General features: G+C 39.8%; 4 protein-coding genes, 1 long non-coding RNA gene and 1 pseudogene across 6 annotated transcripts in view; 4 read left to right on the top strand and 2 right to left on the bottom strand.

The window, feature by feature from the left end:
• Window positions 1–6304, top strand: part of TM4SF1 (transmembrane 4 L six family member 1) — a 9354-nt gene extending 3050 nt beyond the window's left edge. Inside the window, exons 2-5 of the mRNA XM_072792317.1 lie at window positions 398–487; window positions 578–723; window positions 3391–3571; window positions 5444–6304. Of these exons, the coding sequence (XP_072648418.1) occupies window positions 398–487; window positions 578–723; window positions 3391–3571; window positions 5444–5458 (432 nt within the window). The 3' untranslated portion in view covers window positions 5459–6304. The remainder of the gene's footprint in view (window positions 1–397; window positions 488–577; window positions 724–3390; window positions 3572–5443) is intronic.
• A 2586-nt stretch (window positions 6305–8890) lies between these two features.
• Window positions 8891–9366, top strand: LOC140614420 (peptidyl-prolyl cis-trans isomerase A pseudogene; annotated as a pseudogene).
• Window positions 9367–16068: 6702 nt separating this feature from the next.
• On the bottom strand, window positions 16069–23836 carry LOC140613859 (uncharacterized). Its single transcript, XR_012014745.1, has 4 exons — window positions 23036–23836; window positions 21997–22171; window positions 17546–17714; window positions 16069–17419 (listed from the first exon to the last, which is right to left on the bottom strand). It is a non-coding gene; the product is annotated as an uncharacterized lncRNA (long non-coding RNA).
• An 18454-nt stretch (window positions 23837–42290) lies between these two features.
• LOC140613745 (SREBP regulating gene protein-like) lies at window positions 42291–42725 on the bottom strand. Its single transcript, XM_072792098.1, has one exon. It carries the CDS (start codon window positions 42723–42725, stop codon window positions 42291–42293), a length of 435 nt encoding a protein of 144 aa, XP_072648199.1.
• Window positions 42726–53021: 10296 nt separating this feature from the next.
• TM4SF18 (transmembrane 4 L six family member 18) lies at window positions 53022–73476 on the top strand. Of its 2 annotated transcripts, XM_072792318.1 has the most exons (6): window positions 53022–53343; window positions 53431–53624; window positions 56436–56525; window positions 65701–65843; window positions 70062–70242; window positions 71067–73476. In XM_072792318.1, exons 2-6 carry the CDS (start codon window positions 53448–53450, stop codon window positions 71079–71081), a joined length of 606 nt encoding a protein of 201 aa, XP_072648419.1. In that variant the 5' UTR covers window positions 53022–53343; window positions 53431–53447; the 3' UTR covers window positions 71082–73476. The 2 variants fall into 2 exon arrangements, with proteins under 2 accessions (XP_072648419.1, XP_072648420.1); XM_072792319.1 differs by lacking the exon at window positions 56436–56525 and having other exon boundaries at window positions 53128–53343.
• Window positions 73477–90046: 16570 nt separating this feature from the next.
• Window positions 90047–119628, top strand: LOC140613861 (ceruloplasmin-like). Its single transcript, XM_072792320.1, has 19 exons — window positions 90047–90245; window positions 91080–91330; window positions 92645–92857; window positions 93341–93511; window positions 94318–94560; window positions 96952–97117; window positions 98740–98870; window positions 99232–99372; window positions 99648–99859; window positions 101838–101988; window positions 102611–102823; window positions 105249–105456; window positions 106258–106397; window positions 108278–108406; window positions 110284–110390; window positions 111323–111524; window positions 113813–113952; window positions 118323–118485; window positions 119454–119628. Exons 1-18 carry the CDS (start codon window positions 90091–90093, stop codon window positions 118479–118481), a joined length of 3132 nt encoding a protein of 1043 aa, XP_072648421.1. The 5' UTR covers window positions 90047–90090; the 3' UTR covers window positions 118482–118485; window positions 119454–119628.
• The last annotated feature ends 2147 nt before the right edge of the window (window positions 119629–121775 follow it).

Here is a 121775-nt window from a genome sequence, read left to right on the forward strand (position 1 = left end):
CAAAAAAGTTTCGGTTATTCTATCAGACTGTTAGTATCATCAAGGTTTTACAAGGGGGAAAAAAAGTCAGATTTAAAGACAGTTTAAGAGTTTCAAAGCAGAGTTCCCTCTGGGATTGTGCTATCAACTTTCATGGAAGAAACACATTTATAGGTTACTGTTTGAATCCTCACCCTAAAGACTGCTCTGACACATTACATGCAAACAAGCAGGTACTCCACTTAGAGGGGTTTTGTTCTCATAATTTAACATTCTTTCTGATATGTGGTGAAACTAACCCAAAGCTATTCATCACTGTCAGAAAGAAATCTGTTCTACCAAAAAATGCTAGCCTGATCCTCAACACAGGCTTTGATCTAGGAAAAGGCAGTGACTTTAATGCCTCTTTTCAAACCAGATGTTCCTGCCAGCATTTGTGTTCATCGGCCTGGAAGAGGACGACTGCTGTGGCTGCTGTGGCCATGAAAACTGTGGCAAGAGATGTGCGGTAGGTCCTCCAGCCCCGGTAGTGGAAATGGTCCCTGGGAGGTGCCCAGGGCCACTCTGGCCTCACTTCCACTCTTTCTCCTCTCCCCAGATGCTTTCTTCTGTACTGGCTGCTCTGATTGGAATCGCAGGATCTGGCTACTGTGTCATCGTGGCAGCCCTGGGCTTGGCGGAAGGACCACTATGTCTTAATTCTCTTGGCCAGTGGAACTACACCTTTGCCAACACTGATGGACAGTAAGTTCCCTATTGGCCACACGTTCTCATCTACCATATGGTATAGTGGCAAACCCATCAAGGTGGAAAGGCACAGTCATCCGTGCATCCATCCACTCAACCAGGTGTCTTTGCACTGACTCAGGACCAGGCGGTGGTGTCAGAGCATGGATCCCTGACCTGGAGAAGCTCTAAGTGCTTTTTAATGGATTCCCTGAGTCAGCCCTCATGATACCCTGTGAGGTGACTTCCACTATTACTCCCATTTTACAGATGAGGAAAAGGAGGCACAAGAGTTGGAAGGAACTTATTCAAAATCACATTGCTAAGAAGGACTATCCATGTGAACCCAGGCAAGATATGAACCCAGGCAGCCTGGCTGTATAGTTTGTGCTCATACAGTGTGTCCACTATACCAGAACAATTAGCTGATTTTACTATTTTGTAAGAAAATATTATGAAATCCCTACATAATATGGATGGAAAGCATATGATTTTAACCAAAGCCCATGGTAGATCATATTAATCCCATACACACACTCACATATAATAAGCATATACAACAAACACTTTATTTAAAGTGATCAGACTCTATAAGACAGGTCTTTTTTTTTTTAAGATTTTATTTATTCATGAGAGACAGAGAGAGAGAGAGGCAGAGGGAGAAGCAGGCTCCATGCATGGAGCCCGATGCAGGACTCAATCCCAGGACTCAGGATCATGCCCTGGGCTGAAGGCAGGTGCTAAACTGCTGAGCCACCCAGGGATCCCTGTAAGACAGGTCTTATCCAGAACTTTAAAATCAGGATAATTTAAGCTCTGTTATTTTATGTTGATGCTTCTTATCCATTATTGAGAAAAAACAAAGAGCTGATAGAAACTGATACATGTGAAGACAAATGAATGACATCTTTCTCTGAATTTTGAAAAGTTTAGTTATGAGGTTCATGAGTGAAAATACTATGAATAGTGAGTTTCGATTGCCTTTATGTTAATACTGTCTCCCATGAGTTGTATAGCATATAGTGAGTTCATAAATCATGAACATGAAATTACATGGACCTGGATTCCATCCCAGCTCTGCATTTCTCCCTCAGCAACCAGGAAAAAGTGGACTGAGCTCTGTGCTTCTTAGTTACTTCATCTGTAAAATAAAACCAGGGGCAGTTGTCAGGAGGATTAATGAGTCAAAAAAATGGATTTGTCACAGAAGCTGACACGCTCTGAGCATGGCCTCTGTTAGCTGTTAATATTATTTCCTGACTTACAACCAATACAGCTCTAGGTAGCCTCTAAAGGAGGAAGGAAAGGAAAATGAGCACTTGGAGGGGTTTGAAATTTCAATGGTCAAAATTGTTAGTGATCTTGATTCAACTTGGTTCAGAACACACTGAATGTACTAGTAGAGATTGGTTATTCACGTATGCACAAACATACGAACTACTGCACAAGCCCATCTCTAAGAGATCCTGATGAGTGCAACTGGAAAGGAAGGAGAAGCGAGAGTATTTCTAAACATGTTTACAGCTGTTTGAGTATACGCCCCTTCCATGACCCACCCCAGCTTCTGTAAGAAACCTTCCGCTTCCATCTCATTCGTCACTTCAACCTGTCCAAGGATTTCAGTATGGGAAATAACTAATGGTCACAAGCCAGTGATTAATTGCTCAATAGGCAAGTGAGGCCAAAGAGTTTTTTTACATTGTGTCCTACAATTACAATTTTTTCCCCCACTGATATGCAGAGAGACAGGGTCATAAGGACAGAGTTCTTTTTTTTTTTTTTAATCAACAAATTGAGTTTCTGATCGGCTCAATGAACCATTCAAAGTTAGGTCTCTAATTCCAAGCCCTTTTGTTCTGCTGCTTGGGGAAAAACTGATAAGAGTTATACCAGACCTCTTTGTGGAATTAAGTCTATTGTAGATTTTCCCACATGATTGAATCGTATTTCATTAAGAATCCAAATGCTTTATGATGTCGCAAAGGCTGAGATTCTAAGAAAATAATCAGAGAGAGAATTTATCAGACTATAAGAATATTCAGGTACTCAGAAAATCTCCTAAGTCACATATAATGTATATGACTTGTATGTATGTGTGTATACATGTGTGTGTGTAGTCATATGTGACTTCAGCATGGTTTGCTAACATTTCACAAAGTGACTTCAGATTATTTATCATTCAATTACTTTTAAAAGTGTTGAGTCCCTACTATGTGCCAGATACTGGTCTAGGGTTTATACCATACAATGATGACAGGTCTGGTTCCTAGCTTTATGGAGCTCAGACTTGTGGAATAGTTACACAAGCAGGTATCTTCCTGGCCGAGGTTAGGTGCCCTTCCTCACACCTGGTGTATTGCGATTGCGTATTATCTCCTCCCTTAGACGCTCTGCTCTTCCAAGGCAAAGCCCATGCCATGTTCACCATTATATTCCCAGCCCTGGCTTGATGTCTGACTCACACTGCATGCTCAGCAATCTTTGTTGAATATTATGTTTGTCATTGCAATAAGATCTGGGCTAAATTTCTAACTTTGTGAAATGACTCGGACTAGAAAAAAGTTGATATGAGTCAATGAATGAATTCATTTCTTTTTTTCTGAACAAAAAAGTACCACACAGAAAGTAACTTATACAACCCATTAGGTGTGGTCATGTGTTAGAAGTTTCTTTTTTTATCCACAGGTACCTTCTGGATACCTCCACATGGTCCCAGTGCGTTGAACCCAAACATGTTGTAGAATGGAATGTCTCTCTGTTTTCTATCCTCTTGGCCCTCGGTGGAATTGAATTCATCTTGTGTCTCATTCAAATAATAAATGGAATGATAGGAGGAATATGTGGCTATTGCTGTTCTCGCCGACAGGTAAGAACCTGTGTGAAAATGTCATAGCCTGGCCCTGGGGTCTTCAATTACTATAATACACCATTGTTTTCATCATAAAGAAAAAAAAAAGGCAAAAAACATTTCTTCCTACATCATCTTTGTGGCAAAGCATTTACAGCATTCAATTTTGCTGTCAGTAATATGCTTCCTTGAGTGTCATAGTCACTGGGTACCTTTCTGTTTTTTTTGTAGTTGGCTCTGTGTGTGGGGGAAAATGCTGCCCATAGACAAAGTGTCCCCTCATGAGCAAAGTCATGGCCTCTTTCACTACCCCTGCTCTGGCCAAAGAGATACAACTTTGCTTGCTCTCATGTTCCCAACTAGTATTACACAAATAGTAGTCAACATTCATTGCACTGGGGCACTGAGCTAAACTCCCCTTTCAGATGAGACCATGGGTCAGAGATTAAGCATATGTTTAAGATCATCTAGTCTGGAAGAAGCAGGCTTCAAACTCTGAGTCATTTTATGCCAGAGCTCCTGCTCTTAATCTGTATGCAGTACTTGCTGTTCTGTTGGATTTTTTTTTTTTTTTTTTTTTTTTTTACTATTCTTTCTCAACAGAGAATCACAAAAATGCCCAAAGAGCTAAAGACAGAGAATCACTAGTAACCTTTGAATAGCAGCTTGTGAAAAGCCTTTCAAGGTGGAAGAAAACCAGGAAACACTTGTTTCCTGGGGATAAGAATTCAGAAAGAAGTATGCATTTGTTAGTAGCAGGGAAAGTTCTTGTTTCTATATCCTCCTTAAAAAAACCCCCGTGTATTAATGAATTGATGGAAGTTCAGCTTTGGTTGAATTTCAGAGGGTTTGCTTTATGCATTATTCTGTAAAACAGGATTAGGTAAACAGAAACCTAATTTATATTTGCCTAGTCATTTACCCCCTTGGTTTGAGGTCTCTTAACTTTCTTTTAAAATAAGACAAAACCTAATGAAAACTGAAAGCCCATTCCTACCATGAAAAGCCTTGCTGTAAATAAATGGAAACTTTCTAAAATTTTTGAGGAAGGGTTAAAATAAAAATCTGGTTTTCCTTATCAGGCAAGTACAGCAAGATTAATAATTTCCTTTGGGAGCCTGCCAAATTTCCATGAAAACAGCACAGTGGGAACCCTTCAGTATGAAGTTGTTTCCAGGCAATATGGTGGGGAGAGGCAGAGAAGAATCTCAGAATTCTCCTACTGTAATTTATCTTTAGCCTTGAATTCCTTACAAGGCAGAGATTAAATTAGGGGAGGCCCCGCTGGTCATCAGCAGTTGTGCATCTTGGGAACAAGCGTAATATGTCAATGACCACAGTTGCTGTAGTAGTTTGGCAGAGTGACCCTCCTCTCTGAGGGGGAAGGGGAGCAAATAGTCCCCCTGGGCTTCCCATCTGAGTCACAGTAGGCATGTCTGCTTCTCAGACATGCGATGCAGATCTGCTACCTTTATTTTTAAGACAAAAGACACTTTCAGAGGGCAGGGTTTTTAGTGTAGATGAGTCAAGTCTGTAACTTGGTAGCATTGAATTGGGAAGGTAACCCACATCCCGCCCACTCCTGGGTGAAACTCCCATGGCATTATCTCTTAAATCCTTGAGATTAAAAACCTACCCCAAACACATTCAGAGCCAACCAACCACCACCAGTAAGCTGCCTTTTCCATGGCCCTTTCCTGCAGCTTCTCAGAGAGGACAATGGAGTGTGGTTTGTTTAGGCAACATCTCATGGGCATTGTCTAAGCTCCCAGGTGAAGTTGACATCAGCCCGCTTTATGTTTGCTTCAAACAGGAATTTTTAGGACTAAAATGGCATTGTTGTCTGTTTAGCCTGATGGTAACCTAATGCTTATCTCATTTTCTTTACAGCGATATGACTGCTAAAAGAACCACCCCAAGACAGCACCGCAACCTTCCTCTATTTCATTTTTAATTTATATATTTGACTTGTATTAATTTGTAAAACTTTGTACCAGTGTATCATACTCCACATAGTCTACTTTTATAAATGTGTATAAAGACTGGCATCTTCATGTGATGTCAGTGTTTGAGCGTAGCAAACAGACCTTTTTCTTAGGATAGAGAAAATAAATTAAGCAAATTAATAGACTGAATGACGGTCGGTCCTCAGGGTAGCTGAGGTAAATGCTGGCCTGAGTAATGTTTTTGAGAAGCGTTGTAGGGATAAATATCGCGTTCCTGATTACTACTATATGTGCAAGGGTTTATTAAATGAAAGATTTCTAAGTGGCCTTTTTTAAAACCATGAAGGAGAAAATCCAACAACTTGAAAAGATGTGTTCTTTTCACTGTTTATATGGTATTTCCCACTCATGTGCCTGCAAATCTCTAACAAGAGGCCTTTTTGAACTGTTCCGTGTTTTGTGAGAGAGACACTTGCCCAGAGCTGGAGGGCCGGTTGAGAGTGCCCTGAGCTAAATGAAGGAGTCAACACAAGCAAGGTTGCCAAGAGTATTGCCAGATCCTAACTCTCTCTGACAGGTGGAAAACTTTTTGTCCTTTGAAGATAAGCACTAAGGATCACGTAGTTAAAAAGAAGAAGGCCTGGATGATTGGAGAAAAAAAAAAAAGATGGGAAATGGAATAAAGCAGTTTTATCAACATTATGTGAAAATGGGGGAGGGGGAGGGAGGGCAGGAGGACCATGAGGAAATAGCCCCAAAACTTGATGGTTGAAATACAACAAAATAAATATCCACTGCTACGTTTTCCCCTGTTTCATTGTCCTTTATTTATTTATTTATTTATTTATTTATTTATTTATTTTTTCTTTTTCATTGTCCTTTATTTAAAGCTCCTCCACTTGGGGAACCTGGGTAGCTCAGTGGTTGAGCATCTGCCTTCAGCTCAGGGCGTGATCCCGGGGTCCTGGGATCGAGTCCCACATGGGGCTCCCCGCGGGGAGCCTACTTCTCCCTCTGCTTGTGTCTCTGCCTCTCTCTGTGTGTCTCTCATGAATAAATAAAGAAAAATCTTTAAAAAATAAAAACAAAGTTCCTCCTCTTTCTCCCAGCCTGCAGGTTGTGTAGCCCCTATTTGTTGGGGCTTTGTGTCTTCTGGGTCTGGGTTTTTACTCTATTTTGTCTCCCTGGTCCCCTTTCTCTGCTTTCCCTGCATTGTTGTTGCTCTGCTTTCCCTTGGGGTCATCATACCACTTTGGCAAAGTTCCTTTCTACTGGCTGCTCCAAGCATCAGGCTCCTGGGGAGGGCAACAGATATTTCCTCCCTTGATATTTTCTATCTATTGTACAGAGTTAGGCTCTTTTAAGAGACAGGATCCCTTGATCTACTGAGACTCGTCTTCAGAAGTTTTCTGCTTTGGGTGTTTATGGGGCTAGGCAATAGACAAATTAATAAAGAAGCTGCTCGGGCTGTTGGATAGCAGAGCTTCTCCTGTGTGCAAGGTGCCCTGTAGTGTCCTCCAGACCAAAGGATTCTCATCTGTTTTGTGCCTCTGTCTCCCCCTGGCAGTCCAATGAAGACTGTTGACTCCTTTGAAGAATACTGTTTACAAGTGCATAAAATAGAGGTGCCTGTTTGGCTCAGTCGGTAGAGCGTGTGACTCTCAATCTCAGGGTGTGAGTTTAAGCCCCATGTTGGGTATGGAGCCTACATTTTATTTTTTTTATTTTTTAAGATTTTATTTATTTGTTCATGAAAGACACATACACACAGAGAGAGAGAGAGAGGCAGAGACACAGGCAGAGGGAGAAGCAGGCTCCATGCAGGGAGCCTGATGTGGGACTCGATCCCAGGGCTCCAGGATCACGCCCTGGGCTGAAGGCAGGCACTCAACCGCTGAGCCACCTAGGCATCCCTGGAGCCTACATTTTAAAAGAAGGGCATAAAATAAGGTGTGATATTTATCAAATTGTGATATTTTATCAAAATATGTTTGAAAATTATGATACAGTTAACTTGATAGCCCGCTCCATCACACCAACATCTGTAGAAAGGAAGACAGAGATCACATGTGCTCTAGCAGTGGCCTGATGAGTGGGTCTAAGAACAACTGTACTTTTGAAATATGAATCCAATTGAAATGATATTTTGAGAGACCTGCAACAATTTTAAAGTGATATAAAAATAATATGTAATTTTGGTATTGTTAATCAAGGCATGATCACTATTGTGAGTTGTTGCCTGTGGTCATAACAGGGGAAATAGTAAGTTTTCATTACAGGTTAGTAAAGACATTCACATTTTTTTTCTCATCAGTTTAACATCCTCTTTCCCAGATATCTGTCCATGGGCCTCTGTGGAATTCTTGAGAACCAGATTAAGAACCCCTGAAATCAAGAAAATCCAAAGAAGAGGTACAATGATCAGTAATAACCACTCCCCCCCCAATCTATCCTCAAAGGCAACAGCAATAATAATGATTAATCATGATAGTAGTAATAGCAACCATTTGTTGGGTTCCTTCGAGGTGTCAGTTACTGTACTTGGCTTCTATACATTTATTTGACTGAAATGTCTCAGCAACCCTAGGAAATGGTGCTTGTCTCCATTGTATAGAGTTAAAGCTCAGAGAGGTTGAATAATATGCTCCAGGCCCTGTCTTTGACAAGTGGAAAAGCTATGATATGAATCCTGGTCAGTGCAATGTGAAAATTCACCCTTGTTTGGCTCCTCTCCTTGGCCCCCCTACTTCCTCTGCTACCCCTGCTCAGGGGCTAGAGTCCTGTCTCCTCCAACACTGACTCAGCCTCCCCCCCCCACCACCAGAGGGGGCCTTTGACAGGGCCCTGGGACCTTCCGTCATCCCCTCCCAGAGCTGAAATTTGAGTGACTCAAAGTTTCCCCCAATTTGTAAATTCTTTAATAGTAGACATTGCCATTGCCCAGAGGAAGTAGCTGAAACAAATTACCTTCTAACATAGTTTACTTATATTTATAGCCTACATTCTAGGTCTTTAATATTCTAAACTCTTCAGGTTGACTGGAAATTCCCTCAGAGATTCTACTGAAACAGCTTATTATCACCTGGCAACATAAAAACAATAAGATTACTGTAGAATTTGAGTCACCTGAAGAACACAAATGGCCTGAAGGTTAGCTAGTTCCCTCTGAATATCCATTTACCAGAGTTACCAAATTTACAAATAACTGGCTAAATACAGGGAATCTCTCGAATTAAAATCTCAGGAAATTGATGGAGTGTTGCCTTTACTTCAATTTATTTCTTGTATGTGCGTGAGGTTTTTTTTTTGACTATGTTCCCTCTGATGTTCACTCATGGTGGGAACAGGTATGGGATTTGGTCCAACTTTTCAGAACTATCTATAAGGTCTGTATATCCTTTTTAGCCTAGTGTGTGCGTGCATGCAAGTGTGTGTGTGTATAAAACTTTGCAGACAAAGTTCCAAAGATAGCAGAGAACTTTCATGCTCTGAGCACTAGGGAGGAAGATTTGGTTATAAAGGTTCCTGCTTTCATAGGATTATTCCAGGATTTATGTGCCCTGGTAGAGACTTCACACACCATGATGGCACTGGCAGCAAATCCATCTACAGGGACAAATTTAAAGATGAGAGTTTCATCCTGAAGCACACAGGTCCTGGCATCTTGCCCATGGCAAATGCTGGACCCAACACTAACAGTTCCCAGTTTTTCATCTGGGCTGCCAACACTGAGTGGTTGGATGGTTGGCATGTGGTCTTTGACAAAGTGAGAGAGGGCACGAATATTGTGGAAGCATGGATTCATTTGGGTCCAGGAATGGCGAGACCAGCAAGAAGATCACCATTCCTGATTGTGGACGAATCTAATAAATTTGATGTGTGTTTTGTCTTAACTACCAGACCATTCCTTCTGTAGCTCCGGAGGGCACCCCTTCACCCCATCTGCTGGAAGTATCCTTTAATCTTTGTGCTCTCACTGCAGTTCTATGGGTCCCCTATTTTCCTTACTCCTTTTCAAGTCTAGCTAGATTGCAGAGTTAACGTTTATGATTATGAAAGAAAAACTAAACAAACAAACAAAAAGATGTTCAGTCTCCAGGAATAATTTTGGGAGTAGTGTTTATACCAAGAAAAATAACAAGATCCTAAGTGTCCAACAAGGAACTGATTTGATAACATGTCAGCAAAATAAAATGTTATTCATAATACATACACACTGAAAAATGATATTGGTCAGATTCTGGGTGATTTTTGTCTGGATTCACTTTGCCTATCTATAATTACTAAAGTTCTATAGTAAACACGTATTACTTTTGGGAAAAGAAAGCTTCGTTCCTAAAACCATTCAGGGAATGATTCACAGTCTTTGAAGGAAAATCCCCAAGCATAAGAGAAAACCATTGTTCCTGTGGGTGGACAGAGGAGTCATTCTGCAGTGAACACTGGAGAATAATTGTGCAGGCAATTAGCTGAAGGGATGGGCCAGGTGAGGCAGGCAGGAACCACAGGCTTAAAATATGATGAGGAGCCTGTAATTCCCACTCTGTGTTTGGGAAATGTAAGTAAATGGTGCCTACTTGGTCTAGCCACCAAATAAGATTTTTATAAATATCAACAAAGTTACATATCTGTTTTTCCATTCTTAAAAATGAAAACAACGAAATGCTTTTACTTTGAGCATTGGCCTTTTGTCAGGGTTCTTTGTAGCACAGCTTGAATTTTCCTCATTTTACTTTTCTGAGATAAGAGGGAGGATCAACAAAAGTCATGGTCTGGCCTGGTTCGTGGAAGTGATTCAACGCATCTTACGTAGAGAAATTGTCACCCACCTCAGGCTAGTACAAATGGTTCTTCCTCTTATTTTAACACAAAGTAATTTTTGTTTTTGTTCATCTTTGTCTATGCAGATACTTTTTAAGATTATTGCAGCTAAAGAAGGCTGTTAGGCATTTCTGAAGGTAAATTTTTTGTTAGTTCAAACAACTTAACTAACGATCAATCCTTTTCCTTTCATGTGTGCCCGCGCACGTGCACACACACACACACACACACACACACACACACACAAACCAGGTATATACATATCTTCCTACTCTACAGCAATTAAAAAGAAAAAATTACTGCTACATGAGACAACACGGGTGAATCCTACAAATAATGATAATGAAAGCCACCTACACTGTCCCCTCCCCCAATTTTGATGACACAATTTTGTATGTACTCTCAACTAATGGAGCTCGGTCCTTAAAGACAGAAGGCTGGTGAGTTCCCTTAGCAACATTTCATCACTAATATAAACTTTTTCATATTTTTATGAAATATGAAAAAAGCACAGCTTCTTATAGGAGCAACACTATAGTCCCCCAAAGGGACTATTTCAAGATGTCTACAATCACAAGTTGAATCCTGCAAGTAAGTGGAAGACTGTGTCAAACATTTCACTTGCTAATTCTCACCATACCCATTTCTGTTACATGTGTATAAATATTAATTTATGTGCAGGGCTCAGTGCCAATTGCAGTGACTGCTGGCATCTCAGGTGTAAAAGGTACCTACAGGGTTTGAAAGCAAGGTAGCCAGGTTGGGATCTCACGGAATACCTAACTCCATATTGTTGAAGGCAATCCAACCCCTTCGCTAAAGGAGAGGTTCTAAAACTACACTCAGTTCTTTGGCAACCTCTGATGCCTAGGTTAAATTTTTAATCTTTTTAAGCCCTTATTTAAATTGCTTTTTTACATGTAGTAAAATGCACATAAAAATGTATAGCTCAATGAATTTTTACTTATGTTTATTCACATATAACCACCACCTAGGACAAGATATAGGACTTCCAGCACTCAAACAACTCTCTCATATCCTCTCCCAGGAAGTACATACCCAACCACCACTACACACCCAGGGTAACTACAGTTCTGATTTCCATCACCACAGATTAGTTTTGTCTGTTCTTGAACTTTATATGATTGATTAATAAAGCATGATCTCTTCGTGTCTGGTTTTTCTCACTAAACATTATGTCATTGAATGCTGACTCCTGAAATATCACCAGAACAATCTGTTCATGAGACAAAGCTGAATGTATTGCTTCCTGCCATCAGGGAGAGTACCACCTGAGGGAACTTACATTGGAAAGAGGAAGAAAAAGTTGAATTTGAGACTTTGATTCTGGTTTAGATGAGTCTTTCAATGTGAAACTTGAATAGGGTTTGTAGGAATTATATCGTTGAGGACCGTGGGAAAAGCAAGGCAAGGATTCTGAGGTGAAGGTTTCAAAGACTCTTGGGATGAAGGCTGTTGATGTTTTCTATTGAAGAGATGATGGGTCTTTCTGGAAGTTCCATAATGAACAACAAAGTGATTTACCTGGGCAAGAGCATCCTGGAATAGTAAACTGTGCTAAGGAAGACTATGAAATAATAAAGTCATGGTAATGTAGACAGTAAGCTGTGGAGCAGTTTACAGGTTTAGTCCTCAGTGTCCACGTGGGGCTTGGAAGTTAGATGGTTTCAATTCACAGTAATTTTGATATTCATCTGTGTTGCCTTGTATGCAGTAGTTTGTTCTTGGCCTTTGTTGTGTAATGTTCCATTATTTGAAAATAATATCATTTATTTACCCATTGACTCTATTAATGGATATTTGGGTTGTTTCCAATTTTTGTGTCTTTGGAAATAAGTTGCTATGATCATCTTGAATGTACATATTATTTGGTGCATATAAGAACACAGTGGGGTGGCTCAGTTGATTAAGTGTCTGATTTCAGTTCAGATCATGATTTTAGGATCCTGGAATCGAGCCCTGCATTGGGCTTTCTTCTCAGGGAGTCTGCTTGTCCTTCTACCTCTGCCCCTCTCCCATCTCATGCTCTGTCTTTCTCTTTCCCAAATAAATAAATAAGATCTTTAAAAAAAAAAAAAAAGAAAAGAAAAAAGGAAAGAACACACTGGGGGGACCTGACTAGTTCAGTAGGTAGAACATGAGAACTTGACTTGGGGGTTGTGAGTTCAAGCCCTATCCTGGGCCTGGAGCCTACTTGAAAAAAAAAAAAAAAGAAGAACCCACTGGTGTTGGTTTGCTTTTACCTTGTTAAAGAATCAAACTGCCACTGGAGAATCTTTTGTTGGACGTTAGTTAGCATCCCAAGAAAGCCCAGGGTTTCCCCCTGGCCTATCACTCCCAAGGTTTGGCTCATCTCTTTTTACCCAAGGTACTGTTAATCACTCATTAGTTCAGTATTTCTGGACAGATCACTACATGCCCTGCCCTGCTCAAGGTACTGAGGATGCAGCTGTAAACAAGATTTTACAAGTTCCACAAGGCAGAGTCCTTGACTATGTTGCTCACCCTGGTATTCCCAGCTCTGAGAATACTGCCCAGCAGACAGCAGGTACTCAATGACTGACAGCGAATCTGGTCTGCTGTTTGGTTTTGTAAATAAAGTTTTATGGAAACACACCCATGCTCATTTGTTGACATATTGTCAATGGTTTCCTTCCTGCTACAATGGCAGAATGGTAGTTGTGAAAGTGAACATCTGTTCCATAAGACCTAAAATATTTACTATCTAGACCTTTATTAAAAGAGTGCTGACCTCTTGTCTAGCTGGTTATTTGCCTAGCTAAAAATTGATGCTTCCATTATAATAGAAGAGGAGAAGAATGGGTATTTTTGTTATTTTTAAGCTTATTATAGAAATTTTTTTAAATGTCTTTAATAAGTGAGAGAGAGAGAGAGAGAGAGAGAGAGAAAACGAACCTAATGTACCTACCACCCAGCTAGAAGAATGAATACTAGAGAATACATTAGTTTCCTGGGGCTGCTGTAACAAAGTACCACAAACTAGATAGTTCAGAGCAACACAGATTTATTGTCTCACAGTTCTAGAGGCCAGAAGTCCAACACTGGGGTGTCAGCAGGACCACACTCCCACTGAAGATGCTAGGGAAGGATCTGTTTCAGGCCTCTCTCCTAGCTTCTGGAAGTCTCAGGCATTCCTCAGCTTGTAAAAGGTCATCCTCTCCCTGTGTCTGTTCACATAGCCTTCTTTTTCTCTGTGCATATCCATCTCTGTGTCCAAATTTCCCATTTTTAGGAGGACACTAGTTGAATTGCATTAGGGTCCACCCTAATAATCTCATTTTAACCTCATTACCTCCATAAAAACCATAATTCCAAATAAGGTCACATTCTGAGGTACCAGATAGTAGGACTTCAATATATCTTTTTTTGAGGGGACACAATTCAACCCATAACAGAGGAAGAGATAGCAGTCTCTGTCTGGGACTTCATCAACATCTTCTAAGCTAAATAGGTGCCCCGTGAGACCTCTTCAAAAATGTCTGGGCAATAGTACACACAAGACAAATCTTCCTGAAGATTTGCCACACCCTTTAACACTCCATAAGCTCTGAGAAGTCTTGTTAAACCTGTTTAACTCAAAACTTCCCAAATTATTTAACTCTCAGCGCCTGGGGCTGCAGCTTTGGGAAGAAAGTAAATAGCAGATAAGAAGATAAGCACAGATATGGAAACATGATAAACTTGTGAAGCTACAATAGAGGACAGAGGTCAGAGGAGATTTTCAGTGATGACCAGGAATTTAGGATGAAAGAAAACATTTCTCAGTGTAATTAGCTGCTGTCTGTTCAATGGACAGAAAATGATGTGCTTTTCTGCTATTCTTGAATAAGGTATAGGGTTACCACCCTTCTGGATCTTGCTCTAGTTCTCTAGGAGAACACTATATATTCAAGGGCCTCAGCTCCCTAGGTTTTATGGGGAGTCCTAATTTCCAATGTTGTAATTTTGGAGAAGAAGGTTTCTACTGTTGCTGTCTCATTCTCCAACTGGGAGACCTCTCTGACTGGGAGAGACAGTAGAATTTCAGAGATATAAATAACTTAATTGTAAGACATCTCATCCCCTCTGTAATTTAGGGTCAAGCCAAATCTCCCACCACTCCATTTCTGAGTCCCAATGTGTTTATCATGGTGTGTGCTTGTATGTGAGTGCGGACACTGGTGTGTGTATAAAGGTTGAGAAGCAACTTCCCTCTGCGTTTGTGCATGCATCCTCTTGTGCATGGGTGTAGAGGTATGAGGAGCAAGGACATGCCATTGATGTGAGGCAGGCGAAACTTAAGGTTGGAAAGAGACAGAAATGAAATGACATATTAGTAACCAGTTTCTACAAAGGCAAGTTGGGCGATTCAGTCTTAGCACGCTTGGCTAGAGGGTCAGGGTTGCCTGTGAGTCAGGTAACCTGTGAGCAATTAGGCATTTCTTTGGCCCAGGGAAGTATCACACTAGAGGCAATGGTGAGTCTCATCTTGTATAATGAGAGAAGTATTCATGTTTACATCTTCAGGGCTCCCTACGCAGATGAGAACATGAGAGTTTGAGAGTTTGTAGATGTGCAGGTGGGAGAACAGTGCCCAGGTAGAGAAAGTATGAGCAGGGCTGCAGAAGCTCCTTTGACCTTCCCTGAGCACCACACTTTTTTTGGCTCCACACCTCATCCTCTCCCATCACCTCTGCTTCTGAGAGTAAAGCAAACAACTAAATGATTTCCATAGACCAGAAGTAGATGTTTCTATTTGCCTTTTTGAAGATTCCTTCCTTTTGCATTGGAATTCATTCCCACTTTAATGCCACAGGGAATTAAATGACAACTGGATTCTTATTTGGACTTTATCAAATAATAAGCATATTTGAGTAACTAAAGATCCACAGAAATTTGAATAACTCAAGAACCATATGAAAAGGGTGCTGGATTTCACTCAGGAACCCTGCATTTTGGGTTATGCCTATTGATCCTGGACAAATCAGTTTTTTTCTCTGAGCCTCAATTTCCTAATTTGTAAAATGGAGATACTAATGTCATCTCTAACTGCCTATCAGGATTAGGATGGTCAAATTAAAGCCTATATGAAATTGTTATAAGCTGTAAATTTTTGCATCAGATGACTATTATTTTGTCCATGAATAAAAAGATGAGAATAGTAGTTCCATTCTATTATCACTCTCATTAATTCTGGCCCCATTGTTCTCCTCCTCACCCAAGTCCTGAGCTCTGGGATTCAATAGCCACCCAACATGTGAAGGACTTTGCATATAATTTCTACTTTCAACCCTTAGAACAGGACCTCAACTCTGGCTGCATGCTAAAATCACTTGGTAACTATACCCCAATATGTCTCATGAATATAAATGTAAGCTTTCTCAACAATATATAATTGCAAATCAAATCCAACAATGTATGAAAAGAATTATATATCACAGCTAAGTGGGATTTATCTCATGAATGCAAGGCTGGTTCAACATTTAAAAATCAATTAATGTAATCTACCACATACAGACTAAAAAAGAAAAAAAATTACATACTCATATCAATAGATGGACAAAATCCAACACATATTCATGATTTTTTTTTAAAAAACTTCTTATCAAAATAAGAATAAAGGGGATATCCTCAACTTGATCAAGAATATCTACAAAAATCTATAGCTAACATCTTCCTTAAGTGAATAACTAGAGTCTTTCCTGTGAAAATCAGGAACAAAGCAAGAATGTCCCCTGTCACCACTTCTTTTCAACATCATGCTGGAAGTCTTAGCTAATGTAATAAAACAAGAAAATGATATAAAAGGTATAAAAATCGGGAAAGAAAAAAATAAGCTGTTTCTATTCACAGATGACATGATTGTCTCTGCAGGAAACCCAAAAGAATCATCATCATCCACAACAACAACAAATGCCTCCTAGAACTAAAAGATGGTTATAGTAAAGTTACTGATCTATGGCAAGAAGGGCAAATTTCTGGAACATACGCTCCAAAATCACTAGTCCTGTATTCATGACAGACATCACTAACCATTCCTGAACTCTTTCCCAATGAACCCAGGCATAGCCTCAGGATCCTTCTCAGCCCATCAGAAGGGCATTACTAGTTGATCAGAGTTGCCAGTGGAATCCCTTTAGGCATCTCTGCTTTATAGATTTATTCCATTTCCAAACCAGGATCAGCCACGTTGAATCTGCCTCCTCTATTCCTGCCTCCGTCTCCATGACATGAAAAGCCTGACATGTTCATAGGAGAGTTCTCTGACAGACTCTGAACAGATTCTGTGGCAGCTGTTCAGGTGGTAGGACAATGCCGTACCCTCATATTGCACTTGTAGTGTTTAGGTCTCAAGGACTTTCTGCAAACATTAAGTCATTTATTTGAAAAGTCTGGGGCAATGAGGAGTAATGAGATAATGTTGATGAAACACTCAGTATTCCCAAGATGAAAGACTGCAGGTGACTCAGGGAAAAGGCATTTTTAGAGGCCACTGAAAACTCTCACAGGTGTTGGTTGGCTGCCTTTTTCGCTTTGCTGTGACTATCATTTAAGGCCAGGAGACAAGGCCATGATGCCATTCTTTAGAGAAGGCTTGCTGATGTGGGAGGGGTGGCGGTGAGGATGGCTTGGTAGGACTCTGTCCAGCATTTGTCACTTTCTAGTTTTGTTATCAGAAGCAAGTCTTTTAATGTCTCCCAGCTTCTCTCCCCTCCTATGTCCGGGGGGAACGATAATGTCTGGCTCAGATAATGTGTGTGAGAACAGACACTTGATGGCAGCTGTTCTGAGGTGCTGGGACCAGCTTGGGCGGATTGTAGAGGGCCACATATGCAGTATACCTGCACTTTAGTAAGAGGAAACGAAGAAGATAGAGCTGATTAAGAATCTAGAGAGGAGCCTTCCTTTGGTTCACATGAGAATTAGGACTTACATCTTTTAAAAATTCCCCTTGTTGATCTATACTGAAAAACATAGACCCACACTGAGTCCAGTCTGGTCCTAGAAGTCAGGTTATGTCCATTCAGACTGTTGATCTCTCTGTGCAAAACATACTGAGTGGTTACTTCACACCGAGCTGAATAATGGGGATGAAAAAGAAAGCTTAAATTTCCTCTAGGTGAGAGAGGAATTCCTTGCTACAAAATACAGGTAACATATTCACCGATTCTAAGGTGCACACTTTTGTCACACTGTAACATACCTGAGATTGGAGCACATCATACAACTGAACACATATCACGGTTTTTATGATAGCATTTCTTTCCTTTCTTCACAGAATAAATGGAACACCTTGTAGCTGATGACATCTTAGATCAGTGACATACAGCAATAATTGTCTCTCGGGCCGTGTGAGGGTTCAAGGGAGTAACCTGGGGGAAAGGCACCCGTATTTTTTATTTACCACTACATAACAGATTACTCTAAAACTTAGCAGCTTAAAGCAATAGACTTTTTTTTTTCTTTTTTCCCCTCCTCATAGTTTCTGCAGCCAAGAATCCAGTAACAGTTTAACTCAGGTTCTAGATCAGGGTTGCTCATGAGGCTGCAGGGCGAACTGGGTCCACCACCGTTTGAGGCCTGATTGGGTAGAGAGGATCCACTTCCAAGATCACTCATGGGGCTCATGAGGCTGTTGGCTGGAGCCAACCATGTAACCCTCTCTATTGAGCTGCTTATGACAAGGTATCGGGCTGATCCTAGAGTTGGTGATGTGTGTGTGTGTGCGCATGTGCACGTGTGCATGCATGTGTGAGGGTACATGTGTAAGATAGAAAGAGGAATGGCCCAAGCTGGAAAGATGGAAGCTGCCAACGTTTATACCTAATCTTGGAAGTTACATACTGCCTCATCTGCCGTATTTTATTGGTCACACAGACCAACACTGGTACAAGCTAGGAGGGCAAGGACCAACGGGTGCCATCTTGGAAATGGACTACCATAGCACCCAACGCATTGAGTGATGAAAAGAAATTCAGAAATAAGTGTTAGTTTTTCTCCCAGGGTAGCACTTTTCTTTTTGCTGCATATAAATTCTGTTGGAAGAGATTGAGTCTTCTTTTAGGTTTATATCACCACCAAACTCTTATTTTCAGTTTGTACAGCAGTCTAGCTGGAGCAGGAAATGGCAATGAGTGTGAAAGGATGCTGAAGAGAAGATTCTGTGTTTGACTACTTGGTATGGCTGGGGATGGAGAGCTTTCCTTCTGGCTTCTGTGCAAAATGGAGAATCTTAGGATTTTACTAATCTCTCTTTTGAAAGAAGTGCATCTAAACTCTAGAGACCAGTTACCCAAGAGAACCCAGCCACCTTTAGGCCTTCTGACCTTTATAGAGCAGAGTGGTTTGGCATCAGATGATGGTCTAAATACAAGAGTTCACAGGATTTTAGACGTAGGCTCTTTTTGGGGGGCACAAAGAAACTGGCTAAGCAAATCATCATCCACCAGCATAGTAAAAAGAACAAACAGATGATTGTAAAATTCTGGGGCCATCAAATCCTGATTTCAAAAGTATTATGGGAAATAAGAAGCTTGGTTACTCAAAGCTGAATTTAGAGCAGCCTTGTAGTTTTTAGGGTATAGATCCTTTACCTCTTTGGTCAGGTTTTTTCTAGGTATCTTATGCTTTTGGGTGCAATTGTAAATGGGATTGACTTAATTTCTCTTTCTTCAGTCTCTTGTTAGTGTAGGAAATGCCACTGATTTCTGGGCATTGATTTTTATCCTGCCACACTGCCGAATTGCTGTATGAGTTCTAGCAATCTTGGGGTGGAGTCTTTTGGGTTTTCTATGTACAGTATCATGTCATCTGCAAAGAGGGAGAGTTTGACTTCTTCTTTGACAATTTGAATGCCTTTTATTTCTTTTTGTTGCCTGATTGCTGAGGCTAGGACTTCTAGTACTATGTTGAATAGTAGTGGTGAATACTTGTGAAAGAAATTGAGGAAGACAAAACGAGATGGAAAAATATTCCATGCTCATGGAATGGAAGAATTAATATTGTGAAAATGTCAATGCTACCCAGGGCAATTTAAACATTTAATGCAATCCCTATCAAAATACCATGGGCTTTCTTCAGAGAGTTAGAACAAATCATCTTAAGATTTGTGTGGAATCAGAAAAGACCCCGAATAGCCAGGGGAATGTTGAAAAAGAAAACCAGAGCCAGGGGCATCACAATGACAGATTTCAGGTTGTACTACAAAGCTGTGATCATCAATACAGTGTGGTACTGGCACAAAAACAGACACATAGATCAATGGGACAGAGTAGAGAACCCAGAAATGGGACCCCAACCATATGGTCAACTAATATTCAACAAAGCAGGAAAGACTATCCACTGGTAAAAGGACAGTCTCTTCAATAAATGGTGCTGGGAAAATTGGACAGCCACATGCAGAAGAATGAAATCAGACCATTCTCTTACACCAGACACAAAGATAAACTCAAAATGGATGAAAGATCTAAATGTGAGACAAGAATCCATCAAAATCCTAGAGGAGAACCAGGCAACACCTTTTTTGAACTTGGTCACAGGAACTTCTTGCAAGATACATCTATGAAGGCAAGAGAAACAAAAGCAAAAATGAATTACTAGGACTTAAGATAAAAAGCTTCTGCACAGCAAAAGAAACATTCAACAAAACTAAAAGACAACCTACAAAATGGGTGAAGATATTTCCAAATAAGATATCAGATAAAGGGCTAGTATCCAAGATCTATAAAGAAGTTATTAAACTCAACAGCAAAGAAACAAACAATCCAATCATGAAATGGGCAAAAAACTTGAACAGAAATTTTACCAAAGTAGACATAGACATGGCCAACAAGCACATGGGAAGATGCTCCACATTACTGGCCTTCAGGGAAATCAAAATCAAAACCACAATGAGATACCACCTCACACCAGTGAGAATGGTGAAAATTAACAAGATGGGAAACAACAAATGTTGGAGAGGATGTGGAGAAAGGGGAACCCTCTTGCATTGTTGGTGGGAATGTGAACTGGTGCCGCCACTCTGGAAAACTGTGTGGAGGTTCCTCAAAGATTTAAAAATAGAGCTACCCTACGGCCCAGCAATTGCACTTCTGGGGATTTACCCCAAAGATACAGATGCAGTGAAATGATGGGACACCTGCACCCCAGTGTTTATAGCAGCAATATCCACAATAGCCAAACTGTGGAAGGAGCCTCGATGTCCATCGACAGATGAATGGATAAAGAAGATGTGGTCTATGGAATATTCCTCAGCCATTAGAAACGACAAATACCCACCATTTGCTTCGACGTGGATGGAACTGGAGGGTATTATGCTAAGTGAAGTAAGTCAATCAGAGAAGGACAAACATTATATGGTCTCATTCATTTGGGAACTATAAAAAATAGTGAAAGGGAATAAAGGGGAAAAGAGAGAAAATGAGTGGGAAATATCAGAGAGGGAGACAGAACATGAGAGACTCCTAACACTGGGAAGCAAACAAGGGGTAGTGGAGGGGGAGGTAGGCAGGGGGATGGGATGACTGGGTGATGGGCACTGAGGGGGACACTTGATGGGATGAGCACTGGGTGATATGCTATATGTTGGCAAATTGAACTCCAATGAGAAAATAAATTTTAAAAAAAATAGAGCAGCCCTGAATATAGCCCCACGTACTCTAAGCCTAGTTCGGAAAGGCTGATGTGGACCTGGTCCAGCATCATTAACATCACTTGGGAACTGATTTGAAATGCAAATTCTCAGCCCTCATTTCGGATCCACTGAATCAGCTCACATGGGAGTGGAGCCCAGTGAACCATCTGTGTTTTAATAAACCCTCCGGGGGATTCTGATGCTTACTCAAGCTTGAGAACCACTGCCCTGAAAAGTTTGAGAACCACTGCTCATTGTAAAATCCTTTCCTTTGATATACGACTTATCCCAATAGTCACAGCAACATCCCTTCCCCGCCCCGTGTCTTCCAACACCAGCAAGCAATTTTCCAATACTCTTGGTATCCAACAATTCAATTTAATTCTGATACTAATTACTTGGAGTTAGTGTCAGATTCCACATATTTAAGAGTTCAGTTTCATAAATTTGTCCCCATTTCAGACACTAGTCTCATGTCTGGGGCCACCCATACTTCAGGAGCTCTCATAACACCCCCTTTTTAGGCTCAATAATTTGTTAGAATGGCTCATAAGACTCAGGGAAACACTCAGGTCTGCCAGTTTATTATCCGGATATAACTCAGGAAAGCTAGCTGGGAGGAATACCCAGGGCAGAGAATAGAGAGTGGACATAAAACTTGCATGCCCTCTCTGGGTACACATAGCCCTCCCAGTACCTTGATGTTCACCAACCTGGAGACTCATCAAGTTCTGTTGTTCAAGAGTTTTTATAAAGTTTAATCTCCAGCCCCCCTTCTACTTCTTGAAGGTTAGTGAGTGGAGCCAATCTTCTGATCACTTGGTCTTTTTGGTGACCAGCCCCATCCTGCTGCTACATAGAGGCCTCATCCTAAGTCACTTCATTCCCATGAACTCAGGTGTGGTGGAAAGAGGCTCATTAGAAATAACAAAAGACACTCCTATCACTCAGGAAATTTCAAGGGTTTTAGGATCCCTGTGCCTGGAATTAGGGATAAAGACCAAATATGTTTCTTATCATACCACACAGAAAAAAAAAAGAGATCCGGGATCCCTGAGTGGCACAGCGGTTTGGCGCCTGCCTTTGGCCCAGGGCACGATCCTGGAGACCCGGGATCGAATCCCACGTCGGGCTCCCGGTGCATGGAGCCTGCTTCTCCCTCTGCCTGTGTCTCTGCCTCTCTCTCTCACTGTGTGCCTATCATAAATAAATAAAAATAAATAAATAAAGAGATCCAAGAGGGTCAATATGTCAGAAAGAACTTTTTCAGTTAGATGTGACAAAATGCCAATGTGACTCTGATGCCAAGGAGTTCAAGAGACTCCAGGCCTCAAACAGTGTTGTCTACGTACTTTGTTCTTTCACTCTCCCTCTCTCTCCCATTCCTCTACATCCCTAGCTTGTTAGTCTCATTTCTCTTATTGCAGATGAGCTTCCTCCATATGGCAGTGTGTGAGCAGAATACGTTGGGTGAAATAATTCCTTACTTAAATGATTTAGCATCTTAGATTAGTGAACCTAGAGGAATGAGAGCCTGTCTATCCCAATGTCCATAAATAAAATTCCAGGGATGGGCCCTGACTGTCTCGTTTAGGTTACAAGACTAATGTGCTGTGACCCTCAGGTTGGGGTATTTTGACTGTCTGGGAATAGCCCATTTGTTTATACCAGTGGCTAGTTAGGGATGGCCAGGATGGGCTAAACAAACCAAGGCCACATGAAATGCCGGAGGATGGTTCCCCCAGGAAAGAAAAAAGGGATTACCAGTGGCTATGGTTGCTATTATAACCAAACCAAATGAAAGTCTGTCCACCTCCTCTGCAGCAAGCCAATAAGAACTGACACTGAGCTTTTGTATTGAAAAAGGATAGGCTATTTATTAGTGTGGTACCACCCAGAAGAATGAGGAATTAATGCTCAAAAGTCCTGAAATCCCCCATAACTTGCAAGTGAGGGTTTTTAAGGGCAAAATTTGGAGGAGGGGTCCCCTGAGAAAGTGGTTGCTGTTAACCAGAGACCCCGGAGGTCATACTACCAGGGGTATCCTGACAAAGTAGATACCATTGATTAGAGGCTCATGAGGTCCTGCCAGCAGATGTTACTTAATAACTTCTGAAGCTACTTGTCTGGTCCCCTGGAGGTGTATTCCATGAGAAGAGACTTGGAATCTGAAAAGTATCTTTATTCTTTATGTTAGAAATGTCATTAGGTATATCTCGTGATTATATCTTTAGGGTAGTGCTGATTAACTACTTGTAAGCTAGTGGGGTTGCATTCCTATATATTCCTTTGGATGATAAGCAAGCATTTCTATCTCTTGAGCCTAGAAATATGTGTTTCCTGGCTGGTCCAGCCATGCCTGGGGATGATATGACCTGATAAGATGGATGCTGGCTTCACTGTAAGTAGATTTGATGAGAACCCCACATTGGGGTACTTTACACCCAACATGGAGAGAGGGACAGGGGAGGGGCCGAGGGAGAGGGAGAGAATCTCAAGCTGACTTCGGGCTGAGTGCAGAGCCCCATGGGGGCAGGACGATCCCATCACCCTAAGATCATGACCTGAGGTAAGAGTCAGCAGCTTAACAGACTGAGCCACCCAGGCATCCTCTCTTCACTTCTTTAGTGAGGTAAGTGCTAATTATTTTTCCTTATAGGCCAGGATAGAAAATAGCTTTGTAGACTCCTGAGTGCACTTTTCTCTGAAGAAGATACACAGCAATTTAAACCATAGAAGACAAGTAAGAAAAAGATGAGTAGCCTAGATCATCCAGGGAAAGATGATATAGGGAGGCCCTTTATGTTTGGAGGGTTAAGGGGGATGAGGGATGGGTAGTGGAAATAATGCTGCCACCCTACCTCTTGGGGCTCACTGGAGAGAAAGGATGGAGAGAATTCTATAAACAAAGGAACCCATTCTGACTCAGAGCTTCAGAGGCCACAGTTCTGAGAGGCTAAAAGACCTAGGTTGAAAGAGAAGCCACATGGGGCCATTGATAGAGCCAGTTCCTGGTGGGCGACACTGCCCCTGAAGAGCCCTTATGGCCCCTTCAGACCTGGTCATGCTGAGGCCTCCTCACAGCAGAGGCAGCATTTTAAGGTGAACCAACTGGTCTTCAACAGTGACACCATGTGGCTGTGGAAAGTAAAGACAGCACAGGGATAGAAGGATCCAGGGCCAGCCTATGCCCTACAGAACAATGTTCAGAGGGTGCAGGTCAAGAGGAAGACTGATCTTACTATTACTAGGCTGGGTCGGGGCTACAGCGATTTTGTTGAGTACTGGTACTTTTGAGTTTGGGGAGCAGTTCATACTAGTTAAATACATTCTGAAATGATGTATAGACTTTACAGTTCTGAAGATCTAGGACTACGTTTCGCCTTTTGCAGGTTTTGCGGGAACCCTTGAGCATCCCACCCCAGACCACTGAACACAAGCATTGTTTTGTTTCCTCTTTCACTGCATGGTGTGCCAACCTGTGTGGGTTTTTGTTTGTTTGTATTTGTAAAGAAGGAAGAGGGAAGAATGAAAGGACCCAATTTTTGAATTTCAAATGAGTTTACACCGAGGTCATTACATTTTTCTCCAAGATAACTTACAGCTCAAATGTCTACAGTTTTATACGGAACTGTTTTAAGTTTTAAGAATTTACTGGAAAACTTATTATCTACTCGCTATGGACTTCTAGTTGATTAAATGCTCCCTTTTATTTCCAGCTGAATACCATCATATTGGTTTCTCAAAGCATTTATTTAGAAGTGTATTAGGAATAAGAGTGTGTAAAGTAGTCAGATGGATATAATCCACGTGGCTTAGAGTGTCATTCATCCAAACAATAGGTGGTATGTGAGCCTCACTATGCCAGGCATCATTCTGGTCATGGAAGATAGAATGATATAGAACAAAATGTGGCATCTTCCTCAAGAAGGCTCCCTGGCTGCAGAGAATCACACAAGATGCTATGAGAGCAGAGAGGAGGAAGATCTGAGCCAGTCTCATTGGCCAGCACTGATTTTGAGGGGCATAAGGCACAGACAAGTGCCAACAACTAAGTGCAGAACCAGTCCACAAAATTGATAACTTATATGTAGCCAGGGCTGCTCAGAAGTTGTGTGCTGAGTGTTGGAGTCAAGACTACTTGGGTTTGAGTCACAATTCCACCTCTTAGCAGCTGTGTAATATTGGGTATGTCACTAAGCCCCAAGTGCCCCAGCTTCGTTGCCTGTGAAGTGGAGAGAATATCTACCTCAGGAGAGGTTTAAATTAGATAACATTTGCAAAGTGTATTGTTGAGCAGGATTGCTCTATAAGTTGAGATTTATTTTAATAATGATAATAAATAAAAAATCTGTAGACCAATCAGATCATCAGTACATTTTTGTTATGCTCAAATCAAGAATTGACTCTTTTAATAAAGAGTTGATGGTTTAAAAAAAAAAAAAAGAGTTGATGGTTTAGACCAGGTAAGTTTTACCGTATTTCTCTAATTCTCAATCTTGACCTTTGCTGTAGATCAGAATCACCTGGGGAGTTCAGAAAGCTGATGCCCAGACTTCAACCCCAAATTCTGATGCAATTGGTCTGGGGTATGCTTTGGGCTTTAGGATTTTTAATCATGAAATAATGTGCAGCTGAGATTGAAACCCATTGGTCTAACTGAATATGGAGAGTGAGCAGATATGTCCTTGGGTCACAGGCCACCAAGGCCGTTACTGATGACTTTCCCGTTATGTACCTGCATTCTGAGCTAGAAGTTGTTCTGGAAACAACCAGTGGGAGAGAGAAGCATCTCCAGCAAAAGGTGCTAAAAACTGATAGAGGCACCTGTACTTCTAATCCCATGAGACATTTGTTAGTCTTTACAGTACCAGGATGTGTTCCTCAGCCAGCAGCCCTGGGAGGCCCAAAACAGCTGGAGTTAGAAAGACATATTATTCTAGAGACAGCTCCACCAGAGCCCAGCCAAGAAACTATTGGCAGGTCATTCTGTCTGCCCCATCTTGGTTTTGTTATCTGTGTGTGTTCAGAAATATGACAATGTTCTTCCTGTGTGACCCACAGACCTCTTCTTGGCTCAATGCATTATGTGGGCAAAGCACTCTGTAAACCATAAAATACTACATGAATGAAATAAAATACTGCTGTTATTTTGCATAGTTTCTGCTGTCCGGAGCTAAATTTTCAAACAAGTTGTACAAAGTTTTGATGATTGAGACCATTTTCTGTAGCAATTCTGTGTACTGGGTTTCATGAAAGCAATACAGAAATGAACTCTATTTTTTTATCCTATTTAATAATTTATGATAATAAACCTTTTTGAAAAATACCATCTAGGGTGTGGGCCTACAGGGTAAAATGATTTCTTTTTTTGTGGATAAACGATTACTGTAATGAGTTTTTGTTACATGTGGAACCGAATAAAGGAAGCCTAAATCAAAATGGAGTCAAGAAGCCAGAAGATGGAGTTCTCACATCAAGCCATTGGCTGCAGCCCTTGCATTCCCAATAGGACGAAGCTTAGACTTTACAACCCCAGTAGGAAGAAAGGTTTTCTCCTTACCCAGCAACAACCAGGCCAATGGGAGACTGTCACAACTCAGCCAATGAGAAGCCACTATACTTGGAACTCTCAATTTACTCCAATGGACTTTTTATTCGTAATTGCCTCTCCCAACTCCCCTCACTTTCCCCTATAAAAGAGCATTCCTCTCCTTTGTTCTCTGAACTTGCCTCTGGTTTTACCATAGCTTGCTTTTCCTGAAATTCTCTGCTATTCCCATCTCTGCTGGTAAAATAGCTGACAGTTTCATTTTTAAAGTTAACATATGTAAATATAAAGAACCTGGGTTCATGCAAATTTATTGAGGTCCATGCAAAATGCCATCTGATATTTTATTGAACTACCAGAATTCAAATTAAGGGTTCTAATTAATAATGTAAATTAGCAATATAAATTATGAGTTTTCTTGTTTTGATTGGTTTTTGGTTTTTGGTTTTGTTTTTATTTTTAGCAGAATTATTTCCTTTCAGGTTATGGAGAGTTTAGAGAACATTTATGTTTGTTAAAAAACCAAAATTCAACCGCGTACATTTTAAAGATCTTACTAACTTTATTTAGAGATTCATGAATCTGGCAGCATTCAAGCTAGCAAATAAAAAGGAGCCCCAAATAGTTGTAAACTTGAGAGGGTTTAAAGGCCAAAATGAGCAGGAACAAGACAGTATACTGGGCAAAAGTGGGTTGGTTAAAAAAAAAAAAAAAGTGGGTTGGTTATTGCAAGGTTACCTTCCTTATGGCAAGAAGTCTTGGAGCTGGGTCAGGTAACGTGCTGCACAGGCAAGCACTGTTCGGTTGGCCTGGGCTTTCCTTTCCTGGGAGAGCTGAGCATAGAAACTTAATTGAAAGAATTGGTTTGCTGACAAGAGGCTTAGCATGAGTGACTCCAACTGGGGCCCGGTCTGGTTGCATTAACACCTTCCTAAATCTGACTTGGACTGCCTAGCAAGTGTACACTCTTGTGTGTCCTTACAGAGCTGTGTGTGCTTTGTTGTGGGCACCTGGATGCAGATGTGGACCTGGTATGTAGGGACCACTGGAGAAATCTGCAGACTTATCTCTTCATCTCATGCTGCAGAAAAAGGTTATATGAACAAGGCAACTACCCAGGTAAGGAAAGGTTAAACATATGTCAAAAGACAACCTACAGCACACATTCCATCTAGGGTCACATGGCCCACTTTGAATCCCAGCTTCAATTTTTACCAGCTATGTGACTTCAGGCAAGTAATTTAACCTCTCTGTGCCTCGGTTTCCTCTTCCACTAGATGGAGGTCATAGTAGTAACTAAGTCAATAGGTTATCATGAGCATTAAATGAATTAATATTGGTAAAGTGCTAAAACAGTATCTAGAACATAGTAAACACCATATTAAGTGTGAAATAGGGTATACTTTTTAACCCAGTGTGTAGCATCTAATTTGCTCTAAGATACGCTGGTATAGACAAACTATAGGAGTGTAAATTAACTTTAATCCACATCTTAGTGATGAGAAATTAACAATGAAATGCCCAATTAAATAGTGAATTTTTTTTAAAAAAGACTTTATTTATTCATGAGAGAGAGAGAGAGGCAGAGACACAGGCAGAGGGAGAAGCAGGCTCCATGCAGGGAGCCCAATGTAGGACTCGATCCCAGGACTCTGGGATCACGCCCTGAGCCAAAGACACATGCTCAACTGCTGAGCCACCCAGGCATACCAAATAGTGAATATTTGAATAGTATTTCCCAAACTCATATGTATTCAGAGCCTCGGAATATGACCCTCTTTGGAAATGGGGTCTTTGCTGATGTAATAAGTCAAATAATTAGGTAGGTGGATTAGAGTAGGCCCTAAATCCAAGGGTGGGTGATCTTATAAGAAGCCCATGTGAAGATACAAAGAGAGGTTAAGGCCATGGTAAGACAGAGCTGAGACTGGAGTGATGCAGCACAAGCCAAGAAATGCCAAGGATTACCACACCCACCAAAGCTGGGATATAGGCATGAAACAGGGTCTCCCTTAGAATCTCCAAGGAACCAAACTTGCTGGCACCTTGAATTCAGACCTCTAATTTCCCAATCTGTGAAACATTATATTTCTGTTGTTTTAAGCCACCCAGTTTGTGGTAATTAGTTATGGCAGACTTAGGAAATTAATATACATCTCTTCAACTCTCAATCATCTTTCCGGCTTCCTCTTCTCATGTATACTGTTGGTGTGATCCAAGGCTTCCATCTTTGTGATACTCTCTCCTTAAATCCTCTCCCTGGCACTTATTGGCAAACAACCTTACTTTCTACCCTAGGCAAACAGGAAAGAAGTTTGGGAGTTAGCCAGGGCGCTTTCCTCTATTTCAACTTTCACATTCAGTTGGTGACCAAGTCCCATGACACTGCACCCTTTTTAAAAACTATTTTTCAAGAAGAATAAAGGGGGAATACTTGCCTATTATTTTAAAAGATATAGCATGAACAGATAAATACTCAGAACAATGGAACAGACTAGACATTCCAAAATAGACCCAAGTATATATGGAGATTTAGTAAATAATAAAGATGCTCACTAGGAAAAATATTAACTCAAAAAAATGGTGCAGGGACAACTGATAGCCATTTCTAAAAAAGATGAATTAGATCTTTCTCCCGTATCATACATCAGAATAAATTTCAAATGGAGGCGTAATCTAAATGCAAAAAAATGCATAAAATGCTAAGAAAACATAAATGGGTTTGGAAAGAACTTCTTAAAGCTATAAAATGAGACCCCAAAGCAACAATAGAAAATCTTGATAAATTTGACTACATAAAAGTAAATTTTTTGGCAAGGTATAAGATATCACAAGCAAAGTCAAAAGGCAAATGACAAATTGGTGGAAATTTTTTGCAACTTATATTGAGACAAATCTCTTTAATATATAAAGAGTACCTCAAAATAAAAAAGAATAAAATTCAAGACCTGAGAGAAAGATGTGCAAAATCATAAACAGACAACTTGAGAAAGAGATACACAGGTGACTTTTTAATAAGAAAAATTTATTTAAATTTAATTTAGTTAACATATACTGTATTATTAGTTTCATGGGTAGAATTTAGTGATTTATCAGTTGCATATAACACTCAGTGCTCATTACACCAAGTGCCCTCCTTAATGCCCATCACCCAGTTACCCCATCCCCAAACCCACCTGCCTTCCAGGAACTCTTAGTTTGTTTCCTATAGTTAAGAGTTTCTGGGATCCCTGGGTGGCGCAGCGGTTTGGCGCCTGCCTTTGGCCCAGGGCACGATCCTGGAGACTCGGGATCGAATCCCACGTCGGGCACCCGGTGCATGGAGCCTGCTTCTCCCTCTGCCTGTGTCTCTGCCTCTCTCTCTCTTTCTGTGTGACTATCATAAATAAATAAAAATTTTTTAAAAAAAGAGTTTCTTATGGTTTGTCTCCCTTTCTGTTTTCCTCTTATTTTATTTTTCCTTCCCTTCCCCTGTGTCCATCTGTTTTGTTTCTTAAATTCCACGTATGAGTGAAATCATAATAATGGCCTTTCTCTGATTGACTTATTTGGCTTAGCATAATACCCCCCAGTTCTATCCATGTCATTGCAAATGGCAAGATTTCATTCTTTCTGATGGCTGAGTAATATTCCATTTTGTGTGTGTGTGTGTGTGTATGTGTGTATATATATATATATATCTTCTTTATCTATTCATGTGTCGATGAACATCTGGGCTCTTTCCTCAGTTTGGCTATTGTGGACATTGCTGCTGTAAACATTGGGGTGCAGGTGCCACTTTTAATAACTATGTTTGTATCCTTTGGATAAATACATAGTAGTGCAATTGCTGGGTCATAGGGTAGCTGTATTTTCAACTTTTTGAGGAACCTACATACTGTTTTCCAGAGTGGCTGCACCAGTTTGCATTCCCAGCAACAGGAACAAGAGAGTTCCCTTTTCTCCGCCTCCTTGCCAATGTCTGTTTCCTGAGTTGTTAATTTTAAGCATTCTCACTAGTGTGAGGTGGTATCTTATTGTGATTTTGATTTGTATTTCCCTGATGCTGAATGATGTTGAGCATTTTTTCATGTGACTGTTGGCAATTTGTATGTATTCTTTGGAGAAATGTCTGTGTCTTCTGCCCCTTTAATGACTAGATTTTGGGGGGGTTTTAGGTGTTGGGTTTGATAAATTCTTTACAGGTTTTGGATAGTAGCCCTTTATCTGATAGGTCATTTGCAAATATCTTCTCCCATTCTGTAGGTTGCCTTTTAGTTTTGTTGACTGTTTCCTTTGCTGTGCAGAAGCTTTTTATCCTGATGAAATCCCAATAGTTCATTTTTACTTTTGTTTCCCTCGCCTCCAGAGACGAGGAGACAGAGACATTTCTGGCAGAAATGTCTGCAGAAGTTGCTGCAGCCAAAGTCACGGAGTTGCTGCTTGTGTATCTCCTCTAGGATTTTGGTGAATTCCTGTTTCACATTTAGGTCTTTCATCCATTTTGAGTTTATTTTTGTGTGTGGTGTAAGAAAGTGGTCCACTTTCATTCTTCTGCACGTGGTTGTCCAATTTTCCCAGCACCATTTGTTAAAGAGACTGTCCTTTTTCCATTGGATATTCTTTCCTGCTTTGTTGAAGATTAGTTGGCCATAGAGTTGAGGGTCCATTTCTGGATTCTCTATTCTGTTCCATTGATTTATGTGTCTGTTTTTCTGTCAGTACCATACTGTCTTGATAATCACAGCTTTGAATTGAGCTTGAAGTCTAGAACTGTGATGCCTCCAGATTTTCTTTTCTTTTCCAGAATTGTTTGGCTATTTGGGGTCTTTTCTGGTTTCCATACAAATTTTAGAATTGTCAGGGCACCTGGGTGGCTCAGCAGTTGAGCATCTGCTTTTGGCTCAGGTCATGATCCTGGGGTCCTGGTATCAAGCCCTACTCCCCCCCCCCCCCCCCAACCTGTGTCTCTGCCTCTCTCTCTGTGTCTCTCATGAATAAATAAATAAAATCTTTTTTTTTTTTAATGTAGGAATGTTTGTTCCAGCTCTGTGAAAAATGCTAATGGTATTTTGATACGGATTGCATTGAATATATAGATTGCTTTGGGTAGCATAGACATTGAAACAATATTTGTTCTGCAATTCCATGAACATGGAATGTTTTTCAATTTCATTGTGTCTTCCTCAATCTCTTTAGTTATCTTGGTGAGAATATTTGCACTCATGTTCATCAGGGATATTGGTCTGAAATTCTCCCTGGGGTCTTTATCTGGTTTGGGCTTCAAGGGAATGCTGGCCTCATAGAGTGAGTTTGGAAGTTTTCCTTCCATTTCTATTTTTAGGGAATAGTTTCAGAAGAATAGATATTAATTCTTCTTTAAATATTTGGTAGAATTCCTTTGGGAAGCCATTGGGCCCTGGACTCTTGTTTGTTGGGAGATTTTTGATAACTGATTCAATTTCTTTGCTGGTTTTGGGTCTATTCAGGTTTTAAAATTTCTTCTTATTGCAGTAGTTTTTGTAGTTTATATGTTTCTAGGAATTTTTCAATTTCTTTCAGACTGCCCAGTTTGTTGGCATATAATTTCTCATATATCTTTGTATATGTTTGTATATCTTTGGTGTTGGTTGTGATCTCTCCTGTTTCCTTCATGATTTTATTTATTTGGGTCCTTTTTATTTTCTTTATGATAAGTCTGGCTATGGGTTTATCTATCTTATTAATTCATCAAAGAGCCAGTTCCTAGTTTCATTGATTTGTTCCACCTTTTAAAAAAAATCTATATCATTGATTTCTGCTCTAATCTTTATTATTTATCTTTTCCTGGTGTATTTAGGCTTTATTTGCTGTTCTTTTCCCACATCCTTTAGGTGTAAGGTTAAACTGTGTATTTGAGACCTCTCATTTCTTGAGAAAGGCTTGCATTGCTATATACTTCTCTCTTAGGACTGCCTTTGCTGCGTTCCAAAGGTTTTGAGTTATTGTGTTTTCATTTTCTTTTGTTTCCATGAGTTTTTTAAATTCTTCTTTAATTTCCTGGTTGAGCCATTCATTCTTTAGTAGGATGCTCTTTAATCTCCAGGAATTTGTGGTCCTTCCAATTTTTTTTTTGTTATTGACTTTAAGTTTCATAGCATTGTGATCTGAAAATATGCATGGTATGAACTCAATCTTTTTGTACCAGCTAAGACCTAATTTATAACTCAATATATGATTTATTCTGGAGGCTGTTCCATGTGCACCCTAAGAAGAATGTATATTCTGCTGCTTTAGGGTGAAATGCTCTGAATTATGTTAAGTCCATCTGGTTCAGTGTGTCATTCAAGCCCTTGTTCCTTTATTGATTTTATGATTAACAAGTGCTGTAAGTGGGGTGGTAAAGACCCCTACTATTATTGTATTATTATTAATGAGTCTCTTTAATTTTGTTATTAATTGGTTTATATGTTTAGCTGCTCCCAAGTTAGAAGCATAAATATTTACAATTATTAGATCTTGTTGGATAAACTCCTTTATTATGATATAATGTCCTTCATCTCTTATTGCAGTCTTTGGTTTAAAATCTAGTTTTTATTTTCTTTCTTTTTTTTTCTTTTTTTATTCATGATAGACAGAGAGAGAGAGAGGGAGAGAGAGAGGAAGAGGCACAGGCAGAGGGAGAAGCAGGCTCCATGCTGGGAGCCCGACATGGGACTCGATCCCGGGACTCCAGGATCGCACCCTGGGCCAAAGGCAGGTGCCAAACCTCTGAGCCACCCAGGGATCCCCTAAAATCTAGTTTTTCTGATATAAGGATAGCTATTCCAACTTTCTTTTGATGTCCATTAGCATGATAAATGGTTCTCCACCCCCTTACTTTCAATCTGGAGGTGACTTTGAGTCTAAAATGAGTCTCTTGTAAGCAGCATATCGACAGGTCTTTTTTTTTTTTAATCTATTCTGATACCCTCTGTCTTTTGATTGGAGCATTTAGTCCATATACATTCAGAGTAATTATTGAAACATATGAATTTAGTGCCATTGTATTACCTGTAAAGTTGCTGTTCCTATAGATTGTCTGTTCCTTTCAGGTCTTTGTGACTTCTGGGCTTTCTCTGCACTCAAAAGATCCCCTTTAATATTTCTTGCAGAGCTAGTTTAGTGTTTACATATTCCTTTAGTTTTTGTTTGTCCTGGAAACTCTTATCTCTCCTTCTATATTGAATGACAGCCTTGCTGGATAAAGTTTCCTTGGCTGCATATGTTTCCTATTCAACATCTTAGATATATCATGCCAGTCTTTTCTGTCCTGCCAGGTCTCTGTTGACAGGTCTGCTGTCATCCTTACGTGTCTACCCTTGTAGGTTGAGAACCTCTTGTCCCGAGCTGCTTTCAGGATTTCCTCTTTATCTTTGAAATTTGCAAGCTTCACTATAATATGTTAGGGTGTTGACTTATTTCTGTTAATTTTGAGGGGAGGTGTCTCTGTGCCTCTTGAGCTTTAATGCCTATTTCCTTTCCCTTCTCAGCTATATTTTGTTCAAATAAACCTTCTGCCCCTTTCTCCTGCTCCTCATCTTCTGGGATTCCTATAATATGGATATTATTTCCCCTTAAGGAATCACTGAGTTCTCTAAATCTCCCTTCATGATCTAATAGTTTTCTTTCTCTCTCCTTTTCAGCTTCCTTATTTTCCATCATTTTATCTTCTATATCACTGATTCGCTCTTCTGTTTTGTTCATCCTTATTTTTCTGGCTTCCACTTGGGACTGCTATTGGGAATTCCACTTAGAAATGCTATTACATCTCAGTAATGTATTTTAATGCATTTTAAATTTCAGCCTGACTAGATTTAAGTTATTTTATCTCTACAGTAAGGGACTCTTTATTATTGTCTATGCTTTTTTTTTCAAGCCCAACTAGTATATTTATAATTGTTTTAAGTTCTAGTTTGGACATCTTACTTATATCCATATTGATTGCATCCCTAACAGTGAGTACTACCTCCTATTCTTTTTTTGGGGGGGCAGGGGGGTGAATTTCTCTGTCTCATCATTTTGTCCAGGAAAGAGAAAAAACAACAATGACAACAGAAAAAAAACAAAACAAAAAACTACATTCTGGATGCATTTTGGTCTGCTTGTTAAAAGAAACTAGATCCCAAAATAAGAAAGAAAAAAAGCAGGAGACCTGGGTGGCTCAGTGGTTGAGCAACTGCCTTTAGTTCAGGTCATGATCCTGGGGTCCTGGGATTGAGTCCCACATCAGGTTTCCCACAGGGAGCCTGTTTCTCCCTTTGCCTATGTCTCTGCCTCTCTCTGCATGTCCCTCATGAATAAATAAATAAAATATTTTTTAAAAAGCTATATACATATATATATGGAAAGGAAACAACATAAAATATAGTGTATATGTAAAAAATAAAAATTAAAAGAGAATTGAAAAAAAAATTAGAAAGGAATTGAAAAAATAATACCAAAAGACTAAAGAATAAAAATACAAAGAATGCTATATACTATTTTCCCCAAGTGTTGAAGTTTTGCAGCCTTCTATGATCAGTAAACTTGGTGTGGGTGAGTTGTTCACACTGGTCCTCTAGGGGCGGGGCCTGTTGGGCTAATTCTCAGGTGGATTTGCTCTAATGCAGATGTGCCCCCTGAGTGCAGAAGCAGGGCTCAGTGCAAGCAGTTTGAGAGTCCACTAGGTGGCGATGTTTTGCTCCCTAAAGGCTTTTAGCATGGATGGGTGGGATGGATATGGTGGTGCCCTGGCTCTCTAGCCCCAGAGCTGAAAATTCACACAGAAAAGCAGTCAATCATACTTGTCTCCCTGGTTACTGTTAGAACTCTGTGCTCACCCGGCCTGTGACCAGGCATTTTTCTCTCAGGCTAGCTTGGAACCTTGCTGTGCCTCCCAGGAGGGGGGTGGGTCCTGTCATGCTTTTGTCCTTTGCTGGACCCTTCCCAAGAAAGAGGTTGCCCAACCATGTAGCCATTCACAGTTTACGGCAACATCGAGCAGAGAGCCAGCACCTAGACTTGCTGTCTTCAGCCAGCTTCTTCACTCCCATGCCTGGGAACCCTGTCCCACTCGGGCACCACCCATTCTTCCTGTGATCCCTGGGATCCTGAGACCACACTGTCCCACTTGTGATTTTGTCCCACTTCACCACCTGAACACCTTTACACCAGGGACATCCCCCACTGTAGCAGACTTCTGAAAGTTCTGATTTTGCACTCATTTGCTTATAATACTTGGCAGTAGCCTCCTTAAGCTGGCTTCCTCCCCCTCTGCTGTATCATCAGCTATATCACACTAGATTCAGGTCTCTGTACCTCCTACCTTCCAAATGGTGGTCACTTTTCTACTTGTAGACTTACAGCATTTCTTTTCTTAGGTCTCCAATTAATCTCTCAGGTGTTCAGAATGATCTGATAACTATTTAGTTGTACTGGAGGGATGAGACAAATGTAGAGTCCCCCTACTCCTGCCATCTTGATTCATCCTCTTCTTTTTCTAAAAAAAGATTTATTTATTTATTTGGGAGACAGAGTGAGAGAGCACCAGTGTTGAAGGAAGGAGCAGAGGGAGGAGAGAGAAATTCAAGCAGATTCTGTGCTGAGCACAGAGCCCCATGTTGGGGCTCCATCCCACAGCCCTGAGATCATGACCTGAGTCAAAACCAAGAGTCAGACACTCAATCAACTGTACCACCCAGGCGCCCCTAGAATTGACTCTTAAAACATGTAAAAAGAAGTTGAAATTTATTCCTAATAGTATAAAAGCTATACAAATTGAAACTACACAGAGATATTTGTCACCTGTCAGATTCACAATAATTCAAAACCTTGGCACCCTACTCTGTTGGTGGGGCTGTGGGGAATTAAACACTGTCATACAATGCTAATAGGAATGCAAAATGATATAGTCCTTAGTGAAGGAAATTGAGCAACACTTAACAATAACTATTTTGTGTTTACTCAGGAAAACCACTTCTAGGAAACTACCTTTAAAGTAAATTTCCACAAATATTGAAAGAATGCATGTACAATATTCCTCATTACAATATTACTTGTAGTAGTAAGATAGTGGAAGCAGTGCAAATGGCCATTAATAAATTAAACTGTGGTACAGCTACATGATGGACTGCTAAGCAGTCACAAACAAATGAAATATTTCTATAATCTGATATGGAGTGATTTTCAGGATTATATTATTAAGTGAAAAAAATGAGGTGCAAAAAATAAGGAAACATAATATATATATACATATACACATACATATGCTTATTTTTTTTTGCAAAATAGGGAACATAGGAAGGATTTTAATAGTCTCTTAATGAAAATACCTGCTTCTGGAAATGGTGGGAACAGAGTGAAGGAGAGGGAAGCAAGTGACACTTCTTTGAATATACTTTTTTATATTGCTCTAACTTTTGAACCAAGAAAAAGTCATCCATAAACCAATGTAATAAAATGTAATAAAAATATTCTAAAAATCAAAACCTAAAATCAAATATAAAAAGAAGCAAATGAATCTCTATCAAACTATTATCAGGGATCCCTGGGTGGCGCAGCGGTTTAGTGCCTAACTTTGGCCTAGGGCGTGATCCTGGAGACCCGGGATCGAATCCCACATCAGGCTCCCGGTGCATGGAGCCTGCTTCTCCCTCTGCCTGTGTCTCTGCCTCTCTCTCTCTCTCTCTGTGACTATCATAAATAAATTTAAAAAATTATTATCAAGATTTCTTTTCAGTCCCTTTATGTTCTTAGAATATATCTCACTAAGGATGTACAGAGGACTATGTTCAAAGTTACCTGAATTACTCTGTTCTGTACTATCCACTATACCATGATTGCACATCCCTGGTGTCCTGAATTCTAAATAAAAAGGGAGACTGCAAAACGTCTAAACTCTACTTCATAGATTTATGATTGAAATTAATATTAGAATTGTGTTTCTAAAGCTATTTTATGTATACAATATTGTAGAATGCAGTGGGAAGTAAATATATGAATATTATTAGGAACCAAGGTTTTTTACAGTGGTCCTGTAGAGCATTCTTAATCTTGGAAGATGCCCACTGAGGGGCACCCGGGAGGCTCAGTCTGTGATTGACTCTTGATTTTGGCTCAGGTCATGATCTCAGAGTCATGAGATCAAGCTCTGAGTCCGGTTGTAAACTTAGTGTGAGGAGTCTGCTTGGGATTCTCTCCCTGTCCCTCTGCCCCTTGCCCAGCTTGCACTCTAGCTTTCTAAAATAAATAAATAAATAAAATCTAAAAAAAAAAAAAGGAGATATCCATTGAAGTTTTTCCAGTGAGATTTCATGATGTCTGTAACTTTCTTTTAAATGATTCAGAAAGGGATCCCTGGGTGGCGCAGCGGTTTGGCGCCTGCCTTTGGCCCAGGGCGCGATCCTGGAGACCCGGGATCGAATCCCACGTCAGGCTCCCGGTGCATGGAGCCTGCTTCTCCCTCTGCCTATGTCTCTGCCTCTCTCTCTCTCTCTCTCTCTCTGTATGACTATCATAAATAAAATTAAAAAAAAAAAATAAAAATAAATGATTCAGAAAAAAAAGCACGTGAGAAACATAAAGCAAAGGGAGCAAAATATGAGCAATTGATGAGTCTAGCTGAAGAATAAAGAGCGATCTTTATATAATTCTCAAATTTTCAATTTTTCTTAAATTCAAAATTCCAATAAAATTTTTAGACTAGGTGTACATCTTACATTTACGTTATGTTACGATATATCTGGCATTTTATAAAACACATGTTTTGGTAGTAACTCTAATTAGAAACACACAATTTATATCAATAAAAAAAGCTAGATTTTTGCTTCAGTAGGAATCAGCAGCAAAAATATCCAGGTCTTAGAAAATCAAAGGTTTCTTGCTTGCTTGCTCACACTACCTACCCATCACAGTCAACACAATCTGTGCAAGAGGAAAAAGCGCTGTGGAAGGTCCCTCTCAACTAATGAAATGCTTGACTAGAAATGACATGTGTAGCTCTTTAATCACATGACCCAATTCATCCCTAAGGGGAATTAGAGATTGGGAAATATCTGATGAGCAGTATTACTGATTATCACCTCGCTCGTTCACTGTTTCATGCCACAGTAAACCCTGATAGTTGTGAGAAGTTAATAGAGTATAGTGGGTAAGAACACAGGTCCTGTAGCCACATTACCAGTTAGTAGCTCAGTCACTTGCCAGCTAATCTTGGGCAGTTACTTCATCTCTTCGTGCCTCAGTTTCTTCAGGTGTAAAAATTTGGCTTAATAATATAAAAAGGGGGAAAAAAACAAAAAAAATAATAATAAAAAAGGGAAAGATTGGGGAGACATTATGTGAGTAGCTGAAGCATTTAGAACAATGGCTGGCCTATCACCATCATCAACAGCATTATTAGTTTATAGTATGAAACTCAGAGTAATGTATTAAAGAAATTTCTCAATGTCCCTCCCCCAAATCAAGCAGTACAAAGATTTGCAGGGGAAAGTGAGTTTCTCTCTCACATCTGAGCCTCATGAGCAAGTTTTTCTCCCCAGATAAGCCTGGTACCAGTTGTGGCATTTAGGAATTCATTGCCTTCCAGCCCCCTCCTCCTGTTCATCTCTCTGCTTCTGATAAATGAAGCGTCTTTCCTTGCTCCCTGACACAGTGTGAAGCTTTGCTAGTAGAGGACACTGGTGGGACACTAGAGGAAAGATGAGCTTCTCTTCCTGGTTCTGGTGGGCTTTCTGTTTTTGTGCCTGTGGTGCTGAGCAGGTGTGTGGGAAACCCAATGATGGTGGGGGCCCCAGCTGGCTTCCCCAGGGCCAACTCAGCAGCACTCCTGTAAGCAGCTTCCCGGAGGGTTTCCACTGTGGTCAGCCAGGGGCCCAGCCAGCTTCCCACCAAGTTTAACAGCACTCTCCATGGCGGTTTCCCAGAGAATTCCATCAGCAGCCCCAAGAAGTAATTTCTTTTCCACCAACCTCAGACTATTGGTTCCTCACTGGGGTATTTCCAGCTTCTCATCTGTCACCTGTCAACCATGGACCAGCTCTGACTTGAGGCAACCCAGCAAAATGCTACACCATGGTGGGAAGATGGCTTCTCCCTCTCCAAGGACATCTGGATCCAGCCTTGAGACTCCACCTTTCAAGTTCATTCACCCCCTCCCCACTTTTTTTTAAAGATTTTATTTATTTATTCATGAGAGACACAGAGAGAGGCAGAGACACAGGCAGAGGGAGAAGCAGGCTCCCTGTGGGGAGCCCAATGTAGGACTCGATCCCAGGATCCCAGGATCACCACCTGAGCCAGAGGCAGACACTCAACATCTGAGCCACCCAGAGGCCCCTCAAGTTCATTCCTTTCTTGGATACTCTTTCTCAGCCCTAATGTGTTCTTCACAGAGTTCCCTTATTCTCACTCAGTAAATTCCCTGTAAATAACAACTTTTTTTTTTTCAGGAACAATTTTGTGATTTATTCAGAAAATTGATTTCCAGATCACTGTGGACGTGGCCCAACTTGGCTGGAAGATGCAGTCCCTTGGCAGAGCTACATGGACAACTCAGCTGGCTAAATTTTATTCTCAGAAAGGATCAGAGAGGAAAATGCTGTTTTCCATAAAGCCCTGTTTCAGCAGTCAGGTGGGTGCAACTCATATTGAAAAGCAAGTCATTTCAAGAAAAAGTCCCATTTTAAGTGTAGTCATATAATGTATTCAATTGTGTTATGTGAATTCAACTGTAGGCACCCAGCAGACTAGTAAAAATAACAATAATAGCATGATAATGAGAGAAAAGACAGGACAAGTGAACATTACACACCAGGCAGGCTTTCACCTGCCATTCTTCTCCCAGTGTGGAACTGGAGTCCGATCAGTAAGCCCCTGCTCCTAAGTGCCTCTCTGCCCCAAGCTTGAGTCCAGTACTTAAACATCTACTGTTTTCATATACCGTGGCCTCTAAAGCTGGCCAACTTCTTCAGCTGGTGCTCAGCTGAACGATCAACAACCTTCTCCAACACCATAGACTACCTGGCTGCACTGGAGTGACAGAGAAAACACTACAGTCTCCAAGTTAATGTCTCTCCAAGGGTTTCCAGAGGTCCCTTCTGACCATAGGAATGTGTGTTCCTCCTGGGAGTTCCAGTAACTACAGAGCTGCCCTATCACATCAAATATGATTTCCCTGGAATCTCAAAGTTGACTAGAATCTGGTTTTGCCCATATGGTTAAAGCAAATATTTTCTGGAAGTCAAGACTAACCCTATGACTGGGTTCAGGAGGGGCCATCAAGGAGATAAGACTAAAGGAAAGCAAATCAAGCACGCTACCTCCCATTTCCCACTCCCTAGACACCCTTCCACCTATTAAAAAAAAAAAAGCCCTAGAGAAAATACTTTTAATCTCATTGTGCTACCTGAATGAAGTAGCTCTTTCATCTTCAGTGGGCTAGCAAGGATCAGTTTACCCTCTTAGCCAACAGCCCACTAAAGCTCCGGGATGGGGATTTACAGATCCAGAAGGCTCAGCAGCCTGGGGAACACAGAACTAGTTCTCGCTCTCTCTCAGCTTTGTCCCCCCTGCATACAAACTCCCACTGCCCATAGAATGGTGTCCAAACTCAACAATCTTTGTCTGCCGAACCAGGATGAGTTGAGCCTCCCAAGGCAGAGTCTGGTTCTCACTTATGTGCAGGTCTGCCCAGCACTAAGCACACAAAGATGGTGGCACAAAAGCCAAATGGAGCTCAATGAATGGATGACAACCACGTGAAAATGTAACCCGTATAAAGCAAAAGTACCATGTGTGCAAGTTTCAGCACAATCTCACATCAAAAAAAAAATTTTTTTTAACTGGAGAGCCCTTTAAAATTTTGCCAAGTTTCTCAAAATTCTATTTATAGTGTAAAACAAAACTTACAAACTCATACCTCACCTCCATGGCAGCCGGCCTCCAAATCTCTCTCAAATTACCCCCGATTTTGCTAACTTTTCTCATCCCCTTCCTAGGTTCCTTTCCATGAGATACAGTTTTCACTCTTTCCTAAAAGTACAGACCTAAGCTCTGGGGTTCATCTTGCTGGGTCTGAATTTCTATCACGTTTTAACTGATGCAGGCACCTGGCCTGTGGTACGGGGCTCATTAAACACAACTTGTCACTTAAATCCTACTGGCTTCTCCGATATCCTTTGTTGTTGTTCCTTAAACTTGGCCCCTTTTTCATTAATGCATGAAGAAATGTTTAAGCAGTTTTCCAGGGCTGCCAAACAAATCGCCACAAACTTGGTGGCTGAACACAACGGGAATTTCTTCTCTCATCTTTGGAGGTCGGATATCCAAAGTCAAGCTGCTGGTAGGGCTGTGCTTCCTCCAGAGGAGGAGAGACTTCGTTCTTTGCCTCTTCAAGCTCCTGGTGGCTGTCAGCATCCCCGGATTTCTGGCTGCCTCTGTCTCCATGGCCTTCCCCTGTGTGCTCCTCTACTGTGGGTTTCACAGGAGCTTTTGTCATTGGATTTAGGGCCCACCCAGGTAATCCAAGGTGATCGCATTTCAAGATCCTGAACTTAACTCCATCTGCAAAGACACTTTTTCTAAATAGCCTCATATTCACAGATTCCAAGGGGTCAGGATGTGAACATCCTTTTGGGCAGCCACCATGCAACCCACTGCAAAATGGCCCTGGGTCCTTCCTCTTGGGGGTAGTGGGTGGGGAGAGGGCTGGATCCTCCTGACATTTAATTTTTTTTTGTTTTTTCCCCCTTGTCATGATGACTAGATCAAGTCAACAGGCAGTATCAGCTACTTGGGAACCTGGGATGAGGTCCTGCATTTGGCCAAACACAATTCAAAGTGATCCTGGTTGGCCACGAGTAGGTTCTGGAACGTCAGGGCTGCCTGGCTGGGGAAGTCACAGAAGTCACAGGCTGGGCTGAGGGCAGTAGGGCACACGGTCCTTGGAAGCGCTGCAGCAGCTGAGGTGCAAATGGAGCTCGGGTGGGGGTTCCACCCCGGGGGCCAGGCCGGCCTGCCCTTGCCCACACACTGACCGCATCTGCACTCTCCGCAGGCTGGGGTGTCACCGTGTCCAACCTGGAGGAGATTCCGATCTCTCGTTGCCCTCTCCCCCTGCCTGCAGGTGCTGGGGAGGAAGTAGATGAGCAGGAGCCCGAAGACCAGAGCGAGCGCACCCCTCTTCTGGAGGAGCCCACGCTGTACCCTGGAGGCCAAGGTCATGGTGCGGGGCGCTGGCCCCGTGGCCTCCGGCCCAGCCGGTGTCTGGTGGCCTCCAACCACTCTTCATAGTAAGCCTTCGCTAGTCAAATTATTGTCTAACTTCTGTGTCCTGAAGGGACCCTGACAAAACAGCCTCTGGTCATAGTCTTCCAGAGGTTTTCTGTGGCTATGCACTGTGTGTGCGTGTGTGCACGTATCACATCTCTTTTGTTGTATTATTAGTAATATTCTGCACAATATTCTTGTTTTTTTTTTTAAATTTGGCCATTATTGTGTATCAGCGCACATAGATTTTTCTCATTTTTAACAGCTGTGTAGTATTCTATTGTATAGATGTACCATAATTTATTTAACTAGTTTCCTACTAATGGAAAATTAGATTGTTCCCACTCTTTGCTCCCCACAAATACTATAGTAGTATTTTTATGCAACAGGGCCATATGCCCATGTGCAAGCCTATCTTACCTGAAAAATCCCTTCCTGGAAAAGAGTCTACCTTCTTAAATGCTCTCCAAACTATCTCCACGCTTACTGCTTCCACCATATTATAGGCATTCTTCATTAAAAAAAAAATAGTGTTTTTTACTAATTAGGATTAAGAAGGCATTTTGCATACATTTTAATTGTCTAAAAAACATGTAAAATAAGACCCCCTGGGTGGGTCTGTTGGTTAAGGCTGCAACTCTTGATTTTGGCTCAAGTCAGGACGTCAGGGTCCTGGGCCATCCCCCCGATGGACCAACCCCATGTTGGGCCCTGAGCTCAGCACAGAGTCTGCTTGCCCCTCTCCCTCTGCTCCTTCCTGCTACTAGATCACTCTCTCACACACACACTTGAATAAATTTTAAAAACCATGTAAAATCAGTGAAAAACATAACCCAAAGATTATTATCAGATATTTCGAGACAGGAATGCCCATGCATACACACACACACACACACAAACACACACACACACACACTTTCTAAGTCCCCAGAATATAAATTTCTTCTTGAGAATCTACTTTTTAAAGTTAATAACATACACAAAGATAAACTCAAAGTGGATGAAAGATCTAAATGTGAGACAAGATTCCATCAAAATCCTAGAGAAGAACACAGGCAACACCCTTTTTGAACTCGGCCATAGTAACTTCTTGCAAGATACATCCACGAAGGCAAAAGAAACAAAAGCAAAAATGAACTATTGGGACTTCATCAAGATAAGAAGCTTTTGCACAGCAAAGGATACAGTCAACAAAACTCAAAGACAACCTACAGAATGGGAGAAGATATTTGCAAATTATGTATCAGATAAAGGGCTAGTTTCCAAGATCTATAAAGAACTTATCAAACTCAACACCAAAGAAACAAACAATCCAATCATGAAATGGGCAAAAGACATGAACAGAAATCTCACAGAGGAAGACATAGACATGGCCAACATGCACATGAGAAAATGCTCTGCATCACTTGCCATCAGGGAAATACAAATCAAAACCACAATGAGATCCCACCTCACACCAGTGAGAAGGGGGAAAATTAACAAGACAGGAAACAACCAATGTTGGAGAGGATGCGGAGAAAAGGGAACCCTCATACACTGTTGGTGGGAATGTGAACTGGTGCAGCCACTCTGGAAAACTGTGTGGAGGTTCCTCAAACAGTTAAAAATATACCTGCCCTACGACCCAGCAATTGCACTGTTGGGGATTTACCCCAAAGAGACAAATGCAATGAAATGCCGGGACACCTGCACCCCGATGTTTATAGCAGCAATGGCCACGATAGCCAAACTGTGGAAGGAGCCTCGGTGTCCAACGAAAGATGAATGGATAAAGAAGATGTGGTTTATGTATACAATGGAATATTACTCAGCTATTAGAAATGACAAATACCCACCATTTGCTTCAACGTGGATGGAACTGGAGGGTATTATGCTGAGTGAAGTAAGCCAGTCGGAGAAGGACAAACAGTGTATGTTCTCATTCATTTGGGGAATATAAATAATAGTGAAAGGGAATATAAGGGAAGGGGGAAGAAATGTGTGGGAAATATCAGAAAGGGAGACAGAACGTAAAGACTGCTAACTCTGGGAAACGAACTAGGGGTGGTAGAAGGGGAGGAGGGCGGGGGGTGGGAGTGAATGGGTGACGGGCACTGGGGGTTATTCTGTATGTTAGTAAATTGAACACCAATAAAAAATAAATTTAAAAAAAATAAAGTTAATAACAGTTTCCTCGTACTTGTGCCAAACTGGATGCTAAAGAAGGAACATAAAAATAGAACAAAATATTTTAATACATTCTGAATTACTCCTCCATATAACTTGATTGATCATTCTTTCTTGAAGTAGTTCACTGACTGTTATCAGGTGCTATCCTCTGACATTTCCACTTCTTGCATCTGTTTTCTTGATTACCAAACCATCTTTCACTTTTCCTTATCCTACTCTCTATCCATTCAGCTTTCCTTTGAAGTGAGGTATATTGAGATACCCAATTTCTGTATAGTGAAATTCACCCTTTGTTGGTGCACAGTATTGATAAATGTATGCAGCTGTAGAACCACCACCATGGTAAAAATACTATATAAAATATTTCCCTATTACCCCAGAAAGTTCCACATGCCCCTTTGTAGGCAAATCCTCCCCATATCCCAGTACTTGGTAACCACTGGTCCAATTTCTATGCCACTAATTTTGTCTTTTTCGGAAAGTCATATCCAGAGAATCATACAGTGTGTGGTTTGGCTTCTTTCCCATAGCATAAGGCTTTTGAAATTCATCCATGTTATAGTATCAGTAGGTCGTTCCTTTTTATCGCACCCCATCCTATTTATGAATGTACACTTTATCCATTTACTAGTCAATACTTCCAATTTGGGGCTCTTGAGTGGTTCAGTGGCTGAGCGTCTGCCTTTGGCTCAGGTCATGATCCCCGTGTCCTGGGATCAAGTCCCACATCGGGCTCCCTGCAGAGGAGCCTGCTTCTCCTCTGCCTATGTCTCTGCCTCTCTGTGTCTCTCATGAATCAATAAATAAAACCTTTTTAAAAATACTTCCAACTTTAGTGATTATGAATAATGCTGCTCTAAACATTCCTGTCAAAGTCTTTGGGTGGACTTAAGATTTTTGTTTTCTTGAGTAAATGCCTAGTAGTGAAATTGTTGGGTTGTATGGTATAATATATTTAACTTTGTAAGAGACTGCCAAACTCTTTTTCAAAGCGGCTTGCTTTGCATCCTCCCCAACACTTGGCCATCTTTATTTCTGATGGAACGACTGCACTTGTCTCTACAATGATCTCTTAGCTCAAGCCTTCCAAACTCTGATCCATCCTTCAACTGAGCTTTACTCTAAAATGCCCTCCACTCTTAAGTGGCTCTGACTTCCTCAGGATAAAGTCTGAACTCTTCAGCTTGACACGCACAAAGCTCCTCAAGCTCTGAGCTCCTTCCTCACCCACCCTCCCCACCACATTCATTCCCACCAGGCATCTGGACACTGGCTCTATATTGCAGACTGGGCCTCTCTTTCCCAACTCAGTACTTCTGTGTAGCCTAATGCAGTTGTTTGGGCAGAGCATTTATTTTCTATGTTGAATTCCCAGCATGAATACTCTGTCTGCATTTTGGGTAGTGTTGGCAATTATGCAACTATACAGGGGTACGTTTTCTCCAACTATTTTGTATGAAAATTTTCAAAAACTCAACAAAGTTGAAAAACTAGTGCAACGAACAATCCAGATTCAACAATTATTGACGTTTTGATATGTTTGACTCCCTTATCTACCTACCATCCATTCATTTTTCTCCCCCTCCTCCTTCTTCTTTTCTTCTTCTGCTTCTCTTTCTCCTTTTCCTCCTCCTTCTCCTTTTGATAAACCATTTCCTAATTACATTTCAAGTGCATGTGTCTCCTAAAAATTAGAACAACTTCCTTCATTACAACACTACTTTACCCAAAGTAAATTTAAAATGTTTTCTAATATTGTCTAATATTCTCTATATTCATAGTTTTTTATTTTTAAAGATTTTATTTATTTATTCATGAGAGACACAGAGAGGGAGGCAGAGAGACACAGGCAGAGGGAGAAACAGACTTCCTATGGGGAGCCTAATGCAGGACTCAACCTCAGGACCATGAGCTGAAGGCAGATGCTCAACCACTGAGCCACCCACATGCCCCTGTATTCGTAGTTTTGCAATGTTCAATAGTGAATGTTTAACTTTGATTGAGTCTCGATTTGCCCTGCTTCTTCACTTTGATGACTCTGGCCTTCTAAGAAATCTCCCATGAGTCCCCAGCTCCATTCAAGTTCCCTCTGCCTTGCTGTACTTCCAAGAAGCCTGTGGTTAAATCTATTGGACATTTGACATTTTGTATTACAAAACTTTTGTTGAACTTTCCTATGTCCCCAATTAGAATCTGAGGACCTCTAGGGCCAAAAAATGGGTGTTCTTTGCCTTTCTGCTAGATGGTAATTGCTCAATACACATTTAAAGAAAAAATAATGGAATATAGTTCCTTAGTCTCTCATTGTGAAGAGCTGCAATAAATAAGAGGACTCTGAGGGCCAGAGCCAGGATGAAGAGAGAAGAAGGCAAGTAAAACAAAAGTTTGAGGCCATTCCAAATACAGAATATTGCTTGGAGGGCTTTAAATATGAATTGTATACTCCTTCCCCTCTCTCAGTAGGTGAAATACTAGATGTTAACCATTAATTAGAGAAAAACATAGAGTCTAGCAGCACCATAAGCATTTTGGCCAGATGATTCTTGAGAGAGAATTATAAAGACAAAACTCAAGGCAACTGCAACCAATGGTCCATTTTTGTTTACACAGCTGTTCTACTGCTGTTTTCTTAATGTGTTTTTAAGGAAATATCCACATCCGGTGGGTCCCTGGATTGGATCTCGACTAATGTTTTATGCCCATGGTCACTAGAGAAAATCACTATTCCTCCATTTTGAACTTCCAGGATGAAATTTCTCCCTGAATAGTAGCCTCTTCTGCAGTTAAATTTTCATCTTTGTGGCAAATTTTCCTTTGGATAAACTTCTTCAGATACTTCCTTCTTCTCCACTTCTCATCACCTGTGGGATTAATTCCAGGATCACACATTAACTTTGATTCCAAAGTGACTCAGAGGCTGCACATCAAGACTATTTTAGGTGGAGTGTTTCCTTCTGAGTCATCTCGTCCCCTGGTAGCAAGCATCCTGCGGATTTCCTCAGCTCTGCTGTTGAGAACAGGAAGCCAAGGCCAAAAGGAGCCAATAAGCACAGCAGCCCAGTGACTCTTTCCAGTTCCTGGAGGACCAGCAAGAAAATCCTGATTTAGTAAGAATTCATTGGCAAGAAATTTGGGAGTTTACTGGAGACAAATGGCTTCAGGAATCTTTTCTATGAGTTCACATATTTTTTTCGAGATGCAAGTTAAAAAAAGAGTCTTCATAGAAATGGAATTAAGTAAAATTCTTTCTTTTTTTTTTTTTTTTACTTATCTGGGGAGACTTCATTAGATATTTTCATTAATGGGATAACCAAAATCAGGACATTACACAACTCCCCTTTTCACAATTGTATCAAGTTTTCCAGCCTGTCATATCCTTTTCATTTACTTCTGTCATCCTTACTGAGCGATCTTCCAAGTGACAATTGTCCCTGGACCTCCTCAAGTCTTCACAACTATGTGTGATGTAAAAGCATCATTAGAGACACCTTTCTGGGGTCATTTAAGACTGGGGAGTATTAGCCACGCATGTTACCCTCCCCTGACCCTATCTCCATAGCAGACAGCAATAATCTCTCTAGTTAACCTATCTGGCCTGGTATCTCTCCCACTGAAACCGGTGTGCCTTGAAAATAACATTGTAGGCAGCCACTGCCAAGGAATCAGAATATCCACATTCAAAACCTATTTGCAATGAAGAAGAGGGGATTGATACATAGAAGTGTATCAGGTGAGGGCAGTTGAGGAGTCCAAAGAATATAAAAGTCTTGGATTTAACTTCTAGTTCTTGGACAAGTTGAAAGTTTTTTCTTAGTTCCATTTTTTTCCGCATACATAACGAGATTAATAACGCTTTCACCACAGTGTCATTGAACTCATTTTTTGTTTTGAGGCATGTGAAAGCTTCCAGCTCGGTTTCTAGCACAAAAAAAAGATACTCATTAGGTATCAGTTCACCATGATTACTTGGAGGGACACCCTGATTGCTCATCTCACTGACACTGAAATTTACTGGAAGCCATAGCACTGAGAGAAGATGGAAAATCCTCAATGACTGCACTCTCTGTAAACTTTAACAAAAAATATTCAGTCACTCTCCTTCAAAGTACAAAGCATTAGCGATAAAAACGTTTGTAAAATCTCAACTGAACCCTCTCAATTCTCGTTTCCCATCCTCTTGCCTCCCACCCTCCCTCGCCTCTCCCTCTCAGGGCCATGCCTTGTGTTAGTCTGCTGGAGCTGCTCTAACAAAATACCACAGACTAGGGGTTTAACAATATAAATTTATTTCTGAAAAGTAATGGAAGCTCCACGTCCAAGATCAAGAGGTTGGCAGATTTGGTTTCTCTTGAGACCTCTCTCATTGGCTTACAGATGGCTGCCTTCTTGTGTCGCACAGAGGCCTTTTCTCTGTGCGCAGGTCATACTAGATCTCTCCTTACGTGTTCAAATTTCCTCTTCTTGTAAGGACACCAGTCAGATTGGATTAGGATCCACCCTACCAGCCCAGGTTTAACTTAATTGCCACTTTAAATATAGTCACATCCTGAGGTTATAAGGCTTAGTGCTGCAACCTGATGAATTTTGAGAGGACACAATTTGGCCCATAATACATCCTTAGATGTCTTATTCAATTTCTGAAATATTTCAATCTCAAATTCCAGCATCCCACTTCTCAATCACTAAATTCTATCTTTCCAGCTCTATCTCTTTCTACTACCCCAAACCAGTAATTCTTCAACCACACTGGGACACATGGTCTCCTAATTCAATCCCTCGTTCACTGCCCCTTACATTCTCTCATGCCCTTACTTGTTTTTCTCACACTACATTCCGCGGTCCATCATTGTAATCACTCTCTTACATTTAGCCTTGACTCCTTTGCCTCTCTCTCTTCATGGTACTTACCTGGCCAAGTCCCAGTCCTGGCGATTCCAGCTTTCTTACTACTCTGCCCACACCTCTGCAGCTGAACTTAATCAGGAAAAATACTCAATCATGTTTCCTAGGCTCCCTATAAATTCATGACTTCACTGAGACCTCAGTGATGGCTGGCAATCTTGCCACATTGTTCCAGACCATTCACTATCCTAGGCAACTGTTTCTTACCTTTCCTCTCTCTCTCCCAACTTTCAACGCTCTCTCCCCATTCTTATTCTCCACTGATCAACCTGCTTCCTGTTTCGTGGAGAAAACAAAAGCCATCAGAAATTCCCCCTCTCTTTCCTTTCCTGCCCCCCCTTTCCAATTCTGTCTGTCTGTCTTCCCTTCTGTGAAGAGGACTGAAGTGCCCATGCTGCTATCTGAGACCAGCTCCTCCATCTGTGTACCTGCTCCCATCCTTTCTCATTTACTCAAGGATGAGTCCCAGCAATTCTCCTCCCTCTCTCTTGCGTTATTATTCCTCCTCTCCCCTCCCCTGCTCCCAAAAAGAACATTCCCATCAATGTGATACAATTTCTCCCATTAAACTTTTCCCCTTGATTTTCACTTTCCCTCCTGCCTCATTTTTCTGCTCTCCTTGACAGTAAAACTCTCCAAAAGAGCTCCTCTCCTCTCTTTTCATTCTCTCATGAACTCATTCCAGTTGGACTCCCATGTCTATCGCACCACCAAAGTTTCTCTTATCAGGGTCATTGGGGACCTCCGTGTTGCTAACTCCAACAGCCAACTCTCAGTCCTCCCATACTACTTGCTGTATAGGCAGCATTTGACTCAGTAGATCATTTCCTCCTCAGCGAGAAACTCAAGTTCTAGGATAAGCCTCTGGTTTTTCTTCTAATTCACTGGCCACTTCTCAGTCAAATTTGCAGGCTCCCCCTCATGTCTCCAGACTCAATCCATTGGACTTAGTCCTTGGGCCTCTTTTCTGTCTGTATTTATTCTCAGAGTGCTTCATGGCTTTAAACACCATTCAAAGCTGACAACTCTCATTTACTCCACTCCAGACTTCTCCCTTGAACTTCATATTTGTATATCCAACTATCTAATTGGCATCTCCACTTGGATTTTAATAGGTATCTCAAAACTTGGAATGTCTGAAACTTACCACTTCACCTACCACCCCCAAACCTGCTCAGCCTGCTGTTTTGTTCATTTCAGTTAATGACAGCTTTATTCTTCCTGTTACTTGGGCTGTGAACCATGCAGTCATCCCTGATGCCTCTCTTTCTCTTATACTCAATCCAGTCTGTCACCAAATACCGTTGAATCTATCTTAAAAATACATATAGGGGCACCTGGCTGGCTCAGTCAGTAGAGCATGTGACTTTTGATACCCTTGTTATGAGTTCAAGCCTCACATTGGGTGTAGAGATTATACCTAAAACAAAATCTTAACAAAAAAATACACACAGAATCCAGCCTTTTCTCACCATCTCTGCTACTACTGTCGTGGTCTGAGCCACTATATAATCTTTTACCTGGATTGTTGAAGTGACTTTAGACCTCATCTCCTTTCTTTCAACTGGATCTTTTACAACCTATTCATAACACAGCAGCCACGGTGAACCTTTTAACATAGCAAGCCATGTTCCTACTCAAAACTAATGTCAAGAGTTACTACTTTTCCCTTCCTTCACTTGGCTCCAGCCACAATGGTCTCTTCACCAGAATTCACTTCTACTTCAGGACTTTTGTACACTTGCCATTCTCTGCCTGGAATGCTTTCCTCCAGAGTTCCCTATATGGCTCACACTCTCCACTTCCTCAGATGTCATCTTCACTCTGATGTCATCTTCTCATTAAGGTCTTTCCTGACCACCCTGTTTGAAATGATATCCCCATACCCAGTCTCTGGCACTCCTAGTTACCCTTTTCTTGATTTATTTTAACCATGCTTACCACTACCTGAAAGCTATATATCCTGAAAGATATATATATATATATATATATATATATATATATATATATATATATATATAATTTTTTTTTTAAGAGCTCATGACACAGAACTCTTTAGGTACCAAGAGAAGTAAATAAACAGACTTTACTTCTCATCTCTGTACTATTTTGACAATTATGTCCCTATAACTGTTCTTTTTATTATTAATGATGGCTCCCATTCATTGCCTACTCCTTTTGTATCACCTGACACTGTGGTTTGTACACATGATCTTGTTTAACCCTCACATTATTCTTCTGGGGAAGGTATCTTTTTTTTTTTTTTTTTTTTTTAATTCCCATTTCTTAGGTCTCTACTTCCTCATCATCGGTTCTGATGTTACCAATAGAAAGGGGTGGCAGCAACATGAGGCAACCCTTGAATTCCTTACCACCACTGTCCACATCATCTTTAACGTAGTAGTATCAGCTCTCTCTCTCTTTCTCTCTCTCTCAAATAAATAAATAAATAAAGTCTTTTTTAAAAGGCAGGGGCATGTGCTTGGGTGGCTCAGTCAGTTAAGGATCTGCCTTTGGCTCAGGTCATGATCTCAGGGTCCTGGGATCCTGCATCGCATCGGGCTCCCTGCTCAGCAGGGAGTCTGCTTCTCCCTCTCCCTCTGCCCCTCCCTCCACTCGTGCTCTCTCTCAAATAAATAAATAACATATTTTTTAAAAAGACATAGTAGTGTCATGATGCCTTCCCTTAATCCTTTCCTCATGTCAACCTAATTAGAGAGGATCTGTGGCTCTTTCAATTCAGGGTGATCATTTGGAAGGGAGAATTCTTAAGTCCATGTTTCAAACTTATTACTTGTGAAATCTTAATCAAATTCCCCAAATTCTTATACCCATTTTCCTAAGCAGTAGGAAAGATGTGAATTTACTCCTGTTATTATTTTTCAGAGAGGTATAAATCACAGAGATGAACTCTCAGAAGGAAAGCTGTACCGGTATTGGCAACAGTAAACTCACCAACAGTGATGTCTTGTTTTTCTCACCCACTAGTCTGACCCTGTCTTTGTCCCCTTTGTGCCCCCTGCAGTTGGAACAAAGCTTGGTGAATAGTGAGCACAGAATTAAGAACACTGAATGAAGGGCAGATATATAAAGTCAGGATATCCGAGCAAACATACCACATACTCTGCTCTAGGATAAACTCCCTTGGCAGTTTTCTCTTTAACCCTCCTGTTCACAGTCAGATGAAATTTGCCAGATTCGATTCCACACCGCACCCTGCTCACCCCCCACCCCCAACTTCCTTCTTAAAAATACGCTCACGGTTGAGGCTTTAGTGCTGGAATCCAGAGGAAAATGACTTATTTTAAAATGCAGTAAAAACACCGCATTCCTTTGGCACAGGATGAAGACCAGCTCAGCTCTTCAGCCGTGGATCATTGTCTATTGTTCTCCAAACAGTAAACCACTATTTCACACCAGAGATTGTGTGGGCTGCAGTTCTATCCGAGCCCTGGGCTTCTCATGAATATGGAGTGAAGGGCTCTGACCCAGAAAGTGGAAGGTAATCTCAAAAAAGAAAAAAAAAAAAAAAAGGACAGGTAGGAAGAAAATTAAGCTTTATGTAATTCTACACTCTTGAAATCTGCAGGTTCTGAGCAGGGTAAGATGGGGTCTCGGAAATGTGGAGGCTGCCTAAGTGGTCTGCTGATTCCTCTTGCACTTTGGAGCATAATTGTCAATATATTATTATATTTTCCAAATGGGCAAACTTCCTATGCGTCCAGCAATAAACTCACCAACTACGTGTGGTATTTTGAAGGAATCTGTTTCTCAGGTGTCATGGTAAGTGTGACTTTGGAGACTTGGGGCTGTAGGAGGGGCTGTTCTTACTAAGCATTTTCTTATTCCTAGCAGAAGTAATGCATGGTGGAAGGATCACTGGACTTGGACTAATCCTGGGTTTGGGATTTAGAGGATGGGTCGGGGTGGAGGGGCAGGTAGTCAGTGAGGACTTGGGAGGGTGGCTTTGTCTTTGGTAAGCTGCCCACATATGTCGCTTCAGCAATGCAGGAAATTAGTCTGAACGAAATTAGTCTGTGGGACACTGGCCTGTCGAAATATTATGTCCTCATGAACCCTGTGTGTTGGTTTAAGCTGTTTAATGTTCAGTGGTATTGCCCTTTTTTTAGAATAGTTTCTACCTGGACTCACAGTTTATCTAGATTGGAGAGGTATCAAGACCATGTGGAAAAAGCAGAGATTTGGAGATTCAGACAAATTTACATTCAAATATAAGTTCTGTCGTTTGTGCCATGAGACCTTGAGCAAGTTACTCAGTGCCTCAGTGTCCTCATTTGAAAAATGGGAGTAATGGCATTTACTTTCTAGGGTAACTGTGGGGATTCAATAAAATCTCATGAAGGAAGTGCCTAGGACAGAGGTTGATGTGTAGTAGGTAGCCAGTGAATATTGTAATTATAAATACTTGTTGAAGAATGAACCATATTATCATTAAATAGTCTGATATTATGCCTCCCATATTGGGGGGTGTTTTTGAAAAAGAAATCAAATTATTTACCGTAAGAATCTATGAATGTTTTCCTGATGGCTTTGTGCTCTTTAAAAACAAACCGATAGTAAATCATGTTGGCAACTCAGAGGAAAAACACTTTTCCTGATCATATCATTTCTAAAAACAGCACATTGTTCACTGTAAGCTTACTATACCACCAAAGACATAAAAAATGCATTATAATTTATCTCTACATCTTCGTGGGCTCCTAAGTATTATAAAATTTGAATAACTATGATGAAAAGCAGTTTTCATTTAGTTACTATTTTGCATATTAACTTAGTCAACTTTAAAGTATTGATACCCAATGCTATTAAAGTTGCTGTGTGATAGGTACATAATGAATGTTTGGTGCTCGTACCATAAGTGAATGCAAATCTTTTGGAGAAGATTTTGATATGCTCTATTAAGATCCATGAAAATGCCTATGTCTTTGACTCAGTAATCCTAAATCTGAGAATTTATTCTGAGGAAATAATCCATAATAAGGAAAGAGATGGATGCATAGTTATTTATGACAGCACTATTTAGAATAGTAAGTAATTATAGGAGCACCGTAGCATAGAACTGGCCAAATATATTGTGGTATATTCACTTCCCATGGTGATGAAAACTATAATGGTGAAGCTGTAATTATGTGGAAAATAAATATTTTGTGTTTAGCAAAAGAAAAAAAGATAAAAAAAAGATACAAAAAACTTGAATAAATGACAATCGTACCATGTAAAATATACATAGGTGGTAAAACACCGGGAGTAAATACAGAAAAACATGTGAGGATGGTGGGATTTGGGGTAATGTTCCTCCATTATATTTGAGCCCTGTATTCCAATTCTAATTTTATAATGGAAAAAGAAAGCAGTTTCTCTTTCAACACGAGCAGTGCCTGTGTTTGTTTCTCTTTTGACACAGGATTCTAGGCTCTAGATCTAATTATTTCTACTAATATTGTCACAAAGCCAATTACTGTACCTGGCTGTGCCTTCTGTCATTGTTTCCCTCAATATGCAGCTGTAATAAATAGAAGAATTGCAAGGCATTAGTGAGATTAAGCCAGAATCTACTAAAATCTGTGATAACTAACAGTGTTGAAAGGAGGAGAGTATAGGACTCTTTTATTAATATTCTGTGTAAAAGAGAAAAGAACCTGTTCTCCATCTTCCACTGTTAAGGAATTCTTCAAAAACATTACTGTTATCACATCAAATCTTTTTAGGAGGAAGAAAAGGAATTTAGATAAATAAGTAAATAGACAAATGAAAGCTGAAGGAATTTGGAAAGTGGAAATATTGACTACACATAGTAAAAGAACGATGAACTCAGCTTCAAGATTCAGTCCTCAACATCAGGAGTAAAGGACAGGTGGAGAATTTGTTAGAAGCAATTCACAGTCCATATCTGCCCAAACGAGGACCTACAACAGTAAAGAAATCTATGTTCTTTCCAGAACCTGAGCCCTTCCCTAAGATACCAAAGAAGGGAAATAGGATACATTGAATTCTCCTAGTCCGTTAGCTTAACAGAGACAAAGAACCCTTGAAAATTTGAACCTGCGATGATCTGAATGCTTGGGGAAATCAAACTGACCTTACTTTGAATGAAGACATGTGGTTTCAGATTAACCATCCCTCTCGCCTGCATTCCCAAAGGGCAGTAAATGGAGAGAGGCTGGCAAATGGCAAAGTCTGGTGAATGATTTTCCTTTGGCCTCCGCAACTGAAGCCAGTGAGAAATGCAGATTTGCTGCCCTGGGGTGGTATTCCCATGTCCATACCATTTACTGCTTAATCATTAGCTTTTGATGACTGATAAGCATGATGATAAGAGCTCACATTTATCAATCACTTACTATAAATCAAGCACTGTGTTCAAAATTGTGTATATATTACCTCCTAACAACCCACCAAGGTGAGTCCTCAAACACCATTTTCTAGGGAAGGACCCTCAAGTTCATGCAGCTAGAAACTGGCAGAGCTGGGATTTGAACCCAGGTCCACTTGACCCCACTCCTGCTCTGAATCACTGTGCTCTGATTATGACTAGTATTCCATTTTTGATATTTCCTCTCTTCCCTACCACAGATGCTTATAGTAGCAGCAGTTCTTCTTGTACTGGAGAATGATAGCAACTATAAATGTTGCCAGAGTGAAAACTGCAGCAAAAAATACATGGTAAGAGCAATAGTACTTTGAGGATGCTTGAGTGGGCTCTGGCTCTCTTTCCTCTCGCTCAGAAACATGAAAATACTGACACTATTGTCCACTTTCCACCATCCTTTCAACGCAGAGCCCAAGAATTTACTAAAAAAAAAAAAAAAAAAAAAAAATCTTTCATTTTGTTTACTGTCTTTCCTCCACCTTTGTCCCTGCTGATGCTTTTCCAGAAGTTCAGGATTTAAAGATACATGAGATTAGAAAATAACACTACCTTTTCCTAACGACGTGTCTGTGAACTTATTTTTTCCCCTTTTCAACTTGATTGAGGGCTAATTTACATGCAACAAATGGCATCCATCCCAATTATACAATTCCATGAGTTTTGACAGCCAAATAACCCATGAAACCATCATCACAATCAAGACACAGAACATTTCCGTCACTCCCAAAAGATTAATCTTTGATCTGCTTTATGTCATTATAGATTAGCTTATATTCTATGTAGATAGAACCATGCAGTATTTCTCTTTTGTATGTGGCTTCCTTCACTCAGCATAGTGATTAGATTTCTCCATGTGTTGGGTACATGTGATGCACATTTTTTTTTTTAACTGGGACTTGAAAAATAATTTAAATAGAATCAAGAGAGAACAATACAACCATATTCTCTAAGCCTGTGCTCAGCAGGCAGGTGTTGGGCTCCCACATTTCTATCATTATCCTTCTCCTCAGGGTCATCATCTTTTAATCATTTTCATATAGCACTTCATAGTTTTTTCACACTTACCCAGTGAATTGCATCATTGTTATTCACACTTTATGTGAGTTACCTGTGGCTCAGAGAGAACACGTGACATATTAACTAAAAAGAACTTTCCTGGAGGCCTGGTAGGCATATCTTGCAGCAGTGGTTGCCTACCATTGGCTGCACATTGCAAACATCTGAGAGCTTGGAGTTGGAATCCCACCCCAGACACCCTGACCTAGCTGGTCCAAGGGCCAAATTTTAATGTGCAGCCAAGATAGCATGTCCAGCTTTCTTTGACAGATGAGTTAAATTAGCCGCTAAATTTGGAACTGTGCTCCTGGTGGAGGAGATTTGAAAAATTGAAAAAAATCTGTGCATGCGCATGTGCATTGTGTGCATCTGCCTTTTCTTAACCAATTGACTCAGACATCCCCTGGTAGTTGCTGGTATTATACTTATGGAAAAGCTTCAAAATTGCCTAGGTGAAGCAATAAATTCTGGCAAACATTAACCTATGATTCTCAGGGAATCTCTAGAAATCAAATGTATGTGCCATTAAGTTCATAATAAAAATAAATGTGTTCGATTTGCCTTGACTCACTCTCAGCACCTCCAGTACAAATGGGTGCTGTAAACAGTGTGGAGTCTGGACAGGGTTTTTTTTTTTTTAATTTATTTTTTATTGGTGTTCAGTTTACTAACATACAGAATAACTCCCAGTGCCCGTCACCCATTCACTCCCACCCCCGCCCTCCTCCCCTTCTACCACCCCTAGTTCGTTTCCCAGAGTTAGCAGTCTTTACGTTCTGTCTCCCTTTCTGATATTTCCCACACATTTCTTCCCCCTTCCCTTATATTCCCTTTCACTATTATTTATATTCCCCAAATGAATGAGAACATATAATGTTTGTCCTTCTCCGACTGGCTTACTTCACTCAGCATAATACCCTCTAGTTCCATCCACGTTGAAGCAAATGGTGGGTATTTGTCATTTCTAATGGCTGAGGAATATTCCATTGTATACATAGACCACATCTTCTTTATCCATTCATCTTTCATTGGACACCGAGACAGGGTTTTATAATCAATTCGAATGAGATGACAGGCATCTGTATGGAAAGAACAGGAGGAAGGGAAAGGGGATTCCCCGCAGGGCTCTTTCACGGTCTTTAGAATAGAGGTCCCAGTATATATGCTCCCAGGAGCTAAAGATCTAACGAAAATGAAAGAAGTGAGCCTGGTAGGCATTAGAGCAAAATTTCTGTTTAAGGAGGAGAGGGAGCTGCTACACCAGTCCAGCCAATTGTTGTCACGACAAAACTGGATAGTGTTTCTCAGTTTTCAATAGAGTAGAAAGATGGAGCTTTAGGTACAACTTCTCAATTATAACATGTTGGCAATTAACTCATTTAAATTAAATAAAGCACATCTTGAAAGCTAAATGTGAGTCTGCCCTGGTTTGGAACTGCTGAAGCTCTGCAATGAAAATTGAGATCATCCAAGATTCACTATACAAAAGAGAAGAGGTTTTCCCCAAAAGTTTCCTTTTTCCCTTAACCAAAAGACCTTTAAGACTTTTAAGATTTGTATCTGCCCTTGACACATCTCCATAACTCATACCTTTTTCTTTTTTCTTTCTATCTTTCTTTCTTTTCTTTTCTTTTTCTTTTTTTTCTTTTTTGGCCAAAACGCATGCCTTTTTTTCTTGTCTACAGAGTTGTTCCCTTATTATTTCTAGTAGTTTTACTTTCTTTTCTTTAGGAGTTTGAATTACATATACTAATTAGAATTCTTAAGTCTTAGAAACTTTAATTTCTAGTGAAAACTACAAAGTTAGCAACTGTGGAATGTTATAGATATCCGCATCCTGTTAGTTGGCAAATTCATTAATATGCTATTTCATAATTTCTAAAGCATACATTTCCTCATAGTACATTTTTTCAGTGTGGTGCAAGACATATTTACTAAGAGACCCAAATATCTTTAGTTCCTCTTTAATAGACAAAAGTGGGTGAGCTTATGTTCACCAATGTTTCAGCAATTTATTTTATTTGGAAATGACCCGTACACTCAATGAATTACCATCATTTAACTTCACTTTGCATAATTTGTATAACTTTAAGGTTTCAAGTTAGCAAAAAGATTTTGGGAGGTATTTTAAAATAAACATATTTTGCAAAACCCAATGATTGTTGAAAAATTCACTTAAAAACTTTTTAGCACATGTGCATTTAACTCACTTGGTCTTAACAACTCTGTTTAGGTCACTCATGACAGTAGACAAAGTTAGCCATTATTTTAAGTTATTTTTCTTGTTGACAAATTTTGTGACATATATATTGGATAAGCATTAAACGTCACAGAAACAAAGCACCCAAAAAGTTAAACATACTTTTTCTCAACAGCTGTGCATGACATACATTCAGCAATTTATTTTTACAATATGCTTTGTTTTTAGGTTGAATTTATAGATTTATTTTCTTAAACATCTAGTAGAGATAATATGTTTGTTTGACTAGCAATCCTAGGTAGAAAAAAATTGCACGACTACATTATGCTTAAGGCTGACAACTCTCAAGATACACTTGTTGGGTTTTTTCCTAACAGTTTTTAAGAGACTATCCCAAAGACTGTTCCAGATCTTATGAACTTAAAAAATTGTTTTGGATTAGTTTCTGTATTTCTGAGAGTTTTAAGGATACTTAGTTTATATGAGCACTCATTTATCTCTATGTCAATTAGAATAGAACTCTTTTGAGAGATTTTTATAAATTATTTTGGCAATACCATCTGGAGGTAGAAAAATATCACATGTCTGTAGCATGTACATACAGACATAAATAGAGAGACAGACACAGAGATCTTACAGCCTTTGTTTTTAAATTTTAGCCATGTATCAGGTACACTGACAGAAAACTCACTAGTTTGTAAGAGTCCAGATCATGTTTCTGGCAGATAGAACAAATTTTGGCTACCCACTCAGATGGCTAAAGCTTTTTACCTATAGTTGCGGAGAAGACTTTTAAGATTTGTATCTGCCCTTAACATGGAATCTTATGAAGGTTGTGGACTAGATTTTGGTGAGGGAGTTTTTATAGCAGTTTGTTTTTTCAAAAGACTCCCCCACCCCTGGTATTTTTTCCCCCTTTGGTTCCAGGCAGTTCAGGGTTGTGTTTTAATTATCTCCTAGAATGTTTACATTTCTAAGACATGGGAAGAGTCACATCTAGGGGGATAAGAGGGTGTAGGTTTCCTTTTAGAAGGAATTTTGGGGCATATATGTCTATTATCTAGAGATCTAGAATAATTACTATTTAAATTTTTTCTGAAGCGCAGGGCAGTTCTGTTTCCTACATCCTGATCTATTGCAGCATTTACAAACATTTTGAGACGAATAGGGAAGCTTGGGGATTGGTAAAGGATAGGTAGGTGAACTTTGAATTGCTTTTACTGCCACATTTCTAGTTCGCATAAAGACTAGATTTGTTAATTGAACACCAATAAAAAATAAATTAAAAAAAAAAGACAAGGACAGTTGTTTTTTAATTCCTCAAAGAATTGGGTCACAGCTTGGATGATCTTACCCTACCCATCCAACCACATTATCTTTGATTTGCTTTATATTAGGGAGAAGATTTCCAACTAAGATGGAAGTCAGAAAATTTCTATGTTCTAGATTTACAATGGTGTATCTTTGTAATGTTCTCATAATCATTTCACAAAACCTTCCACATGTTTTCTTTTCCTCTGAGTTCAGAGTTCTATTTTAGCTTAGGAGAGAAGGCCTTATTTTAAAAGTTTCTGTCAAGATCTGAATATCAACCTTCAATTTGGCCCACTTCTGACCATAGAGCTCATTTAAAAAATTGTTTCAAATATTTGAATTAAAAGTAAACCTATCGGGGATCCCTGGGTGGCGCAGCAGTTTGGCGCCTGCCTTTGGCCCAGGGCGCCATCCTGGAGACCAGGGATTGAATCCCACGTCGGGCTCCCGGTGCATGGAGCCTGCTTCTCCCTCTGCCTGTGTCTCTGCCTCTCTCTCTCTCTCTCTCTCTCTCTCTATGTGACTATCATAAATAAATAAATAAAAATTTTAAAAAAATAAATAAAAGTAAACCTATCAAGTGACTTGAAACCAAAACCAAAACTTAACCATGGGTGCAAGAGATGTCCCCAAAGAGGATGCACAAGATGCAGCCCTCCCAAGATCCAGAGCCATTCCCAAAGGTACCAAAAGAAAGACTTAGACAACTCTTCCTGAAAGCAGGCAACGGTTGGTAGGATGCTAGCCACAAAGCGGGGTGCAGCCCAAATCTCTGTACAGTGTATTTTTGGAGGCCCATAACCTGACACTCGGCTGCCTCTAAGAACAGACACTTGGCAGGCAAAATGCCGAGCCAAGTTCTCCAAACACAAATAGAGACAGAGGAAAGCAGATAGCTGTCCCTGAGAGAGAAAGGATCAATAACCAATGGATAACTCGAAATCAAATTTTAACCAGAGTCACAATCCAAAGAACTAATTCTTACAAATATTTTTGTCCTGCCCAGCTGAATCCGAAAAGGAAGACTCTTACCACTTTCCCTTGACCAGTGCCCCCGCCCCCCCAGGCAGTGGTCCCAGAAACTGACATGGTACAAATTCTTCTGAGGCTTTTGTCAGAGATCCAGGATCTCTAACTGTAGCTCCTGGACCAAGCAAGGTGTCCCCAGCCAATGGTGTCCCAGATTGGGTGCCAGAAACTGTTAGGGAGAAAAAGTTTTACTCAACCCTCCTAGGTTCTCCGGCTCAGTCTGAAAATTAAACTGACAAAGGCAGATTAGCAAGAGAAAGGGGTATACATTTTATTGAATTTTTACGTATACAGGGGGGCCTTCATGGGAGAATGAAGACCTGAAGAAGTGACCAGAGTAGCAAGAAACAACAAAGAATTTGTAAAGAATCGGTGAGAGTGAAGGGTTTGGGCTAGGGGTAGTAAAGAAGAAGTAACTAGAAAGAGAAGGTTTAGTTTAATGAAGTTTGTTTATACAGATTTCTTGGCCCCAAATCCCCTGTCTCTGCTGATAAGAATGTTTTCCTTCCTCCTTATACAGAGAGGGTACCTTGCACATGGGAGTTTTATGACCTGTTTCAAAGAAGAAGGGTGAAGGGGTTGGGAGGGGCCAGAGAGACCATCCTGCTTCTGTCATTTTCTCAAACTCCTTCAGTTTAAGATATTCAGTATGCTAAGGTGCCATATTTCAGGAATGACCTGAACCCCATTAATTTCTTGCTTGCTTTTCATTCCTCTGTGGACTCTCATTTTCTGCTGAAATCCTGTGGGTTGTTATCCCTGCAAAACAATTCTCAGCGAAGTAAAGGCACTTGGAATAATAGGTAATATTGTGATTATATTTAGACTTTTAAAATAATTTGTACATCCATTGTGTCCTTTAAATTTTGAAACATCCCTGTTATGTAGGTACTATAAACATCTACATCATTTGCAGTTTATAGAAAATGCTACTGTAACTCAGAGAGATTCGTTCTCCTGCTTTATTTTGAGGCTCAATTGTGCAATGGTATCCACTCACTAGACTGTAATTTGTATATATACACAAACATACACATTGTGCTATGGTTGCCGGTTTCACCAAATGAAGAAATTCTCCATTGATCTTTCCAGTGATCTGCTTAAGAGCACATTTGGTAAACAAGGAGCTCAATCTTTTCAAAACATCCTTCTTCCTTTTTGGAAAATGTCATTGGTGATTAGGTAAATTTTCTTTGGTAAGCATAACAAGCAGTAATCTACTATTAAAAAAAAAGTAGCTGTGTCTCTAGTCCCTTGATAGGCCAAAATTCTATTAAAATCAATATGAGAAATATAATTAGAAAGATTTTTAAATCATATATGAAGATGCCAATGAAATAATATCAAATAGGAAAAAAAGCAGAATTGTTCTTTTCTTCTTAGTGATCTTAAAATATATTTTTCTGATTTCCAGTAATGAGCATGTATTAATGCTATAATCAGTAAAATAAATGTTAAATTATTAAAGAGATATATAATTTGAGATGACTTTTGTTCCCCAGATCACAGGTTTGTTGTTCTGTTTTTCTGGTCTCAATTTTTGAATTTATTATCAACCAACCTGGCTGTTCTACTCTCACTTGAAAGCAAGATTTCTAAAATTAGATTAAATTGTCTTCCAGACCAAACTACCCTTCTTGGCATCCCTATTACTGGCCTTTTCGCTCAAGTCCCAAACTCTGGAATTTTTTTTTTCAATCCATCTCCAGCTACTTATTTCCTCCCCAGCGTCTTTCCCTCCAGGGCACGTCTTTGTCACCGCAGTTTGAAGTTGTTTCCACATGGAATCCTTATTTTGGGCTCTCTCACTCTGGCTGGATGCCATTGCTGCCAGAGCCAGCTTTCAAAATTATATATTGGTTCATGTCACTTCCTTGCTCAAAAACCAAGTATATGGCTTCTTGGAAAAACAGTTATTCTAGTTCTTTATAAATTCAAAATGAGCTTGGTACATTCTGTGCCAGGAAGCAAAGAGGTGTTCAAAGGATGATAGGGATGTCTCAAAGGACACAGGATGACTTGACAGGATGTTCCTATTGGCCATATTTGGACCAAATGAGCATCTAAAAAATAATAACAGTTGTGAATTATAACACATTAAATAGAAAATCCATGAGTCCACAATGAGAGAGAAAGAGAGAGATGGGAAATGGAAGTTCTTCTGTGTAGAAAAGCAATAATTTATAAATGTAGAAGAAATAATGGGATGAAATAAGCAGCATCCTGCAACCAGTCATTGTGATAACTGGTAATCAGTGGATATGAGGATCATCAGTGGGTGGTAAAATCCATCAGTTGAAATGTTTTGGGGGCATAGGACATGACACAGCCTCAAAGTGTTACCTCACAAATTATTTACTAATTGCAAACTTGAAAATGTACGTTTATAGATCTGAAGGACACCACCTTAACCAAGAGATCAAAAGCATCACCAAGGCAGCGAGAGCCTCCTAATGTACTCATGCCCAGCGGGTGTTTTTGTTAAAATGTTTAACCCAAGTCCAGTTGTAAGGAAACAATCAGAAAAGCCCAGATTGGTGGGACGTTCTATAAGACAATGCGCTGGGATTCTCCAAAAACAAATTAATGTTCTAAAAAACAAAAAGCTGGTAAGACTAATGTAGATTAAAGGAAACTAAAGAGATGTAACCCTGTACAAAAAAGTTAAAAAAAAAATTTGCAAGATAATAGAATATCTTTTTGAGGGGAGATGTGTGCTGATGTGTTTAGGAGTGAGATATCACAGTTTCTACAACCTGCTTTCAGGTGGTTCAGCAGCAAAAATGTGTCAGTAAATAATATAGGTGCATGAAATATATACATATATATAGAAAGAGTATATATACATATATATAGAATATATATACATATATATAGAAAGAGTGAGAGAGCAAAAATGATAAAGTATCTCTCATAGAAGGTGTGTCTGGATATAGAGTATACAGAGCTACATTGGCTATACATTCAATTTTTTGGTTAATTTGGAAAAAATTTAATGAAAGGCTATGGGGGGTGGGTGGGAAGCTACTTTCCCTGAAGGATGAAATCTACTCTCCTTGATCCAGCATTCAAAGCCACCTTCTGCCTGAATATTCCAAGTCACACTCACTTTGCATGTAAGTCACTTGAGGACTGCGTCGTGTCCGACCACCCCATTTCCCCAGCATTTACAAACACGTCAATCTGGTCCTCATAAGCTTTTCTCTAATGCTCTGTAGGAACCCTCCCCCATGTCACATGAACCTACTTACCCTTACTACTCTTTGTACTGTTCTGCCTGTGAGCATTGCTCATTCTCTCTACTCCAGGGAAAATGCCCTCCTCCCCATCAATCCCATCCTCACTTGAACATAAATATGGCTTAGTAGGCTAACACCTGATACCTCCACTCATATTCCTAAAGGGAAGGTATTCACATATCATCTTCACGTGAGAAAAGCAAAGGTCATAGCTTATGATTCTTAGGGAACCCACCCTACCTAGAAAGAAACGTCTTCAGTATGTAAATATATAGATTGGTCACGCTGCTTCACTGCATTAATGTGTGATCATTATTTTGATCATCGAAATTCCAGAAGAAAGGAAGAAATTTAGTAAGCTAACTAGTATCCTCTGTGGAATTCCAAACAAAAAGTTATTTTAAAAACTTACTTTAAGGATCAAGTGGGTTTGGATGAACTGTTTCTGTTTTTCTGTGGGCATTTACCCAGATTGCGTGCAGTAGGCTTGGATGAGTAGGGGGAGGTACCTAGTTGATCTTTTTTATCCACAATAGCCCTTTGTCTATTTTATGGCACTGACCTCTTCCACCTCCTCCTCCTCCTTCTTCTTTTTTTTCTTCTGACCTCCTTCTTCTTTGTTTAATTTAGACACTGCTGTCGATGATCTTTTCCGCCCTTGGAATTGCTTTCTCTGGATACTGTTTGGTCATATCTGCTCTGGGCCTCGTTCAGGGTCCATACTGCCGCACCCTCGATGGCTGGGAGTATGCCTTTGAAGGCACTTCAGGACGGTAAGGAATAGTGCTCCACAAGTCAAGGGGCTCAGAAAGCCAGAAAGCCTGGCTTCATGTTCATGCTCATGTTCCATGATCACTTTGGGATTCCGCGTGGGGATGTTGGTGCAGAATTTTCCTATTAGTTTAATGATACTCAGACCAATTTCTTCCTACATAGATCTCTATTTAGATGTATTTTTGTTTTTGTTTTTTGCCAGTCTTTTAATGTCATATGCATTCACTATTTTGAGGCTGATGTGGAGGTATCCAAATGAAAGGTGTATTTCTCCCAAACTTCAGAGCAAAGCTTTGTGGTTATTATGGTCTGGCAACTGCTGGAGCCTTGCACTTGAATGGTTCTAGCAACTCAGTCTTGTCATGTGGCCAATGCGGATGTACGGTCTGTTATAGATGGGAAGGGGCTTGGCTTGGAGAGAATCACAGTGCCCTTGGCTGGTGTTACCCACGCTATACTGTCAGGAACAACACGGAGATTAGAACCAGGCAGCGTGAGCAGCCAAGTGCAGAATGAGATCCAGGAACATGACCTGGTGCACGGATTTGTGGAGCAGCCAGGAGATAATCTGGTGTGTACTGAACAAGAGTGTAGGAAGGTAGACTTACTTAGAGGGGTGGTGGCTCAGTTAACCATCAAGCAACCCAATCCTGGATCAAGGAATACCCCTCTGGCATTGTATTTACCAGTACCTGGGTTATTAGCCTGCCAGTCCCTACAGAAACAGCTCTAGAGGTAGCAGGGCCCAGACAGAGCTACAGGAGAGCTCCCCTGAATCTCTCCCTGTCTTGTCCTATGCTCAGAATTCTAATGGTATAAATTGAGAGAGTATCTCTATCACACCCCAGAGAAGTCTAGTTTCTTCCCAGCTCCCTGTGACTGGCTCTACTTCAGGGCCCACGTCTATTCGAAGCCTTACGTGCTCACCTAGACCTGTATTGCAAAACTGCTTCTGTGCCCATAGCCACCTTCATCCTGAAGCTTCCACAAAGTACCATGTGCTGTGAGCAGAGCTTTCTCTCGACTCAGGAGAACCTAGAAAATAGCAGGCATTTCTGAGCACTCCTGTGGGACTTACGGGGCTCAGGAAAGGGGACTCTAATGAAGAAAGTCCCACAGGGTGCAAAAAATCATCATTTGGTGCCATCATCCCTGAACTTCCCTGACCCCAAAACCAAAGAGATTTCACTTTCAATACAAGAATCTCAGACTGCCTACATGCCTCTCCATTTCTCTTTAAAGTTGCCCCTGATATTTGTATTCATTTGCTTCCAGCTACATACAAATGTTTGGAGGTGAAACATTGGAAGCCACGAGGGGAAGTTAAGTCTCTGGTCTCTTAGAGAAGTTTCCAAGCCTTGGCAAATTCTGGGTAGAACAAGTTGGTGGGGGGCATTGTTTGTTTTGTTGTTTTTTTGTTTTTGTTTTTGTTTTTTTTTTTTTGAGAGTGAGAGAGTGAAAGCATGAGCAGAGGGGAGGAGGGACAGAGGGAGAGGGAGAAGCAGATTCCCTGCCGAACAGGGAGCCTGATGTGAGGCTCGATCCCAGGACCCCGGGATCATGACCTGAGCCAAAGGCAGACCTGGATGGAACAAGTTCTACAAATTAGGTAATCATTTGTACATTTATTCAACACTTCATTGAGCATCTACTATGTCCAGGCTTTGAATTAGGTGCTGGGGAATCAAAGATAAATTACACAGTGCCACTTCCCTCTAGGAGCTCACCCAGACCTTACAGAATGTTCTGCTGAGGTGGAGCTTTCGAGTGATGTTACCCTCGTAGCACAGGCCCTCAATGCACAGGCCAGCACATCGGGATTCAAGTCTTCTCCATCTGCTACTGACAAACTGTGACCTGAAACAGATATCCCCGAGCCCCTGTAAACTGGAGATAATTAGTTCTACCTCCCAGAATTGACAATTAAATGGGAGGAAAGCATAAATTAGATTTAATATATTCTTAAGACATGCCAGATTTTATGATTAATGTCACTACCATGTGTAATCTTTCATGCCACACGATGTCGTCCATCTGGCGGGTGGTTAGCAGGCTCAGCCCCTGGCATGGTGACTGGTGAGGATCCTGAATCAGTTCCATTCGACAAGCATTTGCTGATCCTTGCAATGTGCTAGGAATGGCCTTAGGTCTTAGGCCTGGCCATTGGGGGGTGCAAACATCACAGCAGGGCTCTCCAAGTCCACAGTTTAGTGAGGGAGTAGATATGGATGCAGATAAGACAGACTTACAATATAATGAAGTAAATGCTGTGATAGAACCGCACATGGAGGTTGTGGAGGGAGGGAGCGTCGGAAAAAGCACCTCCCTTCCTTCCAGATCCTGCTGGTGCACTTACTACCCCGTGGTTTACACGAAGAATAAATAGCACCACAGTCCAGGAGAAAAATCAACACCCTGCAAATCATCTTGCTTTAGAATGTTGGCCGATCTGTGCGGAGCAGGTAATGGGAACAGTCTAGAGGAAGGATCTTGAAGACATTAGCCTCCCTGGTGTCCGAGACTGAGTCCAGAGTATGAGGGTGTATGGAATGGGTCTAGGGAAATGGTAACAAGAAATTATATTTGTATCATGCTTTATAGGTTCCAAAGTATGTTACACTCCTCTCCCCAAATATTCGTAAAAACCCCAGGGTTCGATATGTTAAGCCCATCATCTGAATAAGACTCTAGGGGTCAGAGGTGTAAATAAAGCCTCTTGTCCAAGATCCTACAGATGCAGGAGTTCCATATGGAACTTGAGACATAAAGTTGAGACATAAACTTGAGACATAAAGGCCTTTATTTAGCAAATCAAGAAATTCTGAGTGCTTCTTCTTCTTCTTCCTTTTTTAAAAAACATTTTATGTATTTATTCATGAGAGAGACACAGAGAGAGAGAGGTAGAGAGAGAAGCAGGCTTGGGACTTGATCCCAGGACCTCAGGATCAGGACCTGAGCCAAATGCAGATGCTCAACCGCTGAGCCATCCTGGTGCTCCTCTCAGAGTGCTTCTGAGGGTCCTGGAGCATAGGCAGTGGGAAATAAAGAAAGGGAGGAAAGAGAGAACTAAAGGAAAGGAATAGGAGAGAAACAGCGGTGGGGGAGAAGGAAAAACAAAGAGGAGAGAGAAGTCGTGGCGGTGATGTTCCCCAAAATGCAGGATTCACCCTCTCCCACTACAGACACCAATGCTCCGGGCCACCTGTCCAGTAGCCAGCTTACCTTAGTTGCCAGCTCAAGAAAAAGCATGTTGCTATTGACAAGATATTAATAGCTCTACCCTACAAACAGGTTTGATTATTTTTGTTTGGAGAATTTTCTGAGGAGACCAGCTTTCCATTTTGATTCAGTTGGACAGAGTGTCACCCTTAGGAGAAAGTGCTGCTGGCCATGGCACACCTGGAAGCGGGCCCAAGTCCAGTCGCGTAGATTCAGTGTGGTTTTAAGATGATCTCGGGACTGGTTTAATTCTCACAATCCAGTGCTAAACTAGATTGTGAGACAAAATGCAATTTTTTTTGCATTCCCCACCTCATCACCTAAATCTTAACAGCAGTAGAGCAGCAGTGGTCTACACCAGAGGTCCTCACACTGTGGCCTCCAAACCAGCAGCAGCAGTAGCAACACTGGGAACTTAGAAATGCAAAATCTCAAGCCCCATCCAGACCTTCTGAATCGGAAACTCTTTTGGGGTGAGGTCTCTGCAATCTGCATTCTCACAAGCCCTCCAGATAATCGTTTTTGAGAGCCACCTTTCTAAAGGACTTTGGGACAGAGTGGAGGAATTTCTAGCAGCATTTCCCTTTGCTATTTTGCCACATGTGTGGTTTTTATATCTAGCACAAGCCCAGCCTTCTCTCTACAGCCCAGGCTTACTTCTGGACTTTTCGGGAATAAGCAATCTATAGTTTTCTTGGCATTGATATGTGCTGCCTTTTATTACTAGGGAACTCTTCAGTATGTGTCTTGCCTTCTAACGGAATTAAAATCATCTCTGAGGCAGGCACCATGTTTAAAATAAGTATAGCCCAATGCTACGCATACTATATACCCAATATATGTATCTGAATGATTTTTAAGTACTTTAATTCACATTTAATAATATTATGTATTTCAGTCAGATTTATTAATTTCCCAAACATACAAGCCTTCTTACTTGGACCAAGTATTTAGGCTTGGCCATCAGTCTTGTTGACTATATCTCTTCTCTCTCTCAGTTTCCTTACAGACTCCAGCAGATGGACTGAGTGCCTGGAACCTGCACATGTAGTGGAGTGGAACATCATTTTATTTTCCATTCTCATAGCTCTCAGTGGGCTTCAAGTAATCGTTTGCCTCATCAGAGTAGTCGCTCAGTTATCCAAGATACTGTGTGGAACCTATTCCGTCATCATCCAGGTAATAGATCACCAGTAGTACCTGTACTGCCTCCACTTTACCCCCCTGCCCAATGTTCAATGACTCTTGTTTAAAAGGTTTTTAGCCTCCTATCTTTTTATTCCATTCCTACTGCCCTCAACTTTACTCAAGCTCTAATATCTTAATTGTTTCTTCTTCTTCTTCTTCTTCTTCTTCTTCTTCTTCTTCTTCTTCTTCTTCTTCTTCTTCCTTTTTAATATTCCAACGTGTCTGTTGGCTTGCCTACATGGATTGAGTCAATGGAATAATTATAAAATCTGCACTTGGTCCTGAAAGTGAAAATAGCACAAGTGTTTTGAATGAGCAACAGTTTAGTTTTGTATAGAAATAACCCAAAGTACAAAGTCTTACTATGCATTGAGAATTTCCCTGTTCATAAGATAACTGAAGGCTCACAACATTATCCCATTGGAATAATTTATCTTCTGAATGCTGCTATATTAACCTAATAAGCATTCTTTATATGGAATCATTAGTAATTGGTTTTAAAGTAGAGAAATATGTTTTTGTCCCTGCAAAACTGCTTCTGCTCCATGTGCTAAAATACTAATGTTAATTCAGTTATGGTTGAAATTGCTTGAACTATCCAGCAAGTCCAGAGTAAAGAAAAATCATGATTGAGTTATCTTGTGTCTTATTCAACAACAAATAATGTATAACCTCCTAGTAGTTTCAAGTAGATATTTTCCTAATTCATCATGTTTTGAATATGACTATAAATTTAAGTTGCTAAATGTAATCATGGATAATTAATCAAGCTTAATTTACTACTTTTACTCACTTTCTTTTTTCTTTTTTCATAGCCTGGAATCATTTGAATGAGGACAAGAATATTTTCCATTATCAAGATATACCATCTGTCTGTATCACATCTACTGTATAGACCTTAAGGCAATATTCAAATGATGGTGGTTTCTCCATTTGGTGCTTTTTTGCCTGTTTATACAATTACAGTCCCCCCTGGAAGTGCCAATTAGGCTACCCTTCCATTTAGATTTTTTTCTAAGCAATATATATCAGGATCTTCAGAAAGTCCATACTCCTTGGTCAAACAAATCCATTTTCAATAATCTATACTATGGAAATAAATGAGAAAAGAAGAAAAAACTTTATGTAAATACAAATAATACAATATTATTTACTATTCTAGAAAATTAGAAATACCCCAAAGTCTAATTTTAGGGGAAGGATTAAATCAAGAGTAGTACATTAGTTGTAATATTATGTAGCCATTACAAATTACGTTACGCAGTCATTACAAATTATATCCTAGACATTAAGAATACTGTTAAATGAAAAAGCAGATTACAAATTTATGTTTAGTGGTATAAACATAACCATATAAAACAAACATGAAATCTTCAAAGTTTAGGAGAAAAACTAAATCTAGAAGGATTTACAGAAAAATGTCAACTGTCATTGGTCTGGATCGTAGGTGACCTTTCCTGCTTTTCTCTATTTCCCAAGTTTTCTTTATCATGTTTTATAATTAAAACATATTTTAATACTCATATTTTTACTATTAAAATTTTTTGCTTTTATCCAACCTTTAAAGATATGTGCTTTTTCCCACCTTGAGTATCTGTAAACATCATAATACAACGCTTTAATCAGTGTTCAATAAGGAAAGTATTGAGATACATAAGATAAAAAAAAGTTTTATATAAATTTATATAATCTAACTGAGCCTTTAGCCTTATTTTGTCATTCCTAATGATGAGTGTGGTAGGCTACAAGAGGTAACCTTGAAATAAATGAGTAGTTGAGGACATGCTCAATGAGTTAAAGAAAGTGACCACTGATCAGTTGATATCTATGTCATAGGGAGTTATCACTACCTGTATGTATAGAAAAAAAGTTTTAGTGAAACATCTAGAAACTTTCTGTCTATACTCTATACTTACCATGACTTCCTTGAGAACAGCAACCATGTTATATATTTTCCCACCATCCATAGGACATAGCACAAAGTGGGCATAGTAGACATTCAATGTTGGATATTCATGCCAGGCCCGTCTGCTCTTCATGGCTACTCTGCTGAACGCCTGTCTCCATCATAGGCCCACTGGGCCATAACACTTCTGCCACTTGCCCATTGCTCTCCTCCATGAACACTGTCAACAATGCTCTGTCAACACCTGCTCTGTGTCAAAGTTGGGCAGCAGCCTGGGGGAAGAGGGGAAAATGCTTCTCTCCTTGATATCTGACCTGCCCACATCCTTCTTTAAGGGAAGCTGCACTGTTGGCAGCCCTTGCTGATATAAGTATCTTGAAAGCAAGCCATGTTGTCTCAGATCATCTCCATGCCCTGGACCCAGCTGAAAGAATTGGGATGGGCACCCAAGCCACGGGCAGCCTATTGTTGCTTATTAGCTCTGACTCAGCCAAGAGTGAAACACCATCGAAATAAGATTAGTGGTCATTGTTACTTGAGAATCTGAACTCAAGGAAGGCAGGAATGAAGCAACCAGTCAGTGCTGTCAGGAAAATAATTAAAGGATGAGAAAAGATGCCAACACACTCAACATACAGAGAGTATCTAACTTCACCAAGCCCATAAACTTGTCATATTCAGCACCCACTTCTTTTAGTTCTCCCAATCCCTCCTTAACCTTCTTGTAAACAGACTTCCGGCAGGTCAATCCCACCAGTTTGTCAGACACATTCAGACTGTCTCAGTCTTGTTTAGGTACAATATGGCACCATACCTTGAGTGGACCATGAGTAGAGGTCAGCTGAACCACTCCACCACAGAATTGGAAACATTGCCTAAGAACAGGGTTGCAGCCAAATGCAGTACAGCATATGTATCAGTAAATCAAATATTAACACAGCCACCCCAAATTTTGTATTTAAAGAGCACTTGCTAATGATGTGTTTTTAAGGGAAAAAGCTGGATACAAATATATGTGTGCAGCGTGAGCCCAAACTTTTAAATAACCATATAATTACATGTAGACATGCACAAACCTTCAGATACAGACAAAAAGGACTGAAGCAATACATGAATGTTAATAGTTAATAGTTATCCCCTAATGGTGGGATTATGACTTCTGTTTCTTTTCTCTATATTGTTCTATATTTTCAAATTTTCATTTGAAAATGTGTTACTTGAATAACGAGAAAAAATAAACCCCATTTAAACAGGAAGTATTCTCTCCTTTCTGTAAAATCTGTTTAAGGAGCTTAAAATAAAAAAACACTAAACATAAAGGTATGTGTGTGATAGCCCTTTTTCTTATTCTTATCATTTTCCCATTCTTAGACTAAATATTGCTAATTTTAATTGAGAATGAATTCTATTTTGTGCATTTATGTTTTTATATTTCCCATTTCTCTCTTATTTCCCTTGCTTCTATCTCATTGTAATTTTCCTAACTTCTTAAATTTAATGCCTAGTTTTTTAATTTTCAACATTTCTTTTTCTTAAAATAAGGATTTAAGACTATGCACTTTTTCTTTAAGTACTACTTTGGTTTCAACTCTTGAGTGTTGAAATGTATTTTCCCTATTATCTAGTTATAAAGTTTTCCACTTTCCTGTATGATTTATTTTTCCATCTGTGTGTTTTTATTTTTTTTTTAAAGATTTTATTTATTTATTCATGAGAGACAGAGAGAGAGAGGCAGAGCCATAGTAGGAGGGAGAAGCAGGCTCCCTGTGTGGAGCCTGATGAGGAACTTAGCCTGAGGATCATAACCTGAGCCAAAGGCAGACACCTAACCACTGAGCCACCCAGGTGTCCCCATCTATGTGTTTTTAAATATGCTTTAAAATTCCCAAATATGTGAGGTTTTTTTAAATTGATTTACAACTTAATTGTATTGTGACTATACAATATGGTCTCTATAATTCTGATACTTTGAACATTTTTAAAACATGTTTTATGGTTACTACTTGTAAATATTTTATGTACTTTAAAAGTATATATTTTTCCAAAAATTGGGTGCAAGATTCTATAATGTCCATTAGATGAAGTTGTTAATTTTGTCTTTTAGATCCTCAGCATTTTTCCTTACAATCTTAATTACATCAGGAAACAGTATTTGGCACATGAATGTGTGGCTCAGGTTGTGATCCCAGAGTGCTGGATGGAGTCCACATCAGGTTCCCTTCAGGGAGCCTGTTTCTCCCTCTGCCTGTGGCTCTCCTCTTTCTATGTGTCTCTCATGAATAAATAAACAAAATCTTAAAAAAAAAAAACCCAGGGTGACTAAAATCAGAACCCAGTGTAGTTGGGGCAGATTTGGGGTGGCAGAGGTAAGAGGCAGACAATGCTAGGCTAAGTACAGTGCAAGACAGATCTGCACTTCCTTTCATCTCATGCTTGAAGAGGGCTAACATAATAGCCATCAGAATCAGGTTTCTAAAACCTCAGTCTCTGCTCTCTCTATATATTTCCATCTCACTGAAAAGCCACAAGGAAAGAGGGTAATTCAAGGGTACTATTATGAAAACCCCAACTATTTATATTCAGAATGACTCCTACCAGTTCTGCTTCCTGCTTTGTGAGATGAAGCCAGGAATTAGGGACACGATTCCAGTCCCAGAGGAACTGGGATATCTAGTAGGAAACCAAGTCAAGAAGTCAAGCTTTAGTGTGTGTAATTGGGTAGGGCAGGACACACAAACCTGGCCACTAAAATCCTTCTACTAGATGTGATGCCTGGCTAGTCTGGTCAGAGGCAACCCCTGCCTGACACAAGGAATATAACCAATTCAAATTAAATGCTTTTTCTGCCTTAATATGAAAACATGTGTGCACACCCACATCTACTTTCACTCCTGCCCCAAATCACACTAAATTTATAATGAAGTTTTTTTTTTAAAGACATAAGCCAACAAATATACAGAGATTAGGAGAAGAGACAACAGCAATAAGATTGTGGAAGCTACAAAGCATAATGATAAAACATAAATGACAAAACCAACTCATGAAACATGAAAATCCGGAGCTCTGGAAGGGAGGGTGGGGAGCAGAGAGCCAGAGTAATTTACATGTCAGAATCTTCAAAAGATTCCCAAGTGGATAGCACCAGGGTACATGGAGAGCTAGGAGTAAAGAAGGACCACCGAAACAAGGATTGGGTGACTTCCTGATATCCCTTCTCTCTATGTTATTGGAAAGTGGCAGACATTTGAAAGTTTATTCCCTGGGAAGGGTAAAATAGAGGGTCTCTGAATTGGAGGGAACTAGATTCACCAAAGACATTGACACTGCACCAAAACCAGAGACATTAAGTGACTAGTACATTCTGAATGAGGAATACTGAGACACACCTGCTCCCAAGCCCTTTTAATCCACTCAGATCTCAGAATACTGGTAGCCAAAATTTTACCTTCCACATTGGAGCCTCTTATAGGAAGTCTGGCCAGTGCAAGAGGGAAAACTTACATACTGATTGTGGTAGGCTGAGTAATAACCCCCCAAAATGTACACGTCCTAATCCCAGGAGCCTGTGAATATGGACTTTGCCAGCATGATTAAATTAAGGATTTAATTTAATTTATTTTTAAAACATTTTTAAAAATATTTAAAAGATTTTATTTATTTATTCATGAGAGACACACAGAAAGAGAGAGGCAGAGACATAGGCAGAGGGAGAAGCAGGCTTCCGAAGGGAAATTCGATCCCAGGACCCTGGGATCACACCCTGAGCTGAAGGCAGATGCTCAACCACTGAGCTACCCAGGTGTCCCTAAATTAAGGTTTTTAAAATGAAGAGATTATTCAGGATTATCCAGGCAAATCCAATGTAATCACAAAGGTCGTTACAGGAGGAAGACAGGAATATCACTTTCAGAGAGAGAAGACAAGGACAGAAAGAGACATCAGACAGGAGAGAAGCTGCTACACTTCTGGCTTTGATGATGGAGGAAGGGGATCAATCAAGGAACACAGGCAGCCCGTGGAAGTGGAAAAGTCAAGGAACTGGATTTTCATCTAGAACCTCCAGAGGAACTCAGGCCTGCCAATGTCTTGATTTTAGTCCAGTGAAGCTGATTTTGGACTTCCACTCTTCAGAACTGTAAGATAAATGAGCTTGTGTGGTTTTCTGTCACTAAGTTTGTAGTTACTTGTCACCATAGCAATAGGAAACGAATATAATGTCATTTGCAGTTCTTCAACAAATAGCTCACCCAGTTTACCCAACAGTGAAGTCCAGGATCAATAAGCCCTACGCATACACACGCAACTTGCAATCAGCTCTTCCCTTCATTCCTAATCATAAGCAGATAGACAAGGGTCCCCACACATCTGAGGAATGCTTTTTACATGAAAGATAGAAGCTAAAACAAATGTAAATAAACACTGATTTGGGGGAGACAAACTTGGAAAGAAGACTTTAAAAAATATGTATCGTGAATTCCTCACGAAGATAAGATTCTGTGTTCATGAAAAAAGACAAGAATGCTATTTAAGGATACCTGGGTGACTCCCTCATTTAAGCATTTGCCTTCAGCTCAAGTTGAGATCCCAGGGCCCTGTGATGGAGTCCTGCATTGTGCTCCCTGCTCAGAGGGGAGTCTGCTTCTCCCTCTGCCCCCTCTCTCTCTCTCTCTCTGCCCCCTTCCCCACTAGTGCTCATGCTCTTTCTCTCACAAAAATAAATAAAAATTTTTTTTAAAAATGCTATTTGAAAAGAAACATTTGAAGAACAAAAACAACAAATCTTAGAAATTAAGAATAAGATAGCATAAATGAAAAACTCAATAGACAATTTGGCAAATGAAGTCAAGGAATCACTTGGAGACTGCAGCAAAAAGAATAAGAGTTTTTTTTTTAATGGGGCAAAAACTAAGGAAAATCAGAAGACCAGTGAGTCTGGGATGCCTGGGTGGCTCAGCGGTTGAGCATCTGCCTTCGGGCAGGTGTGATCTTGGTTGGAGGACATCAAGAGTCCCACATCGGGCTCCTTGCGAGGAGCCTGCTTCTCCCTCTGCCTGTGTCTCTGCCTCTCTCTCTGTGTCTCTGTGTCTCTCATGAATGCATAAATAAAATCTTAAAAAAAAAAGAAAAGAAAACCAGTCAAAGAAGTCAAACCAAATAATATGAATTTCTAGAAAGAGATAACAGACAAAATGGAGACAGAAATAATTTTAAGATTTTATTTATTTACTTATTTTAGAGAATTGAGCATGCAAGAGTAGGGGAGGGGTAAAAGGCAAAGAAGAGAATTTTGAGCAGACTGTGTGCTGAGCATGAAGCCTGACATAGGGCTGGATCTCATGACCCTGAGATTAGGGCCTGAGCTGAAACCATGAGTCAGACATTTAACCGACTGAGCCACCCAGGTATGCTTGGGCAGAAATAATTTTAATGCAAGAAAATTTCATGAGATTGAAGAGCATGAGTAACGAGATAGAAAAGGTATACCAAGTGAAGTTTTGAAACCCCTGATTGAAAGAGGATATTCTGTAACCTTCCAGATAAAAAAAGAACAGGTCACGTAGAAAGTATCAGGAATCATACTGGCTTTGGATTTCTAAACAGCTGGATTAGAGAAAGACTGGAGCAATGCCTTTTAAATTTTGGAGGAGATTACTTCCATGACACCTGACATTTTCTGATGAGTAAGTTCTCAAAACAATCACCTTCCCAGGAAACTCCTGGAGAATGCACTCCACCAAAACAAGAGAATTCTCCCTCCACGAAGAGGAAGAAATAAGATTCAGGAAACAGGAGATAGATCACAGAAGAGAGGTAAGGGGAATTCCCAGAAAGAAGGAAGAGTGTCCCAGAATAACACCTGTTCTCCAGGAGTAGAACAAGCAGTCCACTGGAGCACTATGACTTGGGAGACAGGTCGAGGGCAGTCGTCACCAAGAGCCCTGGTCCGAATGTCCTATCCTTTTACCTTGAGGATAGCATGACGGGGTGAGATTTTAATCTGTACTTGGTCAGGCCTAAGCATGTGCTGCTGATGTTCCTGCTGTCACTTCTGTTGGCCACCATTTGAATCGTCTGAGGACACTCACTTCACTCTCCAGGAATGCCCCTCTGTCCACATCTGAGGGTTGACAGGCCACAACAGGAACCAAATTGTTCTATTTACCTTCTCCCAGGAGCCTTCAGCCAACCGTTGCACGGTTGCCTCTTTCTTAACACAGACAGGTTTATGTTTGCTGTTATTTTTTTTTTCTTCAAAAGTAAACAGCATATTGTTTGGGGATAGAGATCTAGATAAAATGATACAGGACAGAACAACTTGTTTTCCAGGGAAAGTCCTGGTGCTCACCGAGGTGGATTCCAGTGTCACCCTGGCTGTTCCTGGGTCTTTAACGATCAGTTCTGGATTTCATATAAAGGGCTTTCTTGGGAAGGCCTGGGGAATTCTAACTCAAGGAAAGTCTCAAGCACAGCAGCGCAGGAACTTGCATTAGTAGGGAGGTTTGGGGGCTTTTTCGATGTTCTCCAGATTTATAAGCAAGCCTCGGTGCAGCCTGGATCTGGTCCTCTGTGGTCTCCATGGCCCTCCATGGTGGCCTCAGCTGCTGGAGCACCCAGAGGAACTCCGGTTGTGGGACACTTCATAACTTGTTACTCCAGGCACTAGGGTTAATATATTTGAGTGATTCTAAAGATGCTTAGAGAAATTTATTTTTACTTACAGACAAACTTGGGAGCCTGAGATCTTTAGAGAACAACTCAATATAGCTTCTGGACTTCCCCTCCTCCCTTTTATTTTCCATGACACTCCGGTTCTCTGTTTTCAGAACCACTGTTATCTAATGTAGAGATATAACAGAAGATACTCAGAGGAAGCTGGAACTCCTTTAGGTTGGGAGTTGAGCTTTCCTCTGCAGACCAAGGATGCAGAACTCTGCTGAATGAGTACCACTGAGCAATCTTAGCCTCAGGGCATCCAGATAAAGCTGATCCTGCAGGGCTTAGAAAAAAGAACCCTAGGAAATGAGTAAAATGTGGACATGTCCATTCCAGGGAGCAGGAAGAGGTACCCTGGCCGAGTCCTGCAGCTTTAGGGAATCTATCAGCTCCAGCACGGTGGAACTCTCTAGAAGTACAGATTCCGCCTGTCACGCTGGAGTCTTTCATTAGCTTCTCTGAACTGGAAAACGAGGCTCCTGGGAGCCTTTTGGTATTCTTGGGTATGATGAGGCAAGTCTCACTGCTCTGCATCCGAGTTCTAGGCCAACTCTTCGCCTATCTTGGCAGAGGCAGTAGCACCCAGCCCTGGGGTAAAGGCAGGAAGATTGAAGAAAAATATTTGCAAGAATCCTGGAGGCAGTTCCTGGTATCTTGGGTCAGTTTTTATAATGCCATAAACCCCTAAGGATGAGCTCCTTTGGATCTGAAGATCTAAAAGGATAGCCAAGGGGAAAGATTAAGGCAGGTTCAAAGAGTTCAGAGGCCCAGGTGAGGTTACTTTCATTAATTCTAGGTTTTCTGGAACTCAGTAATCAGAGATAGGCTTTGATGCCTTATGTTAATAAGAGCTATGAGTGGGGGGCCCTAGGTGGCTCAGTCGGTTAAGCACCTGCCTTTAGCTCGGGTCATGATCCCAGGGTCCTGGGATCCAGCCCCATGTTGGGCTCCCTACTCAGTGTGGAGTCTGCTGCTCCCTCGCCACCACCCAGCATGTGTGCATGTGCTCTCTTACTCAAAAAAATGAATAAAATCTTTTAAAAAAGAGTTATAAGTTAATAGTAAAATCGTTGAGTAAAAGTATGTTTGGGGAATAAAATGTTTACTTGATCTCAAAGATCACCTTTGAAATTCCTCATAAATTACAAAGGGAAATAGATACCTTTATTTCATGGAGATAGGTGACATCACCCTCTCTGAGTGACCCAACTGAACGTAGTAGATATGTCAGTGCCTCTCTCATTTCCCCTCAGTCCACCCTGCAGGGCTTCTGCAGATAGTTCCAGTACAGACAGATGACTTTCTGCATTTCTCTCCCTGAATATATTCTCTCTGGGTGTAGAAGCATTGCTTGCACAGCACAGAAGCCAAAAGCCAGGAGGACCTGGGAGTCAACAGCCCAGCAGAGGCCGTTAGGTCAGTAAGTTCCTCCTTGTTCTTTGATAGGGTAGTTCTCAGGGGGTATTATCCAGGTTCTCAAAGAATTCCCAACCTGATTGAACCCCAGTTACCCACGGCATTAACTCACTCACTTTATTGGCCTCTCTCCCTGCCCTGCTTCACTTCCCAGTGCCAGTTAAATGTATATATTGCAGGACCTAAAAGTCACTGAAAGTAATTGGGAACTACTCAAATACAGTAGGTGATTGAGTAGGTCTTGACAAATAAGGACCTGGCAAGGTCAAGTTAGCACACGTTTGAAGAAAAATCACAGAATTGTGACAGGTTAAATGTGTCAAAAGAATGATTTGAATATTATGCATTTAGAGATGCCTTAGGGGTCCCTTCAGTATGTAGGCAAATGACCCTAATTGTGAGGGTGCTACATGAATCAAAAGTGAAATGAGATTGACTCCTTAATTTCTCTTTCTTCAGTCTCATTGTTAGTGTATAGAAATGCCACTGACTTCTGGGCATTGATTTTGTATCCTGCCACGCTATCAAATTGCTGTATGAGTTCTAGCAATCTTGGGGTGGAGACTTTTGGGTTTTCTATGTAGAGTATCATGTCATCGGCGAAGAGGGAGAGTTTGACCCCAAAGATACAGATGCAGTGAAACGCCGGGACACCTGCACCCCGATGTTTATAGCAGCAATGGCCACGATAGCCAAACTGTGGAAGGAGCCTCGGTGTCCAACGAAAGATGAATGGATAAAGAAGATGTGGTCTATGTATACAATGGAATATTACTCAGCGATTAGAAACGACAAATACCCACCATTTGCTTCAACGTGGATGGAACTGGAGGGTATTATGCTGAGTGAAGTAAGTCAGTCGGAGAAGGACAAACATTATATGTTCTCATTCATTTGGGGAATATAAATAATAGTGAAAGGGAATATAAGGGAAGGGGGAAGAAATGTGTGGGAAATATCAGAAAGGGAGACAGAACGTAAAGACTGCTAACTCTGGGAAACGAACTAGGGGTGTTGGAAGGGGAGGAGGGCGGGGGGTGGGAGTGAATGGGTGACGGGCACTGGGGGTTATTCTGTATGTTAGTAAATTGAACACCAATTAAAAAAAAAAGTGAAATGAAGTAGTCTCTATTGTGCTCCGTAAAAAAAAAAAAAAAAAAAAAATTGTCGACAAAAATGATAACATTTAAATCCAAGTACAACTTGATTTGTTTTGGCTTTATCCTAAGATTTGGCACAGACTTATAGGCCTACTCAAAATTGTGTTAGGTGTGAGATGAAACCATGTGTAACTCATTTTTATAAATAAAACAAAAGTAGGAGTTCAAGTGATGTAAAATAAAGTAAGCTGTTTTTCTTAATTGGTTTCATTTCTAACAATAAAATTCTAATCAAATATTTTGTTCTCAGTCTCAAAGGGATTTAGTTTAGGTGGCCATTTTTCAGTAACAGTGATCTTTGGTTGTTTTATCTACATTTGGGTTTACAATGTCATTTGGAGGGCAGGGGTGGAATTCATCTGCCACTTGAAACCCTGCTTCATTGGGAGAAAAGTCATCAGGAGGTCCAAAGGATGAATTATAAATCAATTTTTGCAATCTATCCATTTTTTAAGCCAATAGCAGCTAAAGAGAAACACACTGGAATGTGCGTATTCTAGTAAATGTAGATATTCTCAAAGTCATCAACCTGGGAGATTACACAGACATTTTCACAATTAGGTCATGGCTCCAAATCATTGTTGGGTCTTCTCTTCTGGTTGCCCTGAAATTCTGTGGCAATATATATTTTTTTAATGTCTTTTAAAATGGCAGATACTCATCCACCAAAGCTGGGTTGATTTTAGTAATGTGGTAAGTAAACAAGCCAGGCAATTTATTTGAGAATACATATAAGAAATGAGATTTGTGTTGTCTGGCCATATTTCATGTGTGGCTCTACCATCAGCAACAGACACCCTCATTATACTGCTGTATTTTATAAATGGTATTACTCTCTTAGTGATTGGCATAGACTGGGCACAAAAAAAAAATCTTTCCATGGGTATCTGTTGAATGTTGAATAAATGAGTGAAGACATGACTTCCTATTTATGAGCCATTCACATATACAGTGAAGTAGAAATGGCTCATAGTTGGTAAACAAAAGGGGCAAAAGAGTTTTTTCCAATACAGTTCTCCATTAATCCCTTCACTTTATATCCCAGTATTTCTGAGCTGTATCAGACCCCCTCAGTCCCTCCCCTACAGAAGTCCCCATTTGCTCCTGAAAACAGGAGTGGAGGCTCTGCTAATTTTGATTAATCTGGCTACTTAAAATTGTTCTGTTTTCTTTGCAGAATTTTCATTTACAAAATCACTGTTTGCTCATCATTACAGATACTAGGAAGAACTTGGACAGGCAGGATTAGCCAGCACTGTATTGTCATATCAGGAAAAAAAAGTTTTCTCGTGCACCATTGTGTCATATTTGCATCTGAAAATAGGAAGTGGGAACATGCTAAAGGACCTGCAGCATGATGTCCACAGAGCCACCAGTTCCTGGTTCCATCAAGTCATTATCTTATAACTTAGTGTGAAAACCACCAGCAAAGTAGATAAAATAGTGAAGCAGAGCGACATTCGGGTTTGTGGACATGGAAGGATCCTTTAAAGTAATCTGGCATGACAGTTTGTAATGAAGAGGAAAATGCTTGGAGTACAGAGAGGATAATTTGCTTTCCCAGCATAGCACCACGTTACTTGTAAACTTGAATTCTAGAGCCCAAATGCCTGGGTGTTCCAATTCTGGCTTCGTAGCTCTGGGAGGGAGTTTTACCTTCCTTCTTGCTTTAGTTTTCTCAGTCTCCAGGTTGTAGAGATTAAATAAGTCAAACTCATAAAGTGCTTAACATATAAGAAAGCACCCCACAAATTGTCATCATTGTTGCTGCTTCTGTTTTTCCAGGTCACTTGGCCGATTTTAGGGTATCCTACCATGCAGCCATTCAACAAATGGGCATTTATTAGGCACATACTTTGAGCCAAGCACTGTTCTCATCACCAACAAAACCAACAAAATTTTGTGCCCTTATGGAGCTTACATTTTAGTAAAAAGAGACAGACAATAAATTATAAACCTGATAAAGAAGATTTTATAGTAAGTTGGAAGATACATGCTATGGACAAAAGGAAAAGTTGGGGGGAATCCCACATGCTAGGAAGGACAGAGGTGGAGCAGGTGTTGATATTAAACCATATGGTCAGGGGACCCCTCACCGAGAGGGTGACATTTAGATCAAGGCCTGGTGGAGATGAAGAAGGGAGCCCCGAGGATACCGGAGGGGCAGCCTTCGGGCAGAGGAGAGGGCAGTGCAGAAGCCTTCTGTTGCAGGTGTGGCTGGTGTGTCCGAGGAGCAGCAAGGAGGCAAGCCTGCTCAGAGCAGAGCGAGCTAAGGAGAGAAGAGTGGCGATGGGAGAAAAGAGGTAAAGGGAAGTGAAACCATTAGGGAACTTTGAAAGCCATTGAAGGGACTTTAGATCTTACACCACAAGAAATAGGGTGCCAGTGCAAGGCTTTGAGAAGAGAAGTGGCCTGATGGAACTTAGGAGTGTAAAGGGTCACTCAGGCCTCTGTTTAAGAACAGATTGGAGTGAGGCAAGAGTAGAAACAGGGAAACTATTTAGAAGACTCTTACAGTTCCCTATCGGGGCACAGTGGTGGCTTGAACCAGAGAAGTGGCTGGATCTTAGGTTATACTTTGAACAGGTGACAGACTGGATGTGAAATGTGAGAAAGAGAGGAGCTATGGATGAATCCCAAATTGTTGGCCTGGCTTTTTAGAAGACTGGAGGTGCCATTAACTGAGCTGAAGAAGACCGTGAATGGAATGGCTTTAGGAGGATGAGCAAGATCAATCTGGTTTTATAATTCTTATTCTTGTTTTTCCATAGGGGAGATGCTTTCCTTTTTCTGACTTCTTTCAAGATTTTCTCTCTAGAGTTGGTCTTCTGTAGTTTGATGGTTTTTTGATATTTACTCCAGCATTTGTTCTCTGAGCTGCTCGAGTTGGTAGTTTGGTATTGGTCACTAATTTTGGAAAGTCCTTGGTCCTTATGAGTTCAAATATATATTTTACTCCATTTCTTTCATTCTTCTCCTTCCGGCACTCCAATTATGTTACATCTTTTGAAATTATCTCATAGTTCCAGGATATTGTGGGTATGCATGTGTTTTGTTTTCATTCTTTTTTCTCTTTGCATTTCACTTTTGGAAATTTCTATTGACTGATCCTTAAGCTCACAAATTCTCTCTTTGTATGTCTAAAGAAGCATTAGAAGCACTTTTATTTCTGTTACAGTGTTTTTGATTTCTAGCATTTTCTTTTGATTCTTTTTTCTTTTTCTTTTTCTTTCTTTCTTTCTTTTTTCTTTTCTTTTTTTTTTATTTTTTTTTTGAATTTTTATCTCTCTACTTACATTACTTTTCTAATAGGTTTAAGAAAAGTTGTCAGGATGCCTGGGTGGCTCAGCAGTTACGTGTGTGCCTTCAGCTCAGGGTGTGATCCTGGAGTCCCGGAATCCAGTCCCACATCGGGCTCCCTGCATGGAGCTTGCTTCTCCCTCTGCCTGTGTCTCTGCCGCTGTCTCTCTCTGTGTCTCTCATGAATAAATAAATAAATTTTCTTTTTAAAAAAAGAAAAGTTGTTGATTGCTGGTTTGTCCAGCGTTTATTGTTATAAGGATGACAGTGATGACTTCCAAGCTCTTAACATGTTGGACCTAAGAATGAAAGTCTTAAAAGTTCATATTTGGGCATGTTGAGTTTGAGGTGTCCATTAGGTTGTTGCTATTTCAAGTGTGGCTCACGGGCCTACAGCCCTGGCATCACTAGGGGGGCAGCACAGAAATGTAGAACATCAGGCTCTACCTCAGACCTGCAGACTCAGAATCTGCATTTTAGAAGACCCTCAGATTTTGGGAGGATTCATCTACACATAAATGTTTCCCAAGTACTGTATTAAACAACCAAGTGAAGATGTCAAGTAGACCACCAAGTATACTGGAATTAGGCAGGGAGGTCCAGATTGGAGACATACATTTCTGATTTTTTGTCATGTTGACACTATTTTATTAGTAGCCATGTCATGGATTTCTTTTCCTAAGTGCCAGTGCACTCCAACCAAACCACAGGAATACACTTGTTATTGAATAAGTTGTGTTTATTGCTTGTTGCACTGAAAGCCAACACATACCATGGAGAACCATGAAATATCTCAGAAAAAGGATTACAAAAAGACTTATAGGGTTGGTGCTTGTGTTAGGTGACTTGAGGGATGTTTATAAAAGCAGGGCTTTGCTCTGTATTGGATGTGGTAGGGTTGATTCTATGATTAGATGTCTTAATAAATCTTATCTATAAGTCAGGAGGAAAGAAGCAAAGCCAAAGTTATAACTGGTGAAGAAGCAACAGTTAGTTATTGTCAGGGTAAGGGAATACTTGGTTATTTCAAAGGTTTGGACTATGTTCCTATTCCTCATGTGTGTTCAGACACTATTTGGGAATGGACCTTTTTTTTGGTGGGGGGGTCTTGATTCAGTGTGGTCACAGTGGTGTTGTCTGATGTTACAGTTCTGGAAATTTTATGTATCCGATAGGAGGAAAACACCAAGATCTAACTGTGAGTCCCAGGACAAGGCCTACCTGATAGTATCAGGCCAGCTCCAAATAACAGGGGCTGTTTTTTTCTTTCTTTTGAGCTTCAGCATCTTCCCACTATTTCCTTCTATGCCTTGTTTTGTGGGCATCTGGTCCCTTATGGAGTCTACCCCATACTGTAAAAGCTTACAGTTTACATAGTTCTAAGTGTCTCACAGTGTCCTGTGAGAAGGGCACAGGGCTCTAGCCTAAGTGTACCTATCTGCCCCAGCTGCCAGTTACTCTACTGATTTAAACTCTTCTAATCTGGTTGATGGTTGCTCAGAGTTGCCCAGAGTAGCAGGTAGGGAGTTTGAATGTAGTAAGAATGTAGGTAGTAAGAATGTCCACCAAGCTTTGAGGTCTGGGTTTAAATTGGTAAGTTCTTTAAAAGCCCCCAAATTTTCATTTCCTCAACTCTAAACATCCCTTTCACAATTTGCTGACACAATTAAAGCTACTGTTTAGAAAGTGACGATCTGACTTTCAACAAATAGTGGTTATTGGTAGAAGAAATAGAAAGAATGAGAATGGATGTAAAAGTTGCTAACATCTTCCCCATTGTCTTTAAACCCCACATGATTGATATCCCATTGGTCTCCCTTGTTGGAAGATACAATTAAAGTTATATATTCTGATAAAAACTTAGCATTTATTGGTAATATAGAAGTATATATACTTAAACTATTGAAGCCAATTAATAACATCACATGGAAGAAACATTTGACTTGGAATCCAGTGATTTCTGTTTGAACTCTGGCACCATAACTTGGAAGCGTACATCCTGCAGTGAGTTACTAGACCCTCTGAGCTTTAGATACTTCATGTATTAAGCAGGTATAAGAGTAAGGGTGAGGGGGAGTGTTCTGAAGATTACATTTTGAAGAATAATGGTATTTTTATATATTATAAAGCTTTTTACAAACATAAGGTGCTAGTATCATTAGATCCTTATGCATATTTTTGTGTGCTCTCTTTCCTCTTAAATGGTTTTCAGCTGTGGAATGGAAAAACCAGGAAGGAATCCAAATTTTCCTCCAAGGTGTTTGAGCTTACACCTTTGGGCCAAATTCAACAAAGCTTAGCTAACTAAGTTGCCTTATGTTCTCGGGCTACCAACCAAGAATATAGTCAAATAATGGTGACCAACTTCAAATACTGCTGTGCCAAAAGACGGATCTATTGAGGGCTATGCAGGAGGGAAGGACAGAAATTGTCATCTTGCCAAGCCATATTATATAATATTAGAGAAGAAAAAGTGCTTCCTTCCAATCTCACCTACCCACTGACTCACAAAAAAAAAAAAAAAAAAAAAAAGAGAGAGAAGAAGAACAACAAGAAGAAGCCAGTCTCCCTAGTCATTTGTTGAGAAGAAAAACACACAATGAATGTTTATCAACACCATTTTCATTGTCTGGGGGGAGGATGCTTCCCTTTCTTTAATAGACTGAAGGTAAGTCCTCATAGCAGCCCTGAGCTTCAATTGTTATTATCTTTGTGTTACAGATATGGGGACTGGGTTCAGAAGGATTATTCAAGTCATCCCAAATCACATAGCTAGTATACAGTGGAGCTGGGAACTGGGGATACATCTGTTTGATTTGAACAATGTAGACTTTACACTTCTTGGGGGTACTTAAAAAAAAAAGTCAGCTGAGTGGGTCTTCTATTATCCACATTCCAGAGTAAAATTAATGTTTCTGGGAGGATGAGGAAAGAAGTCACAGAATTTCAGGACAAAGGGATATTGAAAAGCCAATTTAAGGAATCCCGCCCTTCTGCCTGATGGATTCTTTCCCAGTTGCTGGGTAGGCCACAGTGATGAGGAAGGTGATTAGGTTGTTCCATATACAGAGCTAAATATGTGAGACTGTAGCTTCCAACTATGCAAATCCATGGATCTCCTCCTTGAGTCTAGAGAGCTAGTTTCTAACCCCTCTCTCTTGTGAGATCTACTATGTCTGGTCTGGGTCTTCTTCTCAACCCTTTCAACTGTTTTCCAAAGGGTGCCATTTGTGAAACTCTTCTTGATTTTCCTGTGGGTAGTTTTTCCACACACTAAGGTCCCTCCAGGTCTAGGTTTTCTGAATTCCTTCCAGCATCTGCTGGTGACGTTAAGACCTTCCAAAGCAGTGGATTATTTACCTAACTTCTTTTTAAAACTCACCTACGAATTCACAAATGTGAATTTTTGTGACATAACAACCCAGAAGTTTTTATTTCTGCAGAATTTAGTAACTGTTGCTTATAGGGAAGATTCAGAGCCTCATTATTTTTTAATCCAAGAAAGAAAAAAATGCAAATACTTTGTTGATTTTTAAATCAAGTAATATAGAAATGTATTCTCCTTATAAATAATAATTTAAATATTTTCCTTTAAATATAATCCTCTCTCTTCTCAGAGAAGAAGTTTTAAGTTTTTAATTTGATATGTGCCCTTCTGGGCACTTCCTTAAGTGTGTATAGACATCTATATGTATACCAGGAAAAATATTTTTTAATTTTGTGTGTTTTAAAACATAAATGAATTATATTCATAATAGAAAAAAATGCTTCAATTAAAATGAAGGAAGTAGACTTCTAGGCAATGATATATAAAGGTCTCTAAGAAATGTAGTTGAGGAATAAAGGCAAGGTACAAAATAATACATGCCATATGATAGCCTTGCCTTAATATTTCTAAATGTGGATTTCAAACCTAAACAGAATACCACTCTAACTGTCGAAAGGCATTGTGGCTTTGCAACTGTAAAGTCTCAAACAAGACCTAACAGTGATAGATATCCCAGTATATGATGATACATAAATCAATGGCAAAGACTCTTTTTCCTTTCCTTGTGAACTGCAACTGTAGCCAAGCTACTCTATTTATTTGTTCCAAAAATTTTGACATTTAGTGATATTAATATGAGAGCTCAGGTTCGTCCTTTTTGGTTATGAATAGTTTCTTGACATTTCTAGAAGATATATAGAATAAAAAGAAGTAATTTCTAGGATTTATAACCTACTGAGTGTAGAGAAAATATGTGAAAATTTAAACAACAGTACAAAACTGTGAGGTTAATTGCCAGACCTGGACATAGCCGGTGAATTCAGAAACAGAAAGGTGTCTATAGGCTGAAATAATCAAGGAGAATCTACTGAAGAGGTAGAGTTTCAGGAATCTTGAAAAATGGGGAAAATTTGGATTAAACAAGGAAGGGAGAAGGAGAATGTGGAAATATCAGGCTGGGGAATGGGTGTGCATATGATCTGATGAATTCAGAAAGCTCACATTGTGGAAAAAGGAGGTAAATAATATTTATTAAATGCTGACTGTGTACCAGACTCCTTAGATGTCCCTGAGCTCCTCTATAATGTGTGCTGTTTTGTCTAATTTTCACAACTTCCAAGAGTGATTATCATTTTATAAGTGAAGAAATTGAGCTCCACAATTACACACAGGTTACACAGCTGGTAAATGGCAAAGTTAAGTTAGAGCTCTCTGATTCTGGGGTTCAGGTGTGCCCCCACCACCACCACCCTAGCCCCTCACTGTATCCACAATAAGTCAACTTCCCAGAAGGAAGGAGTCCTGTAAGTGAATTATGGAGATGAACGTGGAATATCAGATTGGGGCCTAGATTATGGAGCATCTTGAATCTCAACTAATTTGGAATAACTTAAAGTATTAAATGACAAAGACTTTAACATCTAGAGGACTGAATCATTAAAATTAACATGTAATGAAGAATCTGGGAATGGCATGTAGTAGAATGGACTGGAACAGTGAGAAAGGAGAGTCTGGAGAATAAACCAGAGATGATTCCTATAACCTAGGAAAAGATAATAATTGTCAGGGGATGATGGATGATCTGGGTAGCCCATTTATCCAGTAATTCAAGCAAGCTCTAATCCTGGCCAAGCACCCGTATTCTCTATGGGTTGGTTGCGAAACATTTCACCCAACCTGACTCAGAAAAACTAAATGCATTCAGAGTGGAAATGACGTATGTGTAGATGAAACACATGATGGGCTCTTATGCAACTCTGATTTATGTAAATGGACACAAACAAAGGAAGATAGCCTGGATTATAAAAGAAAGGCAGACATCACTCACTTAGGCTCTCCAGGCTTAGGGCTTGAAAATGAAGGCCCTTTTACCATTATTCTTTCTGGCTTTTATTAGTTCTCCAGGTTGGGCAAAAGATAGGCACTACAGTATAGGCATCAAAGAAACCACTTGGAACTACGCTCCTACTGGTAAAAATATGCTCAATGGGAAGCCTTTTTCAGAAGATCAGTAAGTAATCCCTTTGCAGTGAAATGGTTACTATCAGAAACAGGAGTTGGTAATGATTATTCATAAAATGCTGGTGAAGAATTTCCCACGATTGACACTTTAAGGACACATTTGCTATTAGAACTGCTTCCTTTGTTTCCTTGTAAGCATGGCATGGAAAGCAGATGTCGTTAGAAATCAGAAATTCTTCCTTCTTAGAATTGCTGCCACTCTTGTCATCATGACACCTTATTTTAGGGATCATCTCTACTTCTGCGTTTTCTCATCAATTTTGTTTGTGTGGGGGTCAAGATATAAATCAACACTCTTCCTTCTGAAATGGAGGGTATGACAGAGATTCTAACATTACAGCTGTGTTTCTTGATTTCTCTTTTCAAATATTTGGGAGGGAGAAATCTAGAGGTTACGCGTGGGGTTTGGATTTATCATGTTTGTTGGCCCAAATGACCCTAAGTCTACCAGCAAATCCACAAATCCATTTAAATGTGTAAACAATTCTAAGTCATGGGGATCAATCTAATGCTCCAGATCTAAAGTCCCCTTCAAGTGGGGTTATAAGCCTTTTTATGTGGCTCAGTATGAAGAATTTGGTAAGTCTTGTAAACAAAAATGCCAAGTTTATCACTTGCTACATTTGTATTTGATCCCTTCATCACAGACTCCAATGTTCTCCTTGCCTATAACACCTTTTTTGATTCCCTTCACATTTTCTCCAGTGGCTGAGACTGGAAACAGTCTTTAGTCTTTTAGTTTCAGTTGATTTAATCGTTTTGTTCTTTCCTGTCAAACTTTGTTAAAGTTCTCCCTTTTTGTTTCTTTGTTGATTTTTTACAGAGAGTTTCATTCCCACATATATCTACAACGAAGCCAAGACAGGATAGGATCTGTCTATAAAAAGGCTTTGTATTTTCAGTATACCAATGACACATTTCAAACAATCATTGAAAAGCCATCCTGGCTGGGATTTTTAGGTCCAATAATTAAGGCAGAGACTGGAGACATGATTTACGTTCATGTAAAAAATTTTGCTTCAAGAATATATAGTTTCCATCCTCATGGACTCACCTACACTAAAGACAATGAAGGTAAGTGGATCCTTTTTTCTTAAATTCCTGAGCCATTGCTAATGGGAAGTATTGACCCAATACCTCAGGGAAAGCAGGGTAATTATCAACTGGGAGTAGTTTGGGGTGAATACAGACTCTTCTTTTTGATGTCTTTAAAGCTTCAACCCAAGACAGTCCTTCTCCAATTTCTCATCTTGGGTAAGTACCCACCTTTGTGCAATTCCTAGGAAAGAAAACACACTTTTTGCCAACAATAATAATAATAACAATACAAACTAATGTAATTCATGGCTTAATGGATAAAGCATGGATCACATTCAATTTTTTTTTTTTTTTTTTTTTTTTGTGGGAGACACTCATGAGCAAATGTTAGGTTGGCAGAAATCCTATTCTACCTCCACCTCATTTCATTTTCTAATGGATGGGGATTTTCCTCTTGAAAATATCAGTGTCAAGAGAAACCATTATTTTCCAGAAATACTATTCTACTCCCACCTCACTTTATTTCCCAATGGGTGAGGATTATCCTCTTGAAAACATCAGTGTCAAGAGAAATCATTATTTTCCAGACAGTTTTTGTCTGCTACACATCTACACTCACAGCTGCCTAAAAATATTGGGAAAAGAAAAGGAAAAGAAAGCCAACGAATAAGGTTTATGTTCAACATGGAGCAGAAGCATCCTGAAAGATGGGTAGATACGAGAGGTTGGCCATGCTTCAAAGTGTTCTATTGAATGTAGGAACTTTATTCATAGTTATGAGGACTCTAGCCTCAAGAGATAAAGATCTGAGGCAAAATTCTAGGAAAAGAAGAAAGAAAGAAGAGAAAGGCCCCAGACTCAGAACTGGGGTAATAGCTCAGGGTAACATATGCAATGCAGACGGCCACTTTTGGTTTCCAGTGGTCTACTTGGAGGACACATGAATGTCTCTTAATGCCCTGGGTCCCAAGTCTGAAGAAAATATGGAAGGCAACTCTCGTGCCTAGATTTATGTATGTGAAGTCCAAGTATACAGTAGACAAACAGTAAATATTTTTGGAATCCATCAATGGATTCCACCATTGATGGATTCATTACATCAACAGTCTGTAATGATACTGCCTGTCTCATTCCAGTTTAGTCTAGAAACTAGACAAGCTGGGCATTCATGTGGAAGTCAGCTAAGGAAGAAGAGACAGGAGGCAGGAAAAAAGGAGGGAGAAATGCACACTTGATTCTAAAGATACAAATTAACCTACACTTATGGCTTAATACAGAAAGCATGAGTCACATTCAAAATAGTGTTTGCCCAGTGGTTACTGTGACCACAGTGTGGATTATGTTTTGTAGGCGCTCTCTATCCTGATAACACGACGGACGAGCAAAAGGAAGACGACCGTCTGCAGCCAGGGGCACGATACACTTACAAGTGGTATGTAGAAGAAAATCAGGGGCCTGGACCCAATGACAGTAACTGCGTGACAAGGATTTACCACTCCCATGTAGACACTCCAAAAGACGTGGCTTCGGGTCTCATTGGACCAATTCTGACTTGCAAAAGAGGTAACATGTTAAAACATGTTTTAAAAAATCTCATGGTAGCAATAGAACCAGAATAAGTGGGCTCTCCCCTGCTCTCCTAGTGGAGATGTTATCTATCAAATAAGCTCCATTTTCCACCTTGATCTTGATTTCCAGTCAAGAAAGTAAAGTTGCCCTCTCAGACTCTGAGCAGCGGATGGCGATGGTGAGTCCAAGACCTCTGTTCAAGTCCAGTGATGCAGGTTGGTCACTAGGTGGTAGTCCAACCCAGCAGACTTCACTTTAGCCAACTTCTCCCCAAATGACTGACCCCTTTCTTGTATAGAGGAGAGTTGAATCAGCAGAGTAGAAGAAAGTAGGAAGAGGAGAGAGGCCGTGGGCCTGTTCCTTAGAGTTCTGTCCCTCGGTGTGCAAGATTAAGTTGAATCAGTTAGAATCACCGGTTTATTTCATAGCAAAAATAATTGGTGCAAAGAGCAAGTTTTGTTGTTCTTAATGTTTCAGGCACGCTGGATGGAGACATGGAAAAAAATATCGACAGATCTTATGCTTTGCTGTTTTCTATAACTGATGAAAACAAAAGCTGGTATATCAATGACAATATTAATACATATACTGAATCCGGCAAAGTTAATGCCAGTGATCCTGACTTCAAGGAGAGCAACCTCATGCACTGTAAGATTAAAGAAAGCTTTCCTATTCAGAATATCCTATAACTCTAACTTCTGTGATTCTACTTAGTGATTTTCTTTTGTTCAAGTTTGTGTGGTTGAGTTTACGTTTTCCAGTCTTTCACTCAGGTTATTGCTGGTTGATATGCAAGGCAGCTAGTAAATCTTGCTGGTTTGCAAAGTTTCGTAGCATGTAAAGTTAGGTAGATGCATTAGTTTTCTGAAGTCCGATCTTGATCAAAAGTAGATGGTAAAAACAGGAAAGATGTAATTTTAAGGTGATAAAATCTTATGGAAGAATAAAAACATAACGGAGCAGATATTCAATGAAAATGTGTTTCTAAAAGAAAAATGCGTTTCTATATAGGATTTTTCAGAAAAGATACTCTTATTCTCTCAGTCATCCATCCTTATTCTCTGCTTTCTGGGACTTAGATTCTTTTTATTCTTTTCCCCTCATCTCTGCTCTCTGACTTTCAGCTCACTTTTCCTCCTCTTGCCTGTAACTCTTTATGCTCTTAAGACTTCTAATTAGATACAAAATTATGGCCTTTTCTTGTGTGAAAGACCAATCAAATCCCATGGTAGATTATGTATGAGAATAAAGTTGCCATTATGAGGTTTAAGAGGAAGTGTGCAGAATGTGCAGCATATGGTCCTCATCTACTGTGAAAAATTAGTCATGTTTGTTTCGTGGGCTCAGTCAGTAGAGCTTGCAACTCTTGATATCAGGGTCATGAGTTCAAGCCCTGTGTTGGGGGTAAAGTTTACTTGAAAAATAAATTAAATAAAACATATATTTGTTTTCAGCGGTAAATGGATATATGTACGGAAATCTGCCCAATCTCACCATGTGTGCTGAGGACAGGGTCATGTGGCATTTTGTTGGCATGGGTGGTGTGTTGGACACACACCCCATCTATCTGCACGGACAAACTCTGATATCTCGGAATCACAGAAAGGACACCATTACCGTCTTCCCTGCTTCGCTGCAAGAAGCCTTCATGGTAGCCAAAGGCCCTGGAGAGTGGAAGCTGAGATGTCAGATACATGGTAGGAATTTATGACCTTTACACAGAACTTTCAAGGTTACAACCCATCACAAACGCCTTGTCTTCCAAATGGAAAAACTGATTTCTAGGAAGGTGATGGGATTGCTTTTTTGGAAAGTCAGTGATGGGATCAGAACTAGAACCCAGGTCTCTGACAAATAACACCATAATAATGAACCCTTCTAGGTATATCAGGGTGTTTTGTTTTATTTTTACAAAAAAATTTTTATACTTTTTAGCCGGTGAGCCCTACAGAAAGGCTGAATGTCAGAGCAGGTATTTTTACTGTTTATTTTTAGGTGAGGTAATGAGTTTCAAGAGGTTAAAACACTGTCCAAAACCCTATAAGAAGAATTGCCAGGATTCTTGCGGGACCAAACAATACTAATCCAGAACTCAAGAAACCTCTGTATTTTCATTTATTTCCCTCTTCAGTCAACACTCTCCACTGAATAATACAATGGCCAGTTATGAAGTTATTAATCTTTTCTAAACTTAAATGTGACCAAACTCTACATACAATCATGCAAATGTTTTCTTACCTTTTCAATCGAAAAACATGGTTTTATTAGAACCGAAGAATTTAACTTTTTTGTGTACGAAAATGGGGTTTACTTTTGTGATCAAATCTGTCTTCTTAGTCCCATACTTTGGTTAGAATCATGCTTCCACTAATTATTTAAATAAGTACACAGCAAGTAGTTATCAGGACTTCCTGTGTGCTGGAGCCCTCCCAGCGCTCTGGGGAAAAGGAGAACCCCTTGCAGCTACTGCAACTCGAGGACTGAATTTAATAGTAAAAAATCTCTCACTTAAAAAGAAATATCATTTTCAGGTGAAAATGTATGCTCAGCCCGACTCTTCCGATTTACTTACTTTGCAGATGGTGACTTCATGCCAGGTCTGGCCCTCAACTCTGCAGTAGGGTCAGCCCTAGGCACAATTGAGAAACTTCTGAGAGTTCCTTGGCTGATCTGATTGACTCCATAGCTTTCTCGTGTGTTTCATTCTCTTCCTGTATCCTCGAGTTGTGTGTGGTTTTTCAAATTTACTTCCACCCTGTTTAAAATTTTTATTTAAAATTTATTAAATTTAAAATAAAATAAAATAAAATTTATTAAATTTTTATTTTATCTTACTAGTAATCACAGGAATACATGACTAGACTTTGCCTGGAAAGAAAGGAAGGATGGAAAGAGGAAGGAATAAGGTAGGGGGAGAAGTAGGAGGAGGACAGAAGACAGAAGAAGTAAAAATCTAACGTGATGTGTGGGAGCCAGCTCACATCAGCGCAAGAGGGCTGATAGTTAAGTCAGTCAGCTGGTAAACTCTGGAACTTCAAATTGGCCATGGTGGGAGTGTTTAGACCACAAAAATTAGCAAATAAATCAAATATTGTGTTTTTTTGTCTTTAGAGAGCTGGTTTAAGAACAATACCATTAGTCCAACCCTCCCATCGCCATCCTCGTTCCTCCCCAGAGAGTAAATACTGGGTGTGAGTACTTGAACACCTGTTTACTATGCATTCTCACATAATATACAAGAACATATAGAAACAAAAACACATTGCTATATTTCGTTTTGTTTTACATAAGTAGATCACTCTGCATAAAATTTTCTGCTGTTGCTTTCTTCACTCTTCATTATGTTTTGAAATCTTTTCCATGACATTCCCCATACATCTAACTTCTTTTACACTGTTGTATAGTTTTCCACATTGGGGATGTATCCTAAGTTATTTACCCATCTGCCTACCGATAGCTATTTAAATTGCTTTCACATTTTTTGCATTAACATCTTTTTATTGGATCTTTTTATATATGTGCAAATATTTCTCTTGGTGACTACCAAGGATTGAAATTATGTAATGGAAGGTTTGTAGTTTTAACAAATGCTGCCAGATTGCCTTCCAAAACGTCTATCCTAGTTTACACTCCCACCGACAGTGCTCTGAAATCAAAGCACAGGACTGATGCCCTCATGGAAAGGTACCTGCCTTGATTTTCTTCCTGCCTGCTGACTAGTTAATCTAATAAATCAGCTAATTCATTAGCGGCCAATGGTAGTAATTTCGTATCCCTGAGGAGAGTTGTTTTTGGCCAAATAGACTCTAAAATTCTTCATGGTAGACAGGCACCGTCTTCATCTAGGGACTGGTCCAATGCTGGTGATTATTCTCCGGTAATATGTATTCCTCTAATGTTCATCTTCACATCGTGCTTTTCTGTATTTGTTTCATACGTTTTAGGTTATTACACAGATTCCATAAGTAAAATGCATCCAATATCTCAAAAAAGAAAAAGTTGCAGTATTGTTGGTTAAAATATAAAATATGTGTGGAATAAGAGAAATGTCTTAGTAACAATCTCTACTTGGGTTTACTGTTTTCCAGATAGTATACAGGCCTTTTTCAACGTAAGGAATTGTCACAAATGTTCAAAACACATTACTGCGACACATGTTGTATATTACTATATTGCTGCTGAAACAATTGTTTGGAACTATGCTCCCTCTGGTGTAGACTACTTCACTAAAAAAAATTTAACAGCAGCTGGAAGGTAATAATTCAGTGATTGAAATATTTATGATTAAATAAAGATAATGGAACTTTTTTGTAACCAGCTACTCCTGAAAAGGATTTAGGCATCTTATAATTAAAATATATTGATAAAACAAGGATAGAAAAATAATTATTATTAGTTTTTTAAGATTTTATTTATTTATTCATGAGAGACACACACAGAGAGAGAGAGAGGCAGAGACACAGGCAGAGGCAAAAGCAGGCCCCATGTGGGGAACCCGACCTGACGTGGAACTCGAACCCAGGACTCCAGGATCACGCCCTGAGACACAGGCAGCACTAAACCACTGAGCCACCCAGGGATCCCCCCAAAATAATTATATCAATAATTAGAAAATACCGAATCTAAGGATCATTACCACACACAATTTTTCTCTAAATGTCTCAATAGCCAGTGCAAAATAAAACACACAGCTCATTTTTTTCCTAGCAATAAATTAATTTTATTAAATTAAATTTAAATTGATTTATTATATATAGTTCTGAGACATAGTGGATAATGTTATCAATAACAATTTTATAAAAATTCAAAAACATTCCTCATGCATAATTTATGCTTTCCTGCTAAGATCTGAGGATATAATTAATTTCCACTGATATTTTTTATTACTTTTTTTACTCTTTCCTGTGACTATTTTAGTAACCAAAAACTAAGACCAAAATATATTACTGTGGCATCATAATTTAAAAGTGCTCAAAAAGTTTTTCTGATAGTCCAACGGTTATAATTATATCTGCCAACTCAAAGATTACAAGAATTTTAATCCTTCTAGTCTATTGTATGAAAGTTATATGTCAGAAAATATCAAGTTCTAAAATCACCAGGCAATGTTTCCCATGGTATTTATTTTTCTCTAATTTACCCGCAGAAAATTTGAGAAAACTGAGAATGTTATATCAAGTGAATATTTATTCTCTTATATTTTAAGTTCATCAATAAATTTTTCATTCTGTGTGATGGAAATTTTGTATTAACTGTATGAAGGGTATCTGGGCTTAGAGCAAAAATTAGATTCAGAGTTAGGTACAACTCTCATTTTATATCGACTAAAATAAGTATGAAGTAATAGATTTTTTTTCAGCTTGCTTGATTGTCCTGGCTATGGAATTCTACTACTACTTCACTGCTAGGGATCACTTTTTCTCAGGGGACTCCATTTAATTTTATTGTAATATAATTTTAAAATAAGAATGACATCTCCGATCTTAATATTCTTGGATCTCAGCACATAGTTGTTTTAGAGGTGGTGTTTGTGACTACCTGACTGAAAAAATACCCTTTGCTTCAGAAGAAAGTATGTGGATAAACCACCAGGTAGACAGACATGAGTTCTCGTGTACACATGCATAGATAAAAGACTGAAAAGAAATCCACAGAAAGTGTTGCAGTGGTTATATGCAGATAATGGGATTCTGAAGATTTTAACTTTGGGGGGGTCAGTTTTCTTCTTATTTTCCAAATTTTCAATGATGAGCATGCACTGTTTCTGTAAATAAATTACAAGTAATTTAAAAACAGATGTATGTAGATTCTGGCCTTCTTTCCGAATGATCACTGTTAATTGAAAAGTCCTTTGCCTGTTTACTTTCTCTGCACAGTGAATCTCAGCTGTATTTTGAAAAAAGCCCAACTAGAATTGGAGGAACTTACAAAAAACTAGTTTACCGTGAATACACGGATGCTTCCTTCCAAAAACAGAAGGCGAGAGAAAAGCACCTTGGAATCCTTGGTAAAATTCTCTTTATAGCATAAACATCATTTATACATATCCTGTGCAATCAAAATAGTGTTCACATCTCACAGTTTTAGAGATTTCAGCTGTCATCTTATAACCTTATGGAAACAATACACTCTGATTCACCTAATGTTAAACTACATTCTTTTGTTCCTATATATCCAATAAGATTAAGATATTCATGTGATCTCAAGTGATGTCCTAAGACCCGGAACCATCTAGAGCTCTTGCAGTTGGATGCATCTCTGGTTCATGGCATCATCTCTTTGTTCCTAGAAGAAAGTCACTCAAGTAACACACCTGACAATTATGTCTGTGAAAACTGAGCACAATTACCAGTTCTGTTGGTTTCTAGGCCCTATTATTAAGGCAGAAGTGGGACAGATCATCAAGATCACTTTTTATAACAAGGCTTCCGTGCCACTCAGCATTCACCCTCATGGACTACGTTACAACAAGAACAACGAGGGCTCGTTCTACAAAACCCCTGGAAGACGTAAGTAGCACTCGAGGGAACCCAAGCAAGCCACACTGCAATATGACGTCAGCTAGAAAGTAAAATTCCTCCTCAAGTCATTATGCAGCCCACTTTTCAATTCATAACAGCTCTGTGTCCTTATTATGGTGGTAATTTCTTCAGCCCCTTTCAGCTGTCACCCAAAGGTGCTCCAAGGTGAGCCAGATACAGTGCTTGCTCTCAGAGATCGCACAGTCTAGACTAGGGCACTTCTGGTCCTAGGTCCTATTTCTAAAATATTCATTTCTTACTAGGTACTCCTCCACCCTCCTCACATGTAAATCCTGGGAGGACATTTGTCTATACGTGGGAAATTCCAAGAGACGTGGGTCCTACCTCCACGGATCCCAACTGCCTGACCTGGTTATACTATTCCTCGGTAAATATGACAAAAGATGTCAACAGTGGCCTTGTAGGGCCTCTCCTCGTGTGCAGAAATGGAACTCTTGGAAAGAATGGCAAACAGGTGAGTCATGGACCTATGTCCAGATATGCCTTGGTGAGAGGTTGCCTGAGACAGAACTACAGAGGAAAAACAATGCGGCAATGGGCAGTTTCAATTTCTTCTGTGTGCTGATTCTCACGTTCTCTCGTTTTCTCAACTTCAGACCTGTATCTTTCTCTACCCAATGAGCCCTCACCCTAGCATGTTCCAGACACCTTGAATTCCTCTTGACTGCTTGATCTCTTCCTCTCCCTCCAGACAACCACTGCCTGCCTCTCTCTCCTCTACTCTGTCTCTTAGTTGATGACTCCACCCAAGCTAGGACTTCCATCAACAACTCCTTTCTCACCTCCAACATTTAGTCACCAAACTCCCAATATCATTGCCTTATTTGAGGGACCATCACCTCTTTCTGAATTCCTTTAACCTTCTCACTCCCATTTCTACTCTCACCTTATTTCAACATAGCTCCAGATCCCTTCCTTTCAAATCCAACAATAGCACTCTCTACACGAAAAATTCCTCTGCAGTTCGTGGACTCTGAAGTCAGCACATCAGACCCTGTTGATCCCTCCAGATTCATGCCTTGTGTGCAATTCTGGTTCTGCTGCAGAACTGGCTTGTTAGTCCCTGAGTAAGAAAGGCTAATTTACATCTCTTTGATTTTGTCCTCTTCTTTCTCTCCGGACTCACCTTTCCTCACTGCTTTTGCCCGTTAAAAGGGGAGATGTTTTTATTTTTTATTTGTTAAGATTTTATTTATTTATTTGAGAAAGAGAGTATAAGCAGAGGGAGGGGCAAATGGAGAGGGAAATATACCCAGGAATCTTTTTTTTTTTTTAAGATTTTTTTTTTATTCATGAGAGGCACACAGAGAGAACCAGAGACATAGGCAGAGGGAGAAGCAGGCTCCCTGTAGGGACCCCAATGCAGGGCTCGACCCCAGGTTCCCAGAATCACAACTTAAGCCAAAGGCAGATGCTCAACATTGAGCCACCCACGTGCCCCAAAAGGGGAGACGTTTTTAAAACTCCTACTGAAGGTCCCTTCCTGCCCTTCAGACAATATTCACTGACTAAAGTGGTTTCTGCAGGTTACCATAGTTCCCTGTGTATTTTTTCTATTGGAACACTTATCTATTCAATTATATTTGTCAGCCTTTCTGTCCCACTAGACCATAAATTCCTTGAAACCATACACAAGGTTTTATTAATTTTTTGTAATAATCACAGCCCCTCTCTGGCATGTAGTAGGTACTCAATAAATGTTTAAGGAATGAATTTCCCTTGTTCCCCATTCACAAGTGATCTAATATCCAATTTCTTTTTTGCATTTGTAATTTATAAGGTAATAAAGCCTAATAAATCTCCCCAAATAAATATATATATAACTGAATGTATATTTTATTTGAAAATGACTGGGTGGCAGGCACTGAGGGGGGCACTTGACGGGATGAGCACTGGGTGTTATTCTGTATGTTGGCAAATTGAACACCAATACAAAATAAATTTCTTATTAAAAAAATAATAAATAAAAAATCATAATCAGAAAAAAAGAAAATGAGATGATATATTAACAGGCATCCACAGAATAGAAGCATTACAAATCTCATAATTCTTATAGTACATATATAATTTCTTCATAAATGCTAAAAATGCAGACTTTCTAGAATTGAAAACATTTTATTTAACTCACTTTCTACAAAGCATCCTATGAAAAGCCACTATAATCGCCTATGATCATACAGTTTAATGAAGTTCAGCAGTATGAATTCCCAGAGTAAAAGCTTTATATGAAAACAGCTGTAGATAATTCTCCTAACTTCATTCTGTGATCAATCCATTCAGTGGGATTCATGCCTTTATCCATGCTGGGGTTTTCCAGGAGTATCAAAAAACTTTGTATAGGAAATCCTGTATGCAGATCAACCATCTGACTAGATCTTGTAGACAGAGCATTAAGATTTGGGGGCTATTTCTTTTTCTATTCTTATTCACAGAAAGGAAAAGACAAAGAGTTTTACCTGCTTGCCACGATATTTGATGAAAATGAAAATTATCTCTTGGATGAAAATATCAAAACCTTTATCAAAAACCCTGAAAATGTGAATAAAAAGGATCCAGACTTCAAAGAGTCCAACAAGATGCACTGTAAGGGAACATACAATTTACAAGATACACATATTAAGCACTTGTTTAATTTCATTATGTCTAAAGAATTACAGATTAAAAAAGACCTACATTTTTGCCCCCAAGGGCTGACTAATATGTTTCACGTTTATTTTAAAGATAATTTCTGAATAAAAATATTATCTACTAGGATGATTACGTTACATGCAATTTACTGAATATTTAACAATGTCTTGTTGGTGGACTATATTGTTTAGCTATTACTAAATGTGAGGTAGAAAAGTCATGTATTTTTCTACTGTCAAATTAATGACATAGGTGGGTGGAATGTTTATTGAGTTGGTTAGTTAGCTGACTGGTTGTTTGGTTGGTTTTTGAAGACTGCAAGTGTAGGGGGAAAGGTCTAGAGTCTAGAGACTCGGACTCTGATCTTAACTGTTCCAAGTATTAGCTTAATGACACTGGACAAGTAATTGCTTCTTTGGCATTAGTTTCTTCGTATCTCAAAGGAAGGAGTTAATTCAGATAATCTTGAGATTCTTACATGATTGAGCTGCCTTATGATTAATCCTTTGTGGAATTTGAAGGGATGCCAATTATCAAAAAATTAAATATTCTTTTCTTTGTCACAAATGTCTTCTAGCCATAAACGGATACATGTATGGAAATCTGCCTGGATTGGATATGTGCTTAGGAGACAACGTTTCATGGCACGTTCTTAGTGTGGGATCCGTAAAAGACTTACATGGGATATATTTTTCAGGAAATACCTTTACTTCCTTAGGATCAAGGGATGACACCATAGCTCTGTTTCCCCACACCTCCCAGACACTTTTTATGACACCCGATTCCATAGGTAAGTAGTAGATCTTCTCTTTTAGACTGAAACATGTCAAGATTATGAAAAGCAGTGTCTTTACATGCGCTGAATATTGTTTGTACAGAAAAAAAGGAACTCATATGTAAGCAATACTTAAAAAGCCTTTCCCCTGCTCCATTTAATTTATAGGAGCGGTAATATAGCATTTCCCAGGTCACAAAATCACCTTCACCCCTCTCGGTTTTCTCTTCCTGGCCTCCAGACTCTAAATCAACCCACACTCCTCAAAAGTGATGAAGATTTTTTTTTTTTAAATCTGCTTTCACTCTGTTATCTACTCCATTTCTTATTCTTCTATCCATTTGTTTCCCAGACCTGCCTTCTGCTTTTGCCTTTTCTCTAGCCCTCTCCTTGCTGGCTTAGCATTCTAGGGAAATGTTCTCATTTCAGTGAGGTCAATTGCTGGGGCAAAATTTTTTTAAAAGGCACCCCCTATTAGAAAATTGCTAGAGGGGATCCCTGGGTGGCGCAGCGGTTTGGTGCCTGCCTTTGGCTCAGGGTGTGATCCTGGGGACCCGGGATCGAATCCCATGTCGGGCTCCCAGTGCATGGAGCCTGCTTCTCTCTCTGCCTCTCTCTCTCGCTGTGTGCCTATCATAAATAAAAAATTAAAAAAAATTTTTTAAAAAGAAAGAAAATTGCTAGAGGCATCAGAGGAGCCTCCCCTCTGCTCTGAGCTTAATACCACCGTTTGTAAAATAGGGATTGCAATATTTTACAATCCACAAAAAGGAATAGACAGGGAGCAGGTGAGATAGATGTAGCACAAAATGCCTGGCATATGTTAGATGTTCAATAAAATCTTAGTTCCTTCGTTTATCCTGCAGATACACCTTCACCAAAATCAAATAAATAAATAAAATAAAAGTCCATACATCTTGATCAAAAGCTAGTGGCACCAAATCAAACGCTGGCTATACAATAAGCTAGCTACTCCATAAATGCCACAGATTGGTATCTGAATTCTTTGTGACACCACAGATTCATTTGATTACATTTTCTATGTTTAAAAAGTTTTTCTTTTACTTTTCAAATAAATAGAACCTGTGATTAAGAGCACTGGCTCTCCTCTCTGCCCTGTGCCCTCGTTAGGTGGCAAGCAGTTTCCTGCCTCTGCCCGCCCCACTTCTTCCTCTCCTTTCCCTTGGAGACGTTTTCCTGGAAAAAAAAAAAAAAAAAAGAAAGAAAGAAAGAAAGAAAGAAAGAAAGAAAGAAAGAAAGAAAGAAAGAAAGAAAGAAAGAAAGAAAGAAAGAAAAAAGAAAAAGAAAAAATATTGCTGTGCTCGTCATCTCTTTCCTTAACAATATCAGCTGCAGTAAAAGTGTGGAGACACCTGCTATGTGTCAAGTGCTGTGCTACATGGGCGTCAGTTCATTCTAAACAAATACTTCTTCCCAAACCCTTGAGTCTGACGGGTTGATCCTTGCCAGTCTTCCTGAAAGACAACCTGAATTCAGGTGGAATTTACTGGTAGGAACCAGGCTGGAGTTTTTTCACTGTGGTCATTGCCTGGGGATTTGAAAGTGTGATTCTGAGGCTTTCTACTTCCTGTCACCACCCCGTCACCACCCCACTGCTGCCACTCCGATCCAAGCTGCACCATCGCTCATGGATTACCCTCTCAGCATCCTAACAGTTCTCGTTCCTTCCACGCTTGCCCACTACCATCCGTTCTCAGCACAGCTGTCAGTGTCCCTATCACTCATCAGCTCAAAATCCCACAATGGCCCCCCATTTCACAGAGCTACAGGCTTTCAGTGGCCCCCAGGCCCCCACCCCTCCCACCTGCACCAAGCTTGTCTCCTCTCCCACTTGCTCACTCCACTCCAGACACACAGGCCTCTTGAATGGTCTGCACACACGCCAAGCAGGCCCTCAGCTTGGGGATTTTGCTGTGTGTTTCCTCTACCTGGATTGCTCTTTCCCTGGGCCCAACACTCACTTCTCATCTTTGTCCAAGTGTCACCTCCCATCAAGGCCTACCTTGATCATCCCATAATATATTGCTCATTGCTCCCTGGAACTTCCCCCCGCCCCACCCCACCCCGCCCAGGATTCTCAATCCTTCTGACATGGTTCTGCCTTTCTCTTTAATCCATAGCGCTCATCAGCCTCCAACCTATGAAAACATCACCTGCTATGTCTTGTTTATCTCGACAATACCCACCATGCAATATAAACCCCAAGGGCAAGCATTTTCTTAACCATTTTGCTCACTGGTGTTTCCCAAGTGCCTAGAACAAGCCTGGCATGAAGAAGTATCTGTCAAATTAAGGGAAAAAAGAATCAATGGACTATCCTACTATATTACATTTGGGAGTATATGTCTTACAGATGACTTCTTAGAGAAAAGAAATCTCAATGCAAAGCTTTATGCATTCTTTTCTTACTCATCTTTAGGAACTTTTGATGTGGTTTGTATAACGACAGAGCACTATGAAGGAGGCATGAAACATAAATATGACGTGAGGCAATGTGCGGAGTCAAACCCTGATCAAACACAGTATGAGGAAGCGAAAACCATTTATATCGCTGCGGAGGAAATTGTGTGGGATTATTCTCCTAGCAGGAAGTGGGAGAAACGACTGCAGCATTTACAAGGAGAGAAGTATGGCAATAACTTCCGTCTCTAACCAACAGGAGTTCTTTCTGGGAGTCCTCCACCCTCTCTTTCCAGCCTTACAAAAATGTGTGAACGTGTGTGCATGTGTTGTGTATTTGTTTGCTATGTGAGTGATGGGTGTGTGCGTGGTAGGTTTGAGGATGCTTAGGATTCATCCCATTACAAATAACTTCACAATGTATCTGTGTGTCTTACCTTCAATTATAAATGGCTTCAATTCTTTCTAAAAATCTGCGTCACTTACTTCTGTGCTTTATTTCTTGCTGTGTTTCTTTTCATTCCTTGCATCCAGTCTGGCTGGTGTGTGATATCATCCAACCTGACCACTCTGAGGTGTAATAAACATCACTTCAACTACCTTCAACATTTGGCAGCAGTCAGGTTTTCCTTTTGTCTTCGTTTGTTTCTGTCAATCTCTCTTCTAGGAGCCTCTATTGGCAGACCCTTGTTTTTCTTTTTGTAGCACTTGATTTCTTTTTCTGATTTTCACTTTTACTATTTATTCATATATCAAAACTAAAATTTCATCCACAAAACATGTTTTAAAGTACAGAATTTATCCAACAGTCTTGCCAGTATTAATAAATTTTTTAAGAAGAATTACTTTCCGAGGTAAAGTAGCCTCTAAATATTAATCAATTGTGTTGTTTCATTAAGGAGTTCTTCCAAATGACAATTTGCCTAACTCAATGGTGAAACTAGTTCTTCCATATGACAGTTTCCTAACTTAATGGTTAAACTAGCTAACTTTGTGGGGTTTTTTGTTTTGTTTTTATTTCCTTAAAGTAAAACGAGCATATATTTGGATAGAATTGGGACGTATCTTGGGTCCAAATACAAGAAAGTCATATACCGTCAGTATGATGATATCACGTTCGAGAATCTAACACAAAGAAATGAAGATGAAAAACATCTGGACATACTAGGTATTAATATACAATCAGACTGATCTTCACGTTTTTCTTCTTGTCCTCAGCCACCAGAGACTGTTGTACACATTGGGATATTGTCAACCTCCATCTTAACAGAGGAAAGTGCCTATAATGCTAATTCTAATTTGTTTGCTAATAGGCACTTTTAGTGTGAAAAGAGAATTGATTTAAGTGTTGTTTCATGGAAACTGAAAAGACCATGGAAAGTTAATGTGTCAGTTTCAGATTACCTGGCTTCTTAGCCGCAGGACTCAAGAACTCCAGAGAGCTTAGAAGTAGCATTTTGAGATCATTTCACTGTTAAAATGAAGCCCAGAAGCCCTGCTATAGTGAGGAGGGGGATCTCTTTGTTTAAATTTAAGTGTTTAATTTAAACATTTAAAGTTTCATCTTCTTTCCAAGAGTGAGGAAAAGTATAGCCCTTTCTTCCACCCTTGACAGGTCAGCTAGGAAAATCACAAGTCACCCCCAAGCACCTACATGTAACATTTCCCTAAATCACACAGCGTTTGCAGAGGTCACATGATGTGTTCATATGTCAATGACATTTCTGTATGTTGCATGGTATTTCCAGAAGTCAAATGGCATTTCCATATGGTCAAATTTTATTTGGGTCTTGATATTTGTGTGTCTATTGTATCTTCTTCTTCTTAAATATTTTATTTATTTATTTATTTATTTATTTATTTATTTATTTGAGAGAGAGAGAATGCAGAAGCATGCATCAAGGGAGGAACAGAGGGAGAGGGAGGGGGAGAGAATCTCAAGTAGATCCCGCACTGAGCAAGAGGCCTAACACGGTGCTCGATCTCAGACTCCGAGATCATGACCTGAACTGAAAAGCAAGAGTCACATACTGACTGAGCCACCCAGGTGCCCCTATTGTGGACTGTTTTCTGGTGTGGGACCCTGAGAAGATGGATTTACATGCTGTTGAGAAATTCTTGTTCTTCTTGGATCCTCATTGGCCTCTTGAGCTTGTCTCTTTGGAACCCCCAGAAAGTGGCTGTGCTATCCAATTCCCACTGCTATTGGGTGTGACCCTATCTTTAATAACAGCAGGATGTTAGTTTTCACTAGGATTCTAGCTGACTGCAACAAGATAAGTAATACAATGTGACCCTCTAGATTCCATTATGATTTATCCAAAAAAATAATGAACCACTTTATGGAAAAGGTAAAAACAATTCTCTAGTGTTTGGGAAGATGGAATAGCCATGCGGACAAAGAGAGGATGTCCCAAGCTAGCATCTAATGTCCAATAGGTATCTTCAGGGCTCTTATTTCAACATTTATAGTGCAAGTTTGAAGAGAATTCTTACTGCTTAGTTGTTCATATCAAAACCATCTCTGTTTCATAATTTTTAGAGTCACTGATATAACCTGCTTCTACAAAGAAAGAAGATTTAAAACAGTTTTTTTTACCTCCAGTTCTTGGCCTGGAATGGTTGGGAGAGAGAGTACAATGAAGGGGTCTTCAGTCTTGAGAGGAAAAAAAATCACTTTGGGTCAATAAAAAGGCCTTCCAGCTCCTCCTAACTCTCCACTAGGGTCAAAGGGGAAAAGGATAAAAGGCTTAAGTGATAAGATTGGTCAAGAAAGAAAAGAAAATATTTCATTTCTAAATTGTGGGTTTTCATAGGCATTAACTGATGCTCATCAAAGTTAAGTTTTCTAGAGACTTAAGTTTTCAAGGCAAAAACCATGTTTCATAAACCATCAATAATCCACTTGTTTAAAAGTATGTTTTATTTGGCTGCATGTTAAGGAAAAAGGATAAAAATAAGTTGCTGTGTAAATACTTAAGAGGACAGATGACTCATAATTTAAAATAAATAACAATTTCCACACATTTTCCTTTTTATATCCCCCAGGTCCTTTAATATTTCTCACTCCTGGTCAAAAAATCCGAATTATCTTTAAAAATAAAGCCTCAAGACCATATTCAATTCATGCTCATGGAGTGAAAACAAACTATTCCACTGTTGTTCCAACACAGCCAGGTAACTGCTTTGGGACAGAGAAAAGCTTCAAAGTTTTGAAGCAGGACTATGTGCTAATATTCTTTCTTAAGTATGGGTGTGGTTCTAGATGACAGAGACCAGTGGACTAGTAGGAAGGGTCTAAAGAAGGAGTTTGGGAGCGAGGTCCTTTTGCAAGTCTTGAGTTTGCTTCCAGGATGGGTTCCATGTACAAAACTCCCCAGTGTCTACAATTCTTTTCTAGAACCACCTACCCTCCCATCTCTCCACCATCCAGCTGCCAGGTATTCTTAGGCTATGCCCCATCTCTCCAATTCAAGTGCTAGAGTAGGAGTTGAGTATAGGAGGCAGTGTGTGAAGAAGGGAGCGGGAGAAAGAGAGCCACTAAGAGAAAATAATGGACTTCATGTATTAACATTCCTATGGTGTCACCACTATACAGTATGGCATTCCACAGACCTCAGACAAAAACAAATACTTTTTAATATAAATGCCCAGGAAGTAGACTCTGAAGCAAAAATTTGTGGGAAGATAGTGTTCTTGAGATCAAAGCCTATGGAGAGAAAGACAACGAAACAGAATCGGGCAGGGGGAGAGCTTAAGCAGAGACATAGCCTAATAGAAATCACAGCCACCCCTAGAAGTTCCAAAGAGAGGGTAGCACTCAGCAGTCCTGAGTTGGGGTGAGGAAGCTGGGCCTCTCTGTCCATGAATCTGTCATTGGATGTAAGCTTGGGTGAGGTGGCTCTCTTCCACCAAGGCTGTCTTGGAAGGAAGTGGACAGCCTGTGGAGCAAAGATTCCTTCATTCTTAAATGGGGAACCTGAGAGGGGCATCCAGAATGTCTACCATAGTTGCCTACCGAAACAACTAGTTCTGGGAGTTAGGGGAATCAAGGAAAGACCTAAATTCAGAAAGAAAAGGTGTGTGGGGCAGAGGGATGGAAGAGAGATTTTGTTTTTGTTTTGTTTTGTTTTGTTTTGTTTTGAGATTTTGATGGCAAGTGAAATATTCCCTTTTGATTTTAAAAAAGAGACAGTCCCACAGTAGTACCAACATGAATCTCCTATCAAGGGAGTTCGCAAGTCAGCACTCTGTTCTCATTAGTCAGAGAAGGATCGCATTGCTTACATTCCACAAACACTTCTGAGTACCTGCTGTGCCCAGGCACTGTGTGGTGCCCTGGAAGGAGAGGGTTGGTACTAAGTAGATTGATTGTTAAAGATTTGGAAGCAGGGAAGTTGGGGATAGGATCAGTTAGTGGAAGCGCTTAGGAAAATGAATTTAAGCCTCTGGAAGTGGGGGGATATGCAAGATTATATAGCAAGGGGCAGGAGTGGAAGGAGGTATCCAAAAGACCTTTTCCGAAATAGGCATAGGATTTAGATTCAGTGGGGCTAATGCAACTGCTTTGGGAGCAGGGAAGAGGCACATGTGATCTATACATTGGAAGGTTCAGCTGATATTCAAAACAAATCTGTCACGTTTCAAAGCCTGAGATACCTTCACTACAATAAATATTTGTTGAACAAATGAGTTAGATATGTAGTGACTGACATTTTTCAATGGCAAAATCATTCTAAGGTTTCCATTCAATAACCCTGGGAACATAATAGCCAGCAGTGATGGTTACATCAACTTCACCCTGTGACCCAAGTAATGCTTTATTTGAACTATCTTATCTAATCCCTAAATTCTCATTTTATGTGCAGCAGGAAGCAGAAACTCAGAAACTATAAACACATGGGCAAAGCTAGGAGCAGGAGAGCCAGAAGTGAAAACTAGGACTGTGCTGCTCGATATCTGTATGGCTTTGGGGTTTGCTCATTATCTGCTTCTCCATAAAAACAAGTGCTTTAAAAGATTCTGTTTATATACACTGCATTTGTCTATTTTAGGAGAGCTCCAAACATACATTTGGCAGATTCCTGAGAGATCTGGTCCTGCCTCAAAGGACTTTGAGTGCATACCTTGGTTTTACTATTCGACCGTGGATGTGATTAAGGTACACTTTAAATCAAGTCATAGTTTTTCTCCTATCTCCTCTTAGAAATTATAATAGAAGAAAGAAGGAATTTATGTGTGTTTAAAAAAACTTACTTCTATGTAATCTTTCTTTTAAGTAGCCTCAATACTGCTCAGCTTTTAATTCTACAGAGATTTGCATTTTTCCAAGAGCAAAGTCATTGCATTATGATTATATCGATTCATGACATTTTCCAAAGTGTCACTGTGAATAGGAAAATGTAATAATCCTCTCCTTTGTCTTGTTGGATTTGGATTACAGAAAACAAAGCATGGAGTTAAAAGTCTCTAATTAATGAGAAATAAACACATGCGTATGTATATTTTTTTTAAAGCATCAACTCTGGAGTTCAGTTTATTTTCATTTAGCAACAACAACAAAAGTTTCAACTCCAAACTTTTAGTTACTTTGGCACACTCTCTGCCCAGAACAAGAATCTACACAGACATTCAACTCAAAACCAGAATGAGTACAAACAAACCAAGGCTCCCAGCTGAAAGCGGCTCTGGGGGCAGAGGCATCACAGGGCAAAGGATTTAAGACCTTTAGACTTTGCTGCCAACCAACTCCAATGCCAAGAAATTCTAATTAAAAACAAAACTCTCGGCTTTGTTTTTGTTTTTTTTTAATTAAAATTTCAAAAATAGAGCTAAATCCACCAAGGAATGTGACTAAAATCTCTCTTAGGAGTTAGTTGTTCTCTTCAGACTTCAAATCGAATGAGTGAGATGACAGTTTCCTTAGTCAAGGATTTAACATGTCAAACATTTTCTTCCTCACTCTCAGAATCCTAATAACTAAAAACTCAGGATCTGAACCTTCTAGAACTCAATGTTGATTCTCCTCATTTCACTGGTTGGGGGAAATTTTTAGTTGGGGGCACAGCGGATAATCTTGCTTTGCCTCTCCAGGATCTGAACAGTGGACTGGTAGGCCCTTTGATCGTATGTCGCAAAAACACCAAAGCCAGCATAGTTCACCGTGTGCTCCACTTTATGATTTTTAATGAGAACAAATCCTGGTACTTTGAAGAAAATGTCAATACCTATTCTCCAGCTCCGAACAACATAGACAGGAATGATGAACAGTTTGACCTCAGCAACCAAATGCACGGTAATGTCTACTAGCTGACTCAGCAACCATAGCCAGTAGGTTGTTTCACACAAAAGGAACGAATGAAGGGCCACACTTGTCAAACTCAGTAGTTGAGAGAAGGCAATTGCATAGGGCCATTGTGTAGATCACATGGACCAAGGGTTGGCAAACTTCTTCCATACGGGCCCAGATAGTAAAGAGTTTAGACTTGTAAACCACACAGTCTCTACCATAGGCTCTATTTCACTCTGCACAAAGGCACCCACAGACAAGATGTAAAGAAATGCAAGTGGCTACCAGCCAGTAAGACTTCTTTTATGGACACTGAAATGTGTATTTCATGTAATTTTCATGTGTTGGGAAATATTCTGTTTTGTGTGCTTGTTTGTTTTCAACCACTTAGAAATTTAAAAACCATCCTTTACTTTTGGGCCATAGAAAAACAGGAGGCAAGAGGGCTGGATCTGGCCTAAGGGCTGTAGACTTAGCAGCGAGGCAAATTCCAATGCTTCTGGAACCATGCGGGTGATGTAAAACTAAGAATATCAGCTATCATTTCTAGACAACTTTCCTACACACTTTTCTAAGTATTTTACCTAGGTGAACTTAGAGAGAGGTGGAGCTTGTGGCAAACTGGAGAGCACATGACCCCATCCAATCTTCCCACCAGGCAGCACTTCAAAAAACCCCATGCTCATCAACCAAAATTCTTTGATAGGTGGTTTGTGACTAAGCACGTCCTGTTTATGTCCTCCCTCGCATCTAGAATCATAGTAATGAGACAAGTATTCAAAGAGAAAGCACATAAACAATTTCACTTAGCCACAGTCACATTCAGTTGGACTTTGAAGGTCCCAGGCCTTTCACCTGAGGAAGCTCAGGGACTAGATAAGGGATCCTTACGTAAGGCAAATGCAAATGTTACCTTTTTCAATTTCTTCATTTTTTTCCCCCAAGACACATATAGTAAATTTGAAATTAATTCAAGGATTGCATCCTTGTTACACATCACCTTTTAATAAGCCTTGTAGAGGGCACAGAGCACCATACTGGTGCTAGGGAGGTAAAAAGGCCATAAGATGAGGCATCTTCCCTCAAAGTGTTCACAGCACAGGGCCAGCACCCTTCTGCCTTGCTATAGTGCAAGGCCGACTTGGGGGTTGGGGTGGGGATGCTGTCACAGAAACATAAACACAGTGCTGCGCTTTAAATTCTTATTTGGAAGAAAGTTTTCATGAAGGGGAGGGAACTTTTTATGTATTCATTTTATTTATTTATTCAAAAGAGACACACAGAGAGAGGGAGGGAGAGAAGACCTAGTAAATCATAATCTGCATGTGAACAAGATTCTCAGGCCACAAGCATATTAAAGTCTGGGAAGCAAGGTCTAAGGACAAGTCTCCTAGTTTTTTTGTTTGTTTGTTTCCATCCTTCCATTGGCTTAAAGTGTTAGAACCCAACCTTCAGGGATGCCTGGATGGCTCAGTGGCTGAGTGTCTGCATTTGGCTCGGGGTGTGATCTCAGGGTCCTGGGATCGAGTCCCACATTAGGCTCCCTGCGTGGAGCCTGCTTCTCCCTCTGCCTGTGTCTCTGCCTCTCTCTCTGTGTCTCAAATAAATAAATAAATAAATAAATAAATAAAATGAACCCAACTTCCATCGATATATGGTTATAAATTATATATTTGTACCACTACATTAATGCATTTTTTAGTGCTTCGAAAGGTGAACACAAAATAAAAAAGTAAAAAGGAGAATATATATATAATTATATGTATTTTATATATATAATTAAATTAATATTTTCTTCCTATTACCTTTGGGAAGCCATACTTACAGAGGATTGGAGAGAGAGAGAGGGAAAGACAAAAGGCCTGGACCTCAGCTAAATGGCCATTCTAGCCATACCAGTGACAAATCACGAAGGTCTGACTTAGAGTAGTTAGAGAGGAACACATTCAATATCTAAGCTTCTTGTGATCACTTTAAATATGCTTTAAATATGCAGACACATTTAAATATCCATCCATTTAAGTACCCGTAGTTGTGAAATATTCTACTCCAACCCAATTATGTTAAAGCAAAGTCAATGCCTCATTTCCTCAGGCAAGATAAACTCCTCTAGAATTAGACTCATCCGTGAATGGTTGGCTTGGTCACGTTTAACAGCTTCCTTACGCTGACTTGAAAATCCTCATGGACTCTGAAAACATCTGTGATACTTTCTATGAGGTGTTGCTTGTTTGTTTTAAAACCTATATTATTTTAAATCTTTGTTGAATATAACAAATTGTGTCCCTCCATAGCAATTAACGGAAGAATGTTTGGAAATAACCAAGGTCTGACGTTCCACGTTGGGGATGAAGTGAATTGGTACCTGATTGGCATGGGGGGTGAATTTGACCTTCACACTGTTCACTTTCATGGCCACAGCTTTGAATACACGGTAAGAGCCTTGGGCAGCTTCATTTCATTATTGTCATGTCTTATAAAGCAGTTACTGGGGCAGCATGGCAGGATAATAACTAGAAAGTTCTGGGTCAAGCCAGCCAGAACTGAAGTTCAATACCTACAATCTATAATATATCAGGTGCATGTACATAATTACAGCTCTTTGTGTCCCATGGACACTTAGTAAATGCTTTTGAATGCATGAAGTGCATTTCTCACTCTAAGTATTAATTAATAGGTAAATAAGACTTGTATGATCATCTTTAGTTTTATTCTTTCTACCCCAACTTTTTTTCAAAACTTTAGTAACATAAAAGAAAAACACTTTGAACACTCCTATACATTTTGCCACATTTTCTTTCTTTCTCTGTCTTCTGAACATAAATTAAATTGCATCATGCTTCTTCACCCCTATATAGTAAAGCCATGTGCATCATAAAACTAAGGCGAATCTCTGTCCCACTATGATAACATTATCACACCTCCAATGCTAACATTAATTCAAAAATATAATCTATCATATAATCCATTCAAATAGCCTCAGTTGTCCCCAAAATGTCCTTTATAACCATGTGGGTTTAAAAAAAAAATCCAGGATCTAATCATTTATACTTCGCATTTGGTTGTCATTGTCATATCTCTTTTTTTTTTTTTCTTGATCCTTCATGGCATTTCATTTTTGAAGGGTCCAGGCCAGTTGTTTTGTAGAATGCCCCATAATCTTCCTTGATCTGATAGTTTCCTCATGATTGGATCCACGTCAAGCATTCTTGGTATGAACACTACATAGGTGATATTATGTACTTCCCATGCATCACACCAGAAGGTACATATGCTGTGAACAGGTGCTGATGTTGTTGGGGCATTTGGATAACTTTATTGAGGTGATGCCTACCATTTCTCTTCATTTTAAAAGTACCTTCTTGTAATTAAAAAACAATCTCTGAAGTGATTTTTTTTCACATATTTTATTCTCCAACTCTGTTTCACCTTGTAGTTATAAAAAGGATTCATGGATGATTGTTGCTAGAATCAATTTTTTTACAGTAGAAGTTACAAATGATAGCTTCCCAATTTTATCATTCCTTCAGCATTTTTTATAAAATAAAAATGAGGCATTAGATGACAATTGGCTTTATTGGTAACTTTTCTATAATTATCTTCATCTTTTTCTATTTTAAATATTCTTAGTTTCTTCATACCTCTGAATTGTTTTTCCATCACTCCACCATCATACTCTTTACCATTGTTTTTTTACTGATCACATTTGCCTGGCCATTTCTCTAATTTATTACAAGTATTTTAAGTTTTATCCTTACCCTTTTCAGTATCTGGGCTGTCACTTATTTACTTGAGGAGTATTTTCTAATCTCTTCATCCTAATCCCTTATACAAACATTTAATGTACAATTGAGGACCAATTATATTTCATGCATTTGACACCTCAGATGTTCAGTCCAGCCACTTGGCATAACACAGTCCATCTTTTGGAACAGATGAAAGTTTTACATAGAGCTTTCCTGGATTCTAGATGTATTATATTCAGATCTTCTGTAATGCTTAGGGCCTATCTTAGATAAATTAAATGAGTGTGCATGACTTGATCTGTACAATGCTTTATTGGTAGGCTGCTTTCTTTTCTATTCTTTAATAAACAAATTCTTTCCTCTTAAACTTATTTGTTTTGGCTTAAAAAACTATTTTTAATATTCTAGGGAGTTTTATATGACAAAGTAGACAGAATAATATAACGAACTCCTTTTCCCACCACCCAGGGCCAACAATCATGACCTTCCTCCTGTACTTCAATCTACATTCCCCATACTTTTGAAGGAAAAGCCTTGATATTAGAGTTGTTACTGATAAGTGTTTACAGTAGACTTTAAAAATTAGAACAAAAGAGAGAGATCTAAACTCTAGTTATAGCATTTCACAGTATATTTGATGTTCAGTTCTGATCAGTTACGATCAGAAAATGCCTCTGACATTCCTAGAACCATGCCAAGTGTTGTGTGGTGATGAGAGGGAATCAAAGAGTTAGCTTTCAGGAGCTAGTTCTACATATGTGATTATATTATAAGGCATCAAATTAAGTGGAATTAAGGTAACATTTCTATGATGTTAATTAAAGCCAACCTTTATTAAGTACTTCTTAAGTGCCACATACTATGCTTCGTTCTTGCATGGATTTCTCATTGAAACTTCCCAGAGCTAGGCACTATTTTATCACTGTTTTATAAGGGAATGAAGTGAAGGATTAATAAGACAAAGAACTTTCCTATAAGCAATAATTGGTAGTAGTAGGATTTGAATCCCTGGTTCTCACTCTAGAGTCCCTCACTCCCTTTTTTTTTTTTTTAAGATTTTATTTATTTATTCATGAAAGACACCCAGAGAGAGGCAGAGACATAGATGGAGGGAAAAGCAGGTTCCCTGCAGGGAGCCTGATGTGGGACTCAATTCCAGAACCCCAGGATCATGACCTGAGCCGAAGGCAGACGCTAAAACGCTGAGCCACCCAGGCATCCCTAGAGTCCTCACTCTTAACCTCTTCACAAAACTGCTCTTTTCAGAACAATCCTATTACATTTAAGAAACAAAATGAACAAACAAAGAAAAAAGGCAAACAGAAAAACAGACTCAATACAGAAAACAACTGGTGATTGCCAGAGGAGAGGTGGGTAGGAGGATGAGTGAAAAAAAGGAGATTAAGAGCATTGAGAAAGGTATAGAATTGTTGAATTGCTATATTGTACACCTGAAACTAATATAACACTGTATGTTAACTATACTTGTATTTAAGATAAAAAGAATAATCTTATTAATACCACAGAGCCTAGTACCAGCATGTCAGCTCTAGCCACTCACCCCAAACTTATCTCAGATGATGATGAATAGTCTTTTCCCTTGAGGTGGAATTTAATTACTCCAGCGTTAATGCAGCCTCTGGGCTCTGCTCTCTGGAACTCCCGGGTACAGTAAAGCAGCCCTGTAGGGTTACTCACTTGGTCTTGGAATAGCCAGTCCCCTGTTCCATAAGGTCATGGTATCCCTTGATGCCATGCTCCAGGTACATAGTGCACATCTACTGGTGCCTTCCTTGAACATGGTCAATTCTTAGTTAAAATGATTTTGTATTGTTCTCTACATTTTATGGCATCTTAGAAATGTATCCAGGCCACCCATTTTGTTGTCACTGTAGATGTAAGATGAATCTTCCTAAATAACAGTGACTGAGGCCCCAATCTGCAGCCAGTGGAAAACCTTACTCTCTTCTGTCCAGTATCTCCAGGGTATCTTGAGAGCCTGTTTTTCCCACTGTCACTTTCTGCTTCTGCTCATCTCCCTTACCTCTTGCCTCCCATGGCTGGTGTTTTCTTAATTTTGTGCATCTCAGGAACGGAACACAGGCTCATTTCCTCTGACTCTCCTTAACAACCACAAAAACAAGGCCATTGTGGGTCATAGACTCTTAGTGAAAGTTTGGAGGTAGATGAAGGCTCTTTTTCCCTCGATATTACACAGTGAAAGTGTTTATCATTTGACATTAGACACCTCTATCTTCAGGCATCCCTTCCCCATGCTTCACTGAGGAACACTGGCTCTCCACCTTTTCTACTGACACTCAGGACTTCTTTTCTCACACTCTTACCTCTCCATGCTTGTTTGACATCTGTCCTCTCCTTGAATCATCCCAGATGCCATCTTGAGCTACACTCTTCAAAACACCCCCACCCTCCAAATACATCCCATTGCATTATTCAGAGCAATTCATCTCCCTCCTATGCTCTTCCAAATCCATCCTAATCCAGCCATGCCGGGCCCTGGGGCTTCATCTTTCAAAATCAAAAGCAGCCTGCAGAGGAGGTAGTCTCCTGAACATCTGGTTCTTTGTTTAAGAGAATAAATAGCCCTTGAGGCCCCCAGTCTTCAGGCCTGACCCCAGAAGGCAGATGAGCTCCTGTCTTTCCTGTAACCATGAGTTTTTTTGATTAGTTACATCTCAAGAATGATCGTTTTCATACAACCAACATCCTTAGTAAGAAATACTTCAGTTAAAACTTTTGGGATTTGTAAAACCAGATGTCTGAAATCTAGAGCATTCTTCTGCAGGAGGTGCAGACAAGGTATCTACACTGATTATGACACAAGATCCCTTTAGAGTTGAGATGTTTCTCTATGGCCTCTCCCTAAAATGTTCTCAGGTTTGCTTCTCCTCTAAACCTTCGATTGAACTCAGAGAGAATGCAAGGTCACCTAATGCTTTCTCATTGTTGTCTTACAAAGTATTTTAGAATTGATAGGATATATAAATGACTAATGCCTTTTATAAATTATTTAATGGTGTTTTGTCTCCTTATTGAGGATATGGGACTGTATCGCTCTGACGTTTATGACCTTCCTCCTGGAGTATATCAGACTGTAAAAATGTATCCAAGAGATGTTGGAACCTGGTTATTTCATTGCCATGTTAGTGTTCACATTGAGGGTGGAATGGAAAGCACTTACACTGTAATTGAATGAAAAGGTAAGCCAAACTAATTTGAAGTGATAGTATTGAAATAAATTCGACGTTTATATAGGTATATCTGATCCACTGAATATTTACATGATCTGACACATTACTCATTTATTCAAATAATACTGTTTTGAGGGGTACCTGGGTGGCTCAGTTGGTTAAGCATCTGACTGTTGATTTCAGCTCAGGTCATGATCTCATGGTTATGAGATCAAGCCCCATGTTGGGCTATGTGCTCAGCTAGGAGTCTGGTTGAGATTCTCTCTCTTCGTCTCTCTTTGCCCCTCCCCCACCATGCTCTCTCACATTTTCTCTCTCTCTCTCAAGTAATAAATCTTAAAAAAATATATTACTGCTTTGAGATGACCAAGAAACTGGTTTTATCTTCTTCCTCAAACTTAGATACCTGTTTCTGATGTGATCAAAGATATTCTAGAGTTAAATGCATTATTTCCAGATTCATATAATATATGCATAAGGATTTGAGCAATTTATAGAAGATGAAACATAAATGCCTATTGAGCCTATAAAGATATTTAGCCTTGTTAATAAGAAATTACTTAAAAATTGCATTTAAACTACAGTCAGATACATTTTTTTGAGTAAGGAAGCTATTGGTTTGGCAAAAATTTATTTTTTTCAAAGATAATGTAACAGTGTGGTGAGATGGGTTCATTGCATATACAGTGGTAGGAAGTATAAAGTGTTTCCACAGCTCTTGAAAGAAACTGAATAATGGTTACATGTTTTTTCATATTCAAGTAACACTTTTTTTCTTCTCATTCCTATCTCCCTTTTCTTCAACACATTTTATAACAACTTTAGGATGAAAATACTATCTTTGTTTCTGAGATTTTCAATAGCTCCTTCATTACTTAGGCTATCCATGAAGTCATTACCCTTTGGTCTCTTGGTACAATGATTGTAATATTTTGATTCAGTTACTCCTTAGAACATGATGAAACTTTCTTTTCCAGAGCACAAATATCTTTCTGATATGAATGTTGACAAGTCCATGAGCAGAGGGAAAGTTGCTGAAGAAGAAAACCAAGGATGAAGGAATTTAGGAGGGCCTGGCTAAAGACTTTCATGGCAATCTCCCAGGAAAACTAGTTTGAAATAAAGTTTTGTTTTTGTTTTTGTTTTTGTCAATTTTGTGTGCAAGCTGCTTCTTCTTTATGTAAACTGTGCCACTGGAGTAGAGTCTGTAGTGGTATAACAAAGTTTACAACATCGCAAAGGGGGTGGCAAAAGGAAAATGAGGGTAGGTACAATCTGAAGTCTAGCTCAGTTAGAAAAAAAAAACACACACAAAAAAAAAAAAAAAAGAAAAAAAAACACACAATCTAAACTGCAACATCAGCAAACAAAAAAAAGTGAAATTCTTATAGCATGGATGAGAATCTGAATCAGTCTTTAAAATGCAAATCCATATATTACTGTTAGACTATAATACAGATTAGAATGTCAGTTTTCCAGAACCAAAAATAAGGACTCATGCTCTGACTCTGTATCTAGCAGTGTTAACATTTGGGATATGTTCTACAAGTAACTGAAAACCCAGCTAAGGGGATTATCAATGGTGTTTGTCTCAAATTTTAAGTAAATCAGGAGGCTGCTAGGATTGGTTCAGCAACTTCATGGTGCAAGGGCCGGTGTCTTTAATGCCCTTGGCCTTTCCCTCATGACTGTGGCCTCATGGTTGCAAGATTGTTGCTACAACTCCAAATATTGCATCCACACTGAAGGCAGAGAAGAAGGAAGAAGAATGTATGGAGTAGCACCAACCATACATTCTCCTTTTATCAAGAAAGCAAAAAATCTTCTGAGGAAACCCAGCCAACTTCTGTGTCTCACTGGTCAAACCCCTGTCATCTGACTATTCCTAACTACAAGGAAGGCTGGGAAAGAGCTATATAGCCTTTGTAGCAGAAATAACAGCACAGAGATACTGGGAAGCCCAACTGAAACAACATCTGAATCCATGCTCCAATGCTCTCAGGATCGCAGTGCATCTCTGAGTCAGGCAGGCCAAACTTGAACTCCATCTGTGCCACTTACTAGTTACGGGGTCTTCGACAAGGTACAAAATCTCTCTTACCCATGGTTTCCTCATGTAAAATGAAGACAATAATAAAAATAATAATATCTATTTGTGATATTCTGCAAGCAAAATAATGGCTCCCTAAAGATGTCCTTATCCTAATCTTTGGAACCTATGACTACGTTATTGTCTATGGCAAAGATGAATGAAGGTTGCAGATGGAATTAAGGCTGCCAATCAACTAACTTTAAGATAGGGAGATTATTCAGGGTTATCATGGTGGGCCCTTAACAGTAGAAGAGGGAGGCAGAGGAGAAGGTCAAAAAGATGCCATGTCAGGACTCAACCTGCCATTGTTGGCTTTGAAAATAGAAGGGTGCCACATGAGCCAAGGAATGTGAGCAGCCCCTAAAAACTGGAGCAGGCTAGGAAATGGGTTCTCCCCTAGAGCTTCCAAAAAGGAATGCAGCCTCACTGACACCTTGATTTCAGCCCGGTGCTATAGGTGTCAGGTTTCTGACATATAGAACTATAAGGTATTAAATTTATGTTGTTTTAAGCAACTGAGTTAGTGGTGATTTGTTAAAACAGCAATAAAGAAGAACACTACTACATCTACTACTCAATTGGTTGTTGTGAGGATTAAATGAAATAAAATTTACAAAGCTCTTGGAATTGTGCTGGTACACAGTAATCATTTAATAAATGTTAGTGACTCTTCCTAGAGTTAACATTTCTTCATTCTTTCAGTTTTTATTAAGCCGTGTGGCAAGAACTGTGCTAAGTGCCTGGGATTTAAGACAAAATAAGGCGTAGTCATTGGCCCCAAGAAAGCCCAGTCTAATTGAGGAGGAAATAGTCACATAAACAGATCATTCTGATATGAAATATGTCTTAATCATGTTTTTAATTTTCACTATTTAATGATGCCTTGACATATTTGAGGACCTTGCTAGCTGAGAAAAGACTGCCCCTCCCAGAGCTAGTTAATTCCTAGAGATAGTGAACAGCTTGCAGGTGAGCCAGACTTTAATATGTGAACCCACTCATCCCCGAATCCATAGCCCCAACCATCTCCTTTATGTAAATCACACACCAAACCATATTTCCTCTACCCTACCTCAATCTGAGTCAAGTTCCAAACAGCTAGAGACAGTTCCTATGCCCCAAAGCCCTCTGAGATCATTTAAACTGATCAGTCATAAGCTATTTACTCTGCCCTACCTTGCCTTTCCTACACAAACCCCAGTAAAGG

The sequence above is a fragment of the Canis lupus genome, chromosome 22 (assembly GCF_048164855.1).
Source record: "Canis lupus baileyi chromosome 22, mCanLup2.hap1, whole genome shotgun sequence".
Taxonomy (NCBI): Eukaryota; Metazoa; Chordata; class Mammalia; order Carnivora; family Canidae; genus Canis; species Canis lupus.

What these genes read in the sequence shown, in the direction of transcription:
- LOC140613745 (XM_072792098.1), bottom strand. Translation starts at nt 42,725, where the DNA reads ATGACCTTGGCCTCCAGGGTACAGCGTGGGCTCCTCCAGAAGAGGGGT.
- TM4SF18 (XM_072792318.1), top strand. Translation starts at nt 53,448, where the DNA reads ATGGGGTCTCGGAAATGTGGAGGCTGCCTAAGTGGTCTGCTGATTCCT. An exon ending in TCTGTTTCTCAGGTGTCATG is followed by an intron (nt 53,625 to 56,435) that starts GTAAGTGTGACT and finishes TCCCTACCACAG; the next exon opens with ATGCTTATAGTAGCAGCAGT. An exon ending in ACTGCAGCAAAAAATACATG is followed by an intron (nt 56,526 to 65,700) that starts GTAAGAGCAATA and finishes TGTTTAATTTAG; the next exon opens with ACACTGCTGTCGATGATCTT.
- LOC140613861 (XM_072792320.1), top strand. Translation starts at nt 90,091, where the DNA reads ATGAAGGCCCTTTTACCATTATTCTTTCTGGCTTTTATTAGTTCTCCA. An exon ending in AATTTAACAGCAGCTGGAAG is followed by an intron (nt 97,118 to 98,739) that starts GTAATAATTCAG and finishes TTCTCTGCACAG; the next exon opens with TGAATCTCAGCTGTATTTTG. An exon ending in TGTTGTTCCAACACAGCCAG is followed by an intron (nt 108,407 to 110,283) that starts GTAACTGCTTTG and finishes TGTCTATTTTAG; the next exon opens with GAGAGCTCCAAACATACATT.